This window comes from Chelonoidis abingdonii, chromosome 11, assembly GCF_003597395.2.
Source record: "Chelonoidis abingdonii isolate Lonesome George chromosome 11, CheloAbing_2.0, whole genome shotgun sequence".
NCBI classification, from domain to species: domain Eukaryota; kingdom Metazoa; phylum Chordata; order Testudines; family Testudinidae; genus Chelonoidis; species Chelonoidis abingdonii.
The window spans coordinates 29,959,380-30,091,728 of record NC_133779.1 but is presented as its reverse complement, the minus strand read 5'-3'; the positions used below and the strand labels follow the sequence as shown (position 1 = coordinate 30,091,728).

The 132,349-nt window shown below is 53.8% G+C and overlaps 4 protein-coding genes across 10 annotated transcripts in view; 2 read left to right on the top strand and 2 right to left on the bottom strand.

Annotated features, from left to right (window-relative positions):
- Positions 1 to 4,102: 4,102 nt before the first annotated feature.
- MRPL54 (mitochondrial ribosomal protein L54) lies at positions 4,103 to 6,863 on the top strand. 2 transcript variants are annotated; one of them, XM_032774713.2, is made up of 3 exons: positions 4,103 to 4,201; positions 5,207 to 5,367; positions 6,516 to 6,863. In XM_032774713.2, the coding sequence occupies exons 1-3, from the start codon at positions 4,118 to 4,120 to the stop codon at positions 6,646 to 6,648; spliced, it is 378 nt and encodes a 125-aa protein (XP_032630604.1). In that variant the 5' UTR covers positions 4,103 to 4,117; the 3' UTR covers positions 6,649 to 6,863. The 2 variants fall into 2 exon arrangements, with proteins under 2 accessions (XP_032630604.1, XP_074926921.1); XM_075070820.1 differs by lacking the exon at positions 4,103 to 4,201 and having other exon boundaries at positions 4,937 to 5,367.
- Positions 6,864 to 20,127: 13,264 nt separating this feature from the next.
- LOC116821449 (mucosa-associated lymphoid tissue lymphoma translocation protein 1-like) lies at positions 20,128 to 45,459 on the top strand. Of its 4 annotated transcripts, XM_032774678.2 has the most exons (18): positions 20,128 to 20,262; positions 26,743 to 26,796; positions 27,449 to 27,666; positions 30,549 to 30,715; positions 31,576 to 31,706; positions 32,117 to 32,267; positions 33,112 to 33,290; positions 33,606 to 33,702; positions 34,642 to 34,689; positions 35,048 to 35,086; positions 35,761 to 35,964; positions 37,691 to 37,868; positions 39,124 to 39,198; positions 41,217 to 41,344; positions 41,473 to 41,622; positions 42,184 to 42,341; positions 43,339 to 43,473; positions 44,356 to 45,459. In XM_032774678.2, the coding sequence occupies exons 3-18, from the start codon at positions 27,530 to 27,532 to the stop codon at positions 44,713 to 44,715; spliced, it is 2,337 nt and encodes a 778-aa protein (XP_032630569.1). In that variant the 5' UTR covers positions 20,128 to 20,262; positions 26,743 to 26,796; positions 27,449 to 27,529; the 3' UTR covers positions 44,716 to 45,459. The 4 variants fall into 4 exon arrangements, with proteins under 4 accessions (XP_032630569.1, XP_032630577.1, XP_032630584.1 ...); XM_032774686.2 differs by lacking the exon at positions 26,743 to 26,796; XM_032774693.2 differs by lacking the exon at positions 26,743 to 26,796 and having other exon boundaries at positions 20,128 to 20,282.
- Positions 45,460 to 55,133: 9,674 nt separating this feature from the next.
- Positions 55,134 to 68,310, bottom strand: RAX2 (retina and anterior neural fold homeobox 2). Its single transcript, XM_032774853.1, has 3 exons — positions 67,998 to 68,310; positions 60,414 to 60,664; positions 55,134 to 55,577 (listed from the first exon to the last, which is right to left on the bottom strand). The coding sequence occupies exons 1-3, from the start codon at positions 68,308 to 68,310 to the stop codon at positions 55,134 to 55,136; spliced, it is 1,008 nt and encodes a 335-aa protein (XP_032630744.1).
- A 44,606-nt stretch (positions 68,311 to 112,916) lies between these two features.
- MATK (megakaryocyte-associated tyrosine kinase) overlaps positions 112,917 to 132,349 on the bottom strand; it is a 41,493-nt gene continuing 22,060 nt past the window's right edge. Inside the window, exons 2-13 of one of the 3 annotated variants that reach the window (XM_032774655.2) lie at positions 132,204 to 132,282; positions 131,171 to 131,284; positions 130,491 to 130,603; positions 122,850 to 123,069; positions 121,279 to 121,372; positions 120,516 to 120,581; positions 119,937 to 120,036; positions 116,177 to 116,261; positions 115,623 to 115,696; positions 114,926 to 115,121; positions 114,123 to 114,209; positions 112,917 to 113,758 (exon numbers count right to left, since the gene is read on the bottom strand). In XM_032774655.2, the coding sequence (XP_032630546.1) occupies positions 113,576 to 113,758; positions 114,123 to 114,209; positions 114,926 to 115,121; positions 115,623 to 115,696; positions 116,177 to 116,261; positions 119,937 to 120,036; positions 120,516 to 120,581; positions 121,279 to 121,372; positions 122,850 to 123,069; positions 130,491 to 130,603; positions 131,171 to 131,284; positions 132,204 to 132,212 (1,341 nt within the window). In that variant the 5' untranslated portion in view covers positions 132,213 to 132,282 and the 3' untranslated portion in view covers positions 112,917 to 113,575. Of the gene's footprint in view, positions 113,759 to 114,122; positions 114,210 to 114,925; positions 115,122 to 115,622; positions 115,697 to 116,176; positions 116,262 to 119,936; positions 120,037 to 120,515; positions 120,582 to 121,278; positions 121,373 to 122,849; positions 123,070 to 130,490; positions 130,607 to 131,170; positions 131,285 to 132,203; positions 132,283 to 132,349 lie in introns of all 3 variants that reach the window. The other 2 variants (XM_032774645.2, XM_032774634.2) reach the window with 2 other exon arrangements.

The following is a 132,349-nucleotide window of genomic DNA, read 5'->3' as shown; positions in this document are numbered from 1 at the left end:
GACCAGAGCAGGGGCTGCACTAGAGTAATCAGGAACCTGCTAGAACCAATTAAGGCAGACAGGCTGATTAGAACACCTGCAGCCAATCAAGGCAGGCTAATCAGGGCACCTAGGTTTAAAAAGGAGCTCACTTCAGTTTGTGGTGTGCATGTGAGGAGCTAGGAGGAAGAGATACAAGAGTGTGAGCTGCTGGAGGACTAAGGAGTCCAAGCGTTATCAGACACCAGGAGGAAGGTCCTGAGGTGAGGATAAAGAAGGTGTTTGGAGGAGGTCATGGGAGTTGTAGCTGTCATGTAACTATTACAGGAGGCACTCTGGACAGCTGCGATCCACAGTGCCCTGGGCTGGAACCTGGAGTAGAGGGTGGGCCTGGGTTCCCACCAAACCTCCCAGTTCCTGATCCGACACAGGAGGAGTTGACCCAGACTGTGGGGAAGATCACTGAGGTGAGCAAATCTGCCAATAAGCATAGGACCCAGAAGGTAGAGAAGGAACTTTGTCACAGTATTTACCAATTAAAGTTATGAATTCTTGTGCTAAGGTTCCAAAACTGACACAGGAAAGCAAATGCAAAGTAATGCACATTGGAAAACAAAATCCCAGCTGTACAAATGATGGGATCTAAATTAGCTGTTACCACTTGAGAAAAAAATCTTGGAGTCATCATGGATAATTCTCTGAAAACAACTGCTCAATGTGCAGCTGCAGTCAAAAAAGCTAACAGTGTTAGGAACCATTAGGAAAGGAATAGATAATAAGACAGAACATATTGTCTTGGCTATATATAAATCCATGGTATGCCCACAACTTGAATACTGTGTGCAGATGTGGTTGCCCCATCTCAAAAAAGGTATATTGGAATTGGAAAAGGTTCAGAAAAGGGCAGCAAAAATGATTCAGCAGGGTTCTCAAATTTCATTGCATCATGACCTCCCCCCGACACACAAATTACTATACAGCCCCAGGAGGGGGGGCAAAGTCTGAGTCCCACTGCCCCAGGCAGGAAGGTCAAAGCCCAAGGGCTTCAGCCCAAGGCAGGGGGCCCGTAACCTGAGCTTTGACACCCAGGGCTGAAGCTATTGGGCTCTGGCTAGGGCCCGGGCCCTAGCAAGCCTAACACCAGCCCTGGTAACCCCATTAAAATTGGGTCATGACTCACATTGGGGTCCTGACCCACAGTTTGAGAGCTGCTGGATTAGGGGTATGGACCAGCTTCTGTATGAGGTGAGATTTAAAAGTCTGGGACTCTTCAGCCTGGAAAAGAGAAGACTAAGGGGGGATATGATAGCTATAAAAACTTGACTGATGTGGAGAAAGTGAATAGAGAAGTGTTATTTAACCCTTCTCATAACACAAGGACTAGGGGTCACCCAATTCATAATGCAACGGATTTAAAACAAACCGAAGTATTTCTTCACACAATGCACAGTCAACTTGGGGAACTCATTGCCAGGGGATGTTGTGAAGGCCAAAATTATAACAGGGTTCAAAAAAGAACTGGAGGACAGGTCCATCAATGGCTATTAGCCAGGATGGACAGGGATGCGGCCCCATGCTCTGAGTGTGACACTGTCCCTAGCCTCTGTTAGCCAGAAGCTGGGGGTGGAGGACAAGAGATGGATCACTCGATTGCTTGTTCTGTTCATTCTCTCTGAAGCACCTGGCATTGGCCACTGTCAGGAGACAGAATACTGGGCTAGATGGACCATTGGTCTGACCCAGTATGGCTGATCTTATGTTCTTATGATACCTCAAGGTTTGAAATTAGAATATCTTGGTGTATTATCTCCTTATTGTTCTAAATTTACATATAAACTTAAAATGACTTTAACTGGTGTTTGTAATTTTTTTCTTTATATAGGAATTAGATATAGTGCTTCTGTCAAATAACTTAGAAATTATCTGCAAAAAAGCTAGAGTTTATAGGTGCCTAAGTAAGTCTGGGAATTACAGTTAAAGTTGCCCCCCCCACCATCTGAAATGTTGCCACTGGGGCCCTAAATCTCATGAAGATGCATTGCAGGTTTGGCTCTTCAGTTAGTACCTTGCTTCATGGGGTCAAACAGCAGCACTGGTAAAGTCCTGCAACCTGATCAGTGCAGATGGGTCCTTCTGTCTGTGCAGAGTTGACCTCAGTGGGGTTCCTTATGGGTGCAGAGGTCTGCCTAGGAGGCCAGATCAAGACTGGGTATTTTCCTGAAAGCTCTGCTCTAGGAATTCATCTGGGGACATTCTCTGGCCTGTGTTAGAAGGGGCTCAGTCTAGATGATCACAATGGTCCCTTCTGGCCTTGGACTCTGACAGGATTTATATTACTCCCATAGCACCATTTAGGAATTTTCTCCCAGCTGAGACTGAGAGGGACTGTGAGTTTTTTTTTTCACCTTCCTCTGCAGCATGGGGCATATTCACCTGCTGGGATCATCTGTGCACGTCTCACCTAAACAATTTCCTGTCATCACATGGACCTTGAGCTTTGGTGGCAACATGGTCTCCTGTTTTCTGCCTGCGGCATGCTACAGTTTAGTCTCTAGAGGACTGAAATGCTACTCCAGAGGTCTGCTCAGGAGCGTGAAATTACTTGCATAAGTACTTGGAGCGGGCAAGGGGCCAGGATTATTGCTAACTAGAATCTGATCTGTGCTCTTGTTCTAATCCCGCAAGTGCTTGGATGCGAGTAGGCCCATTGGTCCAACAGGACTATATTCTTACCAGTAAAATCACACACAAGTGCCAATGTTTGCAGGATCAGGCTTTGGGTGCCTGTATTGCTGAGCAATGACAAATGGTGCGGGTGGCTTAAAAATCATGAGATTTTTAAAAATAATAAATTGTAGCTTCTCCGTATTTGCACCTTTAGGGTCCATTTTCAAGCTCTTCCCTCTGACCACTAGGGCCAGAAACATCCTTTTTTTCAGTTAACATAAGCTGAGAGTCTCATGTAATCACATGACTCTGGGAGCTGGGGCTTTCATGATATTTGTGGGTTTTCTTAAACTCCTGATAAAATCGTAGAAGTGTAGGACTAGAAGGGACCTCGATAAGTCACCTAGTCCAGTCCCCTGCACTGAGAGTTTGCAGCACTAGATGCAATACTTTAATAATTTAATTTATCAGGTGGTAGCCATGTTAGTTTGTATCCGCAAAAACAATGAGGAGTCCGGTAGCGCCTTAAAGACTAACAGATTTATTTGGGCATAAGCTTTTGTGGGTAAAAAAACCCACTTCTTCACATGCATGGATCATAAAAACGATTGAGTGCAAGCTATTGTTATGACATTCCACTTAAGTATAATAATATTAATAATAAATAGCGTAAGTAATGACAAATGAAGGTGTTTGTTCCACTCCATAGTTGCATTGTATTCTGCAGTTAAAGCAGAACTAAAATCCTTTAATTGTTTTAATAATCACTGTAACATGTTAGAGTCCTGTGGCACCTTATAGACTAACAGATGTATTGGAGCATGAGCTTTCATGGGTGAATACCCACTTCGTCGGATGCAGGTAGTGGAAATTTCCAGAGGCAGGTATAAATAGTGAGTCAGGCTGGAGACAAGAGGTTAGTCCAATCAGGGAGGATGAGGCCCATTCACAGTCTGTTTAATTCTTAGCTGAGGGTGTCAATACATTGTTACAGATTCCAAGGCCAGAAGGGACCCTTGTGATCATCTTCCTCTGACCTGTATCAGGCCAGACAACTGCCCTGAAATAACTCCTAGAGCAGATCTTTTAGAAAATCGTCCCTGAGCGCAGTCAGGATACCAAGCGTTAGCCATGGCTAATGAGGCTTCATGTAACTGCAGCGATAATGCTCTGACCCTCGCCCAGTGCAAGTGCACTGACACTGGGCACCATCAGCATTCAAGTTGCAATTAATCCACAGCAGCAGATTTACACGAGATAAACTTTGGTGCGTGACAGACACTCCCCCCCGCCCCACCTCCCCGCGAGGCTGCGCAGCGTGGGGGGAGGGGGGTGGTAAATAAACTACACCTCCCAGCATGCTCTCTGGTCTCCCCCGGACTACAAATCCCGGCCTGCACTGGGCCTGCCCGGCCGCCAGCGGGGCAGGAGGCTGCGGCGCGATCTGTGTGTGCAGCTGCGAGCGGCGCCCATGGCCGCCCGGGCGCTCGTGCGGGTTCTGGGCGCCGCCCCCGCCCCCCTCTGCAGGCTGCCGGCTCGTGGCTACGCCAAGAAACAGGTGGCGGGGCTGAGCCCCCCCCGCCCGCGCTGCTGGGTGCGCTGGGCGCGGCGCTGCCCGGGATCCCGGGCTCCACCCCCGGGCTCCAGCCCCCCGGGCGCAGCCTGGGCTGGGTGTCATTTCCTGCCCCGAGATTCCCCCTGCCCTGCGTGCCAGCCGGGGGGCAGGACTCCTGGTTCCGTTCCTGCTGGCGGACCCTGCAGCTCTCTCGGGCCACTTTCTCTTTTCCTTTCTCTGCTCAGTTTCCCCATGTTGCAGATCCAGAATCCTAACCTCCTTGGGCGGGAGGTAGGATTGGCCCAGCGGCTGGGGCACTCTCCCTGGATTCAGGAGGCCTGGGTGCCAGAGGCCTCCTGTGTGACCCTGGGCCAGTTCGGGCAGCCTCAGTTCCTCACCTGGAAAGGGGGGGGGGGGGCATATGCCTGTCCTGCTCACAGGGCATTGAGGCGATAAATACACTGCAGAGCATGAGGGGTCACATACTGTAGTGATGGTGTCATATGGGCACCGTGGATTGATGCCCATTTTGCTCTGCACCGAGGTCTTCCCAAGTGTGTTTGGGCATCAGCATGGTGGGGGGGTTAATATACCCACCCCGACTGCCCCCACAAGAGAGGCTCATTGGTTTGCGACACAGTGGCCTGGAATCTCAGAGAGAGAATGTGACCTGAACTGGACTGAAAGCTGCCTTGATATCTCAGTGACGGGCACGTCAGAAATTCATAGGATTCAGCTCCTTGCGTTGCGATGGGTTGGGCTTCTGGGGAGTCAAAGCGAGTGTCCAGTGGGGCAGTTGTGGAGCATTTGGGGTTTTCCCAGTCAGTGGCCGTGCCTCCAAAGCTGATCACTTGTGTAGCAAGTGTGTTTGGTCTCTGCCCCCCGGGATATGGAAATCTCAGGCCGAGGAATTTGGCAGCGCCATTGCTGCTCCCTGCAATAGTTCGGTGTCTCCCCCCAGCACAGAGGTGGCCGAACTCCGTGCTGACGTCTGTGCTTGTCTCTGCAGTGGTGAAGGCCAAAGGGAAAGGCTTCAGTAAGGAGGAGATGAAAGGCCCAGAGGTGTGCAAGGACCCCGTGCTGCTCACCACACACGCCATGGGAGTGAACTTCTACAGACAGGGCCCGGAGGTGGCTCTGAAGGACGACTCTGAGTATCCTGACTGGTGGGTGATGCCTGATCTGCCCTCTCCCAGCCACATAAGGCACATGGGACTAGTGGTTAGAGCAGGGTCCCAAGAGCCAGGACTGCTGGGTTCCATTTCTGGCTCCATCACTGACTCCCTGCGAGACCTTGGACCTGATTGTCCCAGTCCCTATCATGGGTTTAAATCAGGTTGATGCGATATATTGTACCCTACAGCTGAAAGGTGCCACGGGAGAGCAAGGAGCTGAATAACTCAGGTTGTGAGCTCCTTGGGGCAGGGGCTTTGTTGTATGTTTGTGCAGCCCTAGCACAGTGGGAGCTTGGGCCATGTCTGGGGCTCCTAGGCACTACCATAATACACCTAATAGATAATGTACAGGCCTAGCACTGTGGGTCCTAAGCGCTACCAGAATAGAAATCCTAAACACGCAGAGCTGGCACCCCCATGCTGGCACCCCTGCACTTGAGCCTGTGTCTGACTCTAGCCACCTGCAATGCTAGTGCTATATTCTGGCCCCCTGAAGAACCGGGCAGTGTCCTTTCTGTGTCCTCAGAGGGCCCGACCTTGCCCATGCTTAGTTCCATGTGTTTGAGGGATTAGGTCCTGAGCAGGGTCCTTCCTCCCCCATCCGCTTGGGGGGGTGATCAGCAGGGCTAGGCAAGTAAGGGGAGTTTCTGGTTTCCTGGTAATTCTGAAAAGCAGGAAAAATATTCATTTCAGATGGAACAAAACAATTTGATTTGATCTTGTCTGTTTCTCAACACTTTTTTTATTATTTAATGAAAGGAAAGCTGGAAATGGCACCTCCCTTTGAACCAAAAAAATCAAAACATTTTGTTTTGAAAAGATGGAAATGAAATGGGATCATTTTTCCCAACCAAACAATTTGGTGTGAATTTGTGAAACTTTTTTTCAGTGTAGTTGAATCTGCATTTTTCACTGGAGGGGGGAAAAAGAAAAAAGCTTTGTGCAAAAAATCTGGCCCAGTTCTGGGGACCCTGGCTAGTCTTGGGGCGCTTTAAATGACAAGGCATGCTAGCTGGCAAGTGACTCCATGAGCCAGGAGCCAGCTGGAACCTGAAGGGCTGCTGCATCCCATTGCCTGGGTCAGGTTTCAGGGATTTCGCCTCGCCTGGGAACTCACTCTCCTGTGCATTGGTCCCCAGGCTTTTCCAGATGCACCTCGGCCCCCCCAAGACACTGAACGAGCTGGACCCCGAGACGCCCCAGTACTGGAGGCTCCTGCGGAAACACAACACCTGGCGCCGCAACAAGCTGAGCAAGGGCAAGAAGTTTTAGGATGGGACTTGTATGGCGACACCCCTGCACCTCCTGTGCCGGGGAAGGATGCAGCACTGGGGCTCGAGGTGGGGTTTGGACATGTCCTGTGAGACAGGAAACAGATGGAGCTGGGCAGGTCCCCTGAGCTGGGATCAGCTGGCACCTCCACCCAGACAGGGTCTCTTATTTTTACTTTGAATAGTGACGACAATAAATCACTGATCATGACTGGACAGCGTTGGTGTGTCTGTCCTGTTATCTATGCTGTGCGTTGCCTGGGGTGTGGGACCAGAGCACTTGCAAACCCAAGGCTCAAATCTTCATGCCTCCCTCTCTCCATGGCATCTGGGGCATTGCCGGGCTGGTCGCTCGCTTTGAGGGCTGAATCAGGGTTGGGAAGGGGATGTAAGTAGTGGTACCCTCCCAAGCTCCGCCCGCAAACTGAGCTCTGGCCTTTTGACACCAGTGTGAGTCCACTCATGGTGGATCTTCATAATATAGTGGTTCCTCCTCTTTCTTGCTTTGATAGATTGTTTGTCATTAGTCTTCAATGATTTAGTGAACAGCCCATTAGCTTAACAGAGGTTAAGGGATGAACATCATTCTGGGATGTATTAGCAGGAATGTTGTAAAGGATTATTCTGGGGCATCTCTGTCCTGTGCTGTGCAGGAGACCAGGCTAGATCATCACACCGGTCTCTTCTGGCCTTAGAATCTGTAAATCTATGAAAAAAATGGCCCAGGGTTTTGCAGAGCCGTTAAAGACAGTGGCACATGGCCGGCCAACTCAGGCTTTGGAGTAGCAGATGCTGCATGCCCAGCGAGCCGAGCACAAAAAGTGTAGAGGGTGCGACATGGTTTAGGTGCGTAGAGTGCTGGACCCACTTGAACCCCCAGGTTTGTCCTCTCCGTGGCTATATACAAGCCCAAGCAGTGCCCCCACTGCTTCTTTTAGCAGAGTAGTGTCCCGCTGCCTCCCACTGGCCAGAGTATATCACTGTGGCATGTTGCTCTGCGTGCCGTGCCTGTACTCAGTACACTGCTGCAAATGCAGACATCGCCTCAGGCAGGCATCAGTTACAGGTGGCTCTGAGATTTTTTTTAATTTTATTTCACAGCCATGAGGCTGGAGGCTTCATTTTTTAAATTATTTTTCCCCTCTAATGAAAGCTTGGAATTTGAGGCTCAGCATCCAGAAAGTGCTCTGCTTTGCTGATCCGCTGTGAGCCAGCATCAGTTCACCCCGTCTCTGTTAGACGATCTGCTGCCCTGCGTCAGACCATGGTCCATCTTCCCCAATAGCCTGTCTGACAGTGGCCCATACCAAAGCTTCGGGGGAGCATTTAGAACAGCGCAACTATGGAGTGATACTCCCCTTCCCGCCCCCCTCCCAAGTAGTCAGAGGTTTAGAATACTCCATCTGTGGGGTTGCATCCCTGACTGTCTTGGCGAATAGCCACTGATGGCCTTCATCCTCCGTGAATTTACTCAGCTTTGTTTTGAACCCAGTTATACCTTTGGCCATCACAGCATCCCATGGCAGTGAGTTCCACATGTGAGTTGTGCGTTATGCGGAAAGTACTTGCTCTTCCTTGTATTAAGCCTGCTGGCGATTATTTGAATTGGGGTGTTTATTTTGGGAACGGGGAACTAACGCTTTTTCCACGCCAGTCATGATTTTATAGACTTCATATCATTCTACCCTTGTTCGTCTCTTTTCTAAGATGAACAGCCCTAATCTTAGTCTCTCCCCGTATGGAAGCCGTTCCATCCCTCGATCATCTTCATTGCCCTTCTCGGGACCTTTTCTAGTTCCACTCTATCCTTTGAGATGGAGGCAATCGGAACTGGTCAGTATTCCAGGGGCGAGTGCCCAGTGGATTTATATTGTGGCATTATTATATTTCCTGTCTTATGTTATCCCTTCCCTACCAGTCCCTGACTTACCATTACCCTTTTTGACAACAAGCTGTGCGCCTAGTGACGGTTTGGAACTTTTCTGAAAGAGCCTGCAAGGAGCAGTGGGAGCAGTGGATGAAATTTGTTTGTATCGTCAGCAGGTGCCAGTGTAGGTCAAGGGGAATGGCTCTGTGTCCAGGCCCTAGGGCAGCCCCTGCCCTGACATGGAGGATTGCTGATTTAAATTACAATTCAAATCTGTGACTGAAATCAAACAGGAAACCTTGATTTTAAATAATCAAATTGAGTCTTGTTTTGCATTTGCACTTTTTAGTTATTTTCCTAAAGCAAGGTTGATTCTCATTGGTTGGTAACCATTAAAACAGGTTGGTTTGCCATTAAAATAGCCTTTATGCTAAATTTGGTATTAGCTTTTGCTAATCGGGAGGATACACTAGAACAGTACATATTTATGTAATCAATTACATATCTAAACTTACATTTACTCAGATTCTTAATTTTTCCTATTTTCTACCATTAGAAAACAGTGAGTGATGCATTTCTTATTTACTAGATGATTGATTAGCTGCATTTGGTGAAATTGGGATTCAATCAAAAATGCACAAATCCAGCATTTCAAATTTGTGTTTTTTTTTTCAATACGACGGCCACAGCTATGTTGGATACATACATCAGGCACCTGACTTTCTGTAAAGCTTCAAAAGCAAACATACTGCTTAATATTCTATGGGATTTGATGTAAAGAATTTTAGATTAGGGTAAATTTAGGGCCTTGACCCAGGTTGTCAGTAACTTCCCATTTAAGTAGGTTTGTTTAAAAAAAGAAAAATGCACTTAATTCAGTTTAAAAAAAGTTGGATTTAGTGTGAATTCCCCTGTGCTCTGAGCCCACCGTGCTGGGAGCGTGAGGGATGCTCCTAATCTGCAGCCTGCCCCTGGCTGGTGCTTACTTGTCTCAAGGATACCACAGAGGTTAGAAAGGGGGAGGGAGGGGGATGTGCCCCACAGCTCTCTGCAAGGTAATGTTTGCCCCTCCCTTGGGGTTTTACAAAGCACCCTCTGCCTCCACACGCTCTCACTTCCCCTTTGCCGCCCCCCTCCCCCATGTTCTCAGGCTGTGCAGTCAGAGGACTCACCTGACCCTGGGGAGGGAGGGAGAAGTGTATTCACCCATTCTGCCTTCAAGTTTTCTAAAAGGGAGAAGTGCAGGAGTCAGCAGCCTTTCAGAACTGCTGTGCTGAGTCTTCATTTATTCGCTCTAATTCAAGGTTTTGCGTGCCAGTCATACATTTTTGCGCATTGGCCTCCTAAACCTCAAGGTTGTGAGTTCAATCCTTGAGGTGGCCACTTAGGGATCTGGGGCAAAATCAGTATTTGGTGCTGCTAGTGAAGGCCGGGGGCTGGAGTCGATGACCCTTTGGGGTCCCTTCCACTTCCAGGAGATAAATATATCTCCATTCATTTTATTTGATTTTAATGTTTTTAGAAGGTCTCTTTCTATAAGTTTATAATAAATAACTAAACTATTGTTGTCTGTAAAGTAAATAAGGTTTTTAAAATGTTTAAGAAGCTTCATTTAAAATTAAATTAAAATACAGAGCTCCCCTGGGACTGGTGGCCAGGACCCGGGCAGTGTGAGTGCCCCTGAAAATCAGCCCGTGTGCTGCCTTTGACACCCGTGCCATAGGTTGCCTACCCCTGGGCTAGTGATTGTGGGAGGGAGTGGCAGGCAGGATGCCTAGGTCAGGGGTGGCCAACCTGAGCAGAAGCCAGAATTTACCAAAGAGCCACAGTAATATGTCAGCAGCCCCCCATCCGCTCCCCAGTGCCTCTCACCTGCTGGCAGCCCCACCACTCAGCGCCAGGGCCTCCCAGAGTGGGGAAGTGAGGCAATTTGCCCCGGGCCCCACAGGGGCCCTGATGAGGGTTTTTTGGGGTCCTTCACTCGCTCCGGGGGCCCCGGAAAACTCTTGCGGGTCCCGGGCCCCCGGAGCTTCTTCCGCTCCGGGTCTTTCGTGGTGGGGGTTGCTTCCGCTGCAGTGCGGAAGGACCCCCCACAGTGGAATTACCGCCGAAGGGGGATCCGTCACTGAAGTGTCAGGTCTTCTGCGGTAATTCGGCAGCGGGGAGCCCCTGTTGCAGGTCTTCAGGGCACTTCGGCGGCAGGTCCCGGAGCGGAAGGGCCCCCAGCTGCCGAATTACCACCAAAGTGGGGGCCCCCCACTGCCGAAGACCCCAAGCCCCCTGAATCCTCTGGGTGGCCCTGCTCAGTGCCTTCTTCCCTCTCCCACAGCAATTAGCTGTTTCATGTGTGCAAGAGGCTATGGCTGGGAGGAGCGAGGGCATGGCAGGCTCAGGGGAAGGGATGGATTGGGGGTAGGGCTTGGGGTTGAGCAGTGAGCACCCCATATCACACTGGAAAGTTAGCATCTCTAGCTTCAGCCCTATTAACCTCTGAAGAGCCGCATGCAGCTCTGGAGCCACAGGCTGGCCACGATTCCATGCAAGGATCTGCTGTGTGATACTAGGCAAAACCTGTTCATGCTTCTCCCAGAAAGCCTGGTGCAAGGAGATCAAGATCCAGACCCACATGCCTGAATCATGGAGCAGAGCCTACGTGGCTGTGCCCATCCTGAGCCTCCCTCCCTGCTCTGCCAATGCACCTTGATCCTTCCCAACCCTGCACTTCCAGCCCAGGGTCCCCTCATACCCTTGCCTTCAGCTCTGCACAGAAAAGTCGATTTCCTTGAATCTCAGGGTTGGAAGGGACCTCAAGAGGTATCTAGTCCCACCCCCTGCTCCAAGCAGGACCAATCTCCAGACAGATTTTTGCTCCAGATCCCTAAATGGTCCCCTCAAGGATTGAATACACAACCCTGGGGTTAGCAGGCTAATGCTCAAACCACAGAGCTATCTTCCCCCTCATCAGCTGTTTATGTAGTTACACTAGAAACTGCTCCAGAAGTTTAGGGAGGTTTCCCTGGGGTTTGGGGCAAGCTGCAGTCACAATGGATCATGCAAGATTCCCGGGGCATAAAGGGCAAAGAGCCAGCTGGTACCTGCACAGGTGAGATGTTACCTAGCAGCTCTGTGTTCTTGGAGAACCAAGGCACAGTACCCAGCCTGTCTGACTCATGAAACACCTGTCCCTGCCCAGCTTCTGCTTGAACCAAAACTGATCAGAAGAAAAAGATACAAAAGGCAATGAAAAGGCAGTGGGAGGTCTGTTCTACACTATAAGGTTAGGTCAAATTTAGCCACATTAGCTCCATTTTATAAGTAATGTGGCTACACAACCAACCCTGTTCCACGACCTAAAGGGCTCTTAAAATCGACGGCTGTACTCCTCTCCGATGAGGGGAGTAGTGCTAAAATCAACCTTCCTCGGTCAAATTTGGGGTAGTACAGATGAAGCTCTGCAATTCGATGGTATTGGCCTCCGGGAGCTATCCCAGAGTGCTCCAATGTGACCGCTCTGGACAGCACTTTCAACTCCAATGCACTAGCCAGGTACATAAGAAAAGCCCCAGGAACTTTTGAATTTAATTTCCTGTAGGTCAGCATGGCAAGCTCAGCAGAACAGGTTACCGTGCAGTCCCAGAATCGCAAACGAGCTCCAGCACGGAGCGAACAGGAGACACTGGATCTGATTGCTGTATGGGGAGAAGAATCTGTGCAGGCAGAACTCTGAACCAGCAGAAGAAATGCTGATATATTTGCAAAAATTGCACTGGGCATGGTGGAGAGAGGCTACACCAGGGACACACAGCAGTGCCGCATGAAAATTAAGGAGCTCGAACAAGCCTATCAAAAGACAAAGGAGGCAAATGGTCGCTCCGGGTCAGAACCCCATACATGCCGCTTCTGTGATCATGCATGACATTCTGGGGGGTACCCTACCACTACCACCACTGTCCATGGACACCTGCAAGGGGGGAGTCTCACGCAGCACAGAGGAGGATTTTGTGGATGAGGAAGAGGAGGAGGAGGAGAATGTGCAGCAGGCAAGCAGAGAATCCATTCTCCCTGGCAGCCAGGACCTTTTCATCACCCTGGCGCCAATACCCTCCCAAAGCGGGTTCCCCGACCCTGAATGTGCAGAAGGCCCCTCTGGTGAGTGCACATTTGTCACTACAGTACAGGGTTTAAAAGCAATTGTGTTTAATGTTTGATTTGCTCTGAAGAATTGGGATGCATTCATGGCCAGTACAGTTACTGGAGAAGTCAGTTAACGTGTCTGGGGATGGAGCGGGAATCCTCCAGGGACATCTCCGTGAAGCTCTCCTGGAGGTACTCTGAAAGCCTTTGCAGAAGGTTTCTGGGGAGGGCTGCCTTATTTCATCCGCCACAGTAGGACACTTTACCACGCCAAGCCAGTAGCAAGTAGTCTGGAATCATTGCAGCACAAAGCGTGGCAGCAAATGGTCCTGGGTTTTGGTCTCATTCATGCAACATTCGGTCTTTATCTTTCTGTGTCAGCCTCAAGAGAGTGATATCGTTCCTGGTCACCTGGTTGAAATAGGGGAAATTTTGTAAGGGAACAGCAAAAAAGGCCCCCATTCATGCTGGGCTGTTTGTGCGTGGCTTAAAGGGATCATCCTGGACAATAGCCATAAGGTGAGGGGAAGGGTGAAGGGATCATCCCGAAGAATAGCCACGCACTGGGGGGAGGGGCATGCTGCACATCCACCCCAAACTCGCAGCCCCTCCTTTTAAACGGCAAGCACAGCTGGCAGTGGTTGCTATGGGAAAGGAGGGTGCTGCAGTTTGAAACCATTTCCAGCCCCACGTACCCTTTGGCTTACCATGGCTGCCTGGAAACCAAGGCCGGTGCAAGGATGTTTCACGCCCTAGGCGAAACTTCCACCTTGCGCCCTCCCCCGCACTCCCACCCTGAGGCGCCCTCCCCGCGGCAGCTCCCCACCTCCACGCTGAGGCGCCCCCCCCCCGCGGCAGCTCCCCGCCCTCAGGCACACCTCCCTGCCCCAGCTCACCCCTGCTCCGCGCACAAGCACCCCGAGCACGCCTTGGCCGCTTCACTTCTCCCACCTCCCAGGCTTCCGGCACCTAAGCTGATTGGCACCGCAAGCCTGGGAAGCAGGAGAAGTGAAGCAGCTCACCCCTGCCCCACCTCCTCCCCAAGCACGCCATAGCTGCGTCACTTTTCCTGCCTCCCAGGCTTGCAGTGCCAATCAGCTTAGGCACCACAAGCCTGCGAGGCGAGAGAAGTGAAGCAGCCATGCTGTGCTCGGCGGCGGAGGCAGGGCAGGGGTGAACTGGGGCTGGGAGTTGCCCTGCATGCTGCCCTCTCCCTTACGTGCTGCAGGCGGCCCTCCCTGCGCTCCCCTGCCCCAGCTCCCTCCCCCTAAATGCCACCGGCGGCCGGAGATCCGACTGCTGCGGTCGCTGGCGAAGAAAATGGCGCCCCCCAAATGCCAGCGCCCTAGGCGACCGCCTAGCTTGCCTACATGGTTGCACCGGCCCTGCTGGAAACCGAATTCTGTTGCCCAGCCGTGTGTGATGTCACCATACCGGCAGCGGGCGCTCAATAGAAAAGGCAAAATGCGACCTTGTACCTAAAGCCCATGTGCTGTCTGCTGTGAATTGCTTGATTCACTCTGTAAGAATCTCCCTTTTCTCCTCAGAAATGTATCTTCTTAAACTGTGCTCTCCCTTTCATCCCCCTGCAGGTGCAAATGTTTCTATGCTCCCCCATCATCTCCGTCCCTGAGGTTATCGCAGATTAGATGGTGAAAAAAACCACACTCACAATGACATGTTTTCCGAGCTCATGCAGTCCTCCCGCACTGATAGGACTCAGCTGAATGCATGGAGGCATTCGGTGGCAGAGGCCAGGAAAGCATGTAGTGAGCATGATCAAACCTCTCAGGAGAAGATGCTGAGGCTAATGGGGGAGCAAACGGACATGATCAGGCATCTGGTGGAGCTGCAGGAAAGGAAACTAGAGCACAGACCCCCGCTGCATCCATTGTGTAATCTCCTCATCAAGTTCCAAAGCCTCCTCACCCAGACGCCCAAGAACCCAGGGGGGAGGCTCCGGCACTCAGCCACTCCACTCCAGAGGATGGCCAAGCAACAGAAGGCTAGCATTCAAACAGCTTTGATTTGTACTGTGGCTACAATGAGTAATGTGACCTTGTCCTTCTCTCCTCCCCTGCCCCACCCAGGCTACCTTGTCAGTGAGCTCAATATTTTTTTTAATAAATAAATAATGAATAGATTCAAAGCAATAAGGATTTTATTTCCTTTGCCAGCTGTGGTCGAAGAGGGGAGGGGGATTGGCTTACAGGGAAGTACATTCACCAAAGGGGGCGGTTTTGCATCAAGGAGAAACACACACAGCTGTCACACTGTAGCCTGGGCAGTCATTAAACTGTTTTTAAAGCCGCTCTGATGCACACCACGCCTCTGTGTGCTCTTCTAATCGCCCTGGTGTCTGACTGATCAAAATTGGCCACCAGGTGATTTGCCTCAACCTCCCACCCTGCCATAAACATCTCCCCTTACTCTCACAGATATTATGGAGCACACAGCAAGCAGCAATAACAATGGGAATATTGGTTGCGCTGAGGTCTAACCTACTCAGCAAACAACGCCAACACACTTTTAAACATTCATAGGCACATTCTACCACCATTCTGCACTTGCTCAGCCTATAGCTGAACTGCTCCTTGCTATTGTCCAGGCTGCCTGTGTACACCTTCATGAGCCATGAGAGCAAGGGGTAGGCTGGGTCCCCAAGGATAACTATTGGCATTTCAACATCCCCAATGGTAATTTTCCGGTCTGAGAAGAAAGTCCCTTCTTGCAGATTTTCGAACAGCCCACAGTTCCATAAGATGTGAGCGTCATGCACCTTTCCTGACTATCCCGCGTTGATGTCGGTAAAACGTCCCTTGTGATCCACCAGTGCTTGCAGCACCATTGAGAAGCACAAGAACAAATGGATATAAACTGGACACTAGGAAGTTTAGACTTGAAATTAGACAAAGGTTTCTAACCATTAGAGGAGTGAAGTTCTGGAACAGCCTTCCAAGGGGAGTAGTGGGAGCAAAAGACATATCTGGCTTCAAGACTAAGCTTGATAAGGTTTTGGGAGGGGATGGTAGATGGGATAGCCTAATTTTGGACATTAATGATCTTTAATTATTAGCAGGTAAATAGCCAATTGTCTGTGATGGGATGTTTAGATGGGGTGGGATCTGAGTTACTACAGAGAATTCTTTCCTGGTGCTGGCTGGTGAGTCTTGCCACATGCTCAGGGTTTAACTGATCGCCATGTTTGGGGTCGGGAAGAATTTTATCCAGGGCGATTGGGCAGAGGCCTGGGGTTTATTCACCTTCGTCTGCCGCATGGGCATGGGTCACTTGCCTGGAAGGATTCTCTGCATCTTGAGGTCTTTAAACCATTAATTGGGACTTCAATACTACGACATAGCGTTAGCGTGTTTGTTACAGGAGTGGTGTGGGTTGAGATTGTTGGCCTGCATTGTAGCAGAGGTCAGGACATAGATGATCTAATGGTCCCTTCTGACCTGGAGTCTATGAAAAGTTACCCTTCAGTTTGGCAAGTGCTCCTGTGCCAAGAGGATACGGTATGTGTTCGTTCTTCAACCACCACATTAGGGACCCACTGCAGCAAGCCATTCAGTAGTCTGCAGCATTCCAAGGATCACTACCCTTGTTGCAGAAGGTTATGATTGCCTTGGCTGCTTGGATCACAGCAACCCCATGGTAGATTTGCCTACTCTGATATGATTCCTGACTGACCAGTAGCAGTCAGGTGTTCCCAATCTTCCACGGGCTATTGCCACTTGCTTTTCAGCTGTCAGGGCAGGTCTCATCTTTGTTCCTGCCTTCAGTGGGGGAGAGCAATCACAAAGTTCCGCGGAACGTGCCTTACGATGCAAAGGTTCCAGCGCAACTGGGAATCAACCGTACCTGCAAACGCTATGTGTCCCAGCATGAGCTTGTTTGTGCGATTGGTGTTTCAACTGTATCAGCATTCCAGTGCCACCATGCATTTCCACATTCCACAATCCCGGGCTGCTTTCAGGAACTGTCTGTGTCCTATGGTTCTTCTCACATCTTTCTCATCTAGCGGTCACCAGGCCCTCGCATACGCTGGATAATGTGTGAGTGTTTACAATGCTCACAACAGCCATGCCGCTTAGGCGGCTTCCATGCTTGCCGTTGCTAATTGGCATGTGCACGGGATAACCAGAAAAGAGGTTGAACGATTGGTTTGCTGTTGCTTTCAAGGAGGGAGGGAGGGGGAGACTGAACATCTACCCAAAACCAACCTGCCGACAAGTTTTTGCCCATCAGCATGGGAGCTTAACCAGAATGTTGCATGGGCGTGGGGATGTGGATAGCTACCCAGTGGCACCTTCTGTGAGTCAGGCTAGCCACATATTGAGACACACATCCGCGAGGCTCTGCACTTCTGGGGATACGACCATCGACTGTAAATTGCTTTTCTAAAGATCGACTCTATAATCGACCTGATTTCGTAAGTGTAAATATTGCCCGAGAACCTAAACCCTGGGATAAGGGTGATAGGGATTAAGAACTCCCGTAGCCTCATTTCGCCATCAAATATGGGTGGTCGGAGTCCCGGGCGAATGCTCTTGAACTGGCTCCCCACTAAGCCATTCCAGACTTTGGGGGCCTCCTCTCCTTTGGAGCGACCTTGTTCGGGCAAGAAGCTCCACGTCTCACTCCTGCGGTCTCTCGCTTGGAGCATTCAGCATGCTCGCCCTCTCCGTGGCTTCCCACACGAGCCCACCCAGGCGGGGGTCTGGGGAACACAGGGGTTCTTGCACCCCCGACTTGGCAGTCAGACATTGACTCTTAGCCAGAAACAGAGGTTATTTCGATGACAGGGAAAGGGTCTTAAACGAGCCTTGTAGATAAGCGAACAGACCCCCGCCGGGTCCATTTATGGGGCAGTGAGCCAGACCCTGGTCTGCACTTCATCCTCATCCCCAGCAAGCTCCAGGGAACTATAACACCCCACAGCCCCTCCTCTGCTGCTCAGCTCCTTTCCGGGCCAGGAGGTACCTGATCCCTTTGCTCCAACACTGTCAGTTGGCCTTTGCAGAGGAGGGGCCCAGGCCATCAGTTGCTAGGAGACAGAGTGCCAGGCATTTAGGTGCACTGGCCCTTTGCTCTGCAGCAATCACACACCCTTATCCCACCACCTAGATACTTTACTTAAGAACTGCCTAGGGGACACTGAGGCACCAACACAGTATTCAGAGCAAACATTAAGAACAGTCCCAGTTCATCACAATGGGACAGGGAGGCATCTCCATTAGCGTATAGAATGGAGAACAGAGATTCCAAGGCAAGAACCGCACAGAACTCTGGGTCCAGAAAAGCAAGGAAGCAGAGCATGATGGGGGATCTCTGCTCCAGATGTTAATGAACCCGCCTGCCCACACCCAGCTCAGCAGTTATCAGACCAATGCTAGTAATAAATCCTTTATTGGTATCCAAATCAGTGAAGCTCCCTAACTGCACTGTGAGCTCCCTCCAAGGAACACCGCCCATAGCCAGGAATGAGCAGTTCCTGTTGTCTAGCCTGAACAAAACACCTTTGGTTTACTCCCTTGAGCCATCAGTTTACACATAAACAAATCTACAAAAACAACAAGGCGTCCGATGGCACCTTAAAGACTAACAGATTTATTTTGGCCTAAGCTTTCGTGGGTAAAAAACCCACTTCTTCAGATGCATTCCCCCCGACACGTAAACAAATCTAGTGTTCTCCCTGAACCATTGTTGTTTCCCTACAACCCCCCCGACCCATGCTCAAGTAAGTGATCTGATGCCTGGATCCAAAATCTGCATCAGTTCCACTGGGACTTCATCTTCTCCTGACTGATTGTGTAGGGAGCTCTGCCTGACTCCAGCACTCCGGACCCTCAGCTACCACCACCACCTGGGACCCCCGAAGGATTCAGGCTTCACGGAGTGGTGAGAACCCAGCACTCTCTCTCTCTCTCTCGGTGTAGCCTTCTGACACTGACTTGTGTGATCAGTGAGTTTTCTAAACCTGACTTTTATAATCAAATTTAAGTTTGATTTACTATTGTCACTGTTCTGTTTGTTTGGCTCTCCTATGGTTATTACCCAGCAATAAATAACTTTCATGGTTAAGCTGGTTGCTTCTCTCTCTCTCTGCCTCCAACCCCTCGTGGGTGGTTATTTTTTTGGCTTCTGTATTTGCTCTGCAGCAACACTCCTGGTACCTAAACTAAAGATCCCTGCAGCGCCCAAAGATCCTGTGGGGTTTGCTCATCAAGTGGGTTCTACCAGAACAATTGCAACAAGAAAGTGGGGCAAGGGACGTGCTGAACCTGGGACATATGAGAGTGGCAGATTGAAAATGCTGCTCGACCCAGCCTGCTCAGGCATACTCCGTTCCGGTGCGGTGCCCATGGCATATGAAGGTGACAGCTTGGTGGTGCTGCTCGACCCAGCCTGCTGAGACCAGGGGCATATAAAGGGTCAGCTTGGGAGTGCTGATTAACCCGGTCCGCTCAGATGCGCTCTGTTAATGTGTGTGTGTGTGTGCGTCTGATTCTGGGGCTGGAAGAACCCAGCCCTGGGGAACCCAGGTCCTGCAGGACAGCTCAACTGGGAGGGAACGTCCAGCAGAGAGAAGCAGAGCTTTGTATGAGAACACAAGTGACGCAAGCAGTACGTTGATAGAATTACAGAACATCCCACCCCCTGAAGAGTAACCCTCACAAATGAGCACACCCCAAGTAACGGGCAAATCTGGTAACAGAGGGAACTGTTCACTGCTAAGTCCCAGGTTCCCATTCAGGCTGGGAGTCACCAGAAGTCCTGGGGCTAGATCCCCACGGGTATTTTTGTACCTAACTCCTGTCTGGGCCTTAGCATCTCCTGGCTGTTGACCAGCCTGTGTATCAGTGAGTTGCAGGGCAGCCGCATGGCAAACTCCATCCTCCGTGGCACGAACAGGACTCGGGAGAAGCTAAGGTTTGAATTGGGCCATGGAGACTGAGCAGGTCCCCCGAGAGCAGCGCTCCCGGTGCAGGGCAGAGGGATTTTGTCCTGGTGCTGCTCACGTTGCACCTGTGGCTCAACGGAGAGCTCCGTCTCCAAAGCTGGAATTCACCTAACCAACCAAAGCTGGCACTGCCTGGCCATGGATTCTCAGAGACGCCGGTGTAGGCCAAGAGCAAACCCCCTTCCCTCTGGCATGTGGAGGGTGGTGTGTGCACACACGCATGATGGAGCTGCCTGGGTGTCAGGTTGCTGTTTTAGCTGGTTCAATTTGAAGGCCAGTGTCTTGTTCCCAGGGCTCAGCTGTGTGTGCTGGGCTGAGCAATGGCCATGCAGGCCAGCCCCACCTCGGAGTCAGGGGCAGCGCTGTGGGAGCAGAGGGGGTTCTGCTGGGCCCCAGCACTGCTGCAGTCAGGGCTCAGGAAGCTGCTCACAAAAGCAGAAGTGCCGTGTACTGCTGTGTGTGTGTGGGACTTTTGTTTTTAACCCTCATTTCCTGTGCGTGGGCTTCAGAGCTTGGTGACACAGCTCTGCACAGCTGGGGCACGGGCAGGCTCCTTGGACGGGCATGCAGAGGGCTGCCATCCCCAGGCTCAGAGCAGCGCTGGCAGGAGCAGGTGGGCTTCCCCAGCGCCCAGGCTGTCTCCAAAGGTGAGTCCACTCGGCCAGGGGTGGGTTGACTGTTGCTGACTCCCTGCTGCTCAGACTTCTGCCCTCCCCTCCACTTCCTCCCATGCTCCCTTCCCTGCGTGCCTCCTCCCATTCACCGCTTGGCCCCAGCGATCTCCCCTGTGCCCACCTTGAGCAGGCCAGGCCTGCAAAGCCTGAATTCCACCCTGCCAAGCATCCAGCACCCTCAGCTCTATTGCCATCAGCCTCTTTGAGGATCAGGCCCTAGGCTGGTAAATCCAACAAGAGGGGCGCAGCCTCCCTCACAGTGCCAGCAGGCTGGTTGCAGGAGAGAAAGGACATGCTTGTGGTTAAGGCAATGGGGGAGAGGGGCAGGACTCCTGGGTTCTATTCCCAGCCCTGCCAGAGAGTTCCTGTGTGACCTTGGGCAAGTCACTCTTAAGCCCTGGAGAAGTGTCTGAATTGTGGCCCCTGTCTGCCGCGCTCCTGATGCCAAGGGTCTCAGGCACTGCGGGTCCTGCTGCTGCTAGAGTTGCATGAGATGGAGCCAATACAAGATTGCTCAGCTGCCCGCAACCAGGATCAAGGCAGGGCAGCTCCCCCCTGCAGGCGCTACAATAACATTGGAATGGAGAAAAACAACAGAGAGGAGCTCTGGGCTGGTGGAAACTGGAAGTGGGGGAGGATTCCTGGCAATAACTCTCTGGCCCTTAGGGGTCAGCTAGGCATACAATACCTCTAGGAGGAGTCTGAAAAATCCCAGCCCCTCCCTATTCAGTCATAACAAGAGACTCAGAGGCTGAGGCAGTGCAGCCTAGGGGTCAGAGCACGGGACAGGGAGCCTGTGACATACCAGGGTACAATCTAGACTAATGAGCAGCTCAGTCATCCTGGCCCTGCAACCTTGGGTGCCTTACAATGCCTTGCTGAAGTGGCTTCCACCTGGGCCTCTCACAAACAGCTTCCAGCATGCGCCACTCCCTACGTGTTTGTGTATAACTGAGGCCTGCCAGCCACACTGGGGTTACACGCTCTGCTCTCACCAACCTGGGTTATATTGCAAGATGACACCAAAACACCCCCAGTCTTAGACGGTCCCTCAGTAATGTCTGTCCTCTTCTGGACAATACAAGCTACATTAAGTCTATTTCTTTAATAGAAATAATATGCACACAACTTGCCACCCCAAATGGAGTTTGTCAGACACTTTAATTTAAACACAGTGGGTTAGATAAAAGAGTCAAACAAGTTTATTAATTACAAAGAGAGTCATTTTCAATGAGTACAAGTAATGAGACACAAAAATCAGAAATGGTTACAAGAAAAATAAAATTAAGACATTTCCTAATGCTGAACTTAACAAACTCTATCAGATTCAAGCAAAGCTTCTTCCCATATACTTTCAGCAGTCTTACTGACCAAACCCTGGAGGTTAGGACCCTTCTCCCAGAATCCAATGAAAGCTTCTTTTGTTAGAATCATAGAATCTCAGGGTTGGAAGGGACCTCAGGAGGTATCTAGTCCAACCCCCTGCTCAAAGCAGGACCAATTCCCAACTAAATCATCCCAGCCAGGGCTTTGTCAAGCTAAAATAGTAATAATAGTCAGAAATGCGGATTACTCTATTGTTTTTCTTAACTTGTAATGTGTCTTTTGTGCTGTGGAAATTTTACCGTCTGTTTGTGAATTTGAATCTCAGGCTGGGGTGGGTGAGTCCCTCTAGCTATATGAATCTGAGTACCTGTAAAGCATTTCATCCTATTTATACAGAAATAAATTTTACCTTTTCTTTAATTGAAAAGCTTTTCTTTTTACGAACCTGATTGATTTTTTCCTTGTTTTAGAATCCAAAGGAATTGAGTTCAAACTCACCAGGGAACTGGTGGGGGGGAAGGAGAGGGGGATGGTTAATTTCTTCTTGTTTTAAGACCCAAGGGGTTTGGGCTTCGGGTTCCCAGGAAGGTTTCGGGGGAACGAAGTGTACGCAGACACAGACTTCTGGCTGTGCAGCGTACCAAATTTAGCTAGAAATTAAGCTAAAAGTGATCATGCAGGTCCGCACTCTCTTGAACCTAAGTTAAAGTGGGGAAAAAACCTTGTACATGCCTTAAAAACCTCTAAGGAGAGATTACTAGCTAGAAACCCGTCAAAAAATAAGTTAATTACCAGTTAATCGATAGCCTGCCACACACAGAATTTCCAGTGCGGACACTCTGGTCCCCCAAAACCTTCCCTGGGACCCCAAGAACCCAATCCTTGATTCTTAAAACGAAGGAGAAATAAACCATTCCCCCCCTGCTTTAACCCTCCCAGGTTCCCTCGCCCAGCTACCCTGAGAATACTGATGCACCTCTTACTACATACCAAGAAGATGTCTCTCTCTTCCACAAAGAGACTAACCAACTCCAGAAACAGGATAAGAGTCTATTCTCTTGCCCCCTTTGTCTTCTCCCTCCACAAATTCCCTGCTGCTGCAGAGAGTCCCCTCCGTAATCTACACAAAAAGAATTTCCCTCCCCTTCCTTCTTAGCCTACCCAGAGAGAAAAAAAAACTCAACCAAGTCTTAAAAAGAAAACCTTTATATAAAAAAAGAAAGAAAAAGACATAAAAAAATATTTCTGTATAAGGTTGACAATAATACAGGTCAATGCTTAAAAGAAAAAGAATAAACGCCTTATTCAAAAAGAGATACAATTTAAACATCCAGCAATACCAACACATGAAATACAAAAAAAAACAATAACATCCGCCTAATTGTTTTTCCACCTTTGTCTCACAATGTGGAAACTGAAGATTAGAGCTTGAAGATAGCAAGATTCCCTCTCATAGCTGAGAGCCAGACAAAAACACAGACCAACATTCCCCTCCCTTGAGTTTGAAAAATCAGTTTTCCGGTGATTGGTCCTCTGGTCAGGTGTTTGTTCCTTTGTCTAACCGTCAACAGGTGAAAGAAAATTAACCCTTGAAAAATCAGTTTTCCTGATTGTCCTTGCTGGTCGGTGTTGGTTCCTTGTTAACCTTTAAAGGTGAAAGAAACATTAAACCCTTACTATCTGTTTATGGACATGGCCTTAAAACCTCAAGGAAGGAGATTACACCCACCTCCCTAGGAACCTTCCAGCTGCTTCACCACCCTCCAGTGAAAAAGTTTTCCTAATATCCTACCTAAACCTCCCCCACGCAACTTGAGACATTACTCCTATGTTCTGTCATCAGGTAACCACTGAGAGCATGTCTAGATCCATCCTCTGGAACCCCCTTTCAGATAGTTGAAAGCAAGTTTTCATAATCCCACCATTCTCTCTCTTCTGCAGACTAAACCATCCAGTTCTCTCAGTCCTCTCCTCATAGTGTCATGTGCTCCAGCCCCTATCATCTTTGTGTCCCTCGTGGACTCTCTCAATTTTTCCAAACATCCATTCTTGTAGTGTGGGGCCCAAACCCTGGCACAGTACTCCAGATGAGCTCACATGTTGAATAGAGGAATGATCACATCCCTCGATCTGCTGGCAATGCTTCTACTTATACAGCCCAAATGTCGTTAGCTTCTTGGCAAAAGGGCACACTGCTGACTCTTATCCGCTTCTCGTCCACTGTAACCCTAGGTCCTTTTCTGCAAACTGCTTCCTAAGCCATTCCGTCCTAGTCCTGTAGCAGTGCATGGCGATTCTTCCGTCTAAGGCAGGACTCTGCAACTTGTCCTTGTTGAACCTCTCAGGTTTCTTTTTGGCCCAATTCCTCTAATTTGTCTAGTCCTCTCGGTATCTATTCCTACCCCCAGCGGTCTACCACTCCTCTAAGTTTGCTTGTGTCATCTTACGAAATTGCTGTAGAGTGCAGTCCATGCCATCCTCCAAGAATGTTAATGAAGATCTGAACAAACACCGGCCCCAGGACGCACGCTTGGGCATCCCTCGAAACTGCTGCAACTAGACATGACCATGATCACTACCTGTTGAGCCCAACGATCTAAGCCGCTTGTATCCACCTTATGTCCAATCATCCAGCCATACTACTTGACTTGCTGGCAAATAATTGTGGGAGACCGTATCAAAAGCTTTGCTAAAAGCAAGAATAACATGTCTTCAATCTGCTTTCACTCATCCACAGGCCAGTTATTTCTCATAGGAGGAATTAGTTTAGTTCAGGCTTGACTTGCCCTTGGTGAATCCATGCTGACTGTTCTCCTGACACTTTCCTCTCCTTCTAAGTGCTTCAGAATTTGATTCCTAGAGGACCTGCTCTATTTTTTCCCAGGGTCTGAGGTGAGGCTGACTGGCCTGTAGTTCCCCGGATCCTCCTCCTTCCCGTTTTTAAAGATGGGCACTACAGTAGCCTTTTTCCAGTCATCCGGGACCTCCCCCGATCGCCGTGAGTTTTCAAAGATAACTTGTTGCTTCAGGTGCAGTGAATGTGACGGGCAGGGAGAGAGAAAGAGGGGACCTGTGGGGTTTTTGTCCTTCCTTTGTATAGTTTCAGTCCTCCTCTTGAAAAACATTTCCAGGTGGGCCCTAGAAGGCAAAGAGTCTGCGTGGAAGGATGTTCCCTGCTTTTTTCCCCTCATCTATTTAAGCTTCCTTTGTTTCCCTTCCATCTTGATGACTCTGTTTACTGCTTACATGCAAATAAAGCAGAGGACACATTCCTTTCTTTAGGACAAGCCTGTTTGCCACCCTCAGTTTGGAACATGTTTTAATAACGCCACACAGTGGACTCTTATAACTTCAGATACAAGGTTACCACACAGGTCTTATCAGGACATTACTGATCAGCAAATTATGAGTTTTCAAATGATATCTCACAAGGTGTACTTTGTGCAAAGTTTATTACAATAGCGTGTCAGGTGTGAGTACAGGGGCACGTCATTTTGTCACAGAGCCGAATTCTAATCCTGATGCCAACACTAAGGCCAGTGCCCGTGTGTCTTTCCCAGGTGCTCTCCCACCCAGGGCCTGAGAGGCTATTAGGACATTACTGTATTCCCCCTGCCCTAAATCCCCCTGAAACCCATGTACCAGGACCCAGGGGCAGGATCACTCTGCCCTGGCCTAAAACTAATCAGACTCTAGCTCAAGCCTTCACCCAGGTCTGGGCTCCTACTTCTGGCTCTAGGAAATTAAAATAACTGCTCCTGGGTCCCCTTGGAACATGAAGAGCTTTTTATCTGGAGGAAAACAGTCAAATGAAGCATGACAGCCCAGGTATCAATTTACCTGTAAGAACCTGAGCCACCTAAAACTGTGTGTCAGGAGTTTGGATGGCCTCACGGGCAGGCTGCCTGAGCAGAGATCCAGGACTCCACAGGCTTGTCTTCCAGCAGAGTTAACTCGAGTTACGCTTCCAGCATCACCCCTCACTGGAGTCCCTCAAAGCCCTTCACTCCTGTGATGGTGCTTTTTACACCAGCTGACTGCTCCCCCCTTCCCCCTGCTAGAGCACAGGCTGACAAGTTGCGCAGTGCGGTGGCAGGCTTGCTCCACTGGACTGCTGCTCATCCTCCAATGCCTTTCTGCAATTCTCCCCCGCGCCCCCCATTTCCAGGAAGGACAAAAGAGTTTCCACTTACTGCAGAGCCAAGGCTTTGTGCCACACACGAGGAAGGGCTGCGCCCAGTGTGGACACAGCAGGTGGGATTCCGCAATGTAGCCGCTCTCACGTGAGCAAGGCTAACTTGAGTGCAGATAACTCGACTTAACTGTGCAGTGAAGACAGATCCCAGGCTATCCGCAAGCCCCACCCCCCTACAACCCTCTTGTGCACCTACCTGGTCCAGCTCTGCAATATCCACTCCGGTCCTGCTGGCCCAGGATGCTGGGAAGTCAGCTCTGGCTGGCATGACTAACAGGGTGCCATGGGCTGATGGAGATCTCAGCCATGTTCCACTGCTGCTAACGGCTACAACGCCAGCTCTGCACGATTACCTCTTCCATTGCTCCAGCCCTACAGATTCACTCCACACAGAGCCAAACCGCCAAGTGGGGAACCCAGTGCTCGCTGCCCTCTACTCTGAGGAGGATTTCATTCCAAACCACGGTCCCCTCGGGCCGGGTGACCCCACCCTGGGCATAGTCTGGCCAAATCATCGGCACTTTGGGGGATTCAATACTAACCTACTATCATTGACACAGAACAGAAGCCAGTGCCAACCAGTGTCCAAGAGCAGTAGAGGGAATTATGGGTAAGCAAGATGTGTCCAGGAGGCTAACTAGAGAGGGCTGTTCCCCTTCCCCCAGTAGGGAGCAGAGCACCAGCCCAAGGGAACGTCTACGCTGCCTTTTGTGTGGCGCTCAAATCAGCTGTTTGGCCTTGGGCTGAGCTCCACCTGGATCCTGAATGGGGAGGGGCATGGAGGGGATGAGATTTTGGCGAGGGTGGGAGTCGGACTCAGCACGGCTGAGGGGGACGTGTCTGGGAAAGGCAGTGGCACCCAGCCCCACTACGAGGCCCCGGAGCAGGGGCGTGGGGAACCCCGCTGAGTCCCATCCCTTCCTCGCCCGCAGTCACAGTTACCGGCTCGGCAGTAGGTGTCCAGAGCCTGCTCCAGCCCAGGAGAAGTAAGTGGGGAAGGAGCTGTGAGGGGGGTGGGTGGGGACAAGGTGGTGCCAGCTTGGAGGGGTCTGGGGGGCACAGAGGAAGTGGGAAAGGGACCAGATGCGACACTTGGAGCAGTCACACGCCCCCCCAATCCTACGGGTGGTCTCTGTCTGGCACCATAGGGTGAGCCCCACGTGCCCAAGTCTCCGGACCCAGACTCTGCATGCTCGTTGCTGTGTGGACGTACTCTATCTGCTGGCCTGCGCCTGACGGCCCCACCAGAGGGCTTGAAACTCCTTGGGCTTCGGCTTATCGTGTTGCCTTTTGATCATTCCTTTGGGGGTGGGGGACAAAGGAGTGGGGGTTTGCACCCCAGTAGAAGGGGCTGTGGGTTCAACCTCCTAACCCTGCCAGCACTTGCCCTGGTTGCAGGCTTCCCTGACTTTCCCCCTTTGCTGGTCCCCGGGCTCTGGGATAGGGAGCTGCTGCTCCAAACAGCCTGCCCTCCCAATGGGTGATTTGTGGGAGCAGGGGTGGGTGCCGGGCCAGGGAGGGTGGCTGCCCATGGGAGATGCCTGGCTATTTTGCCCCCGGCTCTCAGTTCAAACAGGAGCTGTGTTGCCCTCCTCAAAATGACACTCCATCAACGCTGGCTGTGTTTTCTGTGCCCAGGTGGACGCTGGTTCGGGAGCGGCGGGGAACAGGCCACCTGACACCTCCTAGGGCTTGAGGCGGAAGGGGCCAGGTGGGCCAATGGCTGACGGGAATGTGCCCATCAATACCCTGGGAGAAACTGCTTTGGCCAGGCTCTGCGAGCTTCTGGACAACTGCAGCCGGGGCTGGAGGAAACTGGCTGAAATCGCTGGTGCCGAGAAACGCTTCAAATGCAGGTGAAGGGAGTGCAGGGGCAGAACGGGCTTCGGGCATCGATATGGGCAGCGTGGCCACGGGCAACACGTCAGCCTGCTTGCCACTGTGTGTCTGCAGAGGTGGCCAGTGTGTGTGTGTGTGTGTACGTGCACACGCAGGGGGGTGATGTAGGTGATGCTCCTGGGTATGAGTGGGTAACACTCTGTGTGTGTGCGTCAGGGGGTGAGGGTGTCATTGCAGTGTAGGCCTTTGGTACCTACCTACCTCAGAGTGTGTGCGTGTGTGAAAGAGAGCGAGCTGCCCAGTGTAGGCCCTGTGTGTTTGCATGTGTGTAGATGTCACAGGACAGGCGGTAGGGGGTGCAGGGTGTTTGCTGACCCAGTGCAGGTTGTGGGGGGGTGTAGGGTGTTTGATGTCCCAGTGCAGGCTGTGGGTGGTGTAGGGGGTGTGCTGACCCAGTGCAGCCTGTGGGGTGTGTGCCTACCCAGTGCAGGCTGTGGGGTGTTTGCTGACCCAGTGCAGGCTGTGGAGGGTGTAAGGGGTGTGCTGTCCCAGTGCAGGCTGTAGGGGGTGTAGGGTGTTTGCTGACCCAGTGCAGGCTGTGCGGGGTGTAAGGTGTTTGCTGACCCAGTGCAGGCTGTGTGGAGTGTAGGGTGTTTGCTGACCCAGTGCAGGCAGTGGGGGGTGTAGGGGGTGTGCTGTCCCAGTGCAGGCTGTGCGGAGTGTAGGGTGTTTGCTGACCCAGAGCAGGTTGTGGGGAGTGTACGGGTGTGCTGACCCAGTGCAGGCTGTAGGGGATGTAGGGTGTTTGCTGTCCCAGTGCAGGCTGTGGGGGTACAGGGTGTTTGCTGACTCAGTGCAGGCTGTAGGGGGGGTGTAGGGTGTTTGCTGACCCAGTGCAGGCTGTGGGGGTGTAAGGTGTCTCCTGACCCAGTGCAGGTTGTGGGGGGTGTAGGTGTTTGCTGTCCCAGTACAGGCTGTAGGGGGTGTAGGGTGTTTGCTGTCCCAGTGCAGGCTGTGGGGGGTGTAGGGTGTTTGCTGACCCAGTGCACGCGGTGGAAGGTGTAGGGGGTGTGCTGACCCAGAGCAGGCTGTGGGGGGTGTAGGGTGTTTGATGACTCAGCGCAGGCTGTAGGGCGGGTATAGGGTGTTTGCTGTCCCAGTGCAGGCTGTGGGGGGTGTAGGGGGTATGCTGATCCAGAGCAGGCTGTGGGGTGTGTAGGTGTTTGCTGACCCAGTGCAGGCTGTGAGGGATGTAGGGTGTTTGCTGTCCCAGTGCAGGCAGTGGGGTGTTTGCTGACCCAGTGCAGGCTGTGGGGGTGTAGGGGGTGTGCTGTCCCAGTGCAGGATGTAGGGGGTGTAGGGTGTTTGCTGACCCAGTGCAGGCTGTGGGGGGGTGTAGGGTGTTTGCTGACCAAGTGCAGGCTGTGGGGGGGTGTAGGGTGTTTCCTGACCCAGAGCAGGCTGTGGTGGGGTGTAAGGTGTTTGCTGTCCCAGTGCAGGCTGTGGGGGAGTGTAAGGTGTTTGCTGACCCAGTGCAGGCTGTGGGGCGGGGGTGTAGGGTGTTTGCTGACCCAGTACAGGCTGTGGGAGGTATAGGTTGTTTGCTGTCCCAGTGCAGGCTGTGTGTGTGTGTATGTGGATTGACTGCACCAACTCACGTGCGCTGGGTCTGGGCTCCTTGGAGCTCTTTGAGGTGAGGTTCTCGGCCCCTTTCCCCTGAGCTATGGGGCACTGTCTCTGAGACACCACTCGATGCTCTGGCTCCTGGTGCTGCAGTGCATGATGGGACCTGTAGTCTCTGTGTGCTGCCTTCCCACATTCTGCATCAAGCTGGTTGCATTCTGCACCCTTGCGCACACTGGGCGAAGTCATTGTGTTGCTCCCAGGCAGGCTGCTGTGCCCAGTGCTGGCAGGCTCTTGGAGGCCAGATCTCAGCCCCATCTCATAGAATATCAGGGTTGGAAGGGACCTCAGGAGGTATCTAGTCCAACCCCCTACTCCAAGCAGGACCAATCCCACAACATTTTTTGCTCCAGATCCCTAAATGGCCCCCTGAAGCATTGAACTCACAACCTTGGGTTTATCAGGCCCATGCTCAAACCACCAAGCTAGCCCTCCCCCCTCATACCCTTCGAAACGATGCTTGAACCCTCCTTTCTGTCTGTGATTGCCATTCTTTGTCCCATAGGTGGGTCTCACCGGATAGCGTCAAGGCTTGGGATTCATTGAGATCCTGCCAAGGAAGTGCCAGGCACGATCAGGCCAGCAAACCCCTCCCTTTGTGTCTGGGCTTAAAAAACAGGCTGGCCAGGAGATCACAGCTCTGGCTGAGTGACAGAGGGGCCGTGACAAGCGTTCACAGCGTCCTGCCCAGCAGCTCTCTCTGGGAAGCTCAGCCCTGGAAGGCACAGTCCTCGGCGCTCCAGAACCCACACCACCAAGCCCCCAACGCCCAGTGATGCTCAGATGCTGGGTTTTCGTTCCAATCTCGTCTCTGCTCCTAATCCATGAAAAGTCCCGTCTGTACGCAGCTCACCAAGTGCTGGCTGCGAAGAGAAGCCTGGGTAGGGGGAAAGGCAGGATCTGATGGGTGATGGTTGTGCCAGTGAATGTAAGTGTGGGGCCCCCAGGGTGCCCTAAGGACGGTGGGTGTCTCAGCCTGGATCCCCTACCCAGGAACGTTACCCCGGCTGTAGCACGGCTCCTGCGTAGATCTCAAGACAAGTTAGGATCATTATCCCTGAGACACAGGCTGTCCCGCAGGGCAGAGCCGGGCTGAGCTGAGCACCTGAGTCTCCTGTGTCCCCGTTTGCGCCCTCTCCACCAGACCACGCGGCCTCCCCCCCAGCCACAGGATTGAAAGGGTTAATGTTGTACTGTGTTTGCTGTGGGTTCCCAGCGAGGAGGAGCTGGAGATGTGTTCCCTGAAGGTCCTGGAGCCCTGCGGGAGCCCCAGCCAGTGCCTCCTGCAGCTGCTGTCGGAGCGAGACTGCACCCTCAAGTACCTGCTCTGCTGCTTGGATAAGATGGGACACACTGAGGCCTTCCAGTTTCTCTCCAGTGTCGGTATGGGCTGGTAGTCGGAGCAGGGATGGGGGGTCTGCTCCCTGTTCTAGGGTGGGAGTGGGGCCTGGCGGCTGGATCTGGGGGTCAGGACTCCTGGGTTCTGTTCCTGCTCTAGGGTGGGAGTGGGGCCTGGCGGCTGGGTCTGGGGGTCAGGACTCCTAGGTTCTGCTCCCTGCTCTAGGGTGGGAGTGGGGCCTGGCGGCTGGGTCTGGGGGTCGGGGCGCCGGGTTTCTGCACCCTGCTCTAGGGTGGGAGTGGGGCCTGGCGGCTGTCACTGGCAGTCAGGACTCCTGGGTTCTCAGCCCCACGGTGGGAAGGTGGGAGAGGGCTCTGTTGGAGCAGGGAGCAGCAAGGCAGAATGTCGGGATTCCAGAGTGTGAGCTGATGGCTGGAGCTGGGAACCAGGATTCCTGAAGGTGGTTGGAGTGGGGGCCCCAGGAATTTACCGGTGAAGGGAAATTCTGCCAGGGGAGTGTAATGGGAACGATCTAAAACTACAGCAACTTACGCACAAGCCGGATACTTGCCCGAGGCTACGTCTACACTGGAAACGCTGCAGCTGAGCCTCTCTAGCGCTTCAGCATAGACTCCCTCGCCGCAGCGGGTGGGGTTCTCCCATGGGTACCTAATCCCCCTCCCCGAGAGGCGGTGGCTGCGTTGCTGGCAGAATCCTTCCCTTGACTTAGCGCTGACTGTGCTGGGTGTTTGTTGGCTTCACTGCGTTGCTCAGGGTGTGGATTTTTCACATCCCTGAGTAACGTAGCTGGGTTAATGTTTGAGTGTAGACTGGGCCTGTGACATGTTCCTGGAGGGGCCTGATTTCCCAGAGAGCCAGAGGTTTGTTCTTTCCTCTCTTGCAGTCCAAGAGTCTATCAGGATTGTGGTGCAGCCCGAATCTCAGGTGGTTACAGAAGGGACCCGAGCGTCTTTCACCTGCTGTGCGACGGGGCCCCCAGGACTCAGCTACCAGTGGTTCTGTGGGAAGCAGGAGGTGAGGCTGGGGGAGGAAGGAGGGAGAAGGGAAAATCTCCAGGCTTAATAAATTAATCAATCAATCAATCCACAGCAGCAAGATCTAGTGGGAGGAAAACAGCTGTGCCACTGACACACTGAGTGGCCTTGGGCGAGTCAAGTTTGGGGGCCCGGCTTGAGACACGAAGGGCTGAGCAAAGCACCCCCAGCTCCAGCTGAAGCCAATGGAGTCATTCGTGCCTGGACAGCGCAGGCAATGCTCAGAGCTCTGTGTCAGTGCTAGGGGTATCATTAGACCACGCAGCCTCCCGGCACAGCCCCGGGGGGGTGGGGGGGAGGGCACCTCGGGCTGGATGGAGGGCGCAGTGCTAAGAGGCTACATGGTTTCTGCCCCCTTAGACCTGGCACGTTTTATTTCATGCCTGTTAGGTGCCTGGTGCTACCACCCCTGAGCTGGTGATTGACCCAGCTACTCTGCAGACCCCGGACTGGTACATCTGCCGTGTTAACCACAGGGCCAGCTTCACGTTCTCCAAGTGGGCCCGGCTCCAGGTCAAGCAGAGCAGCAGCCCTGCCTCAGGTAGGGGGGCAAGTCACAGGGCTGTTTGCAGCAGCGGCAGGGAAAGCAGCCGGCAGGGTCAGCCAGGCAGTTGAGCTGTCTGGTGGCAGCTCCAGTCTTGGTACTGTGTTGACTTGCAGATTCTGCCTCCCGGGCCTGGACGAACCGGGAGGGCCGTGTACTGTCGATGTGGGTTTCATGCTTGTGCCTGGGATGGGCCTGCTGCCCGGTGCTACCAGCTGTGTCCTGTCCTGCCGTCCTTTTGCATGCTGAACTCCCATTGGTCCCAGCCCTTAAACAGCCTGCCTAACAGGCTGGGGTCACCAAGGCCTTCCTGTGAGTGTATCACAGCTGGGGAAGGCAGTGTGGTCTAGTGGGTAGTGCACTAGACTGGGACTTAGGAGTACTGGATGCTATTCCTGGCTCTATCAGTGGCCTGCAGGGTGACTTTGCCCCTGTGCCTCAGTGTCCCTATCTGTAAAATGGGGACAAGGCTCTTGCCCTCCTTTGTAAAGCGCTGTGAGCTCTGTGGATATAAAGTGCTAGATAACGGCTCAGGATTGCTGTTATGATGATTAACTGAAGGGGCCCGGCCAGTCTGGTCAATGCGCCAAGTGGTGCTATGAGCAGAGGGCGATCTGGGCTCTGGGGTGACACGGTGCCCTGCTGCTCAGACTGAGGTGGAGCAGTGCCTGCTGGGATATGTAGTCTCCACTGGCTGTGCCTCCATATTGCCCACCTGCTCTAGGATTGCACCCTTGGCTGCCCTTGCATGAGCCTGCCCTGGGACCTGGTCCCACATGAGGACTCCTGTGCCTGTGGTGTCCTGCCCCAGGCTAGCACTCTGTTCTCCACCCCCCTCCAGCGAGCGGCTATTGCCCGACAATGGTGGGACTGCAGATCACCTGTCAGCCCCAGCCCTGCACCTTGGACGAAGGGGACTCCCTCCAGCTGCAGTGCGTGGCCATCGGGAACCCACCGCCCCAGTACCAGTGGTTCCGAAACGGGAGTCTGATTGAGGGGGCACGGAACTCCGACCTCCAGGTACCCTCCCTTGGGGTCTGGGCAAGGGCTGCTGGCTGGGCAGGGGTCCCATAATGGGCTGCAGACTCTCAGTAAGGCGCTGTGGGCTCAGCAGCCCAAGATTGGGGGTGGTCTGCAGTGCAGGACAGCGAGCCAGCGGTAATCCCCGGTTCAGTGCGCCAAGCTGAGCCCACCTGGGCACGTTCTGCTGCATTCAGTGCCCGCTGCCCCCAGCTCACCAAAGGTGATTTCCTGGGGGCTCTGGTCACAGCGTATGGTGCCCACAGTGCAGGGTCTGCCCGCTGGAGCTCGCCTCTTCCTTTCCCCTCGCTGCAGGTGAAGCTGGTGACGACTGCGGAGAGAGGCTGCTATGCCTGCAAGGTGTTTAACCTCTTCCAGGTGCTGTGGAGCCAGGATACAGTGGTGGAGATTGGTGAGGATTCGGGATCTGGTGTTGAGACTCAGGATCTGTAGCCACCCCCACCACAGGCAATTGGCAGGCTTAGAATGGGGGCCTTCAGAACCAAAACTCCGTCCTCCATCACTCTAGCTAAAGGAGCAACTCTGTGCATGGGTAGCAGTAGTAGGTGTTACCCTCTGTTGACCAGCCACTAGAGAACAGAAGCCACATTTTGCTCGCGTGCTGGACCTTGGCTCACCGAGCCTGCAGGCAGCCCTCACCCCACCTGCACTGCCCTTTGCACTCCAGATTTGCTGCCCGTTTAACAAGACCTCAGCAGTCCCTGCAGGAGGGCTCTGAGGCTGCTGGGCAGGCTGTGAAGTGATGTGGTCAGTCCTATGTGAAAACCGGATAATCATGTGGGACACAGGCTAGTCACACGGCTTGGTGCAGTGGGGGAAGGTGCTTGATATCCTGATGAGGGGCCTAGGGCTGCCTTTTAAACCCAGGGATCTCAGCGGGGTCTCATGAACAGTATTGGGGGTCACAGCCACCCTGGCTTGCTCATAATGTTAAATGGATGGGGCCCCAGCTGTGTCCTGGCTAGACTGCAAGGTGTGGGGAGGAGTTGAGGGCCCGTATTAAAATAATCCTCTCCCATGTTGGCCTGGAGTTCCCACCTGGGCACGGCCAGGGACAGAGGGTACATACCCCTGTAATACCTTCCCAGAGGTGTTGGGCGGGGAGTGGTCCCACCCAGCCTCACTGAGGCCTGGGGGTGGGGGAAGAGACCCCAGCGCCTCCTTATGGTGCCTCCTGTGCCTGTCTGCAAGCCCTGCAGGGAGGATGGGGTTTTGGGCAAGGACTGTGGCACGAATGATCTGCGGCCCCAGTCAGCAGCCGGAGCCGGTGCTCCCAGGCAGCCCTGCTCATCTCGCCAGCCTCACGGCTTCCCCCTTTGTTTTGTTCCAGGCCCACAGCTGTTTGCCTCCGGAGGCTCTTGGGGGGAGGAGGACGGAGGTAGGTGAGGCCCAGGTCCCACCCAGAGCTAGGAGCTCCTATCTGAACACAACTCCCCTGGACTGGAGGCTCTGGCTGTTCCTGTCATGGGGCAGGTCAGGCGTTGTCACGGTAGCCGTGGCCTTTACATGTGCTAGTTAGTGGCCTGGACGTTTTTGTCCTCACCCAGCTTAGCTGGCTGCTGGGGGCCAAGTGCCTTCCCTGTGGCCCAGTGGGTGCTGCTCTCTCCATGGGCAAGGGAGCTCCTGGGATTTGTGCTGTATTGCCGAGGTTCCCTCCCCGCCATGGGGGAAAGGTCCACCAGCCACGGTGCCTGTGTGGCGCTCAGAGAGATGATCAGGTGTCTCTTTCTTTCCAGGGAGTCCCCCAGAGAACAACGGCCCCAGCCAGCTGTACGGTAAGAGGCTGCATCCAAATCCCCAGGCCAGGCCTCCACTTAGAAATGGATCTGGCTCTCGGCCATGCATCTTCCTCCCTGGTGCCAATGCAGGGACCCACTTCGGACTGTTCTCCCAGCCAGCCCGTCTCAGCTGGCCCGTGGAGAAACATATCTCCCACAACCAGGTCAGCTGATCCATCCTCATATGGGCTCCTCCCCGTGGATTGGGCAAACCATGGATTGGGTGGATCCAGCCCTGCCTGCGGATGTGAGAGATGGAAAAGCCTTTGCCACATGCCCTCCTGCCCCAAAGAGGCACCACCCCCGCCACAGACCTGGCACCCACTGGCAGGCAGCGAGGGCAGCATGCTGGCCATTTTAGGCAAAGCGTGGCCTTCAAAGAAGAGCCAAAGTCTTGGGTGGAGGGATGAGCCAGCTGGAGGGAGGACTCTGCCTTGGTTTGGAACAGAGATCTGGGCCCAAGGCTAAAACTGGAGGCTGACTAGTTCCATCCCTGCTCTACAGAGCCCATCCCCAGCAGTGGGGCAAGAGGCTGTCTGGGGTGGTGCTGAGTGTAAAGGGGAGAAAGAAGCAGGGAGAGGATGAACGTTCATCCCAAACGGTCCAGGAGGGTTCCCCTTGCTTCCTCCCCATCCCCCTGACGTGTTCCTCTTGTTCTTCTCCTGGGGCAGCCACAGACAAAGTGGCTCTGCTGATGGGCAACATGAACTACCTGCACCACAAGCACCTGAAAGCACCCATGGTGGACGTACACGAACTGACCAACCTGCTGCGCCAGCTGGATTTCAAGGTGGTCTCCCTGCTGGACCTGAGCAAGGACGAGATGCAGATGGCCGTCAATGAGTTCCTTCTCCTCTTGGACAAAGGAGTGTACGGTACAGAGGGAGTGCCCTGTGTCGCTGGGTAGCGGTGGGAGAGCCCTTCTGCCCTGGAAGAAGGGATGTCTACATGGTGTACATTGGTCTACGCTGGAATGGCCATTTCCTGCTGGGGCCTCGGCCCATCTGGGCAGGCCAGTGCAGGCTCGGGGAATGTGAGGGGGGACGTCTTCACCAGTAAATACATGGGAAGATTTTCATGAACGTTTCAAAGCTTTTCCCCAGTTTTTTTCCTTTAAGTGCCAAGTTTTAAATGGAGTCAAATTTTAAACTTAAAAAATGTTGCCCCCTTGGTGGAGGTGCCCATTTCCTGCCCCTCTTGTGGCTGGGAGGTTGGGCAGCATGTCGGGGACTCAGGCAGTCAGGGCTGCCAAGAGTGGGTTTGGGGCCCAGTGAAAATTTTTTTTCGGGCCCCCCAGCAAGGGCGGACCTGCTAAATAGGGCTGACAAAGCCAGGCCCCAGGCCCCCTTCCAGATCACCAGGCCCCTGTAATTTGTACTGGCTTTCGCTCCCCCTCATCGGCCCAGCAGGCAGTAAAAGCAGGGGATGGAGTATGTGTATTTTAGAAGCTCTATCATTTCTCCTCATCGCCCTCATTTGCTTGCCCAAGTGCCAGAAGGGAGCTGGCACTGAGTGATTGTCACCAACTTGAGATGCTCTGGGAGGTGTGGGATCGGTAGCAGCCCGGTGGGGGTCACAGACGTGCTGTGGGGTGACGAGGGGCCCTTCCTTGCTCTCACTACTGCTCAGCCCCAGCCTGGGACACTGCGCCACTCAGCCCGGGGACCAGAGTCATGATAACTCAGTGTTATTATTAAACATGGCAATGGAGGTAGCGGCTGGGCCAGCCAGGTTGGTCCCTGTTGTGCTGGGTGCTGTACAGAGGTACAGAGGGTGAGGCACTTACCGTCTGAATGACAGGAAGGTAATGGGGCCATAAGGAGAAATAAGTGAGCAGGGGGGAGGGATGAGGCGACAGGCGGACAAACATAACAGGAGCTGTGTATCCCCTAGCTCGGCAGGTATAGTGGCCACAGGCCGGCTAGTAGCCACCTAGGAGATGCCCACAGGAAAGTGCCCCAGCAGACATGGGGGCAGGATGGACTTGGAGGCACCAGGGGGTGGCTGAAGGATTCTGTCTGGGAGCCTCCCACTCGGGACAGGAGAGAGCACACAGATGCTTGTGAGAGAAGCCAAGCATGGGGCCCTGGAGGATGGATTGTTAGCAGCTCAGTGGGAGCTGACCTGAGATCAGGCCCAGTGCCCAAGCTGTGGAAGGCTTTGTCATTAAGGACAGGGTTTGGATTAGCAGGCGTCAGCGGGGTGGCACAGCCAGAGCCTGAAGCCAGACCCACGATCCTACTGAAGGCCTAACGCAGGACATTACTGGGCTTCTCCTCCGACAGCCTGGGCAATAGAGGATCCCACAATCCAGTGCCGCAAGCAGGAAAGGGAACTCCAGGCAGTATGACCCCAGGGACAGGAGGGGGGAACAGGGCGAGCAGAGGAGGGTTGTGTATAGGTCAGACAGACGGAGGAATGAGCGGGAAGCAGGAGGGGAACCTGAACTGGATTTCTGAGCCCCCCGGGAATGGACTTTGCAGCCCTGGACGCAGTGGGCTGCTAGGCCAGAATTAGAAGGGAGGCAGAGACGGAGAAGGTGTGAGAGCAGCACAGACCGGTGCAGTTTGATGCACTCTGCTCCTGCTCTCCCTCCCCCAGGTCTGCTCTACTACGCTGGCCACGGCTACGAGAACTTTGGAAACAGCTTTATGGTTCCTATTGACGCGCCGAGATCCTACACCTCGGAGCACTGCCTGTGCGTGCAGAGTGTGCTGCAGAGCATGCAGCAGCGGCAAACCGGCCTCAACATCTTCCTGCTGGACATGTGCCGGAAGAGGTGAGCACACCAGAGCCAGCCACCCGGGAGCGGCAGGGCCAGAAGCGTCCCTTGGCACAGCTGAGCGGGTGCGTATGCACTCCTGTACCGCGGACAGAGATGGGGGCAGGTCTTGGCTGCCTGCTTTGAGGGCCTTGGCTGGAAGGTGCTATGTAAGTACAAGGGTGTGTGAAAGCAGTCCTTTCGCTTTCCGAAACACATATACAGATGCTGGTGCAAACACACCTGTGAGCATGCTATCAGGTGTGAAATATTATAGCCACACACACTGAGGTCACGCACACCATGTGTGTCCATGTGCACATATAGCTGCTTGTGGGCATGCGTATACCCAGCGATTCCTACCCAGACACATGCAAGAACACGCATGCAGAGGCTGCCACCGTGCAGTCCCACCCACAGGCGCATCGCCCCACTGCCCAATAAAACCAGCCATGATTACTCATGAAAGGGGACACGTGACAGAGAGAGAGAGGTCCCTTGTCAGAATTAACTCCAGTGCTTCTCTGGACAGCAGCCATCCCTGGGGTAACCCCTGTGGAAAGGAGAACACCAATAAATCCATAGCCAGGGGACCGGAGCTCTTCTGCAGAGACTCTCTCATCGAGCTCAGTGTCCCATTGGCGGTTGCCTGGGTTCCCACCCCACACACATGTTCTGCGAGGGCACGCCAGGCACCTGCTGTAGGGCATCGAGCAGCTACATACTCTTGGCCATTGAACCAGCAGCGCAGCCTGACTGTTGCTAAGCTGGCAAGTGCCATGTTCTGCCGTCTCTGGCAAATGACGCCGTTCCACCGTGTAAAGACACCGTAGCCTCCAGGTGCAGACAGATTGCGATCTAGGCGCCCGCTGTTAGTATCCAACTCGTTGGCTGATCTAACAGGTCTTCCCCGGCTAGGAGTACTGCAGTGCTGATGACGCTGGGCTGCCAGCTGGTGTCTCATTGTGTTGGCGCACTGGCCTCATGCTAAACAATCCATCAGGCTTGCGCTGTTTCCAGCCCAGTCCAGGGTTGTTCCTTACAGCATGTTCTGTGGGACTTTGTCCTGTCTGGGCCTGGGAGCCCAAGCAACAGGGCTACCACCCGAGAGACTAGTCTGCCACCTTCCAGAGCTCACCGATAGGCAAGTGAATAGCATGAAACCTTTCCTCTGCTCAGAGCCCATTGGTCTGGCCACAGCCTGGAGGTCCCAGAGCGACCATGGGCTGCGTAGGGTCCATGCACCTCATGAGGTGCTTCCATTTCTTTTCAGGAACCTGAACGATGACATCATCCCGCAGGTGGGGGCACTGCAGGTCACCGCCAACATCGTCTTCGGCTACGCCACGTAGGTGCTCCCTGTCGCCTCCCGCTGGCCACAGTCATTCCTCACCTGTGTCCTCCTGGAGCTTGAGTGGGGGGACGGGCGCGGGGTCCATTTCAGGGGACTGAACCCACCAGTCACTCAGTATCTGGAGAGCTGCTAGCAGGGGTGTGTTCTGCTTGGGCCTCCTGGGGTGACAATCCTTAGGAGAAAGGGCAATAATGCAGCACACCTCCATATTGCCTCTCACCCCAAGCTCTCCGAGAGGCAGCCTGGTCTAGAGGTTAGTGCACAGGGAGTCAGTGTCAAAGGAGCTGGGTTCGGTACCCCATTCTGCAGTACTTTGGGCATGTCAGGTCTCTGCTTTGTGCGTCAGGCTCCTTCCCATGGCCGTAACAATTCTTGGCCACTGATTTGAGCTCCTTGGCTGGAAGGTGCTGTGTAACTGCAAGGGACTGTGGCAGAGCCCTTTTAATTCATTACACATCACAGTCCTCCTGTTAGAGTTATCAGCCCCCATTTAGAGGTGGGGAAACTGAGGCACAGCAAGCCATTCCACCACCCACATGGCTGATCCGTGCTGAGCTGGTCCTGCCTCCCAGTCCTGGGCTTTATTCTCCAGACAGCAGCTCCCCCCCGCTGCATGTGCTGTGTATTTTGTTCAGCTCCATGTCTGTGTCCCAAGCCAGAACTTCTCCCCTATGTAACCTGAGGGGAGGGGACGACTTTCGGGGGGCTGCTGCCTGCGTCTCTCCCAGGCAGTGGCGCTGCTGAGATCCTGGTGCTTTGGTGGGTAGGTACATCTGCCTCTCAGGGTGGTGGGGAGCTGCGTCATGAGCTGGCTGTGCAGGAATGGAGAGCAGGGGGATTCCCCCCTCAGACTGGCCTTGGAGAGCGATGCAAGGGGCACAGCTCTGGAGCCGGGGGCTCCATGAGAAGCAAGGCTCCGGTTCCCGTTGAAACACAAGGGCAGCAAAGTCCCTGCGGCCCTGTGAAAAACCCAGTGTTAGAACACAAGAGGGTCCAGCCTCTCTTCCCCTCTTATCTTAGCTATTGGGCTGCCTTGATAGGCCCTAGGCCAGGGGTGAGCAAACTTTTTGGCGTGAGGGCCACATCGGGGTTCTGAAAGTGTATGGAGGGTCGGGTAGGGAAGGCTGTGCCTCCCCAAACCCTAACCGCCCCCTCCCACTTTCTGCCCCCTGACTGCCCCCCTCAGAGCCCCTGACCCATCCAACCCCCCCTGCTTCTTGTCCCTTGACCACCCCCTCCCGGGACCCCTGGCCCCAGGCCCCACCCCATCCAACCCCCCTTGCTCCCTGACTGCCTGACCCCTATCCACACCCCCACCCCCGACAGGCCCCCCGGAACCCCCTCTCATCCCAAACCCCTCCCCCCAAGCCCCTTTCAGAATGCGGAGGGCTCAGGAGGAGCAGGGGCAGCCGCGCAGCTGGAGAGAAGTGGCAGTTTCCCCTTCAAAGTGCCACTTCTCTCCAGCTGGCTGCTCAGCTGCCCTGTGCTCCTCTTGAGTCGTTTGCCGCGCTCCTGCCACCCGCACTGCCCGCCTGCTCCCCTGAGGCTGCAGGTGAGCTTCCCTCCCTGCTCTCCCCTGCCCCCCAGTGCAGCCCCTTCCCGCGCTGGCGGCACGGCGAGCTGAGGCTGTGGGGGAGGTGGGGACAGCAGGGGAGGGGCTGGGGCGAGCCTCCCCCACCAGGAGTTCAAGGGCCGGGCAGGACGATCCCATGGGCCGTAGTTTGCCCACCCCTGCCCTAGGCCCAGACCCAAACCTGAATTTCCCCAGGTTGTAAGGGTGTCTGGAGCCAGAGTCTTGGTTCCGGCCCATCTCTGGTGAGCCGTCCTGCCTGAACCCGAAGCTTCCTCAGGAGTCTGAATCAAGCCAGCTGATGCTGAGGCCAGGTTCCCGAGAGCAAAGTCCCAGGACATCCTGTGCTAAGCGGGAGAAAGGGAGCAGTTGGGCGTAGAAGAGTCTTCGCCCCTCCTATGAAGGAGCTCCAGGCCTTAGCTCTCTTCCGTGCCCCTCTCAGATGTGCAGACGCAGAGGCCTATGAGCTGAGCCAAGGGGAGCTGTTCAACGGTATCTTCGTCAGCTTCCTGAAGCGATGGCTGCTGGAGGAGGAGAAGATCACCGTGCTGCTGGACAAGGTGGCGGAAGGTGGGTTATCCTGGGATGGGGCTAGAATGGCTCTTCCAGGCCAGCCCGTTACAGCTCAGGACTGTCTGCGAGCCGTTGACTCAGCGCTGTGCTGAAGTCATTTGCCCAGCCCTGGTTGTGTCTTCCAGACATGGGAACCCTGGAGATCACCAAGGGCAGGCAGGCACTAGAGCTGCGGAGTAACCTGTCAGAGCGACGAGCCCTCACCGATCCAATTAAACCATCCGAGGGCCCAGAGGAGTTCTCTGTCAGGAACCTGCAATGGGCCAAGGCCCATGGTGAGCACCGGGGCCCCGTTATCCCTGCTGAGAGAGCAGTGATGAGAGGCAGACAGTGAGAGAGGCCTGTCCTGGAGTCAGGGGGAAGGGGGTTACTCAGGGAGCCCCCAGGGATTGCAGTGACTCGGGGAGGTCTCAGCCCACAGAGCAGGCATTGCAGTGCAGTTACCCAGAAAGCACGGGAGTGGGCAGAGTGCTGTCAGTGCAGCCAACCATGGAGAGCCAGAGCGTGAGGGGCGCACAGCTGGGCCGAGCCGGAAGCCTAGAGCTCGTCAAACTTCTGCAAATGGCTTTGCTGCTATTTGCCCAGCTTTGATCAGGACAAGCACTGCTGGGATGGTGAGTTAGTGTCACAAAGCAGCTGCCATCGGGGAGCTCCACACTGACCCTGGGGACAGGACCCAGAGTCGCCTCCGTTCCCAAAACGCAGGCCCCTGCCATGTGAGCTGAAGGCGAATCTCCATTAATAGGGTCTAGGACACCTGGCTGAGCAGTTCTCATTCTGACCAGTAGGTGGCAGTGAGACACACACGTCTCACGGCCCCATTTCTTTGTTTGCAGTGCTTCCTGAGAGCCGATACCTCCATTTCGACTGCGGGGCTCGGGTACAACTGGGCTTCGCTGCCGAGTTCTCCAACATCTTGATCATTTACACCCGCGTCGTCGAAATGCCGCAGGAGATCACACGATGTGAAGCAAAACTCACAGATGTCCCGGAGGTGAGAGGCCCAGTGCCAGAGCCTGGCTCGGGTTAACCGCAGGGTTGGGAGCTCAGCGCTGTGAACCAAGAGGTTGGGGGCTCAGCGCTGTGAACAACAGGGATGGCCAGGCCACAAGTGAGAGCAAGCGTTAGGCCAGGCCCATTCCCATTAGGGCGTGAGAGCAGAGAGCGGCTCAAGCAGCAAAATCCCAGGTTGAGGACAGCCCAGTTCGAGAGGTCCTGGCTCCTACACCCTCTCTACAGGACACTGGTGAGATCCCAGATGATCATGCAGGGATGTCAAACAAGGGGACAGTACAAAGAAACTTCCCCTATGGCAGGAACCAGGCAGTTTGCAGTCCCTGGCACGGCTCCCACTTAGCGGCTAATTGGCCTTTGGAATTCTGCCTTCGCTCCTGACACCTTACTAGGAGAGAGGGCAGAGGACGGCGCACCAAAGAGGCTGACAGCAGGGCCCTACCTCTCAGCTCATTACCCCTTCCCTGGTCTCCCCAGAGGGAACGAGAAGCTTGCCTTATATAGTCTCACCTTTCCCAGCAGTCCTTGCTGAGCCTCGCTTCTGGACTGAACTCAGAAAGAGGCTGTGCTGTGCTCGCTGCCTCCTTTCAAGGCAGCTGCCTGTTACAGGCATAACATCGGTGCCAGTGTTGCCAACTCTGATGATTTCATTGTAAGTCGGTGGCATTGGGTGTGTTCCTTGAGCCCCAGCTCCTGGAGTCACGTGAAGATGCAGGAAGCTCACCTTTCATTTGGCAAGCGAAGACGTGTCTGTCCCTCCTGGCTGCAGTGAAAACGTGACACCTAAAGGCTTTGAGCCTGGAAAGCAAAGAACTAAACCCCCACCATTATTATTTTTAAAATCTCATGATTTTCAATCCAATCTCATGATTTTGGAGGGTGCTGATTCGTGATTTCAGACCTCATGGGGTGGGTGGTACTGCAGCCTGGTGCCCTCATGGCTGGGCTGCCTTTGATGACAGTGCTGTCTCTGACAGGAGCTGGATGTGGATTTGAAATTCACCAACAAGGAGAGCCCAGAGGAAATGGGGAGCAGCCTCTCCCTGGCTTGGAGCCTCAGTTTCCCCGGCTGCTGCCTCTACAGCCGCCTCTGTGGCCTGCAGAAGCTGAGGGTAAGTGCTGCCCTGCCCCGTCGGTGCTGTTCCTGGTGAGACTGCTGGCTGTGTAACCACATCCAAGGTGGAACGGACTCCAGCTCCTGCGAGGCCAAGGGCAGGGAAAAAACAATGACCTTGATCATGCAGAAGGAGGCCAAGTGAAGCCCTAGTTTACATGCACTGGCTCACTCCGCTGCCTTCAGGGGACTCCCAGGTCCCGACACTGGGATTCGGATCCTTCTCACCAGGGCACTCCAGTGCTGGGCCCCCAGGGGGAGGATTGCTGGGCTTTGCTGGAGTGAGTGACTAACCTTTGGGGCAGAGACTGTTTGCAAAGCACCTAGCGCAGCTGGGTCCCAGTCTGGGAGTGGGGCTCTAGGTGCCCAGGCAATGCACACAATGAATAGCAGCCTCAGCGGGCAGGAGCTCCCCGTGTTATTATGCCTGTTATAGTGAATGGATCCAGGGCATCCCTCGGGTAACGTCCAAGTTATTATCTAGTGGCACCTAGAGTCGCCAGCTGGCAGCAGGGCCCCATTTCCTGGGCACTGCAGGGACAGTCCCTGCTCACAGACACACACTAACAGGAGCCAGACAAAGGCAGTAGCAACAGCTGGGGAACCAAGAGGGAGAGAGGTGAAGTGATTTACCAAGGGCTGCACACGGAGTCTGTGGCAGAGCTAATTTGACCCCGGTCTCTGGGGTCCCAGGCTAGTGCCTTCCCCACAAGGCCATCCTGAATGGTGCTGAGTGCCAGCCGCGAGGAGTTGGCACCATCAGGAGTCAAAGGACCGGCACTGACCTGGCTGGTGGTTAAGGAGAGGGCAGTGGGGAGTGTGATGTCGATGTCTTGTCACATGCCCACCTATGGTAACCCGGCTCGTGGTGTCATTGCAGAAGGAACTGACCTTCACCATCTGCCTTCAATACCAATACCAAGGACTCGACGACTTCATTGAAGAGAGCCAGTCAGTAAATATCGGGAAACCACTGATTGCAAAGCTCAACCTGTGTGTCAGCGACAGGCCAGGGGCAAACACCCCACTGGCCCATGCAGACTTGTGTGCAGACGCCTTGACCGGCTCATTTCAAAGCACCGGGAGCATGGAGACCTCCAAGTCCCCCCCTGCTTCAGAGGCCTACCAGAGTCTGCCTTGTGACTCGCACCTTGGCAGCTGGGGTGCTGAGGATGGCCAGTGGGCAAACACCCCCGAGGAGAACCTGAGCCCTGAGTTCCCAGGATCTCGTTCCATGTAGCGCTCAGGGTCCGGCATAAACGTCTCCATCCACTTCTCTTCCCAGCGCGGACTGAGGGAAACCGTTAGGGTCCGATTTTGCCCAGGCCTCACACACGCACACACACAGTTAGCAGAGACTGGGAACCAGTCTGCAAATGGATCACTGAGCACCAAATAACACAGAGCTAGTGACAGGAACGAGAGTCCCAGATCCCAAGGCAGAAGGGACCTCCGGGCTCACCTAGTCCAGGCTTCTGCAGTGCACACCTCACCCAGCAGGGGCTGCACCGGCCCAGGACTTGGAACGCTGTGTCCATCGTCCTCCCAGCCAGCCCCAAGCTGACCCCTCTGCATAGGATCGCAGGGAACCCTGGGCAGCTGCTGGGGAGTTGTACTGAGAAGACAGATGTAGACCTTAATATAAAAGAAGAGACGGGCCTTCTGCACTGATGGGGGGCATGGCTGGGGGAGGCGGGGAAGGAGAGGAAGTACTTGCCCTTGAAGCTTCAGCTCGGATGCCCCCAGCCAGGGTAGTGACCACAATGGTGGCCCGGCTGGCTGCTCAGCCAGTACAACCCCCGCTTCGTGATGGGCAGTTCCCATCTCCCATTGGCAGACTCAGTAGAGCAGGGGTTCTCAAACTGTGGGTCGGGGCACCTCAGGGGGTCGTGAGGTTATTACATGGGGGAGTCACGAGCTGTCAGCCTCCACCCCTGACCCCGCTTTGCCTCCAGCATTTATAATGGTGTTAAATATATAAAAAGTGATTTTAATTTAGAAGGGGGTGTGTCGCACTCAGAAGCTTGTGATGTGAAAGGGAGGGGTCACAGGACAGAAGTTTGAGACGCACTGGAGTGGGGAGACCAGGGACTGTCCGGTCTGTGCGGCCTGGGCTCTCCATTCACCAGGCGGTAGGAGCCCTTCCTGCGAGGGCTGGGAGGGGGTGGGTGGCCCATTCAGTGCCCTCTCTGTATATAGAAAGTTGCTGCCCTCTGGGCCCCTGCCCTCAAAGGGAACAAGACACCACGGTGTCTGTAAGAGCCACCCCCAGCCTGCCCATCTGCACAATGGCCCGTCATGGCCATGGTGGGCCAGGGCCCTGCTTTCCCCACACGACGTGGCCTGCTGGAGCCGGCGTGAGGGAGAACCTCCATGCAGAGCGACTGGTTTAATAGGGGCCTGGGGCCTGCCATATCCTGGGATGCCCTGACAGCCACAGTCTGGGGCTGGTGTCAGAGCCGTCACTGCAGCTAAGGACATAAATCTACTGCCAGACACACAGGGGCTTAGGAAGGAGCATTGAGGCTGCAGTGTCCTCAGCAGCTGGGCAGGGGCAGCTGGGTAGAATCTGAGTAAGTTACAGTCACGAAAATCAGGGCCTGCAACAAATCCTCAGAGGGAGCCCAGGGACAAAGCATCACCGGGCGGGTGGTGTGGGCCCCTTAAGGCTCCACCTACCCTGGGAGGTGAATTCCATTGGGCTCCTGGCTGCCAGCCTGTCTCCCCTCCAGCCAGCATGACACACTGCAAGCCAGCCCCACCTCCGCTTGGCATGGCCCGCTGTGTCCAGCCCTCTCCCTTCCTATCAGCATAGCACGCTGCCAGCCAGCCCCACCTCCGCTTGGCACTGCTCGCTGTGTCCAGCCTGTCTCCCTTCGTGCCAGCACAGCACACTGCCAGCCAGCTCCACCTCCGCTTGGCACTGCCCGCTGTGTCCAGCCTTCTCCCCTCCGGCCTGCTCTGCCCACTGCCAGCCAGCCCCATCTCCGCACAGCACTGCCCACTGTGTCCAGCCCTCTCCCCTCCTGCCAGCACAGTACGCTGCCAGCCAGCCCCACCTCCACTTGCCACTGCCCATTGTGTCCAGCCCACTCCCCTCCTGCCAGCACTGCCCACTGCCAGCCAGCCCCACCTCCGCTTGGCACTGCCTGCTGTGTCCAGCCCTCTCCCCTCCTCCCAGCATGGCACAGTACCAGCCAGCCCCATCTCTGCTTGGCACTGTCCGCTGTGTCCAGCCCTCTCCCCTCCTGCCAGCACGGTACGCTGCCAGCCAGCCTGACCTCCGCTCGGCACTGCTCGCTGTGTCCAGCCTGTCTCCCTTCGTGCCAGCACAGCACACTGCCAGCCAGCTCCACCTCCGCTTGGCACTGCCCGCTGTGTCCAGCCTTCTCCCCTCCGGCCTGCTCTGCCCACTGCCAGCCAGCCCCATCTCCGCACAGCACTGCCCACTGTGTCCAGCCCTCTCCCCTCCTGCCAGCACAGTACGCTGCCAGCCAGCCCCACCTCCACTTGCCACTGCCCATTGTGTCCAGCCCACTCCCCTCCTGCCAGCACTGCCCACTGCCAGCCAGCCCCACCTCCGCTTGGCACTGCCTGCTGTGTCCAGCCCTCTCCCCTCCTCCCAGCATGGCACAGTACCAGCCAGCCCCATCTCTGCTTGGCACTGTCCGCTGTGTCCAGCCCTCTCCCCTCCTGCCAGCACGGTACGCTGCCAGCCAGCCTGACCTCCGCTCGGCACTGCTCGCTGTGTCCAGCCTGTCTCCCTTCGTGCCAGCACAGCACACTGCCAGCCAGCCCCACCTCTGCTTGGCACTGCCCGCTGTGTCCAGCCCTCTCTCCTCCGGCCTGCTCTGCCCACTGCCAGCCAGCCCCATCTCCGCACAGCACTGCCTGCTGTGTCCAGCCCTCTCCCCTCCTGCCAGCACAGTACGCTGCCAGCTCCCCCAGTCCCAGCCGCGCTCAGCAGGGGGTGCTGTAGGGTACGGAGCAGGAGCACTGTCTGTGGGGGGGGCATCCAGCTCCCCCAGTCCCAGCTGCGCTCAGCAGGGGGTGCTGTGGACAATGGAGCAGTCGTGCTGGTGACACAGTTCCCAGTTACTCTGTCTCTGTGGAGCTGAGGGCTAAGCCAGGCTTAAAACAAATAAAAGGAAGTATTTCTTCACATAGTGCACAGTCAACCTGTGGAACTCTTTGCTGGAGGACGTTGTGAAGACCAAGACTGTAATAGGGTTCAAAAAAGAACTAGATAAATTCATGGAGGATAGGTCCATCAATTGCTATTAGCCAGGATGGGCAGGGATGGTGTCCCTAGTCTTTGTTTCCCAAAAACTGGGAATGGGCAACAGGGGATGGATCACTTGATGATTCCTTGTTCTGTTCATTCCCTCTGGGGCACCTGGCATTGGCCACTGTTGGAAGACAGGACACTGGGCTTGATGGACCTTTGGTTTGACGCAGTCCGGCTGGTCTTATGTTAGTGAAAAAAATGAAAATATTTTATGAAAAATGTTGACCAAAAGAAAAATGTTTAGGGTTTTTGGACTGGGAGCCAGGCTGCTGACTGGTGGTTGCATTTCTGTGAAGTTTACAACCCTCAATATGTACCCAGGCCTCAGACACCTCCCTTGGGGCACACAGTTAAAATTCACTCAATGCAACAGAGCAGATATATGAGGTCACTTCAGGCAGCACTGGGAACAGAACCCAGGTCTCGGCCGCTTTGTCATACAGACTTTCAAAATGTGTACGGTGAATCCGTATGCTTGGCTAGACTATCTGTAACCAGGGGGCCAACATCCTGCCAGGAGCCAGCAGCAGAGCCCAGGAACCCCATTACCCAATGCCCCATAGCTGGCTCACAAATAGCTGTGACCCCCCACTAGCAAAGGGGTCAGAATTAAGGGTGGCCAGGTAGATTATCCTACATCTGGCATTTGCTGGTTGCCGGGACTCAGACATTGGGCAGGGGGGTTAGTGCTGGAGACTGGGAAGTGTCACTATGGCCTCTGGGAAAATCTGTTTAGATTTGGTCAAGTTATAAGATGAGGAAAATCACCATTTGCAGTTTGCAAATACGGACCAGCCCCTTGCTTTGCTGAGCACTCTCCATCCTGTGTCCTGACTGAGCCCCCGACCCCTCTGTGGCAGCCCCTCCATAGCACTCTGGGCAAGGACGTGTTGCTGGTGCCATTCAAACCCCCTCTGACACTGGCCCCTCCTGCAGCATGCTGGAGCCCGAAGCACGTGCCTATCTCTGGAGCACAAAGCTGCAGCGCCTCCAGAACCTGGGCCGTTAGGTTGGTTTGCAGCTGGTCAGAAGCCTTGCGACAGACTCCATAGGAAAATGCTGTCTCATCAACATGGAAACATTTGGTGGCAGTGAGTTGGTGTCCACAACATGTCATCTAGGAACCCCCCCTCCCCCAAAAGGGAGCATTTTGGTGACGTCTGTCCCATTCCGGTGTTATTGGCACGAAATGGTGCCTTTTTCAATTTAGAAATGTTTTTTAAATTATTCATGTTTTTTTTAACGTCAAAATCAGAACAAAGCATTTTGAGCCAAAAGAAGCTAGTCAAGCCAGACTTTTCCAAAAAAGTGTCATTTCACCAGCACTTTGAGATGTTTTTGGTCCAATCTGGAACAAAAACAAATGTCCAAATGTTGGCATTTCTCGTGGACTGGAAATTCTCAGTTTCAGCCAGCTCTGGGTTTGGCTGCACGTTGCCCCTCTGCTGCTTAGTTTTGGCCCCACCATCCCTGGCCTGACCAAGTCCAGAGACCTTGTCATGAACCTGCTCCAGGCATGGGCCAAGTTAGCCCTTTATAAATCCAAGAGGTGGCAATTCAGCCCTGGGCATGGGGACACTGAGGCCGAGGGGCCGTTCTCCACATCCCAGGTGCCATACGCAGGCAGAGTTCCACTGGACAACTCCCACCTAGATCCTTGGAGCAGTGGGAGCTGTCACAGGGGAAGGAGGCATCTCTCCTCTGTGTCCCCCTTTGATTGCAACTTTGAGCCCCACTTTTTTGATGAGCGAGCCCCGCACTCGTTAGGATCCTCCCCTTTTTGGGGGTGGCAAATGTGGTCCTTGTGGGCAGAGCCTTTCGGGGGTCTGTCTGTCAACAAACGTCAAACAGAGCAGCCCCTTTCAACAGCACTAAATCCACACCCCAATTTGCTTTTATACTGCTTGAATGCAAATTAGCTAATTTAAATAATTGGTATTCAAATACAGGGCACAGATGGAGCTGCACCTAAGGACACCAACGTGCAGCCCCCTGACATTGGCTGGCGCTTCCACCGCTGGCCGTAGACTGGCTGGTAATTGCAGTCCCAAAGCTACTGAGTGGGTGTGTCCCGGCCCTGGCTTACCACTCAGCCTCTCCCCCACCAATGGGATTAAGCAAGGAGGGGAAAATTTGCATATCCTCTTCCCACAGTCCTTTGCGGGAGCAAGTGATGAATTGGCTTGTCTGAGCTAGTGATTTTGGTCAAGGGAACCCTGACCCAATTAAATTACAATTAACCTGGGAAGCGGGGAGGAGCCGGCTGGATGAGGAGAAAGGGGGAGAGGTGAGGGTGGGGTGAGATTACCCCCCCCCCCCGCTTGCACCGCTCCACAGCCAGCCATCCTTTGTTGGGACTTGAAAGGCTGAGGCAGACCAAGCCAGCAGAGGGGGTCCCTGGGTCCACTGGCCACCCTAAGAGGGCGGCAGAGCTGGCGCCAGCCAGGATCAGCCGCTCCAATTATGTCATGTGAAAAAATCAGCCCCCATTCAGCGCGTCCCTTCCCCGAGATCAAACCCCATTAGTTCCGCGGCCATTGCTTCATTATCTCTGCTTGGAAGTGCGCCACTCGATGGGGCCTGTTAATATAAGCCCAGTCCCATTAGCCGGGCCAAGACACCAGGGGAGAGTCCATTATTCATTTAATTGGTCGTTGAAGGTTTAATTGTTATTAACGAAGTGGTCCAGCATCAGGAGCTCCCAACCGGTCAGGAACAAGAGGAAGGGAAGATGGTTTCATTAGGGCAAATCCCATTCCAGCCCTGTTGTCCCCTGGGCCATTAGGGCCTGACCCCGACCCCACAGGCCAGACCTGCTTGAGCAGAGCTTGTTTCCCCAGCCCCGGGAAGGGGGGCTGGGTTGACTGGGGAGACCTTTCCAAGCCTTGGGGTCGCTGATTGGGCTTGGGAAGCCCCTGAGGCTTAGATCCCTGCGCTGGCAGCCCGGGCCTGGTCGTGTCGGGGTAAGTGGATGGCAGTCGCTCTTCCGCCAGGGCTCATGGCATCTTCTGAGCTCCTCCTCCCAGGATCGATGCTGCCAGGTGCCACTCCAGAGCCTTGCCAAGACACAGGCCACCCGAGGTCACTCTACCAGGTGCTCTCTGCAGCCCTGAAGGCAAACAGCCCTTGGTGTGGGGGGTTAGTTTTTAACAGGATCTTTTTCATTTTTGTTTTTCCTTCTCCTCCCCCCACCCTTCTCATCCCATCTCCTCTCCCCTTCCTGGATCCAGGAGCACGATGGGAAAAAAGAGCAAAAGAGAAAAAAACCAAAACATTGGAAAATGCCATGAAGCATTGTGACTCCCGGCCAACCCCCCCCCCCCCAGTTGGCAATGACTGACGGAGTTTTCCCCACTTCACACCGGCTCCGGCTTGTGCATCTTGATTTAGTTGGGGTTGGTTCTGCTTTGAGCAGGGGGTTGAACTAGATTATCTCCTGAGGTGCCTTCCAACCCTGATATTCTGTGATTCTATCTACTCCCCGCACAGCCCGGGGCCAGTCAGACGTGCACACCTGTCACTTCTGCCCTGAGGGACGGAGCTGGCTCCGGACTGTCGGTGGCTGTGCAGCAGCTAGCACGCCCCGCCCAGCGGAGAAGCAGCACGAGCTCAGGGAAATGACTATAACACGAGTGGGCAAGGGTGAGGTAAGGGGCATTACCTGCTTCCAGCCGGGTGTGAAAACACCCCTTGTGGATTCCCCTGCGGTTGGTCTAGGGAACGGTTCTGAAACTGCTCCACCTTCCTACCGCCGGGACAGTGGGGTGCTGCAGTACCCAGTGGGAGCTCCACGAGGCACTATGATCCGTCCGCCTGCAGCAGTAGGGCCAAGGCAATTCCCTTTGACAAGCTGTTGCTGGCCTTACTCCCAGCAATGGGGCCAGACTTACTGTCCAGGGAGACTGGAGGATGGGCTCTGTGTGTCCGGGAATAGCAGGGGTCTGTGTCAGGGGAGATGGGGGATAGCTGGGTGGAGACTCCCTTGTCCTGGTTGCATTAAATGCTATTCCCCTCCGCCACTCCCACCCCCCCACAAACCCCCCCACACACCCCTGCTCTGCTGTTGCCATCTTGCTTACCAGTCTGCTCCCTGCTCACCTGCCATGTGGCAGGGCCTAGAGGTCCTGGAAATCCCAAATGTGCTGTAAACTCTGGGCTGGCCAAACCCATCACCCAGCCTCCTGCAATAGCCTCCTCCCTGCTCTCATGTCCTGACCTTGGGGAAGGCTGGCTGGTTTTCTCTGCAGCTCCATCTGGGTCCCTTTGAAATACACACATTGTGGAGAGCGTAATTACTGCAGCTTTGTGTACCCAACATGTGGCCTTGTAGTCACTGCTTGAGAGCAATTAGGAGAGGCAGGGCCCCAGGCTGAGCCCCCCTGCACTGCCCCAGACTGACTGGAGAGCAGATTCCCCTTGACAAGCACAAGGGACTGACAGCGACTGTTAAAAACTCAACAATACCAGCTCCCGGCCCAGAGCCTGGGAGAGACTTGCACTGGGAACTTGTGTCAGGTCACCCATGCGTGAAATATGGAATTAGGCCTGATGTACAATAGACGAGGAGAAGGCAAAAGGATGCATGAGAAAGAAAGAAAGAAAGAAAGAAAGAAAGAAAGAAAGAGAAAGAAAGGTGGAGCCCAAGGGAGGAGATGAAAAAGCATGAGGAAAAGAGTGAGGGGAAATTGTGAAGACGTGAATGAGGAAGAGATCAGACAGAGAGAGGGAAGTGAGGAGTATGAGGAAGAGAGACAGAAGGAGGGAAAATACATGCGGAGCAGAGACTCGGAGAGACAGCACATGGGAATGTAACTCCTCCTCGGTCCCGTCCCATCCCAACCCTGCTCCACATCACTGCCAGGGCTCCTGGTTGTTTGCGCCCCCCACCCTCTCAGGCAGGGAACATCCTTCTCCCTAGCTCCCAAGAGCGTAAATGGCCTTGAGTTTTGCAGCGTGGGGCAGGCCGGCGTAGGTTGCTCAGCCCCCCGCCCTCCCGCTCCCTTCCCCATGGCTGAGCACAGCAGGATGGCAGCCAGAGCACTGGAGTGGCAAGTCCCAGTCCCTAGCAGGCAGCTGGCATGTAGAATGCTGCGTAGTGGCCCTGGAGCTCCTCCCCTGGCATGTGCTCTCAGGAGCCACCTGCAAACGGAGCAAGCTGCAGCCCCTCCACTCTTCCCTGGGGTGCCATGTCAGGGTCCCACAGCCACTAGGCTGGGCTTGCCAATTGCATGCAGGCTGGGGGACACAGAGAGCACAGTTAGATTGCAGCAGGGAGTGAGATTCCAAGCCCGGGTAGACAGACATGTACTAGCCGGGCCCAAGGTAGCGTGCTCAAGAGAGCAGCGTGGGGGCGGCAGCTCACCCAATGCCCTGAATCTGAGCTCAGGTGGCTAGCTGGAGTCTCTGTACAGCGTGCTAGCTGCTGGCACCAGGCTGTCTACTCAGGCGGGTGGGGAGACTTGCTCCCAGCTGCAGAGCAGACATGAGGTCCAGATTCTATTTGGATAAGGGCAAGGACTATTTCTTTGTTCTGTGTCAGTCCAGCGCCTAGCACAATGGAGCCAGGATCTCAGCTGCGGCCTCCACAGACTGCCATAAGATACATACTGAGTACCCAAGAGCACCTCCTGAAAGCAGCTTGGCAGCATTCTTTTGGCCCCGCTGTTTGGAAGGAGCATGAAGCAGAGGGCCTGGGAGCACTTTTGCAAGATGCAATGGGACTGCAGCTAAGGAAAGCGAAAGCAACCAGAAAAACGGGACGTCCTCCCTCAGAATCAGTCTGAATGTCAGGGAAAGTGGCTTGCTGGAGACTGCAGGATTGTCTCCCAAGGGTGTGGACTGGAGCTCCAACACGTGGGACTTCTACGAATGGGCAAGACAACTGCAAAATGTCCTGCAGGAAAAAACAGACAAGACCCAAATGGACTTTTCTGTCTCATTGTTTCTATGATTCAAAGCCCAGACATGGAACTAACTGTCAGAAAACTGAGTTCCCACGTGAAACCCTCTGGCATTTCTTAGACAAATAATGGTGTTGGTCAAACTCCAGCTCAGACTGTCACATTCTGCCTTCCTAACTCCCCCCCTCCACCCTTGCTGGAATGCTGCTGTCAGACCATGGTCCACACCAGAAGGAGCTGCACTTCATTTGTGGATTAAGCGAGTCCTACATACAACACAGTTTGTAAGGAACACTAGAGATCTTTTGGGATGAAATACACTAGTTACATTGGTGGTGTATTATTCTGATATTACTGACATCAAGGGTCAACTAACAGGTCCCGTATTTAGAATGGGTTTGAGTTTTAGTAAGTGTTTACTCTGAATACAACCATAAATGGATATAGTTGCATTTACCAGCAGAACCAGCAACACTCTCTGACATAGCTAAAAAAAATACCCAACAAAAATGTTCTCTAGGAAACTAGATCATTTCATTTGTTTTTTTTAAAATCTGCAGCATAAAAAATGAATAACAATAAAGAGAAAGGGCTGAAGGAAGAGAACCCGGAGATGATTCCTCAAGTCCAGGGAAGGTCGCTACAGGCTGCTGGAGGACAGTGGGCTTGAACTGACAAGAGGTTTATGCAAGAGTCCAGCTGTAAGTGCAGGGGACCTGGCCAATTTGTTGTGTCAGCCACAGGTTCGGGGTGTGTGGGGGGGTGTTCGCCCCACTCCCAGGAGTGAGAGACAGGGCTCTGGAGGCACGGAGTCTCATAGATGCTAAGGTGGGACCATGGCGATCACCTAGTCTGACGTGTCTGACAGGCCCGAGAGCTGCCCCTGCCTGCTCTCACCTCTGCCATGTGCCATCCCTGCAGGGATATTCTGGAAGGGTGTCTTACCTAGGGAAAGATGAACCAGGGCCAGTCCCTCACCTGGTGCAAATTGCCGTAGCACCAGTGATTGCCACCAGCTGCGGATCTGGCTCTCTGTGGTTGAAAACAAAACAAACAAAACACAAACCACACATTGAACTGTCCCTTTGGTTCTGCGGAGCTGGGCTGGCTTTGATGGTCTCAGTAGTTGCTCTTGGAAACTCGTCTTCTTTACGCAAGTCTCAGCCACGTCACCCATTCACTAGTGTCCACTTCTGCTTCCTTGCTCACGATGCCAATCAGTTCAACTCTGAGACCCTTCTAACACGTAGGTGTGGGGGGAGGATTCCTGCCCTGCCTCTCTGCACTGAGCTCTGGCTTGGGAAGTTTGGTAGCAACCAGACAGGGTTCTGCATAGAGAGGCCTGGCAGTCCCCCTAGGGAAACACCAACATCCAACATCTGTTCTGAGCAACCCAGGATGCAGAGTAGCCAGCCTGATGGGAGCAGGAGATTGGAAAATTGCAGAAGGGTAGGGAGGGGGCATCATTAATCAAATAGGCTGCCAGGTTTTATCAATGGTCTGAATATGCTCCTTGGCTTTCATCCGTAGGGACGCAATGCTGGAGCTCCTCTGGTCGACGTCTTCCAAAGGGTACTTGTCCACAAAGGGGGTGGCGCACTGGTACGGCGTGGGTGCCATGGGCTGCATGGGCTGAGCCATGGGAGGCGCAGTGTTGAGGAAGGAGTGGCCAGTGTAGGCGGGCTGCAGGGCTTGGGTGGGCCCCATGAAACCTGGCATACTGTGGACCGTGGTAGCATTAGAGATGGGGGAGGTCAGCCAAGGGTCCAGAGGTAAGGAGTTGCTCATGGGCCCAACATTGGCGGTCATTGGGGGCCTGTTGAAGGACAACATGGGGGTGTCATGGAGTTTCATCGAACTGGCTTCCATTTTCTCTTGCCGCCTCCACTTGGCGCGTCTGTTCTGAAACCACACCTGCAAGAGGAGAGGCTGGAGTGTGACTAACTGCACCCAGTCCTAGCCCGCCAGATGCCATCAACATTCCACACTGCAGCCTAGGACTGTCAGACGCCTGCCTACAACAGCCACCTGGACTCTCTGGCTGCAATAAGACAAGAACTCAGAGTCTTCTGCCCCCAAATCAGCCTTTCTACCACCTGAGCTAAAGGAGAATCTTGCAGTATAGGGCCTATGCCACCCGGCTGAGCAGTCCTGATTCCACCAGTAGAAGGCAGAGCTAACACATACACACCAGCCAGTTCTTTCCCATACTTAATACCCAAGCAGCACCAGAACCTGGCAATTCTGAGTGATGTTTCTGTGACTACCCACACATTATTACTATGTTACATTTGCTGGGTATAAAATCCTGATGTCTTTAGGCAGGCCAAACGCTTTTTGATTTTTTAACTCCTGAGTGAGGATCTGGCCCCTCGTTTGGGAAGTCGCTCTCGGATGATTTAATACAATGCCACACAATCCAGTATAGCATCTTCCCTGCAAACTTGCCCCCAAAGCACTTTGTGGAGTTAAATAATAAGTAGCAGAGAGAAGGAAAAAACACGATGTGGAATGATGTGAACTAGAGAGGAAAAATAGAGGTAGTCAGTGAAAGGGCCATTTGGACAGTCAGGAAAAGAGTCTTTTTCCCAAAGCTACTGCTCAGAGCCAGTTATTCTTCCTTGGGGGGAGGGGAGGTGTCTCAGGGTAACTCCTCTGGTTTAAATCACAGAGTCATTGATCTGAAGGCCAGAAGGAATCATTGTGAACATCTAGTCTGACCTCCTGCATGTCACAGGTCAGAAAAACTCACCCAGTGATTCCTGCGTCAAGCCAGTATCTTGTGGTTGAGCTAGAGCAGATCTTTAAGAAAGAGGTGCCCAGTCTTGATTTAAAGACTCCAAGTGATGGAAATTCCACCACATCCCTAGGCTGGTGGTTACCTGTTAAAAATTAGCACCTTCTTTCTAGCCTGAGTTTGTCTCACTTCAGCTTCCAGGCACTGGATCGTGGTTTGCCTTTGTCTGACAGATTAACAAGCCCCGTATTGTCAGAGATCTTCTCCCCATGTAGGTACTTATAGACCAGGATCAAGTCACCCCTTAGGAACCCCCTCCCCACTATTGCCTTTCGTTGACCCTCCCCACCATTCCATCTGTCTTTCCCCCATGAAAGGCTGGGCACTGCTGATCGAAGAAGTGGGGCAGGGGCGAGGGTGGGGGGAAGAGGAGGGGCAGGGGAGGTGCCTGAACTCCTGATGGAGACAGTGTCCAGTTTTTAAATATTGTCAAGTTGGCAACAACCCTAGTTAAAACTCCTGCGCCTAACTCATTCCTAGTGCTTTCAATTCAGTTCAGCCGAGATCAGTGTGTTTTAAATGTCCTTCCCGGTGCTGCTAGTAACACTTCGGGTTTATCAAACCAAGGGCTGCCAGAAATGTTTCCAGTTTGCATTTCAATCAGCTTGGAGCGGCCTACTCCACTGCCTGTTTCTAGTCAGTGACCATTTCAGGGGCAGATCTTCAACTAGTTTAAATGGTAACTGATGATTCCCTGTTCTGTTCACTCCCTCTGGAGCACCTGGCATTGACCACAGCCGGAAGACAGATCCTGGGCTAGCTGATCTGACCAAGTATGGCTGTTCTTATGTTCATATGACCCTCACCAGCTGAGAATCAGTCCCCACAATCTCTAGCTACCCAGCCTACAGCTGCTTGGCAACTGGGCCCCCAGGACTCAGCCAGCAGTGAAATCGCTGGATGAAAAGATGCTGTGTACATGCTATTCTACTGTCTTACATGATGCTGTAGTGTTCGTGCTCCCATACTAGGAAGTCTCGTCATATCTAATGAAATATGAACATCAGTTATCAAAATCAATGAACCGCATACACTTTTTTACAAAACAGGCCCTGGTAATTTACCCCACTCGCAGGTCAGCAGTGGGCTGCCTGGTCTTCTGAGCAAATCAACAGAGTTTGTGCGTTTTAATTAGAAATCCCGCCAATCGTATCAGTATCGAATACCAAAATATCTTATACCCCAGCATGGAGGCCACTGGTGCTGGGTTTAAACTTAATTGGATGAACATGCTTATTAAAATGTCTGTTAATCCTTTAGAAGGTGCCATGAAATATACAGCTAACCATGCCTAGCATGCAGTTAATTGCCTTCTAATTGATGTTCTTGTTTAATTACTCAGGGTGGTTTCCAGATTAACAAGGAGCTAGCCGATCCCCTCATTCCCACCCTACCCGTTGCTAGAGTTTGTGGGGAATGAACAAACACTGACTGAAACTCCTGTTCTGCCCTGTGTTTTACAAGACAATCACTTGTTTCCACATAGATTATGACAAAGATCTACTGATGAAAACAAAATGTTGCCCTTTGGCATTTATATTTCATTTATATGGACTTGGTCTGGGGGCGGGCCCCAGGGATACTGTAAAGACCTGGCTGGTGTGTGTATATTACATGCATGCACACCACTACCCCTTATTAGAAAGAACAGGAACTGCTCAGCTGTGGGTCATAGGGTCTGTACTGCTAAGAGCTCATGGAGATCCTCCTTTAGGTGTTAGAGGCCTGGCCTTATGGAGCAGCGGGATCTGCTGTGAAGTTCCAGATGGCTATGGATTCCCTGGACATCCCCCTCTCTCTGATTGGTCACCCTCTCCCTACACACTGACTCCTCCTCCCACTTACTGGTGGCTTTGTAGTGCTGTAGCCAACAGGGGCCATGCATGTAGCCACCCTCAGGCCTGGCGCAAGGCCCAGTGCCACTCTGAGAGTCAAGCCCCAGGGGGTGATGAAGGCCTGAGCACCAGGTCTCTCCTCTTCTCCCTCTCCCACACATGCTGCTCTGCTAGAGACAGCAAGCAAGGCAATGAACCCTGGCTCAATTTAATGTGGGACTGTGGCCCAGCTCAGAGCCCATTCAAACAGATGAGCCAGGTCCTGGAAACTATAGTCCTGACTCCTGACCATACGTGGTCCTGCAAGACCTCTTGGGGTTTCTCCTGTGCCTGGCCTAAATTCCAGCCTGCTTCCTAAAATGCAGTTTCTATGGGATTTAATACACTTCTTCACTTTCTATCCTAAGCTCCCCTGCAACGTTGCTGTGTGATGCAAAATAGCTGCTTCTGTGTTTCACCCCAGAGCTGGCTACATTTCAGTGGTGGCCAGAGTCATTCTAGTATCTGAGGTTTGTTAAGTCTGCAAAAAGGCTTTGTGAGACATTTAACATGAAGGCATCATTTTCAGAACTGGTTGAAATTTTTTTGCACACAAGTTTTGTTGTTGTTGAAAATGGACTTTTAAAAATAAAATTAAACTTTTAACAAGAAAATTGCCGGTCTGACTGAAATTTTCTCATTTTCATGAAATTTTCCATGAAAAGTTTTAATGGCAGTTTGTATCCAAATCATTTCCAAAGTCGTTATCGACCTGGTTCATTACCAAGAATCTAATTTTCAGTAAGGAAACATGGCTTTCAATAACCTAAAAATATTGATAACATTCCTGTGAAAAAAATTGACGAAAAGTATTGTGACAAATTTCACATGAAACTGGAGCCCCATGCAATGGACACAGGATGGAAATTTGAATTTTTTTCATGCAATCCTTTCCCCCGTTTTTAATAAGAAGATTGATAACACCTGGTTTTTTTACAGCACTTGTCACCACAGATCTCTAAGTGCTTTAGCAAGGAAGGATGTATCATTACTCCCATTTTTACAAATGGGGAAACTGAAGCACAAATTGGGGATGTGATTTGCCCCTAGTCACTCAGTATGCTAGTGACAAAGCTAGGAGGAGAAGCAAAACCAGGAGTCCCAGTCCAGGGCTCTATCCCTTAGATTGTATTTTGTATTCAAGAATTTCTCAGCCCTGGAGGGCGATCCCAGGCCAGATCTCATCCTAAGGCAGCCTGGGGATTTCCTGGATTTCACTTCACTCCATGGCAGAGCTGCTGGAAGAAGCACTCAGTCTCCCGGTCTCATCGCTGGGCAGAGATTGCCCTCACCTCCAGGACCTGCAGGTCCGCAAGAAGTCCCTATCCAACTACCTCACTGCAAGACAGAGGTCCCGAGCTCGCCCCACATGTCTGATAGGTGGAGAATGGCGGGAACGTGGGGATCTCTGCCATGGTTCAGCCACCCCTGCCTCGACCATCCCAGACAGGGGTTTGTCCAACTTGTTCTTAAAACCCTCCGATGGTGGGGATTCCACAGCCTCCCTGGGAAGCCTGTTCCAGATCTTCCTGAGCCTCAGGGTTAGAGAGTTTCTCCTCATATCTAACCTAAATCTCCCTTGCTTAAGATTAGGCTCATTATTTCTTGTCCTACCTTCAGTGAACACGGGAAACAAATGATCCCCTCCCTCTCTCTAACAGCCCTTAACATTTGAAGACTATCAGGTCCCCCCTCAATCTTCTGTTCTCAAGTCTAAACGGGCCCAGGTTTTTTAACTTTCCTCACAGGCCAGGTTTTCTAAACCGTTCCTCATTTTTGTAGCTCTCCTCTGGACTCTTTTCAATTTGTCCACGCCTTTCCTAACATGAGGCACCCAGAACTGGACACCATACTTCCGCTGAGGCCTCACCAGTGCTGAGTCAAGTGAGACAGGTATTTCCTGTGTCTCACACATCACACTCCTGTTAATACACCCCAGACTGGTATTAGCCTTTCTTGCAGCTGCATCACATTGTTGACTCATGTTCCACATTTAACTGAGCTGGACTTAACCAGTGGCCTAGCGGTGAAAGGCTCCTGCACACACCAGGAGTAACAGGCTCATCTGGCCTCCCTCACCTGTACTCTGACTTCCGGCAGATTGACTTTCATGGCCAGCTCCTCCCGGCTGTAGACGTCTGGGTAGTGGGACTTCTCAAAGGCCCTCTCCAGCTCGTGCAGCTGGTAGGTGGTGAAGGTTGTGCGGTTCCTGCGATGTTTCTTCTTGGGCTGCTCCTCCTCTGTGTTCTCCGGCGTGGTGTCCTCGCTGTCCACGCTCTTCCGCAGCTCACTCAGCTCTCCCTCACATTTATTTAGGAACATGTTGGCTTCTGCAGAGGGGACAGTAGTTGGGGGTTAGATTGAAGCTGGGCAGGGAACACCAGCCTCGCCGCTCACCAGAGAGACCCAGATAGGTCCCTCTGTCACACTACCGCTGCAGCAGAGCAACTTAAGAATGACTATTAAGTAGCAACTGTTAAGCTGAAAACTAAACCTAGGGATCAATTTACCTGCCAGTGAAAGGCAGCCACCTCTGGGGTGGAAGGTGACAGCTGTTTAAAGTGCATAGTGGCACTGCACAACAGTTTCAGGCCAGTAAGTGAGGAAGGATCAGCCTGCACAGAGTGTTTGTACTGATTTAAATACACTAGAGCCTCAGAGTTACAAACATCAGAGTTACGAACAGACCAGTCAACCACACACCTCATTTAGAAGCGCAATTATGCAATCAGGCAGCAGCAGAGACACACACACAAAAAAAGCAAATACAGTATGTTAAATGTAAACTACTCACAAAATAAAGGGAAAGCAGCATTTTTCTTCTGCATAGTAAAGTTTCAAAGCTGTATTAAGTCAATGTTCAGTTGTAAACTTTTAAAAACAACCATAACGTTTTGGTCAGAGTTCTGAACTTTTCAGAGTTATGAACATCCTCCATTTCCAAGGTGTTCGGAACTCTGAGGTTCTTCTGTATACGGGTTAGGAACTGCAGCTCTGAGAATAAGCTTTGTGCTGGTATTACTGCATCGGTACAAGACCTGCATGCAGACAGGCCCTAAATGAAACTGCCTAGGGGAAGTGAAGCAATTATCCACCTGGACAGAAGAGCTTACCCTCTTGCCTTTGCAAACAGTGCCACAGTGAACTAAAATGCAGGATTCCTCCTCAGTACTGGACACAGCCCTTCCTACAGACTGTTCAGCACACTTCAGGCCACTTTTGCCTGTTCCTTGGATACCTTCCCAGATCCCTCCTGCTTCATTAGTGAGCCCAGTAGAAATTTGTGGCACAACATGGTCCAGCTCTCTGAGCACTTCACCCTTATTCATCCTTTCCTGGCTATTCCCTTCCACTCCCCTGAGACGCTGCCAAGATCTCACGGGAAATGTTCAGGTTCGAAGCAGCTCTGACTTTCCAAAACGCCTCCAACCCTCACTCACAAGGGACTCTTGGCATTGAAACAGCACTAGGAGAGGGGAATCAGCAATGAAGGCCAGATAACCCAGTACCTCCCTGCTGCTTTGTGCCCCTCCAGCACCATAGAGCATCCATAAACCTGGCCAGTGAACCTGGCATTTCAGCCTCTTTGTGTCACCAGAGTGGTCAAAGCAACCAGAGCGCACTGTGAAGCTGGTCCCCAGACAAACAGATAGATGGATACTCCTCCAAGGAAACAGATTGTTCATTCCCTTAAGAGTTGACCTGCTCCTGCTGCTTATTCCCTATACAAAGTCACAACGCTCCACTTCTGACATCAGAGTGGGTTCCAAAGCCACTCATTGTGATGTTACTTAAACCACAGGAGTAGGCTGCAGGACTTGCAGCATTGTCTAGAGGGGAGAGCAAGGGGCTTGGCTTGGCTTGGAGCACCTTGGGTTTTGGTCCTGGCTCTGCTACTGATTGGCCATGTGCCCTTGGACACATCTCATCCCCTCTCAGTGCCTCAGTTTCCTTCATCTGTAAAATAAACTCCCCCATAGTGAAACACTTTGAGATTGTCCAACAAAAGCAGCTAAGTGACATGATTCACATGCAGGAAGAGGACAAGAGAGAGCATGTGACCTCTGCTCCAGGAGCTTCCCAGGAGATGCCAGATACTTATTACCCGCACAATCCGAATTCCCTTGTAGTCAAGGGGAGTTTCGCCATTAGCTTCGACAGGATTTGGATTTGGGTTTGCATGTGCACAAGGGGCAAGGCACCCTCCCGGCAGCACTGCAGCATCACAGCAACTGGGCATCAAAGCCCCTTGCAAGAGAAACTGGACATGTTCAAACTAGAGCCATGAAGACATCCCCATGGCATGTGGGCCTTTCAAACAGCGGTGCTCCCCAGCCTGAGAGAGGATGGCTGGACAAGGCTGCCTGAGCTAGTTCCATTAAACTGGAAGAGAAATACTGACTTTAATGAGATCTGATTCAGACCCCGGGTGATCTAGAGGAAAGAGCCTGTCTCACTGTCTCCCAGAAATGCAGGGCTGGAAGGGTCGTCCAGTCCCACCCCCTGCGCTGAGACAGGACCAGTTAAACCTAGACCCTCCCTGACAGGTGTCTGTCCAGCCTGTTCTTAAAACCCTCCAGTGACAGGGATTCCGCAGCCCCCCTGGGAAAACTGTTCCAGAGCGTCACTAGCTTCAGAGTTAGAAAGTTTTTCCTAACATCTGACCCTAGTCTCCCTTGCTGCAATCTAGGCCCATTACTTCTTGTCCTCCCTTCAGTGGACATGGAGAACACGTGGTCCCCGCCCTCTCGATAACAAACTCCCTCCTGCCCAGTCTTTTTTTCTCGAGACTAAACGTGTCCAGTTTTTTAACTTTATCTCATCGCTCAGGTTTTTTAAACCTTTTATCATGCTTGTTGATCTCCACTGGACTCTGCAATTTGTTCCATCTTTCTTAAAGTGCTGCCCAGTAGTCTGAGTGCAGAGTAAAGCAGGACAGTTACCTCCGGTGTCTTCCCTGTTAACACACCCCAGAATGATATTAGACTTTCTCGCAGTTGCATCACTTTGCTGACATATATTCAATTTGGGATCCATTCTAATCCCCAGATACCTTTCAGCAGTACGATGCCTCGCCAGTTCTTCCCCAGTTTGTAGCTGTGCATTTGATTTTTTTCCCTCTTGGGTGTGGTACTTTGCACTAATCTTTACTGAATTTCAGCTTGTTGATTTCAGAACAATTTGACAAGTCATTCTGAATTCTAATCCTGTCCTCCAAAGTGCTTGCAACCCTCCCTACTTGTTGTCCCATGCAAATTTTAGGAGCATACGCTCCATTCCATATTGAATGATGGTCTGCTCCCTCTGACTTCAAAGCCCAACCCGCATCAGCATTAAACAGAGCCAGTGAGCCAGATCATCAGCTGGTGTAAATCAGCATGACTCCAGTGAAGCTGATTGAGGATCTGCTGTGGTGCCTCTGTGCATATAAAGAGTCAGAACCTAATGGATACAGTGCAGTGACCCCAATGAGAATACACCCATAGGTAGATTTGCACACTTACTCTTTGTTTAAACCTCAGGAGACAAAAAGCCAGGCTGATGACTATATCTGATCTCTGCCTGACTGCAGTGGGAGCTTTGGCTGTGCAAAGATTGCAGGATCTAGCTCAATCTAGTATGGAGCAAGGGAGCTTCAGTGTGTGTCTGTGAGTAATCACCAATACCAAAGGCATTTTGTTTCACTGTCTATGACCCTGCCTACATGAAGGAAATTTGCCCCAGTATAACTATTTTGATCTGTCATCGGAATAAACTATGGTGGTGTAATTCCACTGGGCTGGAGTTACAGCAGTGGAATTACATCGATGGAGTGCAGATTTTCATAACACAGGCAGGGTTTGGAAAAGCACTGTCCAGTTCATGAGTAAAGTATACCCTCATCTGGGGTAAATCAGATGGACTTCAATGGAACTTCACGGATTTTTCCCCAGGTTCTGAAGATTATATATATAATGCAGATAGATAGATAGATAGAATCTATCTATTTTACATGGGTGATTATCAAATTCTTTGTGAAAGCTATTGATTATATGTGTATTAAAAATAAGCTTCCACAATTTAGTGTCCTGTCAAGAATGGAGAAAAATTATATGAAAAATAAAATTTAAAAATAAGTTTCATATGAAAGCTCAAATTAATAAACCATCTGCCACGTGAATTAATTCAAACCTTAATTTAGTATGGCTGTAAATCACAATCAGCCTGGGATTTTTAATTCTTTCCGTTTAAATAGTTTTCTTTTTTCTTTCTTTTATTACCTGACTTAGCAGAGCAAAGTAAAAATTCTCTTGTAAAGTCTTGTGACAATATATTTGTCCATTCAATACAGATCACCTAAGAAAATAATGAGGAGTCCGGTGGCACCATTTTTTTACCTGCCGAAACTTATGCCCAAATAAATCTGTTAGTCTTGAAGGTGCCACCGGACTCCTTGCTGTTTCTGTGGCTACACAGTAAGACGGCTCCCCTTCTAATACTGAAGAAAATAATGAAATTCCCATAGCTAATCTCTGAAGCTATCTTAAAAAAAGACACTCAGTTATCTGACCAGTAAAATCCACATTTCAGAGATGCAATAAAAATAAGCTAAAGATTTTTTAAAAAGAAAAATCCACTATACAGTGAAAAAAATCACAAATATAAACTGAGATTTAACCTGCTCAATTTTTTTTTTTTATTTTCAGTGTTTCTCTTTTAAAATATTAATGTAGATCCGGACAATCTTTACTTGCTGGAGATAATATGGCACTTGAAATTCTGTGACATAAAAGTGCAAATAACTGCAGAAACCAGTGGTAGAAAAACTCGAGACTCCTCTAGCTCCCCGCACCCCAGTGCTGTGATTTGGCAGGTCTGAAGGAAGGGGATACCCTTTAACTACAAAACAAACAGAGAGAAAACAGCAGAGGGAAAACAGGCCCATCAGCATGGCTGTAAAAATAAGTTTCCCCCAAAAGTACATGGTTTCTTTAACTCTCTGCCCCCACCCCCTGTTTCTGGCTAATGACCTTTTTCCCCCTGAGTGTTTATAAGCATTTTCAAACCTAGGAACATTTCGTCTTTAAGCTTTTTATCCAGTGTATCTGAAATCTTTCTGCAGCATTTGATAAGGATTACCAGCCCCTTTCCATCGGTAGGGATCTAATACAAACATTTAAATAAAACGAAAATACATAATCCCAGGATATTTCTTCAAAGGGAAATGTGATCAGATCTCGCTGGGATAATGATGTGCTGGAGTGTGTGGTGTGCCTCACATACAAACGCACACTCACAAATACACCCATGTGTGAGTCTAAAGAATCAAAAAGGAAATTACATTAAGTAACTAAATCTAAATAAATAACTAAATGAAAGATCCCACTGTATAGATGTGTGTGTACATTACATATGCACACACCTATAGACACCTCTATAATATAGTCACGTGTGTGTGTTTGAAGAAATTAAAAAGGAAATTAAATTAAGTAATTAATTAAAGAAAAAGCGACAAAGAGTCCTGTGGCACCTTATAGACTAACAGACGTATTGGGGCATGAGCTTTCATGGCTGAAAACTCACCTGTTCACCCACTATTCACCCACGAAAGCTTATGCTCCAATACGTCTGTTAGTCTATAACAGGGGTCAGCAACCTTTCAGAAATGCTGTGCCGAGTCTTCATTTATTCACTCTGGTTTAACGTTTCGCATGCCAGTAACACATTTTAATGTTTTTAGAAGGTCTCTTTCTATAAGTCTATAACATATAAGTAAACTATTGTTGTATGTAAAGTAAATAAGGTTTTTAAAATGCTTAAGAAGCTTCCTTTAAAATTAAATTAAAATGCAGAGCCCCCCAGGACCGGTGGCCAAGACCCGGGCAGTGTGAGTGCCACTAAAAATCAGCTCATGTGCCGCCTTCAGCAGGTGTGCCATAGGTTGCCTACCCCTGGTCTCTAAGGTGCCACAGGACTCTTTGTCGTTTTAACTGATCCAGACCAACAGGCTACCCCTCTGATAATTAAATAAGATTCCATAAATAACAGATCTCTCTTCCTATGTTTGTGTGTAGCTAGCTAGGGGTGTCAGGGGATCGATGGGGAGATGATCCGTCTATACATGGTACAGTATACACATATTTACATAGATACACATATGTAGTTAGACATATACAGACACCCGTGTGTACACACACTCACATGTATACAGAGGTATCTTTTAGTTAGTTAAATGTTCTTATGAATTTCTTCCGATAGGGTGAACACTGTTTTTAACGCCCCTTTCCGCCTCTGATCTCTTCCCACTGGGATCCACATGCGGTGGTCCAGGCAGATTAGACTTTGTGCCCCTTTCTCTGGGGGGCTCTGCCCGGAGAGCAGCCCCGGCCCCCAGCTCTGGCGGGGGGGGGGGGGGGGCTCTTTGTTATTCACTCATTGTCCAGCCGCTGCTCAGATGACCAGCGGGTCTGGAGGATGCTCCGGGCCGGCCTGTCCTGCCACATGCCCGGGAGCTGACCGCCTACCCCCCGCCCCGTCTCTGCGGCGAGCCCGGGCCCAGACCTCGGCAGGGGCTGGCGAGGAGAAAGGAAGAAAAGTTGCAAAGCGTCCAGCGCCCGACTCGCCAGGCTGCCGGGGCCCCGAGCTGGCCCCGCGAGGCCCGGGCGCCCCAGGGTCCCCCCCCGCCCCCCAACGACCGGCCCGACGGCTCTCAGGGAGCCGAGCGCTCAGCCCCGAGCCCCCAGCGCCGCTGAAAGGGGCCCCCCGCTCCCCGCCAAGCCGGCCTGTGCAGCCCGCATGGTCCCTGGGGGTCCCCCCGGGGCCCGGTCAGCGCCCCTGCAGCGCCCCATTCCTCGGCCAGCGGCTCGTCCCCCGGGCACCCCGCGTGTCAAAACCCGCTCAGCTCCCGGGGGCAACTCGGGGCCGGGCCCCGCTTCTCTCTCCAAATCCGCGGAGGGACCCCAGGCTGGCCCGGGGCGACCCAGACCCGACCCAAGCCGGCAAACAGCCCCCCCCGGCCGGATTGGACCCGCAGCGCCTGGGGGCGGACTAGGAGGGCAGCCAGCGGCTCTGCCCGGATCGGGCTGCGGAAGGCGCCGGGGAGCGCTGGGATTTCAAGGGGATCAAAGCTTCAGAGGCAGCTATTAACTGTCAATTGTCATTGCTGCGGGCCAACCCCGGGCCGGGCCGGGCTGCCGCAGAACCGGGCCGTTCGTGTTTGGCAACGAGAGAGAGAGAAAAAGTCTCCAAAAAGTTGGTTCTAGCTCCGGGGAGGGAGGCGCACGGGGCGCCGCGCTCAAACTCCGCCGAGACCCCTAGCGACCCGCGGGCACGGCCCTTTTCCGGGGGGCTCCCCGCGGGATTGTCCGGCCCCGACGGCACAAGCCAGGGGCTGGCGCCACAGCACTGCGCCGGGGAAGCGAGACACTTGTTCGCTGCCCTGAACCTGCCGCCGCGCCCGGCGCTGCAGGAAGCTCCCAGCTGGGGGCGGCTCGGGGGCTGCCCTGACCAGGAGTCCCAGAAGGGGCTGCCGAGGTGCTAGAGGCAGGAGCGCCTGGAGCAGGTGCCTGGGAGCCCCCGCCCCGCCCCGTCGGGAGGCTCTGGCCGGGGCTCCTGGAACCGGTGGTGCCCCCAGACCCCGGGAAGGGACGATCGCGGCTGGATTTGACTTGCAAACCTATTTACCGTACAGAGCCGCCTCCTCCGGGTGCGAGCCCAGGGGCTGGGCGCTGTAGGGAGCCCGCTGCTCCGCTCTGCTGCCGTCCCCCAGGCTGGCCGCGCCGCTTTTGCTGGCCGCGAGGCCGGGCACCTGCAGGGGGCCCAGGAGCGAGTCCTGATCCCTGCTAAATCCCAGGATCACGTCGATGCTGTGCACGCGCCCTGCACCCCCCGCGCCGCTTCCGCAGCCCTTCAGCAACACCTGCTGCTGCTGTTGCTGCTGCTGCAGGGCCCCTGCCTCCAGCACGTTCATGGGGCCCTCCTGCAAGGCCAGGTGCATTCGGGCTGGCAGGAGCCTGGGGCTGGAAGCGTCCTGGGGAGGAGAGGAGAGGCTGGAGCTGGGGTGTCTGGGGATGGGTGAGTGGATGGAGGGGCCAGGTGGGTCTGTAAGGTGTAGGGTCAGGGGCTGGGGTGAGCAGATGGATGGGTGAGGTGAGGCAGGTCTGTGAGGTGTGGGGTCAGAGGCTGGGGTGAGTGAATGGATGAGCCAGGTGGGTCTGTAAGGTGTGGGGTCAGCGGCTGGGGTGAGTGGATGGATGGGCCAGGCGGGTCTGTAAGGTGTGGGGTCAGAGGCTGGGGTGAGTGGATGGACGGGCCAGATGGGTCTGTAAGGTGTGGGGTCAGCGGCTGGGGTGAGTGAATGGATGAGCCAGGTGGGTCTGTAAGGTGTGGGGTCAGCGGCTGGGGTGAGTGGATGGTTGGGCGAGGTGACGCAGGTCTGTGAGGTGTGGGGTCAGCGGCTGGGGTGAGTGGATGGAGGGCCCAGGCGGGTCTGTGAGGTGTGGGGTCAGTGGCTGGGGTGAGTGGATGGACGGGCCAGATGGGTCTGTAAAGTGTGGGGTCAGCAGCTGGGGTGAGTGGATGGATGGGCAAGGCGGGTCTGTAAGGTGTGGGGTCAGCGGCTGGGGTGAGCGGATGGAGGGCCCAGGCGGGTCTGTAAGGTATGGGGTCAGCGGCTGGGGTGAGTGGATGGATGGGCCAGGCAGGTCTGTGAGGTGTGGAGACAGCAGCTGGGGTGAGTGGATGGTTGGGCAAGGTGACGCGGGTCTGTGAGGTGTGGGGTCAGCGGCTGGGGTGAGTGGATGGACGGGCCAGATGGGTCTGTAAGGTGTGGGGTCAGCGGCTGGGGTGAGTGGATGGGTGGACAAGGCGAGTGGGTGAGTGGCACAAGTGCAGGCAGCCAGCCCCCCTCCTGGCACCGTCCTCTCTCTCTGTCTCTCTTTCACCCTCTTCTCAGTTGCGCAGCTCTTATCATCTGCAAGGAAAGAAGAGAGAGAAGGAGGGTGAGGAACGTTCTGGTCCCTTGGATTCTGCATCAGAACCACAGTCCACTGCCATCACCCACCCCTCTGGCCCTAGGATGCAGCAGCACCAGGCTCCCAGGACAGGAACATTCTCCAGACCAGGTGACCAGGATCCTTCCCTCCAGGGCACCAGGCAACTGCATGGGCTGGAGGAGCCAGACCTACCATCCTCCTGCGGTGTCTCTGAGCACCTCCCTGTTCACACCCTGTCCCTACATCCACCTCTGCTTTGGAGAGGGGCTGCTCCCAGCTCTCCACTGGGCCTGGTCTTCCCCTGGGCAGCCTAGAGACACTCTGTCCTCCTGCTTGGGGTCTGGACAAGTGAATTCGGCCCTAGGTGCTGGAACTAGGGTTGCTGGGGGGGGCTGCTACACCCTCTGGCTCGAAGCGGTTTCCATCAGATACAGGGTTTACAGTTTGGTTGAGTGGCTCTCAGCACCCACCCGTATGAATTGTTCCAGCACCCCCGAACTCGACTCCCTGTCAGAATAGGCTCCGGGTTAGCCCCTTGTTTCAGGGGGTGTGAATGGCCCAGGGGGAGCAGACAGCCCCGTGGACAGATGCTCTCCACCTCTGTGCCTTGTGAGGCCCACTGGTGCCCATGAACCCACGTAGCGATGGGGCAAGGGTGTTGGCCTTGGAGTCTGGATTTGGCTTCAGTCTCCCTTCCACTAGATCCGTCCATAGCAGAGACTTCTTTGTATGTTTGTGCATGTGTGTCTGGGGGCGAGGTGGGTGGGTGTCCGTGTCGGGAGGGGGAAGGGAGCTGTGCTTGTCTGGGGGGCGGCATGTCTCTGGGGGGGGTGTCTGTGGGAGAGGGCTGTGAGGGGCCTGGGTGTGTCTGGGTGTATGTGTGTAGGGCTCATTGGCTGTGTGGCCATGTACTAGTTTGTGGTGAGTGTATGTGTTCAAGTGGTGCGGTATTTGTGTGGCGTTTGTTTGTGTGGTTTGTGTGTATAGGGGAGGGCTTGTTTGTGTGCTGTATTGTGTATGCGTTTGTGCAGTGTGTGTGTGTGGGGGAAGAGCTGGTTGCCTGGGTGACAGTTTCCCTGTTCCCTTTACACCAAGCCCAAGGCGGCCTGTTCGGTTGGGAACGCCCCAGCACCTGGCCTCCAGCCTCGAACCTCTAGGGTCTGAGCTGCAGCTATTGGCTCCGGGGACCAGGCTGCTCTAGGGTCGCCTGCTCCCTGGCTGGGGTTAGTGCGTGCCTGTCTTCTAGGACCAGCAAAAATATGGATGTAAAAAAATCAACTAATAAAGAGGCAAAGTGCCTGTGATGCAGGAGCCTACAAGACCGTGAGCTGGGGCAATGGGCAGGCACCGGGGAGTGGGATCCCACGGTACAGCTGGGACGGGGTAGGGCGCAGGCAGTGCATTGCTCTCTAATTTCCCCTACAATCCCAGCACCTCTGCTTTAGCTGCACACACAACAAGCAAAGAGGAAAGCCAGTGAGACATAACCCATGGAAAGAATGAGTATAAATAATCCCATTGAGTGGGAGCAGGAATAAAATAAGCATTAAAAGAATAACAGAATCAGATACATAAATAATGAAGCAAAACAAGAGGACAGAAGGATACATAGGGGAGTAAATCAGAGTGGGGATGAATAATAAGAAACAAACTAAACAATAACATTTAATAATATCTAAAAAGGAAGAACAAAAATCTAATTTATTTATTTGTCTATCTGTCCTTATACCCATCTCTCTGTGGAGCCACCTGGATCTGACCCTCTGTTTGAAATAACCCCTTTCTCATTGTGTTTTTAAATCCTGTTTCTGTTAGAATTGGGCCGGTATTTTCATTTCCACCTCTGTTTTCGTTTTGACGTGCAGAGAGTCCCCTGTGCCACCCCATCCTCTCCTTATTGGCCCCCATGCCCTCCTGAGGCCCTATCTCACATTTTCCCCCTTTCATTTTCATTGGCGCCACCCCTGTTAGAAAGATCACTCTACCTAGCAGAAACAAAAAGGCTCCACGACCTCAGAAACTCGATTGGTTATGTAAATGGCAGAGGGCACAGATCCTGCAGTATTTCCCATGCCCCCCCCCTCCCCCCGCTGAAATGGCAAGCCTCGGGAAGGTGCAGAATTTGCCCCCTGACGCACAGCCCCATTAGCCTGACTGGAGCTGCCCCCCGCAAATAGAGAAGTCAAACTGCGCCTGTGGTATTGGCTCAGGCAGAACACCCATTGGAGTCATAAGGCAACCATCTCCCCTGCTAAACATTCTATCTCCTGGTCCCATTCCCATTAGCAAATCAGTTCCAATAAAGAAAAAGAAATCTCCAAATAAATTCAGGGTGTGCGTGTTTCCAGAATCCCTTCTAGAATTTTTAAGGAATCTTAATTGGATTCATTCAACTAAAAGAGCTGATTTCGATTTCCCATCTCGGTCTTTGGTGGATCCTGATATTTCATTACGAATGCCATGATCACAGCAGCAATTTTTGGTTTTAAGTGCTTAAGCTTTAAGACTGTAATGAAGGAAACTGCAAAGACACAAAATCTCTTGGAGATTTGCCTCTGTTTTGATTTATTCTTGAGCACGCTTTGGTTCCTCTACAATTTTGCATGGGAGTGGGGTTAGCAGCTACCCATCATTTAAAAAAAAATAAATAAACTGTGAAACAGTTAAGAGCATTTTTTTCATGCTGAGATAAAGGTCAGAGAGAACCAGTGAATAAAACAGTTGTATTGTCTCTTTGCAGCTTGTTTGGGATTTCTGGGGACTTCCCCCAAAAAACTTCTGAAGTTTAACTGAAATGCAAAGAAAGAAAAGCAAAAGGAAGAAAAAAAGAGGAAATGTAAATGAAAAAGAAGAAAAATGTAACAAAAGAAAAGAAAAGACAGACAACTGACAGGCTGTTTCCAGCTTTGTTGATAAACTCAGCAGAATACCTGTTTGTACCCATTTGCTTTTGAAATCTATTTCTTAAGGGGAGAGCCAAGGAAGCCAATTTGGATGACCTGTGTTTAGTAGCAGGTGAATGAAGTGGGGGAGAGAGTGGGTCAGATTCTGCCCTCTGATCCTTAGATATAAAGCAGGAGGGAGCCAGTGGAAGTCAATGATGGAGTTACTCTGGTGGGAGGGAGAGGAGAACTGGGCCACACTCGCAAACATCAAGTTTTCAGTGCTACTTTTCTGCTGATTTTCAGAACCCATTTTATACCCCATTTGCCCCTCAGCCCGCTCCTTCCCCAGCAACCCATGCATGACGTTAGCACTTCTGTCCCCTCCAGTGACCACCGCAGCACCTGTGCTTTGTTCCAGAGAGCAAGTTCTTTTTCAGCATCTCTCCCCCACCTCTCCCTGCTGAATAGAAGAAAACAAAATTACCTGCTGGGCCCCGCTTGGATTTTCCAGGAGTATTTAACTTGGGAGGTCCCTCCTGGAAAGCAAACAAGCGGCTCAAGCTCACCAATCTTGCAGCTTGGCAGCCAAAGTTCCCTCTAGTCTCCTTATTTGTCACAGAACCATCTCACTAAGGCTCGAGAGAATCTTTATTTAGTCTTGCAGATGTCACCAGGCCCTGCAGATTGGAAATGAGTCCAAAGGATTAAGGCGAGGTCATTAATTGGAGGCCTTCCCCTTTAAGAATGATTGACAGTTACTTTCTGGACAAGTAATTGCTCTAAATGTCCCTCCAGTTCAGCGGCGGGGGAGAACTCTGATGATGGACAAAGACGAGAACTGCCTTCCCCACTCAGATTGTCTCCCGTACAAAGGCGTCCTGCTGGAGTTTTCCTTGTAATCCCCTCATTACTGAAGAGGAAAAGAATTAGAAATACAGAGTGAGGAGAAGAAAGGCAGAAGGGGCTGCACGGGGAGAAAGAGAAACAATTTGCTTTGGCCTTTTTAGCAGCCCAGAGTTTTGGCGGAGGGAGGTTCACTGACTCAGGCCTCAAGTATGGCCCTGTGGGGAAGGCGCAACCCCTCGCCCACCTGCTCCTTGGTGGGCACAAGGCCATGCACCGGTCTCCCACGGCCGCCAGGACACTTTACCAGCCCAGGTGCAAGGGAGAAAGGCTGGCTGGCTCTGTAGCTAGAGGCTTTGAAGTCAGGAGTGGTAGGTTCATATCCTGCCTTTTTTGTGGACTCTTTGGGTAAAATGACTAATTTCGCCAGGGCCTCAGTTCCTCTCCTGTAGCATGGGAGTAATAGCCCTTCCCAGGTCTATGGAGAGGGTAAACTCGGCGGGGCAGGAGCTGCCTGTTGTTACAGGACAGCACTCATGAGAGCTGCCTTCTAAGATGGTGGGAACACACAGGCTATTTCATTCATATCCCTTCCCCACAAAACATGACTGGCTCTAGGAGGAGGTGGAGATCCCCCACTGACAGCACAAGAATGCCAGCAACTCCCTGCACCCAAACTCCTGGAGCCCTCTCTCCCCAGGGCAGGTCCCCTGCATCCTGGGGTCCTGGTCAAGAGAAACGGGGTCCTGGGAGCCCAGAGCCACTCTCTGGGTGGCTGAAATGTCACCCACTCTCCCCCCTCCCAGCGTTTTAGCCTCTGCACAGTTGGCTTTGCTCCAAGCGCTATTCATGTGGGTGATTGGTCCCCGGGGCTGAGGGGTCTCACACAGCCAGAGCGATATTGCTCCAGCACATCACAGAGGGAGGAAAGTTACAACTTTCATGTGTCCCTGGCGGCCTTATAGAACCCTCTTACTAATGCTCACACGTTGTCATACATGCCACTCCCAGTGCACACCTAACAGTGCTATGCCCATCCCCTGATGCACACATCTCGTCCCCCAAACCACGCTGCAATGCACTGTACCATCCCCACCCCCATACCCCAATGCATACGTACTGTCCCCAAAACCACCCTCCAATACACACATTCCAGCCCTACGCCCATCCACCAGTTCACATGTACCATCCCCACACTCATTGCCCAAAGCACATGAGCATCACCAGGCCCATCCCCCCATGCACACATACCCCCCCCACCTCCACCCCCCCCATGCAAACACACACACACATATCCCATTCCCCTGTGCACATATACTGTCCCCGTGCTCACACCTACCCATGCCCAACCCTCTGGGTGCACACCCAATCACACACACATTCCCCAGTGCACAGATATCTCCCCCGTTCCTACCCCTTATGCACACAAAAACCCCTCACTCCATCTGCCCCAAGTCACAGACACCACTCCTGCATCCCTCCAGAAATACCGTTCCACAACATGTCGGGGATGCTTTTCGAAATCACAATCATCTCCTTGGGAAAACTGGCCCTATGAACCATGCTCATCCAATGAAAGAACAGAGACAGGGCAGGGAGGAAGGATTCTGATGCAGTTAGGGGCATGACCAGGGTTCAAATCCCCACTCTGCTACCCTGTGTGAGCTCTGTGCCTCAAGCTCCCCATCTGTGAAATGGGGATAACAGTACGGCCCTGCGTCACAGGGGTGTAAGGAGATTACAGATTGGTCAGACTGATTTGCTTACTAGGGGCAAACACTCTGGTATGATCTATGCAGCCAACCAAACTGACTTGAAATTTGAATCCTCTCACCGTGTTGCTCACAAGTGAGCTGGGGTCCAGAGTTAATCAAAGGAGAGATGCTTGTTGGTGATTCTCTAAAAAAGCAGGTGGTAGAACTAATGCGTGGCCATTCGGTGCCCACTGACAGCTGAGGAATTGCTATGCAGTGGGACTGTCCTTCACTGGGCAGATGCTACCTCCACCCATCTCTAGCTTCTTTTTCCTGGCAGGAGAAGGGGATGTCTCCATGTCACCCACCTGCCCTGAGGAGGAGCTTGCTGTGTTCTCATACTCTGCTGCCCCAGCACTTTCCCTAGCCATGGCTGTCACGCACTAGCATCTCTCCAGAGTCCTTCTGGGGAATAGCCTGTTGCCTTGTCCACAGGGGGAGGGCTTTCCAGTATGTGTTTTTCCAGTAGAACTAAAGCAGAGTAACTGGTGAAGGAGTGTGTCCACACCACTTTGGTTATGCTGGGCCACATCCCTTGTGAATCAGTGCATCCAGACAGCTCTGTGCTTTTCCGGACTAACTGCACAGCATTGTGGGCAGATATTCCATGGTGCAATGTTCCACCACTAGGCCCGATGCAGTTGGAGATTTTTCTTGCTGGGTACTGTGGGTTGCCTACCAGAGCCTACTGGCATTTCTGGCACTTGGGGTCAAAATAAACAAACTGCCATGAATCTTCTCCTGGCATCTCATGATTCAGCTGAGCCATTTTCAAGCTGCAGTCAGGAAACCCTACTGAGGGCCGTGATCCTGCTGGGCATTAACACAAGCAGGCTGTTGCATATGTATTGGCAACTAGGCAGCCGGATGGCTTTGGTGGGTGGGGAGACAGTCCTGGTGATGCCATGACAATATGTCTAGGGAAGGAGGAGGACGAGGTTGACACTGAGCAGTTAATTTTGCAGGATATTTTCCTGGAGCAGCTTCCATCAGTGGACCACTGCTTCTGAGCCTGGCCGGCTAACGCTGGCTGGTGGGGCAGGATAGTGCCGCAGTCCTGGGTCGGCCAGCAATGGCTGCAGAACTTCAGGATAACAAAGGCCACTTTCCTAAAGATCTGTGCAGAGCTCATGCCAGAGCTGCAGCAGCCTCACACCTATGTGGGAGCTCTCCTCAGCTTGGAGAAGCACTCAGCCATCTCCATGTGGAAGCTCACCAACCAGCAGCTAACCAGTCTGGTGCGGGGAGATGGATTGTCGGGACTGCTGACATGAAGAGAGCACTTATCACGGGGGCTGGCCCCTGAGGGGGTCAGGTGCCCAGCTTAGCAGGCTGTGAAAGGTCCTGCTAAGGAGAACGAGCCAGCCCAGCTTCACTGGTGGATAATTAATTGCCTGAGAAACTGGGCAGCAGTTAATTAGGTAACGGACACTTGTGTCTAATAACAGGTTATGAAAAGTGAGGCCTGGTCTGCACTTAAAAATTAGATTGACCCAGCTCTGTTGCTGAGGGCAGTGAAAACATCACACCCAGAGCACTGTAGTTAGATTGATCTGACCTGCGTTGTAGACGCGGCTAGGCTGACGGAGGACTTCTTCCATAGACGTCGCCACTGCTGCCTCTTGGAGAGGTGGACGATGGAAAACCCCTTTTTGTCAATGTAGGAAGCGTTCACACCACAGTGCAACCCAGCCCAGCTGCAGCGCCGTAGCTGTCCGGCTGCAGTGTGAACCTGGCCTGAGTCAGGCGCTCCAGAACAGAGGAAGCTTCTGAGGAGAGAGACTCTTCAGGGGAGCTAATTAGGAAGCTGCTCCCAGCTGCCTCAGAGCGAGAGAGACTCGATAGCCAGGTGGTCATAGCTCCCACCCGGGGCTGTGGGAGCTCCGGGTCCAGTCCCCCTGCTCCAATCACTCTTTAAGTATCTCTCAACAGTGGGACAGCTTCAACGGGGAACCACACTGGGACGCCCCCCAAGTTATGAGGCACCTCACCACCACCTGCCCTTAGTGTGAAGTAGTCTTGTCTGGGCCTGCTGGGACTCAGCTCCCTGAACCCACCTGCCCTCCAGGCCCCCGCAGGCCTGGCTTTCTCTGTAAGGTAGTGACAGGCACACACCGAGCCCTGAGTGCTCCCAGCATTTCCTGCAGTGTCCAGCCCCTTATCCACTGGCCACTGACAGGATCAGCAGGCCAACTGTTCCCAAGGGAACAGAACACACCAGCTGTAAGATCCAGCTCAGGGCCAGCACCTTGCTTAACACCACAGCTCTGAGCTACACTTACAGGGAAAACACGACGACGTTTATTATCAACGAGCAGAGATTCGAGTAATAGTGAGTAAGAGCATTGCAGACAAAGGTTACATATAAAGCAAATTCATAGAACGCTTTCTAGAGACTAAGCTTAACTAAGTGGTTCATCTCCTGTCTGAAGTTTGCTCTCACTCAAAGGTCTCTCTGGGAGGGCTGTTGTGATTAGACTTGTAAAAGCCTCTTTTCTGAGTTTACTGAAGAACCAAGAGAGGAAACTGAGGCAAGGGGCTGCCTGCGGGGCTGACCTGAAGCCATGAAGAAGTGCCTGCAAGGAGACCACGCTCTGACACTCCTGCTGGCCCCATGGAATCGACATGGCTGCCAAGAATGAGCTAGAACACATCTCCGCTCCTGATTCTGGCTTTCAGTGAGTTTTACATCATTGTGACACCACTAAGTGGAGTCAAGGAATTAGGCCCTTAGTTGCTGGTGATGTCCAGGTAGTGAACCCAGCTTGGCTTATGAATTCCAGGCTCTGTGTGTGGGATTGAAAATGTGCTTTTTTACTGGTAGGCTGAGCAGATGTGATCAGGAGTCTCTAAGACCCAACAATCGTGCAGCCCCACGGTGCCAGCTCTGCAACCGCAGACTGTACTGGCATTATTATTAATTATTATTATTATAAACAGACCAATGCTTATAGCTCAGGGAGTCCAACACTTTTCATTATATTTTCACTTGCTTATAACTTTGTCAAACTTTAACTGATTGGGCTGAAATCTTCTGTGCTGAGTTTTTGTCACTACCTGCATTATTTATTTATTTAGTAAGTTTCACCTAAAATAGGTCAGCTTCTTCTGAGAAGGAGATCATAGGGAAAATGCTTTGTTTCACCATTGTTAGATTCTCATATCTGTTTCATGAAGAAGATCTAGCACCTCCACGTTTTGGAGCAGGGACTTAAATTTGGCAGAGAGGTGACCCTAGGGACAGGGTTGTACCTTTTGCTGCCCCTGTGAAAATCCATACATATTTGGCCAATTTATAAGCCCCAGAAAATTGCACTTCGCACATGCTCAGAAGCAATTTATTGGTTTGGCAGCTAAATGCTCTGTGGGTTCCATCTGCACTGAGCATGCTCCACCTCAGGGCTTCAGGGGCTGAGCCAGACTTTCCCTGCAATTACTCCTCCTGGCTGCTGTGCTGTTAGGCACAGGAACTGAGAGCTGGGAGACAGGGTCTCCTGTCCGCTCAGTGACTTCCTGCTGGTCCCCAGGCAGGAGTAGGAGAGAACAACCTGATTTAAATGCAGAAGTGGGGGGAGAGACAGGAGCAGACTCCTCCTAAGGGAAAAGGGCAGAAGGGGTCAGGCTGGGGAGGAACAAGGGCAGAAGGGTCTCTGACTACTAGAGAACACTCTGCAATGTGTTGGGACTCACCCAGACCAGTAATAGTCTCGTGCCTGAGGAATTTTATCCAGGAACCGAGGGCCTGCACCTGGGCAGGCTGCTGCTCCTGAACACTGGATCCCCTCTGCAGTAGAGGGCACACTGGGACAGGGATGCTGGACTAATTTGTAGAGTGGGGGTGCTGAGAGCCATTGAACCAAACTGTAAACCCTGTATTTGATGGAACCACTTTAAGCCAGAGGGTGCTGCCACACCCCCAGCATCTCTATTTAAGCACCAATGTACTGGGAAAGTTAGCAAAGGCAAAGTAACTTGTATTGGAACAAGGATTTTTATCTAGTGTGTAAGTGTAAAGCCTGAGGCTGCACCTGTTTATTTTTTGTGTCATATGTCTGTGTCCGCTTCCCCTTACTAGTTCATCTTGGAATCTGTGGTTTTTCTACTAGATAAACCTTTTGTTCATTTTCACCCCAGCCCAAATCCCTGTTGTGCAAACTGTGTGGAGTGTGTGGGCCAAAGTGAGCTGATAACTGGGGAGCAGGTTTCATGTCTTCGGGGGCAACGAACCAGAGATGAGCCCCAGCAGCATGGCATGAAGTCACCCAAATTTACAAGGCAGGAGGTGAGAGACTTCTTTACTGGGCTGGGTGATCCCCAACACAGCACACACTCCCCTCCAGACCTGGAATAGAACCCAGGATTCCATGTGTGATGCTGGGCAAGTCACTTACATGACAATATTCACCCATGGTCACCAGTTGTGAGCACCTCATTTTGTGGGTGTCTGACGTGAGACCCTGGGGTCTGATTTGCAGAAGTGTTGAGCACTCACGGCTGCACCTGAAGTCAATGGGAGCTCTGCTTTGAACATATAACGAGCTGTATAATGTTAAGTACTTAGAAAAACCAGGTCCTGGATGTCTCAATGTGAGCACCCAAAATTAGTAGACACTTTCAACTTTTCTAATGTCTCTTTGCCTGAGTTGCCCAAATATAAAACTGAGATAATACCCACTCATCGGCAAGGGGGATAGTGGAGATAAATTCATTCACGTCTGTAAAGTAGTCAGAAATGACAGTGATCGGCACCATAGTAACACCCAGGAGGAAATTAATCACTTTGTCTGCAGAACAAGGTTTCATTGTGTGCAATAAATACAGTGTGGGGCCAACATTAAATAATGAGCAAAAAAAGAAATATTGAACAGATATCCATTCTTCAGTGAGCACTGTCCATCCCCTGCACTGAATAAAGTGGGGTTCTGTGGAAAACACAGGATGGGATTATGGCATTAAAGACATGACTAGATAGCTAGCTAGCTAGATTAGATTGCGTGTGGACCACACAAGCAAGGCAAGGTTTAAGCCCTACCCCCAAAACCAGCTGAACGGTCTTGAGCCAATCAATGGCCTCTGAATTAGCAGTGTTCAGTTTGAGAAGTCCTCAGTGAGCCCAGCATGAAAACAACAGCCTCCATCCAGAATGTGTGCAGCATTCTCCACAGCAGCATGGCTGCACAATGAGCTGTCCAGGGGGCCCCAGGAACAGCTGGTCTTGGTGCAGCAAAGCACTTCGCACCTGAACCTGTGAAGATGGCTCCAGAGGCAGCGCGGGAACCCAAGTCCCGATAGTGGCAGAGGCTCTCTCCTATTCTGTTCACCACAGCAAGCTGATGATGTTATCAGCTGGGTGGTGAGGGTGCAGCACTGTCCAGGTAGGATTTCTGCTCTGCAGTCCATGGTGAGGTACAGCCCACATATCCCTGAACAGTGGCATTGTGACATTTGCTGTACCGTGCTGATCAATTTGTTGACAGGATTCCAACACTAGATGTTAAGTGGAAGAATATTGACTAGGTCTGGGAACCAGGCAAGTTTTGGTGGCTTCACTGTGCTCATGACAACTCTTACAGTATGAGGAAGCCATGTGTCTAGTCATCCAGTGTGGGCAGAGTTTAACCAGACAGGTGCACAGTATTCACCAGACAAGTAGTAGAGGCGAGTCTCAAACTACACAGTGGGCTCCCCAGATGGACCCTACCAGATTGTGCAGGAGCCAGCTGTGGCTCTTGATCTTTTGAGCTACAATAGTTCGATGATATTTGGATGTGAGGGTGCAATCTAGGAGGGCCTACACTGCCTTTGAATCATGGACCAGCTGCTGACCATTCCAAGAAGGTGTTAAACAGAGAGTGGAAGCATGTTGATACTGTCTTTGAGATACGTGATTTCCATTTCTTACAATAGTCACCTGTGGCAGCCATAGGATGGTTCAGGGTCTCTTCAATCGTTTGGAAGTCACATTCCCGTAAGGCCAAGCAAATATCGTCAGTGCACCTAAACCACATGGAGCTGATGTTCAGTGGGTCACTGGTGAAAACATTAAATAAAGTTGGTGATGGCAACGCACCTTGTGGGAATCTGTTCTTCTGGAATATCCAAGTGCTGGCTTTGTGGCCCAGAGCCACCTGAAAATGTCTACCTCAAAGCATCAGCTCAGTTGCCATGACAACCCATCTAGGAAGAACTCTTGACTTCCTATATTGCAGACCAAAGAGCCAGGTGGTGTCAGGCTACTGTAAGATCAAAAAATACAACTCCCATTTTCTTCTTCTCTTGAAATCCATTCCGAGTCTATCACTTGGTCTAACACTTGGTCACATGTGCTTCAGTTTGGTGGGAAACCTGCCTGATTATCACTCAAAAGTTGTTCTGTCCTGGGTGTCATAGTATCATCTGCTCCAGGAGTTTGTAGCTTCAACTCAGGCATTTCCTGACTTATGAGTGCTTGACTTTGTCATCATCGGATCGATGGCTACCAAGATAAAGCTATCATCTTAGCTTTCCACCATGTCTTGGGTAGCATGTTTTCCACTGTGATGCGAGTCATGAAGATGGACAACCAGTGTTGGCTTTTCTTCCTATGATGTTGTAGTACTTCTGGTGATACATTGTCAAAGCCACAGGCTTTCCCTGTTTTCTCTGAGTTCAGTGTATTTTCTAATTCTTCTCTAGGCTAACGATTGGAAGTTTTCATTTTGGGTGAGCTGTGGAGATTGCTTGTATTTTTGATGCCACTCTTTTTTGATTGATAATTTTATCTTTGCTTTAGCAGTGTTGGTCAGGTGTGTGGAGACGCTGTTTGGAGAGACCTTCTGTTGCTGTGTATGTGGCGGGTTTTGTATGTCCATTTCTAAGACTGCTTTTTCCTATCATACTTTTCAGGCTGTCTAGGAGATGGTTGGTTATTTCTGGATCAATGGATTTTTGTACTGTTTAAGGCCTGCACATTCTTCATCCAGTTATGGCATATAGATTTTTTGGTAGCCACATAGGATGGACTTGCATACAGCCTTAGAAATTGCTTTGGTAAGCCTGGAATATGCTTGACCTATTAAGAAGTTACGCTGGATATAGACTGTATATTGGTCTATGAGTTTACCCTAATTGTCCCAGTCTGTGTTTCTGTAGTTTCAATGTAGCCTTGAACTAGTGGTCACTATGGATACTGTAACCCCTATTTGGATGAGAAGAGGGTGACTCTAGGTATGAGGAAAATTTCCAAGGCCTCTGCAGGTGGCTTGTAGGGAGAAATCTCCAGCAGAAGTGACCCAGCTGAGGTCAGGGGAGTAGCCTTGGTTTCAGTGGGCAGAGTGAAAAGCTGCAGGTTGATTAGGGTCAGGAAGAAGGTATAGATAACCCAGGGAGGCCCAGTTGCAAAGTTTACCCCACTTTGATCAGATTCCGTGCAGGCCCAGGTAGGATGTGGCTACTGCAGTCTCTGACATAGATGGCAAAATGCTGATGTGATGGTAGAGCAGGAACAGGCCATAACAGATGAGGCGGCTTGTAGACGTTAGCCACTTTAAGCTGATTGATCAGAGTTGTCAGATGTGGATGGTAGACTCTCTGCAGCAGCTAAAGTGCCTCTTACATAAGTGGCTCAGCCATATTTTTCATGCAAACCATAACTGATGATGTCAAAACCCGAGATTATGAACCATGGGCAACATGTGACTTAACTTGGGTTTCCTGAAGGCAGAGGACATGGATGTTGTGACAGGAGGCATAATTATAAGGGTGTCAAATTAACATCACTTGAGTAGCCTGAATTCAGGCATTTCCTAACTTATGAGTGCTTGACTTTGCATCTTGAATGATGTTCTTTTCATGTACTGTTTGTGTGCGTAATTTATTAGTTGTATTTGAGTAGGGGCCCACCACCCACACAAGCACATAGGTAATATCTTCAGCTCTGCAATGGACTTTCCATGGTTGCTTGAATAATATTCTATGCAGCTGGGTTGAGTGTATATTAGTGATAATAATGTAATCAATATTAGCATAATATGTTGTTATTACTGTAACTTTTTCCTGACTTTTCTGCATTAAAATTCATAATGATCCCATAAGACTTTTTTTGGATTTCATCAGTGGGGTGCTTGTTTCCATAAGGCGAAAGGCAATGGAGGAGACTGCGGGAGAGGGGTTTGATCGCAACCATGGGAACTTTCAGCCCTAATGGAGATTTTTCTGCAGAATGCTGAGGCATGTGAAGCAGATGAGGATAATGGAAATCTGAGCATGGCTTTAACTGTAGCTTTCCTGAGCACATCTCTCCAGTGAGCATTTCATTATGTACTTCAATGTCAATAATATAAAAGACGTCTTTCCAAAGCTCAGGGTGCCTGAACACTTAATTATGTCTGATTTGATTACAGCAAAACCCCCTGGCACCACTGAAATAATGATTCCAGGAGGAACTCTGCCGATCAGTTGTATTTGACGGCCATGTGGGATCATGTTGCTAGGGATGGATGTCAGGACTCCGGCATTCTTTCACTGGCTCTTATTGTGTGACCTTGGGCAAGTCACTTCACCTTTGCATGTCTCCATGTACCTTTCTCAGAGATTGGTCATTGCTACTGACCTGTGTAGCTGAGGGACACTAAAGATGTACAAAACATCATTATTTTTACAACACAAGCTATATTTCTTGGCCAGTTGACGGTCAGGCTTTTTCAGTACACTTCAGTTATATTTAATAGGCAATCCTGATCTCAGTTACATCAGTGTAAATCTGGACTAATGCCATGGATATCAGTAGAATTACTCCGGACTGACATCAGTGTAAATGAGAACAGAGTCTGGCCCAATAGATTTTCAGCATCATGACAATGGTTACTATGAACTAGATGGTGCTATTTAGTGATTTAGAGAGAGAGAGAGAGAGAGATGAACACAAATACTATCCCAATCCAAGCCATCCCGAACCCTGGGGTGATTTGGAGCTGAATTATAAGAGGAATGGGAAACTGTCTTTGACACCCCTTCTTAAGCCCAGCTGGAGACAGTTTGGAACCTGATTCCGCAGTCATTGCTTTGGCCTGCCCTACCCCCGTGGTATAACTGTCCCGGGTAGAGGTGTGATTGTTTACTGATATAGTTGTCCTGGTACAGCCCCTGCTGTGGAGGCAGTTGTATTGGTATAAAGGTGCCGTATCCTTGTATATTTTATTCCCCTTCCCAGATGTGAGTAGCTGTACACCATGGTGTAAGCATATTTATACCAGTATCACTGTTCTCCATTGGGGGTTCGTAACACTTAAGCTACACCAGCCTAGTGAAAGCTGTACAACTTTGTGTGTAGCCAAAACCATTACAAATCCAGACTGGAAATCAGGCGTATGTATTTTAACAATCAGGGTAATTAACCATTGGCACAACTTACCAAGGACTGCAGTAGATTCTCCGTCATTGGCCATTTCTAAATCAAGGTTGGCTGTTCTCCTAAAAGTTGTAGTCTAGTTTAAACAGAAATTCTTTCTGGGATGTTATCTGGCCGGGGGTGATCCAGGAGGTCAGGCTAGATAATCATGATGGTCTCTGCTGGCTTAGAATCTGTGAATCACAGGCAAAGCTCCCCTTGACTTGCCAAGGAGAACTTTAGGAACATAGGAACGTCTCGGACGGTAGCCCGCACCATCTGCTTCAAAGGAAGATGCAAGTGCCCTGCAGCGATGAGGTAGCCTGTCCCCAGGGTAGGGTGACCAGCTGTCCCAATTTTATAGGGACAATCCCAATTTGGGGGTCTGTGACGTTATTGATATAAACTGGGACCATATAGAACATGGGTTGCAACCAAGGTTCTGTAGTGGCACCAAATCCTATGTAAAGGGGGTCATATAAGGTGTCTAAGACCAGGTTACAGGTTACTGGTTATGATTATGCTGTCTGTATGTCTGTACCAATTTTGTAGTTGAAGTTATGAATATTGGCTGTATGCTATCTTAACTGTCTGTATTTCAAATTGGTGCTGCAGTTCTGGGAGACACCCCAGATTAAGCCTGGTGTCAGCTCAGCGCTTAGTCCTGCTTGATGGCCCATTAAGGATCCATCACCTACACAATTGACCCATTGACGAAGACGGCATGAATACGCCTTGTGACTACTAGCAAGGGTAATGCAAAGAAACTGGCCCATAGTGACTGACAGACCCTTATCCAATTTGCTGTAACTATTCCACAGTAAGAAACAAAGACGTGTTCTTACCTGAGGTCAAAGCCTATGGAATAAAGCCTACTATAAGGCCGATGCGTCATACTCCATTTGTCTTACAATCTCCTGCTCTACCTGCTCTGGAGGGACTTTGCTAACAGATAGCTGAAGGCTCTACACAAGGACTGATGACCCATCCCCGAACCAGGGGGATGTTCTCCAGAGACTATGATATTAAACCTGCAGTTACTTCATCACTGCTACAAGCCTAAACTAAGGACTTTGACCCATCACTGTATGTAATTGATTCAGTTGTAAACCAATTCTAGCTCTCTCTCATCTATATTTCCTTTTAACGAAAATAAAACCTTTAGATTTAGATCTAAAGGATTGCAACACGTGATTTGGGTAAGATCCTTGATAACATTGCGTGCATTAGGGCTACGAAGGTTGACAACCGACGCCCCTGAATCGTCGGGGCGCTAAGGCCGCCTGGGAACCCCTGTAACGACGGTACTTAGGGCCTGAGGGGCCGTCGCTATGCACGACTCATAGACGTTTTGATGGCCTCGGACACTATCCGTGTGGTCCAGGGACAATCTGCACCGAAACACCATCACCGGCCACCGCCATACTAGGAGTGAGCCGGATGTCTGGCTCCACGCACTCCCACGGGGGGGAGGGGAATAAACCCTTACAACCCCCTCTACTAAACTAACAATCCCCTGAGTCGTGAACCCACCGATCTGGATTCCACCTCGTGAGGGTCAACCCTGTCCCCCAATTAACCCACGGCCTGCCTTGTCTAATCATGACTAAATGTGTAAACCCATTAGATGAGTGAATGTACCCTCATGCTGACTTGCTCCCTATGTAACTTTACCGCCCCCCACCGTACACCCCGCAGTGGGGACCATTACAGACTGTATGTAACTATATGCTAACCCATAACCAATACGCAGCGCCCCCCATAGCTCTGTATGTTGCCCAACCTGAAATGACTAATGACTGACCATGCATAACTCTGGTGTTAATCATCCGTATATTTAACATATTCTCTAATAAACATATTGAATTGACCTGGGTCTGGGGCTGGTCCTTTGGGATCGAGAGAACCTTTTCTCTTACCTGGGTGTGTGTGTTTACACAACCATTCAACCCCAGGAAGGTGGAACTGGTGGTATTAACTGGGAGACTGGAGTGTCTAAGAAAATTGCTTGGTGTGACTTGCGGTTAGCCAGAGGGGTGACACTGAAGTCTTTTGTCTGGCTGGTTTGGTTTGCCTTAGAGGTGGAAGAACCCCAGCCTTGGGCTGTGACTGCCCTGTTTGAGCAATTAATCCTGACTTGGCACTCTCAGTTGGGTCCCGCCAGAACCACATCGTCACAGGGTCTTTTTCTCACATAGGCACCTCCCACCTCCTGTCTTGATTTTTGACACTTGCTATCTGGTCAACCTACCCCAGAGACAGTTCCCTCCTGACCGCCCTAGTTAGAGGTTAGTTTATGCCCTGAAGCAGGTGGGTTTCTAGGCTTTACAAAGCTCTTATTTACTTTTTGGCTATAAGCTGTTATGACCCTGGTTGTGCTCATTCACTGGAGAAATGTCTAATCCCTTTTCTGAACCCTGCCAAGCTCCGGGCTTCAGTGAGCTTTTGTGGCAGTGAGTTCCACAGGCCTACTGTGCATTGTGTGAAAAAAGAATTTCCCCTTTTCAGGCTGGACTTTCCCACCTTTTGATGTCCTTGAAAGTCCTTTGTTCTTGCATTATGAGGCAGACTGAATGGGTCTGTATGCATGAGGAATGTAAGGTCAGGTCTCTGCAGGACATTTAAGTCTGTTACTTAAAGCTTTGCCTTCCATGACAGACATGAAATCATTCTGATGGGTGATTATCCATTTGTCCTGGTGAGGGTGCCTTGACAATTTTCCAATTAAGCCATTTTCAATTAAAAATGGGGTTTTCAACCAAAGACAATTTTTTGCAGAAAACTAAACAAAACTTGTCCTGGCAAGTGTCTGCGGAAAAAGCCACTTTTGTATTGAAACCCCCAAACTTTCATCCAAATCCCAAAAGCTTTTCGATCAAAACCTGAAAAGTCAAAATTTTCTGTGGAAACAGCCCTGCCCACTCCCACCCCGAGATTCGGACCTGCTGTCATAGGGGAGCTGGCGGGAATGCCAGGAACATGGTCTAGTGCTCCAAGCAGGGGCCTATGAGTCAGGAAACCTGGTCTCAAACCCCAGCCCTGCCATTCATTTACTTGGGCCAGTCACTTGGGCCCAGCCGCTCAAAGATGTTTAAGTGCCTCACTAGAGGGAAGTGTGAGTGCTGGCACAGGTGTGGGCGTGCCAGGGTGTGAATTCCGTGAGCAGGAGCAGGTGCATGAGTGTGCACATCAGAGGGCATGCTGCATACGTATGAGTGTGTGTGTTGGCATGTATGCGAGCGTTGTGCACCAACGTGCACAGGTATGAGAATGCAGCTTGCGCAGCTGAGTGCGTGACTGTGATAAACCCAGCTCTGAAGCGGCCTCTGAAGCCCATCGTCGCATCTGCAGCACGTTTAGGGAGACCAAGCCTGCCTCAGACCCGGCAGGGGGCCACCCGAGTTAACCATGCTCGCCAAGCACGCCAATCTAATTTTAGGTGCCATGGCACGATGGCAGCTGCGAATCTGGGAGGCCAGTCCAGCTGCCCTCTGCCGCTCTGTGTTGGGGATTTGCCTTTTTCTGACAATGGCTGCGCGCTCAGAGCCTTACCATCTAACCTCCTTAAGGTGTTGGTGAGCGTGGCCGGGAGGGAGGGGATGTATCTGACAAATGATTATAATTGCCTTTTAGGCGCAGATAGCAAATTGATTTGCTTCCTAGTCTGAGGCCCATAATCACTTCATCACTTTAAAATATTAATGCTATACTTCTTTGCTAGTTTCCCAATTACCCTAATTGAAGGCAAATTGGTTAAGAAGGTGCAATGCAGGGTATCAAGAGGTTTAGTTCACTCAAATGACAGTTTTAAACCTCGCTAATCCTATTAGAAGCTAAAGCTGCTAACGCTTAGAGACGCTGCGTCAGCTTACCGGGGAGGGGACGGGGGGCTGCCGGGGTAGGGGAAGGCCGAGAGATGTGGGGGCACTCACGTGGTCAGCTCTGAGAGGGATTTATCACTTTTTTAGTTCATTAAGAGGACTGGGGCAGGCGGGGAAGCCAGGCAGGAGTGACCGAAAAGACTCCTGGAGAGGCGGGCCAGGTGGCGACATGGTAGGGGGGAGCGGGGCGATTAGCCAGGGAGACCTGGAGGACGGTTCTGACCCGAATCACACACCTGCTTGCAACTGTGCCTAGAGTGGGAGCCTGCAAACTTGTCCCTGGCTATGCGGGCCCGTCCCAGGCTTGCTGGGGTGGGAGGGCAGGATGGGGGTTGGGGGAAAGGGGAGGAGGAAGCTATTTGTGATGAGAACACCAGGTGCTGAGGGCGTCCCCTAGCCCACACCCCCTCACCACAGAGGGACGGTGCTGGGCACTGCTGAACTGGATACTTCCTCTCCCTGTGTTCTATGCTTCTGGGGGGCTAAGCTGATTTGGGCATGAACTCCTCCACCCGGGCCCCAGCGCCTCTCCCCACGTTCCAGGGCGAGGAGAGGCCAGCAAGCCAGAGGGCCTGCTCCCCCTTTCGGTGCAGGGCCTCGGGGTGGGAGTGAGCCCAGGGCCCCATGTTATGGATGCCCAGCAGCCATGGCAGCGTTTCCCCAGCCAGGGGGGCAGAGGCGGGTGCGGGGAGCATATCTCCTTGCCCTCCCCTCCCCTCCCTGAACTCCCTTCTGTGCTCAGCAGCCTGAGATTGGAGCCACAAGACCCATTTGAGGAGCTGACCCGACTCTCGCAGTCTCAGGGATGGAGGGGAGCCGCTGACACCCGGGCAGCCTCTGAGCTGAGCGCTCCACGCGTCCTCTCCTTAGCGTGCATGGCCACACCTCATGCATCAGCCTATTTCAGAGCAAACCCCAGGGCCTGTGCACCATGTGATGCTGGAGATCACTAGGAAGCCCCCTCAGGTCTGACCATGAACAAGGAGCTGGCCGGGATAGAGTGGGGATGGGAGATGGGGGTTAGGGCAGCCGTTCCCAAATTTTCCAAAGCCCCTGTTCTAATCTGGGTTAATATCACAATCCCCATCCCTGGCTGCCTGGCTCACCACCATTGGCTGATCACAAGCTGGTGTCACCGTGCCCAGAGAGTCCCCCTGAGCTCCTGGGCAAGGCAATGGGCAGACAGCCCGGACTGCGATTAGGGATCGTGGCACAGTATCGGTGCCATGGTTATACAGAGGGAGAGTGCCCTCCCGGCCATGCCAGCCCCTTCCCCTCCTCAGTGATGAACACCCACATCAGCACTGAATGGCTTCTCCAGAAGCAGTTGCACATTACTGCCTTCACTCAGCGTGCCAGGTACCAATATGCCTGAAGGAGAGGCAGGGCGGCCGGTGCTGCTGGCCGTTAATGGAGTATTGCCCCCTCCCCTGCCCTGCCGCCAGCTGGTCCCTGGGCACAAACCCACTGGAGCACCACTAGGGTGACCAGATGTTAAGGGGAAAATATCGGGACTGCCGCGGGGGGTGGTGTTTTTATTTTACACTAACCCGTCCGGGAGTTTGGGGGTCATTTGGCGGAGAGCCCTTCAGTCGCGGATGGTCTTTGGCAGCGGGTAATAAACCTCGCTGCCAAAAACAGAAGCACCCGCTGCCAAAATACCTCCGAAGACTGTCCGTGACTGAAGGACTCTCTGCCGAATTGTTGCCAAAGACAAGGAACCAAATATAGGGACAAATGGCTCCCGACCGTACTCTGGTCAGGATGTGGGACAAACTCCTCAAAATCAGGACAGTCTTGATTTTATCGGGACCTCTGGTCACCCTAAGGGCCACACACATGGGAATTGCAAATGTGCTTTCCTTCAGGTGGGCGGGCTGCCAAGTATTGGTGATGAGCTTTGAGATCTTCAGACGAAACAGGCCTGGGAAAAGTTAATCATTAATAATTACATTCATTAATAATCATGGCAATATATGAATTACATTAGTCATTATTATTGAGTCAGTAACCATAATAATAATCCCCCAATTTTATCCCTAGGAGGCTGCCCATCAATTATGTAACATTTTGAGGGTGATTTTCAAGACACTGAAACAAACCTGCAGCATTAAGCCCTGCCCCCCACGCATGATGTCAGTCCTAGGCAGCCCCCAGCTGTCCGAGGTCCGTATCATTAGCTCTACTTTACAGATGGGAAAACCGATTTATCTCTAAACGAGTTACTCCGGTGCTGGTGCTGATCTCCCTCTGGAAATGCCGGGGGGGTGGGCGACCTGCCAGTCCCTATGCCAGTGTCGATGAGCAGCTGGCGTGCTGCAAGCAAAACCCACGCACACCTCAATGGAGATCTCTGACTGTGCAAGGACTGCAAGACCACCCCCAGCATGTGCAAAGCTAATGTGTACAATGAAGGGTGTTACAATGCTCTAGCGCCAGTTTCATCACGTTTGGAGCCCTGGCCTCAAAGGCCAGTGGTTTGCAGCAGCCGTTTCAGTGCAAATACTGACCTTCGCCCAAACAAAATTTCAGAGACTCAAATTTCCAACATGTTACTATTTTCTGCCTCAGAAACAGGGCCCTTTCCTTGGAAGGGGTGGGAGGAATTGGCCCAGTTTAACTCAAGCAGGTCCATTTTTTTCCTCCACTGGAAAATGCTGCAGCTCCTCCACAAAAATAGGACTATGGTGCGACAGCAAAAAAGCCGCCTCAGATTTCTGGTTTTCAAATCTGGTGGTGCATATTCCCCGTGCCTGAGCCTGACACAAACTGAAACCCACGGCCCGGCTGGCGGGGAGCATAGGGCAGCACTGGGTGAGAGATGGGCTGCACTCGATGTGCAGGGCCTGTAGCATTCACACAAGTGGGGGTAGTCGGGCGAACTGGCTCCTCAGCCCCCTGGGTCACACACACGGGAATTTGTTACATTTTAATACAAGGCGAGATCTTCGATCAGTCGCTGTTTCAATAGTTCTTCCCTTCCTGTCCCACCAAATCAGCCAGGAGTGTGTTATTCTGGCCCTTTGGAATAGTTCACTGACAAAGCAGGGGCTGGGGGATGTTCTCCATGTTTTCCCCCTCCCCCATGCCTGGGCTATTTTGCCCTGGGAGCAGCCCAGGTAACCCCCAAGGCCATGTCACAGGAGCTGTCTGGAGCTGGCTGGGCTCGCAAGGCACCTTCACCTCAGTCCTTAGTCCCAGGCAGCTCCATTGCCTCAGGAACAGGAAGGAGGTTGTGGCCTTTCAGGGAACCCTTGGCTGACCGTTCTTTACCACCAGCTCCAGCAAGCTCTGGGCCAGCTGCCCCAGGTGGACACTCCCACAATGCTGTGCTCACCCCTGCTAGGCCCATCCCCAGTCCCGGCTGTCATCCTGCTATATGAATCTGGGCTCGGCATCTTTCCTTCATCCCCAAAAGGACCGGAGTGATGCACCCCTGGGGCGCCCTGGGCTCCTCTGCTCAGGCAGGCACACAGCAGCAGATGCTGGGCTCCCAGTGCCTCCCCTACGACTACCCAGTGCTGCCTGCCAGCAGTTGCAGAGCTGCTGCCCGAATCACTCTAGAGAGGAAAGAACCCTGGGAAGACACAAAGAGCAGCCCAGCCCAGCCCAGCCGACTCAGCCAGCCAAGCATGGCAGCCAGCAGCGTGGGACAGGCCTGGCACGGCAAGTGTGCTGCGTGCTTGGGGCTGAGTGGGTGTTATTCCTGTTGGGGCAGCAGCTATCCTGAGAGGGGTCTCTGTAACTTACCTGAAGTGCTGTGTGCTGCTAAACAGCTGGTGCGTTCCACCCCAGAGGTGGCTGCATTTTAGTTGTGGATGGTCTGTGTGAGATCCTGCAAGGTGCTCAGCACCCACTGAAGCTAATGGGAATTGAGTGCAGCAGATATCCCAAGAGGGACCTCTGCGCCCTACCTCAACCAAGTGTCTCCTCATCCTATTACTGTGATCTGTTGTACCTGGACTATATATTCTCATTATAGTCTGTCCTTCTAGGTGCTGACAAGGCCCCTTCACTGTTGTATCCAAGAACGTTTGTGCTTTCCAGCAGAGAAGGATCATGAGCCTCATTTTACAGCAGGGGAAAATGAGGCACAGAGCAGGGATGTGACTTGACTAAGGCCAATCAGCAACTCTGACATGGTTAGGAAGAGAACAAAACTCTCCAACTTCCATTTCTGTCTTTAGCTGCTAGATCACATCCCTAAGTACTTGGGCTGCCAAATTTCTCTGATGGCTCCCAAAAGTACTGAGGAACACCAGGAGCCAAGCTGGCGGCTACTGGAACAGGGCAAGAAAATGTCCCTGCAGAAAAAAAGGCTCTTGATTAGTTACTGAGATTAAACATGCCAAGAGTGCAGTACCCAAAGGGAGGGAGAGCAGCCTAGGGTTAGTGATGGGAAATGGGGTTCAGGACTCGGGTACGAGTCTCACCTCAGCTCTGCCACTGTCTGCCTGTGGGCCTTGGTTAAGTCACTTCACCCTGTGAAGCACAGACGCTGCACGTTTGCCAAGAAAAGCTCATCACTGTGGTTCCAGGAGCACCTGTGATGCTGTAGGTAATTTGCAAACTCAAACGGAGGCAGAGTCCTTGGCCCGAACAGCTTCCTTTGAAACTCCAGCTCTTACGGAGTACATGGCTTAACATTCAGGCAGGACAATGCACGGCCACGCAGCCCAGTGCAGGGGCTGCAATCAAAGGGCTTGATTTCCTTTATAAACCTATAACCCAATATTCTCCAGCCATGGCCCCAAGCCCCACAGCAACGTCTGGGGCCATTACTAGAGAATACTGCCATGTATTTTGCAAGAGTTCGGCTAGCTTAGTGCTCTGGGGACAGGAGATTCAGGCAGATTAAACCTCACTAAAATAGGCAGGTATTAGTGATCTTAGCAGCCTTCAACCTTCCATGGCTATTTGTCTGCTCTGCATTATTTAAGCCTATGGTACCTGTGGAATATATGTAATAAGGGAATGTCCTCAAGGAAGTAACCTTAGAGTTGAAAAATAGAGCGAATAGAAGCTTGATTATTTTTTTTTACCTTCCAAAGACAGGAGCATTTTAACCATGTAGCTGGTAAGAGGAGTTTGAATGGGGCGAGGAGGGAATGAATAGGGTTTCCCTTTCAGCAGCGTCAAGTTTATTTTTAATAAAAGAGAACAATAAAAATAACATATTGGGGCCTTTGAGTCTGAAGTCGTTTACAAAGAGCGGTCCCAATCCTGTACGGCAGCCATGCTCATTCCCATCCATTTCAGGACACGCTCCCCACCTTGCAGGCATCTAGATAGATCAGCCACAGTCACCTCTGGGGTAGAAGGCACCAGCGTGCACAGCGGTGCTGCACAAATAGTTGAGGTCAGGAGGGGAAGTAGAATCCTGGATCCGTGCGAAGCTTCAGTGGGGACTGAAGGCTGAATGTAATGTACTTGGGTTGGATTTTAGCCCTGACACGTCAGCTCTGGGGAGAAGGTACCCTGAGCTGTGTGCTGGCTACCCACAGTTAGGATCTGGATTTTATTGAATGAAAACATGCCCATTTACACCCGACACAGACTAGGGTCAGATCCTCAGCTGGTGGAAATCGGTGCATGCTCTTCTACACCAGCTGAGGTTCTGAATCTGTGTCCATAAACCCATACTCATTCCTATACCTCCTCCCCAGCCCCGCCCCAGCCCTAGTGACGGGCCTCTCCATACCCATTTACCTGAGCTCTGGCAGGGCAGGTAAAGTGGAAGCGGAAGCTGAACCGGTCTGGGCGGTAGTGTCAATTTTGGAGAACCAAACCCAGCCTCCCAATAAGCCCTGTACTGCCTGAAAAGGTTCAGTGTATTGTGCAGTGATGAGACAGGACCGTGGCAGTCAGCTTCGGTTCTTATTAGTTAGATTATGGGAGCTGCTAGGCCTCTGTGACCCTAGTTGGCAGTTGGCAAAGGACTCGCTGTCATGTAACAGCAACACCTCTCAGGCCTGACAAACTCACTACAACTGACAAATGGCTGCCATGGTATGGTGTGTAAGCAGGAGCTGTGCCAGGGTTTTTGGCGCCCTAGGCGCAGGGCCGGCTCTAGCCATTTCGCCGCCCCAAGCATGGCGGCATGCCGCGGGAGGCGCTCTGCTGCTCGCCGGTCCCGCGGCTTCGGTGGACCTCCCGGCAACCGGCAGAGTGCTCCCTGCGCTGGGGCCTGAAGCTGGTCCTGCCTAGGCGGGGGTCCTTCCAGCGCTCCCGAGCGGCGGCAATTCTGCGGCAGGGGGGTCCTTCCGCACTCCTGGTCTTCGGGGCACTTCAGCGGGGGGTCCTGGAGCGAGTGAAGGACCAGCCGCAGAATTGCCGCCAAAGACCCGGAGCGCGGAAGGCCCCCCCGCTGCCGAATTGCCGCCGAGGGTGGCAAAATGCTGCCCCCCCAAATCCTGGTGCCCTAGGCGACCGCCTAGCTCGCTTAAATGGAAGTGCTGGCCTGTGTGTAAGGTCTCAAATAAAAGCTTAGATTCTACTGGTCGTCATAAGCATTGTGAGGTGCATGAACAGGTGTCGTGCAAGACGTCGTACGTGTGTATTACAAATCCGTTTTCCCCAGACAAAGGAGCGTTGGTTGACTGGGCAGCCTAGAGCTCTGACGCAAGGTAAGCAGGCTAAGGCAAATGCACTGGGAGTTTATTTGCATCTGAAGACAACAGGAAAAGTAAAGTAACAAGAGGCTGAGAAGAACAACAAGCAACCAGCGCTCCGAGAGCAAACAGCAGGCTACAGTCTGAACGTTACTGGACTGTAAGAAGGAGGCAAACAGGCATTTTTGGTATCCAGCACTGAGGAAGCAAAAGGGCCAGTGTGAAAGCTGGATCCTGGCCCTGGGGGACGGTGACACAGAGGTTGCTTTAGGTGAGAAGCTTATCTTAGACAAAGAGTTTAGCCTGCTAAAGTTATGTTTAGTCTCTCTGCTGTTTCCTCCCGCCTTACTCAGTATCACTTAAATCTCATCTTTGTTACCAAACTTCTCCTTGTGTTATTGTATGTCATTCTCAGTACAGTCTGTAATGTGAGTCACTGTCTCAATCAAACAGGTGTGTGCACTGTGTCTCTGGAGATCACAGACTTGGGCATTTCTGGGCACATCCAGGGGAACATGTTCAGCTTGGGGCTTGGGAGCTGACTACCTGCAAGGCAAAGTAAAGGCTGGCAGACCTTTGGAGGAGATCGGTTGGGTGGCACCTGACTGAGTGTCAGAGAAGAGGTACATACTTCAACTCCCTGGCAAGCCTCTTTGCTAAGGCAGAGGGGTAAAGAGGTGACCCATAATTCTGAGTGCCCTGAGACAGTGTCACAGCCTCCACCAAGATGTGGGTCCCTCAGTCCTGAGGGCTGTACAAACACAGAATCAGACACCTCCCTGCTCCCAAGACCTGACAAGCTAAACAGACAGCAGGTGGGAGGAGAAACAGAAGAGACTTACTCAAGGTCACCTACAGAATCAGGTGCAGAGCCCAAGAGTCCTGATCTCACACCAGGGCCCTACCCACTGCACCACACTGTCTCTGGCTAGGAGTGAAAGTGACACTTTATGCATATTTTCACATGAGAAAAATAAAAAGAGGCACATGGGTTTGGCAAAAATAAAATACCCTGATTTCCCCTAGTTCCAGGGCCTGTGAGCCTTTGATTATGGATTGGATACAAATGCCCCGTGGGTCCTGCATTCTGTGTGCTTCCAAAACCTCGCTGTACCAAGGCCGGTGGGGTCTGACCAGATAGCCTGGGGCCTGACTAGCAATGGAGCGATAGCTAGCGGGGTAGGTATCTAGATAGCCAGGTGCTCTCTGGAGACAGAGAGAGGAGAATTCAAAAGCTACCTCAGTGCTTAGACCCCTCAGACGCTGTCCAGGCTCGGTGAAAGATGCATCCTCTCCCCCAGCCAGCACCTTCACAGGCTGTTTGGTGCCAAACAAGGATTTCACATATTGCTGTTCAGAATCCTGCAACCTCCCTCTCTCCAGCAGGGGGTGCACACAGACCCCTTCACTCTCAGTGTCAATTTGGGACAAGAGAAAGGGGCATAAGTGTCATGGCAGGAATTCCCGGCCCAGCTCTCGAAGGGCCCCCTCGGTCTGCAGCCACAGGGTATCCAGAACAGGCTGAAATCCTGTGTATGGGACGGAGCCAACCCCAATCTATCCAGGATGGCAGAAAGCTCGGGCAGAGCCACGCCGACCCCAGCGCTCTAGTGACACGCCAGCCGTGCGAGGACGTGCAGCCTCACCCCCCCGGGCAGTGGGAGAGTCCCAGCAGTGCCAGGACGTGCAGCCTCACCCCCCTGGGCAGTGGGAGAGCCCCAGCAGTGCCAGGACGTGCAGCCTCACCCCCTGGGCAGTGGGAGAGTCCCAGCAGTGCCAGGACATGCAGCCTCACCTCCCCGGGCAGTGGGAGAGTCCCAGCAGTGCCAGGACATGCAGCCTCACCCCTTGGGCAGTGGGAGAGCCCCAGCAGTGCCAGGAAGTGCAGCCTCACCCCCCGGGCAGTGGGAGAACCCCAGCAGTGCCAGGAGGTGCAACCTCACCCCCCGGGCAGTGGGAGAGCCCCAGAAGTGCCAGGAGGTGAAACCTCACCCCCCGGGCAGTGGGAGAGCCCCAACAGTGCCAGGACGTGCAGCCTCACCCCCTTCGGCAGTGGGAGAGCCCCAGCAGTGCCAGGACGTGCAGCCTCATCCCCTGGGCAGTGGGAGAGTCCCAGCAGTGCCAGGACGTGCAGCCTCACCCCCCTGGGCAGTGGGAGAGCCCCAGCAGTGCCAGGAGGTGCAGCCTCACCCCCCCAGCAATGGGAAAGCCCCAGCAGTGCCAGGAGGTGCAGCCTCACCCCCTTCGGCAGTGGGAGAGCCCCAGCAGTGCCAGGACGTGCAGCCTCATCCCCTGGGCAGTGGGAGAGCCCCAGCAGTGCCAGGAGGTGCAGCCTCACCCCCCCAGCAGTGGGAAAGCCCCAGCAGTGCCAGGAGGTGCAGCCTCACCCCCCCAGCAGTGGGAGAGCCCAGCAGTGCCAGGACGTGCAGCCTCACCTCCCCGGGCAGTGGGAGAGCCCCAGCAGTGCCAGGACGTGCAGCCTCACCCCCCGGGCAGTGGCAGAGCCCCAGCAGTGCCAGGAGGTGCAGCCTCACCTCCCCGGGCAGTGGGAGAGCCCCAGCCTTTCCTGGGATAATCTGCCACCAAAGCCCAGATTTCAGCCAGTTCCTAGACACCAGATCATTTGAACGCAGCCTCACGCACAGCGAGGGAGGAGCAGGCGGGGCTGTGGCAGCTGAACAGTGTCGTGGCCGTGGCCGAGGGAGGAGGGGACACAGCCTGGGGTTAGTCTAGTCCCTGTCTTAGCTGGTGCCCAGCGTGGTGGGATCCGAATGTCTAAAATATCAAGGTTCTGAATGTTCCCATCCCAGAAGCCATCTGAACCCACCTTGGCTGGCATATGCTGCCCCCACCTCACCCATTGGGCCATGCAGGCCAAGCAAGTGGGCTCTCTGTTTGGATTCATTCAGCAGGAGGCAAGCTGGGCCATACACCAGCAAACGCTTCTCCTTCACCACACGGGCAGTGCCCTGCACTCTGCTCCTCAGGCTTCAAAATCCACCTCCTGCAGCTTCCTCAGCTCCCATCTCCCACCTCCTCCTCGCCTTCACCGCTGCCGCCAGCCCCTTGGGGAGATCTCCAGCCATTTGAAGCAGTGCACCATCCCGGTCCCTCTGCAAGTAGGCAAGGTGTGTGTGTGCAACAGGCGACAATCCCTCTGCCCTGCCCGTAGGCTCAGGGCCACTGCCAAGCACCACAGCCAAGAAAGTGACAAATAGAACACAGGAAAACAGAGGGCAGCTGCAGAGGTGGCAGCTTCTGCCTGGCTATGGTAACAGTGTCAGCTTTGAGAACCCTGCATGTGGACACAGAGCCATTCCACTGACTCACCCTGGCTGCCAGAGCAGGTGGGTCTCACTAATGCCCCATAAAAGATGGCGAGGCTCTGAGCCAGGTGGAGGCCAGGGAAAGAGGAGAAAGGGCTGGCTGGGAGAAACCCTGGAAACAGCCAACACAGGGGGGAAACCTCTCGGTATTGCAGGAAGGGAAGATGGGTGAATTTTGGACAACAACCGTTCTAGATCCAGAGCTGCACTGACCCTACTTGGGATGATGCCACATTATAGGCAGGCACCTAACTCCTTTGATTCCAGCTACACCAGAGGTTGCTGCTTGGGGTTCTCATGTCTCCAGCTAGTGTGTGTGTGTGTGCGTATGTGTGCGCCTGATGCCCCCTGCTGGAGGGGATGAGCCCTGCTCTGCGTGTGTGTAGGGGGGAGGGGACTGCTGCCTGCCACAGGAGTGAATCTCAGTCTGGTGTCACCCCTCCGCCCCAGAGACCAGAGGATGCCTAAGGCTATTACAGCAAGCAGTGAGGACCAGTAGGGCCTGTGCCTCTGGATCTGAGAGGCCTGAGCATTTTCCCTGAAATGCATGTGGTGACTGCTGCAGCCACCGCACAGCTCAGTCCCTGGACCCTTGGGCCACCCCCTTTGCTGGATGGAAATAAGAGGAAATGATGTAGAAAACAAGATCCCACCCCTTAATTTAAAGGACATTTTAGGGAAGCACCAGTTCCCTGAGCATGTTGTGTGTTTTTCTCTCCACTGTACACTTCTACTCCCCTCTGCAACAGTTCTCCCAAGCGGCAATGTAACATTGACATGGTACCTGTCAGCCATAGGAATACACTTCAATATGGCTTAACATCAGGGACACCTTAAGGGACAAATAAATGGAATATGGGACAGTGCCTTAAAATCAGGGAGCCAAGGGCAGAGTAACACTGACCTGTGGCAGCTGGTACCTGCCCCTCAGGTGCCCCCACACAGCTGCCCTTTCTGCCATCCTGCAGGAGGAGTGAGACGCATGGAACTAGAGACTCTCTGCCAGGCCCAGCTGGGGCTGTGGGAGCTCAGCACTGGCAGTCCCAGGGTGTCTCAGGCTGGGTCCCCAGCGACCAAGGCACCAGCTGCAAGGGTCCCTTGGGAAAATATTGACCGGACCCTGCTGGAGAAATAGCTTCGTCCTCTAGTAGCCGCAATCTGCACTCACACGAGCTCATTCACATCACACACCAACCAACCACACCCTCAGACAGCCGCCGCCACACATTCGCAATCCTTCATCTTGCACACACACTCCCACACCCCGACACACTCACTCCCAGGCAGACGTACATATCGAGCACTGGATTCTGAGTGGGGCAGAGCCTCAGTGTCCCAGTCCCTGCTGGGATCAGCCATTGAGACAGGTCTGGTGCAACCCATGAGGCGACCTAGGGTGCTAGCATTTGGAGGGTGGCATTTTGGGTCCTTCAGCGGCAACTGCGGCAGCCGGATGTTCAGCTGCCCTGGTCGTCGTCAGCATTTAGGCGGAGGGAGCTGGGGCAGGGGAGCGTGGGGAGGGCCTCCTGCAGCAAGTAAGGGGGTGGGGGCGGCATGCAGGGGAACTCCCCACCCCAGCTCACCTCTGCTCTGCCTCCTCCCCTGAGCATGCCGCCCTGCTCTGCTTCTCTCCCTCCCAGGGTTGCGGCGTCAAACAGCTGATTGGTGCCGCAAGCCTGGGAGGCGGGAGAAGTGGAGCAGCAATGACGTGCTCGGGGAGGAGGCAGAGCAGGAGTGAGCTGGGGTGGGGAGCTGGCACACGGCTCCCCGGGCCGGGGGGAGCTGCCTCGGGAGGGGTGCGCCTGAGGGTGGAGTAGGGAGCCGCTGTGGGGTGGGCACCTCAGGGCAGGGGGGTGGGGCGCTACCACAGGTTGGAGGCGGAGAGCTGCCACAGGGCTCAGGGAGGAGTAGGGGCGCAAGGTGGAAGTTTTGCCTAGGGCACAAAACATCCTTGCACCAATCCTGCACTGAGACATGGCCTTCTGCAGATGGAAAACGCAAAATGCCGTCCAAACAGCAGCACCTGTAGAAGCAGAAGGTACTTTGTTTGTAAAGCACTGTGCAAACTCCTGCATGCTATCAACAAGACATAATGCTACAAGGCCCTATGTTCCACAGGACCACCCAGAGTATTCGGCGGCCTGGAGTCTTCGGCAGAGGGGCCCTCCCCGCTGTCAAATTGCCACCAAAGACCCAGCACCTTGGAGGCAGGTCCAGGGGCAGAAGGATCCCCCGCCGCAGGACTTTGGGGCATTTTGGCAACAGGTCTCGGAGCAGAAGGACCCCCCTGTCGCCGAGTTGCACCCGAAGACCCGGAGCAGAAGAAGCTCCGGGGGCCCGGGCCCTGCGAGAGTTTTCCGGGGCCCCCAGAGTGAGTAAAGGACCGAGCTCCAGGGGCACCAAAAAGCTCTTATGGGGGCCTCTGCAGGGCCAGAGGCCTGGGGCAAATTGCCCCACTTGCCCCCCTCTGGGGCTCAGGTTGGGGGCCCCAGACCAGTGGCTGCTTTTGAAAATTTAGCACCCACTGACCAAGCCTCGTGGCACCATGTATTGCAGCACACAGATGGAGAGAATTGCAGCTGCAGTGCCATAATCAAGGGCAAGGTGAGCTTAGCACTTAGTGTATAATATCGGACTTGCTTAAGCCACCACTGGAATGCAGCCCCCTCTGGAGGGAAAGATAGCAGCTGCTTAACAATCTATAGCAAAGCAAAGAACTAGATGCCACCAAATGCCAACTCTTAGACCCTCTGTACTAACTGAAAACATCCCATTCATTGACTACCGACAAATCCTAGCCCAGCTACTAAAGGCTCCATATTTGTACCCAGTCAGCAGGGCCACAAGCATTGGGTGTCCTACCTGGGACCTCCCTGGGAGCCAGGGGAGCTCTGGGAACAAGCACCAGAAGTGAACTTGGCCCAGTGCTTCCTTCTTCAGCTGCTGTCTCTGCAGAGCCCTCTCCCTGCTCGTGTGCCCACTATCTTTCCTCCTCTCTCTTTCCATCTATCACTGTCTCTGTCCTCCTCCTCATCCTCTATCACTCTCTCCTTCTCCCTCACTCCTCCCCTCGCCCGTTCTCTCCCTTTCACTCGCGGTAGCCCCTGGCGTGGGGCTTCGGCCAGAGAAGCCCGGTGTTACTGACACAGTCAGGACACCAGCCCCGGAAGGAGGAGAGTGAGCCCAGCACGGGCCTCCCCTGGGGGATTCTGACAGCCCAGTTGACACCCAGATTGGGGCATCGGTCACACCCAGATGCTGATGGATGTGGCCTCCCTGGGGACTCACTCTGTGCCCACTGCTGGCATCCCTCAAACTCCGTGTGGGCCATCCCACTGGGCAGAGCTGCTGGCCCCCCAGATCCTCGCCTCCCAGTGGCCTACAGAAGGGAGGCCCTGGTGGAACCTGGTGGAGTGGAGCCCAGCCAGCCCTTGGGTCTCAAAACCCTGGTGCCACAAGCTACTGGGCCCCTCTTCCTGGAGAGGGCCAGGGTGTCAAGGTCGAGGAATATCATTGTAGGGGCTGGCAGGGATAACAGCAGGATTAAGGCATTAGAGGGGATCTGCAGCCGCCAGGGTGGAAAGCGAGTGGCTGTGTGGGGCAGAGGCCTGCGCGGTTCCCTGCTAGCCCAGCTGCCTCGGAAACAGACCCACCATGGAGAGAACCAGTCCCCCAGCCTCAGAGGCCTCCCCGCAACATAGCACCTGAGCCATCCCACATGACTTGGGGCACCTCAACCTCACAGAGACACAGATGGGCAGCCGGGGCTCAGAGATGGGCAGCAGCATGAGGGGGTATGTGCCTGGAGGGTGGGTTTGATAGACCCAGGTGTTTAGAGGAGCTGAGCTGGGAAGGAGAGTGACGGGGCTCCGGGGGGGGCTCAGGATGGAGACTGAGGCCCTGCTGGCACTGGCTGTGCCATGGCACGTCACAGGTCCCCTCCTGCGCCCCGTGCAGCCCTCTGGAGGTCGGTGGGATCATGCTGCGGCACCTGCAAGGAGCCATGCACCTGCACAGGCCTGGCCAGCTGGGACCGGGGGGGCGGGAGAGTTATGCAAACCAGGCTTTAGGCCGGGTCAGCGGAGGGGCTGGGCCCCAGGGCTGACAGGGACATGTTGGCTGCAATCCGGGGAGAGGCGCTTCCATTGCTGCTCTCTGGCCGCACCTGATGTCCACAAACCATAGTGATGGCTGCATTAGAAATGCAGACGGACAGACAGCTACCTCCCGGACAGACAGACTAGGGGGCTGCAAGGCTGTCAGCCCCACACTAGGGCCCTGTGAGAACTGTCTCAGGAGAAGAGGAGTGGCCTTCCCTTGGGCTGCCCTTCACTCCCTCTGCTCCCCACACGGCTGTATCTCCTGGTCCTGCATCAGGTCCTGCAAAGGTGTTGGCCTGCCTGGCCTGGCCGCAGCCCTACTGTGCTGTCCTTCAACCTCCAGCCTGCCGCACATCTAGAAGCAACTGGGATTAGGGTGACCAGAGAGCAAGTGTAAAAAATTGGGATGGGGTGGGGGGGTAATAGGTGCCTATGTAAGAAAAAGCCCCCCAAATCAGGACAGTCCCTATAAAATCAGGACATCTGGTCACCCTAGCTGGGATCCCCCACCCCAGTTGGACCGGCTGATGGCTGGAGCTGTCCCAGCTGCCGTGTCTGCAGCCAAGCCGAGCAGAGCCCTCAGGGTTAGTGAGGTGCTGGAATACAGAGCGGCGCGAGACACAAGAGGATTAGGCAGCAAGGTTCGAAAGGCTGGAATGGCGACAAGAAGGGGATTGAAGTGGAGCCACCTGTCCCTGGCACATACACACACATCCCTACACACGCGCACACACACATACACACGCATGCAAACACACGCACACATACGTGCATGCACATACACACACACACACATGCATGCACACACACATGCACGTGTACACATGCACACATGTATGTGTGTGCGCACCCACACTGTTAATCTGGGCACCACCAAGGCAATGAGATTGTGAGCCAGCATGAGGCGGGGGGGCTGCGTACATCCCCCCCCCCCCCCCCCCGCGCCTTCTGCAGCTGGGCAGTCTGGGTGATCGTGGAGGTGCCCCAAGGAGGTGCCTTGCGCTTTATCTCCATGTGAGCGATTTCCCACACAGACACTGATTAAAAGTCTAATCCCTGTGCAGGGCAGGGCCATGCTCTGAGCCAGAGCAGGGAAATAGAGACACTCCATGCAGCGTATTGGTAGAGAGGGGGTATTTTAGGGTTAAATCTCTATGCCCCCCAACACACAGACTCTCCCCTCTGATTTTGCTATGCAGCCAAGCCCGTTACCCTGAACCTTGGGCTGGGCTGACTCTCCCCCGAGTCAGAGATCTGTCCAATTTGAACCCAGAGGCTTAGAGATGCTTTTGAACTAATTTCTTTGATGGAATCAGAAAAGTTCCATCCTAGGCCACTGAGCGGCTGTGTGAGTTTTGCTCGGTCTCTCTCTGAGGCCAGGGATGGAGGGAGACAGGCACACACAGGCCCTGGGCCTGGGGATTGTCTGCTCTGGAGGGAAGAGGGCTGGGGAGGTGGAGGCTGAGTTTTAATCTTCATGGAGCCGAGATGCCCCCTTGGCTCCCTGCCACCCTGCGTGAGGGGGCTTTGTTTGAAAACAGCTGCTGTTCCTAGGAGAGTTGGGGAAAGGGACCAGCCCAGGCCCCCTTCATGCACCCACCTTCCCCCCAAGCTAAAGCTGAGGTCACTCAGCTCCCAGCACCCAGTGCCATGTGTGGGCTCCAGACATCATCGAGGGTGGGTCCAGGTGTATTGAGGAGCAGCCCTAGTGCAGCTAAAGTGCCTGGGGGGATTTTGGGCTGTTACTCAGGAAGGGGCCTACGCCAAAGCCCCAAGCAGCACCGGCCTTCAGGTCTGGGTCTAAGCTCCACAGTTGGGCCTCTGCCAGGCAGAAACCCTGCCTGCTCCAGCCCTGCTGGGGTGGAGAGGACGGAGAGTCATTGGCGTTGCCAAAGAAGCAAATCACCCTATAAACAGAGTGAGGCTAGGCCCGGGGTCACACCCCAGCCCAAAGACCTGGGTTCAAGTCTTGCTCCATCCTAGACTTGCTGTGTGTCACTGGGGCTCTGGCCAGGAAGGGGACTTGGCTCACGGTTGCAGTGCCTGATGGTTAGGTGCCTCCTCAGCCCTGAGTTAGGTGCCCAGGCACCCTGCACAAGGCCGGGAACCGTCAGGCGTCTAAAGAAGGTAAGCGCAGAATTCACTAAGCCAGTGAGGAGGAAATGCTGAGGAGATGGGGGAGCTGTTTGGGCTGGCGGGAGGTGCCTGTCTCTGCCAGCAGCTCTCAGCTGTGACCCCTCGCCTGGTGTTAGGCACCAAAAACAGCTCAGGCCTTGCTGGCAAAAGGAGGAGGTGCTGCTGCCATGCCCATCCCTGTGATCAGAGCACACCCCTGGGTGGGGACACCAGCGTTCAAATCCCCCAGGGCCTGATAGCGGAAGGGACCACACCCTGGTCTCCCACCTCGTGAGTGCCCTAATTGCTGGACTGTGTCTAACCAGCTGAAACTCTTCTGGTTTTGTATGAAATATATGTCACCCTTCTGTCCCTCTGAGTTGGCAGCAACAAGGGCTGAGTTCAGTATCCAGGGGTTCCGGTTCAATAATGCAATGTAAAACTGGCTTGAGCCCCCGCCCCGTGACCTGGGACAATTACATACCACCCCCTTGGGTGCCTCTAGGAGGCAATACTTCCCCACTTGCAAGCAGAGAGTCTGAGTGTAGCAAAATCCTCTTAAGAAAGGAGGGAAACAATGTGGCATCATATTGGGGAAACACCACAAACAGGATTCATAACATCAGCCATGAGCAAAAGACCCACCAAGTAAGTTTGGCAGTGTCCTTTTCCCCTTTGGGTCTTAAGTCCAATCACCCCAAAGTCCAACAACCCAAAAGTATCTGTCCCTGGTCAGTGCTGCCCCAGAGTTCAAAAGTTTATCTGCAGAGTTTTACCCCCCTAGCCTGGGTGGAAATGGGGGGGTGGGCACACAGGGTGTTAAGAGGCACTTTATGTGGGTTCGGGCCGACTGCCCTGCCTCTCCGTGGAGTTCTGCTGCAGCCTTCACCACAACCGGCTCCACTCCACCAGCTGCGCCACTCCTCCATCTGACCCGTGAGCCACTCCAGCCGCCCCCGCAAACTGCTGCACTCTGCTCCGCTCGCTCGCTGTTTCGTGGGCCCCTCCAACTGTCTCACAAACTGCTCAGCTCTGCTGTGCTGTGCTCTGCTCACTGTTCCGTGAGCTGCTCCAACCGTGCTGCAAACTGCTCTGCTCTGCCAGCCGCTTAGCAATAGATCTTGAGGTTCCCTTACTAGTTAACACAGCACTCAGCTCAGTAAGTTTAGCACTTTTAGGGATTTCAGCTTGTAGTAGGGGAGCCCCAATACCCTAAAGTGAATTTAGCACAGTAGCCTCTAGATGGGCTCCTAATGGAATCAAAATTTGCTCTGCTATTTAACAGTAGAGAAAGGAGAAAGTACAATTGGCGTTCCAGGCCCTCAGAAGGAGACTATGCCATCTGAATCTGAATCTGAATCTGAATCTGAATCTCCTACTCCTACTCCTACTCCTACTCCTACTCCTACTCCTACTCCTACTCCTACTCCTACCAACAACAACCACCCTCACCCCCACTGGGTTTTGGAACCCATGTCCCTCGTCTAGCAAGTGCTATATAGTTGATGGTGAGACCCTCTGTCATAAAACAGTTTCATAGTCGTTCATTCACATAATCAGCGTAACAACACTTTATTCCTCCTGCCCCAAAAACAGAGAAATTGAGGATCCCACAGCTGTCAAAGTGACCATTTCTGGCTGCCATGGACTTGTGCTAGGCGGGATGGGTGTGCCTATGCAAACAAGATCAGCCCCTGAAATTCTTTTCCACACTCGCCATAATTCACCACCAGATATCAGGGTAGAGCTCATCCTGCCTCTGCTTACATACATAAACACTCAGCGGGCATGCTGGGGCACCCTGGGGGTGGGAGAGCCAGCTGCTCCAGGACTATTTAATTATCTTACAGAGTGAGGCAGCTTCAGCAGCAGAGACAGAGTGCTCCCCTCCCATCCAGCGTACCCTGCAACACCTGGATGATGACAGACCTGTGTTTAAGTCCCATCTGCTCTCAGGCAGAGCAGGGTAATGGTACCTCCCCCACCCAGGCGAGTACCTAACCACAGGCTAACGGCAGCCCCCGCCCCGGGCGAGTACCTAACCACAGGCTAATGGCAGCCCCCCCCCACGGGTGAGCACCTAACCACGGGCTAACAGCAGCTCCCACCCCCGGGCAAGTGTGATGCTCTGTACTTCCGGGGAATATCCTACACCCCCATGTTCATCTGTATAAAATGATTGTGTGGTATGCAAAGTTTGTCATGTTGGGTGTCTTTGGAAGGCTCATAATAAACTGAGCATTGTTGTTACAGTAACGTTATAGGTTGTAATTTCATGTATATAGTTATGAGGCTGAAAATGTGTCCTCATGGCTTAAAGCAAGCCCAGGCAAAAACTCTGCAAGAGCAGAGAGGCAGTTCACACCTCCTCAGGGCGTGGATGGGTGTCACGGAGTCTGGGGGAGTCCGGCCCTGCACCCCTCTTCCTGGACCCCACAGTGACTTTTAGCCGGCCAGTAAAACAGAAGGTTTATTGGACAACAGGAACGCAGGTTACAGCAGAGCTTGCAGGCACAGTCAGGACCCCTCCATCGAGTCCTTCTGGGCTTTCAGGGTGCTTGGATCCTAGCTAGGATACCCTGAATTCCGCCCACACAGCCCCAAACCCAAACTGACCTGCCCCTTCTCCCGCCGGCTGGGTCCTTTGTCCTGTTTCCTCAGCAAAGGTGCGCACCCCCTCCCCCCTGCCTGGCTCAGGTTACAGGCTTAAAGATCCTGTCCCTCACCTAAAGACATCCCCTGCTCTCCCATCCCCCACACCGACAGCCCCTACTCCATCACAATGGGACAAACCCAGGCTAGCTTTACAAGGAACAATGGACACTGGCTTCGGCAGCAACAAAAGAATCGGTTAGACCAAGGGTGGCTCCGGAGCCCCATGTGACTCTTCAGAGGTTAATATGCAGCTCTTTGTCTAGGCACCGAGTCCAGGGCTGGAGCTACAGGTGCTGGGGGGTGCTCACTGCTCAACCCCCCAGCTTGCCCCAAGCTCCACCCCTTCCCCCAAGACCCCTGCCCCTTTCCCTGAGCCTGCCATGCCCTCGCTCCCCCCATATAGCCTCCTGAGCACATGAAACAGCTGATTGCTGTGGGAGGGGGAAGTAGGCGCTGAGTGGTGGGGATGCCAGCAGCTGGGAGGTGCTGGGTGGGAGCTGGGGGGCTGCTGATGTGTTACTGTGGCTCTTTGGCAATGTACATTGGTAAAATCTGGCTCCTTCTCCATTTCAGGTTGCCCACCCCTGTGCTAGACCCTCAAGGGAGTCACGCTCCTTCCTTTGGGCAGTTTGGGACTGCGAGGAGGTAAGGCTCACCTGAGTCTCAAGGGGCAGGGGCCCAAAGCCAGGAGGCAAGAAAGTACATGTTAAAAAGGAGAGATGTTTGCCATGCTCGCTCTCTCTCCCTCTCTTCCACCTACATCTATGGACACCACCACACCAAGCGACTGAAGCACTGATCAAAGGGGAGAGCCTGGCTGAAGAGCAGCCAGCCAGCCTGTGGGGAGAAGAATCTAAGTTCGTAAGGACATCGAAAGTGATAAGATCAGGTTAGAATGCGTTTTGCTTTTGTTTTATTTGACCAAATCTGATGTATGCTTTGATTTATAATCTCTTAAATCTACCTTTATAGTTAATAAATCTGTTTGTTTATTCTACCTGAAGCAGTGCGTTTAGTTTGCAGCGTGACAGAGGCTCCCCTTGGGATAACAAGCCTGGTACATATCAATTTCTTTGTTAAACTGATGAACTCATAAGCTTGCAGCGTCCAGCGGGCATAACTGGACACTGCAAGACGGAGGTTCCTGGGTTGTGTCTGGGACTGGAGTTATTGGCTAGTGTCATTCGGTTGCACAGTCCAAGGAGCAGCTTCCATGCCAGAGGCTGTGCGTGACCAGCCCAGGAGTGGGGTGCTCAGAGCAGTGCAGGGTAAGGCTGGCTCCCAGAGTCAAGGAGTGGAGTGACCTAGCAGATCACTGGTCCAGATAACACCTGGGGGAACGTCACAGCGAGTACTTAACCACAGGCTAAAGGCAGCTCCCCCCCCACCCCGGGGCGAGTATATAACTACCAGGCTAAAGGCAGCCCCCCCTGCAGGCAAGTGTGAAAGGCAGCTCCCACCCCCCAGTTGAGTACTGAACTACTGGGCTGAAGGCAGTTCCTCCTCCTCCATTGCTTGGTTTGTGTGCAGCATGATGGCCCCTATGTATGAACAATGGTTCAGGCCCTGCAGGTAAAACAGGCGCATCACCACCTGTCTTCCCCCATGCGTGGATCTCTCTGGTACCTGGGTGGGAGGGGAGAGAGGGATCCAGCCGCCTGCAGGGCTCAGCAGCCGCGGAGGCAGGTTTCCTGAACCAGTGGTGCCTACATCTGGGACTTACGCACCTGCATCTCTTCAATGTCTAAACCTTGCTCCCCGTGTCTCTGTGCCTCAGTTCCCCTTTGGTACGAGGATCACAGCACATCAAGGGGGGTGGGAGGTGAACCCCTCAAAGGCTGGAGGGGTTCAGATACTGTGGTGACTGAGGCCAGGAAGTGCCCCACATGGATGGATTTCCACCGCGTTCCATGGTGGGGAGATTTTGCTGCATCCAGGCAGATGGATTGGGCTGTTTGCTGGCTGTACCCACTGGAGCTGTTTTCTCCTGCACAGAGAGTGCGCACAAGACGTGTGCCACACGGGAGTGGCTGTGAACACTGCACATGCCGGCGAGCACTGGTCACTTGAGTGGGTGTGACGGCCACCGTCTGGGCCAGCACCCAGGGCTGAACTGGACCCAGCAGAGCTAAAAGCATAAGCTGCAACAGACTCCTCTCCGCTGTGGCTCAGGAGCAGCTGGGACAGTGCACCATGAACTCACCAGCGCAGTGCCCTGAAGTCAGTGCCGCTGGGACATGGGTCTCAAAATTCTGATTTAACAAAGGTGGGGGAGGGGATACACAATTTTCCTCATCAAAATATTTCCCAACTTTCAACTCAGCTCTAAATGCCAGGGGTGGGGGATGGGCAGAGGTAGCTGCATTTTCAGTGCTAAGCACCCTGCACTCCAGCTGGCACCCAGGGGGGCTCAGCACCGGGCCCTGCAGGGCTCAGGAATGAGCTAAACATCATCAGGTGTGGGGGGGAGGGTTTGTGCTAGGAGGGGCAGGAAGCCCTGAGCACACACTCTACCCCCACCTGCCCTGGGGGGACTTTGTGGCGCTATCCCCCCTGCACTTCAGGTAGACGTGGAAACATTTTGGAGAGGGTTTGGGGCACCATGAGGGAAAATCCCATCCTGGGAGGGTCATATCATGTTTAAGAAGGATGAATTCAAACTGGAACGGGTTCAGAGACGGGCTACTAGGATGATCCGAGGAATGGAAAATCTGCCTTATGAAAGGAGACTCAAAGAGCTTGGCTTGTTTAGCCTGGCCAAAAGAAGGCTCCCTCCGGGGGGATATGCTTGCTCTATATAAATATATCAGGGGGGTTAACGTTAGGGAGGGAGAGGAATTATTTAAGTTTAGTACTAATGTAGGCACGAGGGACGAATGGGTACAAACTGGATATTAGGAAGTTTAGACTTGAATGTAGACGAAGGTTTCTAACCATTAGGGGAGTGAAGTTCTGGAACAGCCTTCCGAGGGAAGTAGTGGGGGCAAAAAACTTATCGGGCTTTAGACTAAGCTTGGATGAAGCTATATGGAGGGGATGTTATGATGGGATAGTTTTAATTTGGGCAATTGATTTTGGATTATCGGCAGATAAGTCTGCTCAATGGTCGTGAGGGGATGTTGGATGGGGATGGGAACTGAGTTACTGCAGAGAATTCTTTCTTGGGTGCTGGCTGGTGAGTCTTGCCCACATGCTCAGGGTTTAGCTGATCACCATATTTGGGGTGGGGGAGGAATTTTCCTCCAGGGCGGATTGGCAGAGCTTGTTTGGATTTTGGCTGGAGTTTTTCGCCTCCTCTGCAGCGTGGGGCATGGGTCGCTTGCTGGGTGGATTCCCTGCAGTTGAGGTCTTCAAATCTCAATTTTGACGATTTCAATAACTCAGTCATGGGTTCGGGGTTGTTATGAATGTGTATGGGTAGGGTTTTGTGGCCTGCCTTGTGCAGGAGGTCAGACTAGATGATCATATTGGTCCCTTCTGACCTATGAGTCTATGAGTCTATATCATAAGTGAAATTTCCAGCCATGGGAAGTTTAACTAGCTATAGACTGAGCCTGTGCTAGTGGATGCTAGTGTCAGAGGGAGTGAGAGCGGGGGGGGTGTGCGCGCACGCGCGCACATATCAGCAGGTGTGTGTGCACACAAGTGTGTGTGCATATGCTAGTATCAGCAGGGGTGTATGAGTGGACACCAGTGTCAACAGGTGTGTGCGTTAGCATGCACACTAGTGTCAGTAGGTGTGTCCATGCTAGTGTCAGCAAGTGTGTGTGAGTGCATGCTAGTGTCAGTATGTGTGTGCATTAGCATGTGCACTTGTGTCAGCAGGGATATGTGAGTGCACACTAGTGTCAGCAGGTGTGTGTTCATGTGCATACTAGTGTCAGCAGGTGTGTCCATGCTAGTGTCAGCAGGGGTGTGTGAGTGCACTATCAGCAGGTGTGTGTGTGTGAGAGCAAGTGAGTGAGCGTGCACACTAGTGTCAGCAGGTACATGTGCGTGCACTAATATCAGCAGATGTCTGTGTGTGAGCACACTAGTGTCAGCAGGTGTGTGTGTGTGTGTAATTATTAGTATTTGTATTAGGGCAGCACCCACTGGCCAGCCAAGGCTGGGCCCATTGTGCCAAGCGGCAGGCAGAGTAATCGCTGAGCCTTGCCATGGAGCGTGTCTAGCAGCCCTAGCCCAGCTGCCACCCGGGAAGATGAGCAGCATGAGGGGTGCAAACCTCACTTGGGGCCAGGGTGTGTTAGTTTAATCCTTTGGGTGGGGCTTAGTGCTGGGGACGGTGGAATTGGCTAACTGGGGAGACCGGAGGTGGGGAGCAGGGCCACAGAAGGCCATTGGGATGTGGGGGTGATCAGGGCAGGGGAGAGGAGGAAGGGAAGGTAGGCAAGGGAGCATGCGGTGGGGGGAGTGAGAGTGGGCAGGAGGGGTCAGAGCCAGCCAGCACAGGGGCAAAGCCACCTGATGCCCGGTCACACCCCGTGTGTGGGAGGCTCCCTGCTGCAGAACCAGCTTCTAGGGCTGCTCCGGTATGAGTGGGGGCTCCTCCCTGGGACTTCTGTCTTCCCTAGCTCACATGGCTCAGGGGACAGGGTGCACTGTGAACACGGCCCTGGTTTCAGTGTGTGCACACACATGTGAGAGTGTTTGCCTGGGCACACATGTGTAGGAACATGCATGTGTGAGTATGTATATGTACATACCATGCATGTTTACAAACACAAGAATGGCCATACTGGGTCAGACCAAAGGTCCATCTTGCAAGTGTCCATACAGATATGTGGTGCGTGCATATATGGGTGTGTGTGCCTGTTCCTGTATGTTTGCATACATACTGGGCTGCATTAGTAGGAGCACTGCCAGCAGATCAAGGGAGTGATGAGGCCACACTTGGAGTATTGCGTCCAGTTCTGGTCCCCCCACTACAGAAGAGATGTGGACAAATTGGAGAGAGTCCAGCGGAAGGCAACAAAAACGATCAGGGGGCTGGAGCACATGACTTACGAGGAGAGGCTGAGGGAACTGGGACTGTTTAGTCTGCAGAAGAGAAGAGTGAGGGGGGATTTGATAGCAGCCTTCAGCTACCTGAAGGGGGATTCCAAAGAGGATGGAGCTCGGCTGTTCTCAGTGGTGGCAGATGACAGACCAAGGAGCAATGGTCTCAAGTTGCAGTGGGGGAGGTCTCGGCTGGATATTAGGAAACACTGTTTCACTAGGAGGGTGGTAAAGCACTGGAATGGGTTCCCTAGGGAGGTGGTGGAATCTCCACCCTTAGAGGTTTTTAAGGCCCAACTTGACAAAGCCCTGGCTGGGGTGATTTAGTCGGGGTTGGTCCTGCTTTCAGCAGGGGGTTGGACTAGATACCTCCTGAGGTCCCTTCCAACCCTGAGATTCTATGATTCTATGTATGAGGGTGTATCGGTGTGGCTGGGTGTGTGCTGCTGTGTATGTACCTTATGTGTGGATACGTGCCCACTGCCTGGCTCACAACCCAGCTTTTGCTTAGCAATGCCTGGAAGTACTTTGGTTCAGGCTTCAGGCCTCAGACTGGGCCTCTGACACAAGAGTTTGTTTCAGGGCCTCATCTTACTACACTGTGTGTAGAGGGGGTTGCGTCAGCAGCGTCTCGAGGAAAGAAGCCATGTTCCTTGCTGGCTAATCCAAATGACTGTCGCAGCCTTCGCCCCACCTGCAACTACTTGGCCGCCACCCAGGTGCCAGGTCTGGGATCAGGTGACACCTACAGGCCAACTGGCAGCTGGGTGAGGGCAAGCTATGCCAAGCTGGAGCTGCTGGCAGCAAGGGGCAGAAGCCTAAAGAGGAACAGGCTGGAGGGAACACCAGGCTGCAGGGGTTGAGACACTGGCAAGCAGGGGAAGGCTTACTTGACTTACAAGAGTCTGGCTGGAGACCTCCACAGAGGGAAACTGAGGCAAAGGCCGGGCCTGACACCCAATCGGACATCCTCTGTTACAACGATGCCTTTAGCCACGAAGCTGCTGAGCTACTTTGGCTGAATTTTGCCGAATCTCAGCTGGTCCTGATGAATAACTCACAGGCCAGGCAGAGGACAGTGGGACTCTGTTCATTTTGTGCTGTTGCCACATTTTCAATCACTAAAACATGAGGCAAACACTTGGAAATAAACATCAGTAGGAGCCTCTGGAGAACTGAGTCCAGGTTCCAAGAGCTAAGGAGCAGCACTTCCTCTCCACCCACCATTCTCCCGCCCCAGCCCCAGCCCCAGCCCAATCCCTGGGCCCTGGAGACGCTCTGGCTTCGCTGAACGTTTCAGCCGTTTGCGCTGATTGCAGGAGTGTCAAGGGCTCTCATGCTTGAGCACCAGCCACAGGAGGGCGCTGCTGGCTCAGCGCAATGGGACACACTCCTCCCAGCCGTCCCTGAGCTGTGGTTTGTGGCTAGTGGATGGGGGGGCATATGGCCACCAGATTGCAATCCACGGGGCCATGTGACCAGACTCATCCTGAACGAATCAGAAACCTGCCAGGTATGGTTCAGAACTGAGCACACCTCCGGCGTACATATACCCACGAGGCACACGATGCCAGTCTATTCCCAGCCTGTACGCGCTCTCGGAGAGCTGTGCTTGTGCAGGGACATGCTAGGGCTGCCAGGATAAATATGGGCCCCTTGGAACCAGTCTCTCAGCCTCGTGCAGGCGCAGGGAGTCGGGGTTGTTGCGGCCCTGGGAGCAGGAGCCACCAGGGCTAACTGTCCCTTATGTGCTTCAGCTCCTTCTGCAGCTTCTCGGTGAGCTTCCTGAAGGAAGGCCGCTTCCCCGGCTCTGTCTCCCAGCAGCTCTTCATCAGGGTGTAGAGGGAGGGTGGGCATTCCTCAGGGGCCTCCATCCGGTACCCCTTCTCTACCATCTCCGTCACTTCCTTCAGAGTCTTGGGCAGAGAGAGACCTGCTGTGAGATCCCTGGCTCCCTTTCTGCAGAGTAATGCCATGATCCACCCCATCACTACCCGGGGCAGTACTAAATCCAGCCCACCTCTGTCTGCATGCTCTCACCCACCCGCGAGCCCCCATCTCCCCCTGTGACACAGCCACTCCTGCTGCACCTCTGCTCCACACGGCACCTCCACACCCCATGGAACAGCTGCTCTCCATGGCACTGGTGTTCTCATGCTTCCCCCACGCCCAGGCGCTTGGCATTAGCAAGAATCTGGTTTAACTGTATCCTTGTGCCATCCAGGCCTTAGCCCAGGGATGTCAGGAGCCAGCCAGCACCACCCCATAGGGAGCACTCACCATCTTGGAGTAGGGTGCCCGGCCGTAGGAAAACAGTTCCCACAGGAGGATCCCATAGCTCCAGACGTCCGACTTGGTTGAGAATTTCTGCAGGGGACGTGAGGAAGGTGACGCCGCAGCAAGCAGCCACAAAGCCATGCAGGGCTGGTGACACAGGCCAGGGATGGGGGCAGGAGCCTGTATCCCACCCGGTGAACGGCCTCGCCCCATTTCTGGGTGCTCCGGGAGAGTGGCAGGGCCACGCACTGGGGGATGGGCCCTTTGTAGAGAATCTCCTTGGCCCTGTCTCTGGTGTAACTGGATCTGGGTCTGTAACCAGATGTGACACAGCTGGCTCCACACAGGACTGTGCCCGCACACATGGCAGCCCAGCGGGTGTCGCTTTGCCAGAGGCCCAGGCTGGCTCCTGGGTTTGGCGGTGCTGCCTTCCTCCCTGTTCTCTGTGCACTAGCAATCCCAGGATGCATTGCCATGCTGGTGCCACTGTGCACACGTGTGCCTGGGCACTTCACCCCCTGCTGAGGCACGACGGGACAGCTGCCCGGATTCTCCCAGAATGCACTGAGACGAAGCTGGCGAGGCAGCATGGGGGATGCTCAGGCACAGGGGGACGCACGGCTGGGCTGGGAGACGTGTGGCTGCGCAGGCATCACCCAAGCGTGTTGCTGTACCAACGTCAGACGTGGGCATCACGGTCTGTGACAAATCTCACTTGGGCTCGCCAAGATGATGTGAAGGGCGGGAGGCCTGCAGAAGGCAGGGCTGGGCCAGGTGCCCCTGCCAGTCCCCTCCCCCTCACTTACATTGTTTTTCAGGGCCTCCGGAGCCGTCCACTTGACCGGCAGCTTGGTGGCATCTACGCCTTTTGGGTCCACCTTGGCCAAGCCGAAGTCACTCACTTTGGCCACATTCTCCTCTGAGATCAGGATGTTGCGGGCAGCAAGGTCCCTGTGCACCAGCTTCTTGGACTCCAGGTAGTCCATCCCCTGGGAGATGTCCCTGCACACCACGGGCAACCAAAACCAAGGGCAGCGGGTGCATGGGGGTAGAAGGGATCAGCTGTATTCAGTGCCCATCTTCACACCCAACCTCCACCCTTGAGCCACAGACATGACTTAGCCCCTCACTAAAGAGGACAGCTCTTGGCTGCAGCCTGCCTGGGGCGTGCCATCCCTTTGCAGCCTGAATAAGAGCATAACCGAACCGCAGCCTCTGACCTGTGCAGGGCAGGGGACTGGGACTCAGGATTCCCCGCTCCACCACTGACTCACTGAGTGGCCCTGGGCAAATCATTTTCCCTTTGGGAAATGAGGACAATGGCTGGGGCCTGCCTCCCAAGAGAAATGTGAAGCGCTTTAGATTCTCAAGGGGACAGAGGGCATGGAAATGAGCCACCTATGATGAGGGTAACTTTAGACAAGGCTTGTCCTGACTGCAAGGACAGAATTAACCCCTGCTTGGAGCAACCAGGCCACAGTGGGGGAAAGGTGCAGGACTCACAGGGCAAACTGGATGAGCTGCTTGGGCTGGAGGACCGATCTGCCCCGTGTCCGCAGGAAGTTGACCAGGTTCCCCTGGCGGAGGAGAGAGAAACACTTATGAGAACCTGTCACCTCTTGCATTAGCGAAAGGTTCTGCATGGCCAGCCCTGGTGACAGGAGCCCTCTAGCCCGCCAGCCGGGCTAGCACTACCCCCCACCCATGCCTCCTGCCTGATCTTACTGCCCCCCATGCAAGGTGAGCTGGAAGAACGGTCTCCACAGCCCAGTCGATCCCTGGCCTCTCTGCAGGGTTTGGGTTTGCAACAGGGCCTATTCCCTGCAAACTGCCCTGGGACCCACCATCTTCCCAGAGAGGAAGGGTTTCCAGTCACTGCTGACCCAGGCCGGATCTGACGCTGCGGCCTAGCCGTGAACTGCTCTCCAGGCCAGGCTCCAGCCCCTGCGTGCCCAGGGAAGAGGGGTGCTGGAGAGGCATCTCTGGTGCAAAGGGCCGGTTGGGGACCCTGGTTTGCTCTGATGCAGCAGGGCAGGCTGGGCCTAGGATGCTCTCACCTTGCTCATGTACTCCATGACGATATACAGGCCGTTGTGCAGGATCACACCCAGCAGCTGCACCAGGTTTTTGTGACGGACCTTCCTGGAGGAGGGAATGGCCACATCAAGGAAACATCCATCCGGTGCTGGGCCGGGGGGCAGGGTCGGCGCTTCCATTAGGTGACCCTAGGCGGTTGCCTAGGGCGCCAGGATTTGGGGGGCGGCATTTTGTATGCTCCCCACGGGGGGCATGGGAGCTTCCGGTTCCGCTCCCATCGCGCCACCGAAGAAGGACCTTCAGCCGACGTGCCACGGAAAACAGCGGCAGGCAACTGAGCAGCGGCAGAGGGTCCTTCTTTGGCGGCGCGATGGGAGTGGAACCGGAAGCTCCCGTGCGCCCCGTGGGGAGCATACAAAATGCAGCCCCCCGAATTCTGCCTAGGGTGACAGAAACCCTGGTGCCGCTCCTGCCGGGGGAAAGGCTCTCACTACATGTGGCATGCACACAGAGAGAGCCCTGGCTTTGAGGGAGGAGAACACAAGGAACCCCCCCCACACACACACACACAGCCCCTGGCCTGCAAGGGAGGGGGGCATGGGGAATACACAAACACACACCCAGCCCCTGTCCTGTGAGGGAGGGGACACAGGGAACTGGGCTGCAAGGGAGGGGCCACGGGGAATACACACACACATGCAATCACAATCACAGACATACACCCAGCCCCTGTCCTGCAAGGGAGTGGGACACAGGGAACCCCCTCCCCCCCCCACACACACAGCCCCTGTCCTGTGAGGGAGGGGACACAGGGAACACATGTAACTCACACTTCCTGGGTGTGGGGTTCTGTCCCATCTAGTGGCACCGAAACCACAGAGAGAGAGCGAGAAAATGAGTCGCCTCTACAGTCTTAGCTAGCAGCCAGTTGGCTCTTAGCTCCTGGGGTACAGACTCATGCACTAAGCTCCCGAGGACCTGGGTTCAATCCTGACAACTGGGGACTGTCAGTGTTACACATGCAAAACAAAAGCTGAGCTGCTGGAGCCTAATTCTGCACTGCAGGGGGAACTCTGCAGCATGCTCCCTGGCAGGCAGGCTGCAATCCTGGGGCTCACAGGGCCCTGACTACACCCTTGTTCTTTGTGGGCTGAGTATCCTTCAGACTAATCGCTGGACACAGTCACCCAGCTCTGGGTTCTTACAGGGCCCAGACATTCTGCTAAGCTGTGCCCCTTGCGGGGGTGGCCACCCATGTAAAGCTTGGGGGCTGCTAATGCTTGTGGGGGGCCCCCACCTGGGCTAAGCTGCCTGGCACTGGGGGTAGCTGAACCCCTTGTCCTAGCCATCAGAGCCCTCCACAATTTACCCCACCCACAAGCTCATCTGTCTGCTCTGCCAGCAATGGGAGGGGGATGCCTGGCTCCCCAGCAAGCACCCTGGTCCTTCCCCCTCACAGGGGGGAAACCTGCAAAGCCACCACTTCCCCCTCTGCTCCGCAGGGGCCAACATGCAACTGCTGCTCCCACCAGCTAATCTGTAGGGAAAGTCCCTCTTCGTTCTATTACCTCCCACAGCCCCACATGGAGACCTGTTGGCAGTGCCCACCGCAGCTCCCCCTGCTAGGGCTTGGCTCTTACACTCGGAGCTCTTCCCACAGTAGGGTTCCCAACTTTCTAATCCCACAGAACTGTACCCCCTGTCCCGCCCCTTCTCTGAGGCCCTGCCCATGCCATGCCCCTACTCCGGGGGCCTGCCCCCACTTGCTCCATCGCTCGCTCTTCCCCACCCTCACTCACTTTCACGAGGCTGAGGCAGGGGGTTGGGTTGCAGGAAGGGATTAGGGCTCCGGAGTGGGGCCGGGGATGAGAGGTTTGGGTGCAGGAGGGGGCTCTGGGCTGGGCCAGGGGGTTGGAGTGTGTGAGAGTGAGGGCTCCAGCTGGGAGTGGGAATGAGGGGTTTGGGGTGCAGGAAGTGGATCCATGCTGGGCCAGGGAGTTGGGGTGCGGGGTTGCTGGTGCGGGGTCCCAGAGACACTTACCACGGCTTCAAGGAAGCAGTCGCCATGTCCCTGCGGCCTTTAGGCATATGGGCGGTCAGGTGGCGCTGCGCAGTGTGCTCTGCCTTTCCAGCCAATAAGAGCTGTGGAGCCAATACTCAAGGTGGGGCAATGGAGCCTCCCTGGCTACCCCAGCACCTAGGGGCTGCAGGGCCCTGCAGGCTGCTTCCAAGAGCAGTGTGGAGCCAGGGCAGGTAGGAAGCCTGCCTTAGCCCTTGGTCCCTGCTGCGCTGCTGACCAGACTTTTAACAGCCCAGTCGGTGGTGCTGACCGGAGCCGTCAGGGTCCCTTTTCAGCCAGGCGTTCCAGTCGCAAACTGGACACCTGGGAACCCCATCCTACAGTCACAGACCTTACGGCCAGAAGGGGCCGCTCTGATTAGAGCGCAGGCCTGAGAGCCTCGCCCAGTCAGTCCTGCATCCAGCCCATAACTTGTGGCTGAGCTAGAAAGACACATCCAGTCTAGATTTAAAGACTGCAGGAGATGGAGAGTCTGCCGCATCCTTGGCAAGTTATTCTAGTGCTTCGCTAACCCCGCTGTTCAAAGGGCATGCCTTGCTGTCAGCCTGAATTTCTCTAGCAAGTTTTCTCTTCAGGGCACGGGCTGTCCCTCACTACTTGTTTTTCCAGTGCCCCCACTGGGGGGCTCTGGCTGGATGGAGGCCACCACAATATAATGCTAAGAAGGAGTCAGAATAATAAATGATTAATATTGAAATCACAGTCGCTGTAAATTATCAGTAGTTATTACTGAGGTTCATTATGAAAACACACAGTCTCTCTCACAAATACACACAGCTCCCGGTCTCACAGAGGGACACCAGCTCTTCAGCAGGCTACTCCCTTGCTAGCCCAGGGGTTCTCAACCAGGGGTACATGTACCCCTGGGGGTTCGCAGAGGTCTTCCAGGGGTGTGTGTTCATTCATCTAGATCAGTGTCAGAGGGGTAGCCGTGTTAGTCTGGATCTGCAAAACAGCAGAGTTCTGTGGCTCCTTATAGACTAACAGACGTATTGGAGCATGAGCTTTGGATGCATCCGACGAAGTGGGTATTCACCGCGAAAGTTCAAGCTCCAATACGTCTATTAGTCTATAAGGGGCCACAGAACTCTTTGCCGCTCATCTAGAACAGTGTTTCTCAACCTGGGCATCAGGACCCCCAGGGGGTAGGGGGACCGGTTTAGGGGGGTTGAAAATGCAGGGCCAGTGTTAGAGTGTGGCCAACAGGGTAGTTGCCTGGGGCCTCACATCCCAGGGGGCCCCACAAAACTAAATTACATGTTTCAGTCCTGGGAGACGGGGCTCAGGCCTCGGGCTCCAGAAAGGGGTACAGTAGCCTGGAAAGATTGAGAGCCATGGTGCTAGACCAGCAAAGTGTGGCTAGTGCAGATGCCAGTCAAGCTGGCCAAACCACGCTTTCGTCAGCGTTGCTTATTCCAGCCCCCCATCCCCCCGGCCACCCCCCATTAGATAAGCTTTCCTGGTACAGCGGCTTAGCCCTGGGGCTCAGAGATCACACCCCGAGCAATGCAGCTTTACCAGCACAAGTCTGTCCTGTCGGCCTGCTTTCCATCTCCCGCACACAGCCCCCAGCAGGATCCCTGCATGCTCAGTCATCCCCTGAAGGCTGCCCATGCCCCTGCTCCCTGCCCACGGGGGAATCCTGCAGAGCACTGGGGGGCAGGGAAGGGAGCGCCCGCCCAGCCTCTTGGCTCACTTACGTCATGGCAGCGGTCTCAGCGAGAAAGGCCTGGGCGGTGACGTCGCACTTGATGTTCTTCACGGCCACTTTCTGCCCCATGTACTCTCCCTGCAGGACAGCTGCAGGGGTGGGGAGAGAGGGTGGTCAGGTGCCAAGTTGGCGGCCTCAGCCTGGCGATGCAGAAATGGAAGCAGGGTCTGGGGCAGGGAGGGCACAGCTGAGTAGCCCATCCACATCTGGAGGAGGTAAAGGGAAAGCGGGGGAGAGGCGACTCCAAGGGCAAGTCCAGCCTGGGAGTGAGCCTGGGGGGTCCATCATGGGGTGGCTCCTAGGGGCCTGGTATGCACGTCCCCGTGATAACTATCCCCCCAGTCCATCCCAGCCATGAAGCCCTCCCAGCTTAGCCCCCCATGGCTCCCATAGGGCTTGCTGATTGGAGCAAGGGGGTGTGCCCAGCGCTACCTGGCTGTACAGAGGGACTCAGCCTCCAGGGCTGCCCACCCAGCCTGCTCCCCAGAGCTCAATCCATGCACTGGGTGTGCGGGGCCTCATGCCATCTCAGGATCCACCCCCTCCCTGGACCGCCCCGAGCGCTCACCTCCGAATTCTCCTTCCCCAATCTTGTCTCCCAGTGTGAGGTGCTGCAGTTTCAGTAACCAGCCAGCTGCAGGTGAGAGGAGACTGGTTAGTTACAAGGGGTAGGGCTGGGTCTTCCCTCTATGTCAGGCCTGACACCGATTGAGGCCCCTCCGTGAGCTGAGTGCGAGTTTCACACTGTCACGGAGTGTGGGGGAGTCCGGCCCTGCACCCCTCTTCCTGGACCCCACAGTGACTCTCAGCCAGCCAGTAAAACAGAAGGTTTATTGGACAACAGGAACACAGGTTACAGCAGAGCTTGCAGGCACAGTCAGGACCCCTCCATCAAGTCCTTCTGGGCTTTCAGGGTGCTTGGATCCTAGCTAGGATACCCTGAATTCCGCCCACACAGCCCCAAAACCCAAACTGACCTGCCCCTCCTCCCGCCAGCCGATTCCTTTGTTCCGTTTCCTCAGCAAAGGTCTCACCCTCTCCCCCCTGCCTGGCTCAGGTTACAGGCTTAAAGATCCTGTCCCTCACCTAAAGACATCCCCTGCTTTCCCATCCCCCACACAGACAGCCCCTACTCCATCACACACACCCCATAAGCTCCACTCAGCTCAGCCCTGGCAATGGGCTTCCTTAGCCAGAGCTCCCAGCTCTGTTGCTCGAGAACGTTGGACCCTGGGGATTTTACCTTCCCCCCAAAGTCCCAGCCACTTGCCCTAGTGTCCCCATCCCCCTTCACCTCCCACCCCTGCAGTTTGCAGACAGATCCCTCATACCCTTGGCCAGCTCGTCCTCAGCAGACTTCAGCCCAGGCTTTGGTTTGGGTTTTACCAACTTGGTGCAGATGGCTCCCTGGTCCTTCATATAGTGCTGCAGACAGACAGACAGACAGAGTTACTCAGGCTCACAGCTGCTGCCCAGTAAGCCTGCTGCACCTACAGCCCAGTGTTATGCCAGCCTTACCTGGGAGCAGGTGCTGAGACCCGCCAGAGAGAGCAGGACTGGCAGCCCAGAGGGTCCCACACCACCCTAGGATTGTGCCACCCTCTCCACTCTGCAATGGAGCTGGAGCGGCTTATTGTGCCAGAGTAGGGGGCGAAGGTGTCTGGGCTGCTCCCTCCCATTCCCTGCAGGGAGCGTTGCTGAGACTCTGTGTGCGCGTGCACATGCACCGCAGACCCCAGTGACGGTCAAAGGGAGCTGGGACAAACTCATCACAAAGTGACCAGTAGGGGGCACTGTAACAGCCAGGACAGCTCCTCTCCTAGCCCTGCCCCCACTGGGAATGCGCTGCCACCCTCCCAGGCCAAGGCCCTACCAAGCCCTCTAACCCAGAGCAGGAAGACTGGCCTAGCCTGGCCAACAGGGCCTTGGCCAAGGCTGCAGGAGACCTGGGTTTGATTCCTGGCTCGGCCACTAGAGCGCTTGGGCAAGTCAGTGAATATGTCCACCTGTCAATGGAGATCTGCCCCCTGCCACCCGGTGGGACTCAGCATAGGCAAAATGGATCCCCCCCCCCCCCGAGATCCATCTCCCAGGCTCCTGGGAGGGCTCAGGATTGGCACATGGGACTCCTGAAGGCTAGTTCCAGCTCTGTGGCTGAGTCACTATGCAACCAGGACTAGGCCACCTCCCTGTCTCAAGTGTCAGAGGGGTAGCCGTGTTAGTCTGGATCTGTAAAAGCAGCAAAGAGTCCTGTGGCACCTTATAGACTAACAGATGTACTGGAGCATGAGCTTTCGAGGGTGAATACCCACTTTGTCGGATGCAGGTGCCACAGAACTCTTTGCTGCTTTTCCCCATCTCAGTTTCTCTGCCTGTTAGGTAGGGATAAAAATACATCCCTGCTTCATCCGGCAGGGTCCTTTCCCCAGATTCGGGTGTCAGCAGCCCTGGGCTGGGAGGTGATGCAAAGGCCTGAGGATGACTGCTAAGAAATAGCAAACTCCACTTCCTTCCGCCGGGTTTCAGCAGCGGCTCTATATTTAGATCATACGGTTTTGGCTGACAGCAGCTGCGCAGGTTGGGAACAGAGCACTGAGGAGATTGCGGGGGAGGGGGCAGCTAAGCAGTGACCTTCTCCTGGGGCTGTTGGTCTCGGGATGGGGGGGAAGGTGGGCGAGTGGGTGGATGCAGAGAACGAGTAGCTTGCCCCCCGCCTCCTCCCTGCACTCCCTGGGATGGAGCACCTGCTTGTCTAGATGCTTATGCAGCGCCGGAGCTGACTCCAGGTGCTCTTGGGCCTGATGTTTTTTCTCTGGCTAGTTTCTTTGCCCAGTGGCTCCAGGGAGATGTGTCTGCGCCAGTTGCCACGGGGGGCTGGGACCTGGGTAGGCATCCCACTGACCTCGATCATGTCAATGAGGTTGTAGAAGCAAACGGAGGCATCGATGCTCAGCCGGTTCTCCTGGTAGATGATGCGGTAGTGGATGACCTCCTTGCCAAAGCTGACGCACAGCACGTAGTCCCCAGGGTGCCGGATGGACTCCCGCACCAGGAAGAGCCCGTCCTCAGGGGGCTGGAGCGCCTGCACGGCCTCCACACCAGAGATCTTCCCATGGAACCAGCTGGGGGACAAGGAGAGGAATCATAGAATCATAGAATATCAGAGTTGGAAGGGACCTCAGGAGGTCATCTAGTCCAACACCCTGCTCAAAGTAGGACCAATTCCCAACTAAATCATCCCAACCAGGGCTTTGTCAAGCCTGACCTTAAAAACCTCTAAGGAAGGAGATTCCACCCATTCCAGTGCTTCACCACCCTCCTAGTGAAAAAGTTTTTCCTAATATCCAACCTAAACCTCTCCCACTGCAACTTGAGACCATTACTCTTGTTCTGTCATCCCCTACCACTGAGAAGTGTCTGCTTCGATAGAGGAATCAAGGCCACCGCCTCGGTGGGTAGCGAGTGGCAAAATCCACCACCACCAGGATGTATTTCTTCCCTGACCGGTCGTTGCTGAGAGGTCCCACTATGTCCATGGCCACCTTCTGGAAAGTTCTTCTATGATGGGTAAAGGCCTCAAGGCCGCTTTCCCCTTGTCCCGGGCCTTCCCCACCCTCTGGCAGGGGTCACAGGATTGGCAGTACTGTCGGACATGGGTAAAGACCCCAGGCCAGTAAAAGTTCTGTAGCAGCCTCTGCCTGGTGCGCCGGATTCCTGGTGTCCTGCGAGAGGATGTCATGGGCCAGGTACAGCAGCTTTGTGGCGAAACTTCTGGGGACCACCAGCTGCCTCCTGATCCCCATGACTCTACTTCCCTGGGGAGCCCATTCTCGGTACAGGAACCCCTTCTCCCACAGGAACCTCTCCTTGCAACCTCTCCTCATGGTCTGTTACCGCACTAAGGTCAGCCCCGTTCCCTGGGCTTCGCAAGGAGGGATCTTTTCTGCAACTCGGCCTGGAACTCAGCAGCTGGGACAGGGATGGGGACCAGCTCTCTCTTGCTGGCTGGGTCTGAGCCGCAGCCTCTCTGAGCCCGTGCCCTGGGCGTTCCCCGCCCCCCAGGTTAGGGTCCTGCACCTCGGGCCGAGTACCTTCCCCGTTGTCGGGGTGCAGTGCCCTTTGCCGACTCTGACTACGAGTCACGACCAGGGCACTCTGAGGTGCTACTAGGCCAGTCCTCAAGGTCCCTCTCCCATTAAACGTCTGTGGGCAATGTGGGGAGTGTACCCCCACGTCCTTGGGGGCCTCCTTGGCCTCCCACTTCAGATGTTACTCTCGCCACGGGCACCTTGAATGGGGTCCCGCCCACGCCCATCAGGGTCAGGTAGGTGTCGGGCACCATCCGATCTGAGCCCACCACCTCGGGCCGGGCAAGCGTCACCTCTGCGCCGTGTCCAGTACCCAGTGACCTCCTCCCATCTACCTCCAGGGAACAAGGCACTCTTTCCGGAGGGCAGCCCCGCGCCACCCCCTGGTAAACCAAAAACCGGAGGCTGGAGCATCCAGCCCCCAGAGGAGCTGACCTGGGGACCTCCTCCCTCCTTCACAGGTGGTATGTTCCAGCCCCCTTTTCCCGGAATGTAGCCCTCCTCCGATTGGGTTTTTACCCAGTCCCCCCTCTTGAGGTTGGGTCTGCTTGGTCTGTCCCTGAGCTTGGGGCACTGGGCCCGTATGTGGCCTCGTTGGCCACAGTGATAGCAGCCCATGTCTCGTGGGTCCCCTTGAGTGGGTCGAGAGGACCTGACACTGGATGTTCCCTTTTGGGGGGGATTCTCCATAGGCCCCCGCTGGGAACGAGTCCATGATGACTCTTCTCTCTTGCGTTGAGGCAGGCCTGCTCCTTCGAGACTCCTCCCTGCATCCCCTGCCCGACTGTCCACAAATTGGTCGGCAAGTTGGCCTGCGTGCTGCGGTTCTCCGGCTTCTGGTCCCTCAACCACAGCCTCAGGTCGGACGGGCACTGCTCATACAGGTGCTCCAGTATGAATAGAGGTCAAGCAGGTCCTCTTTGGTTTGGGCCCCCAGCTGTCCACTTGCGGGCATACCCCTGCGCCCGGTTGACCAGTTGTAGGTATATGTATCTCACGGGTTTTACGCTGACTCCGGAACCTTTCCGGTACATCTCAGGAGTCAAGCCCAAACTCGCGGAGCAGGGCCTGTTTGAAAGTTTCGTAGTCCCCCGCCTCCGCCCCTTTCAGTCGGCTGTACACCTCCACGGCTGTGGAGTCCAGTAAGGGGGTGAGAACTGAGATCCTGTCTGCAGGGCCAACCCCATGCAGCTCGCAGGCATTCTCAAAGGCGTCAGGAAGGTATCTATGTCCTCCCCCTCCTTACGCCGGGCAGCAAGTGCTTATCAAAGCTCTTTGTAGGCTGGGTCCCCCTCACTCACTGCAGCCGGGGCCTCACGGCTCCTCAGCCGGGCCGAGCTCCAGCTCATGTTATACGCTGTTTCTCCTTCTCCTCCAGCTCATTGGCGCTGGTTCCTCCTCCTTGTTTACGCTGGTTCTCCTTTCTCCTCCGCTGCTCCTCATGTTTACGGTTCTGTTTCGCTGTTCCCACTTCTCCTCCAGCTCTTGCCTCTTTAACTCGAGCTCTCCCATCTCAGCTCTCTTTCTATTCAGCCGCCGCGCGGAGATGTCGAGCCTCGCCGGGAGGATCCCTGCTGGGGGGTGAGCTTCGCTGGCAGGATCCCCTGCTGGCCAGGGGGGGTCACGGTGCCCTCGTATTCGCTGGCTCCTCCCCCCTTCCCCTAGGCCTAGAAAGGGGGGATCTGCGGGAAGCCCTCAGCCGTCGGGCTGACCACTCCCAGCGGGGACAGACACTGGTGCCTGCACTGCATCTGCCAGGCTGCTTCCCTCAGAGACAGGGCTCCGTTCATTCATGTGGGTTCTCCCTCTCAGTCTGGGCAATCAGCTGGTCCTTTGGTCAGTCTCCCCTGTGCGCAGCCCCTCTGCTTGCACAGCCTCCAGCAGGTCACACTTGCGCCGCTTGGCATACATCTTCCTGCTGGCCACTCACAGGTCGGGTGACTCGCCGCTCCCCACGGTTTCCAGGGGACCCCTAGTGCACCAGCCCTTCTTGAGGTCACCACCTCTCTGCCAGGGTCGAGCTGCAGACTCTCCGCCCCTGGACCGCTCGCTGCAATCCCCCGGGGGACCCTGTTACTGCAAAGTCCTTCTCACTGGGCACACACTCCCAGGGTGTTAACCACCCCTTCGTTTTTACTGCTCTCCCAGTCACTTACTGCAGGAGCGCCGTCCATGGGGCAGTATCTCCTCGCCGTAAACTGCCCACCAGTTGTCACGGAGTGGGGGAGAGTCCAGCCCTGCACACCTCTTACTTGGACCCACAGTGACTTTTAGCCAGCCAGTGTAAAACACAAGGTTAATTGGACAACTTGGATGCACAGCTTACAGCAGAGCTTCAGGCACAGTCAGGAGCCCCTACCGTCCGCACAGCCGATTCCTTTGTATCCGTTTCTCAGCAAAGGTCTCACCTCTCCCCCATGCCTGGACACTCAGGTTTTTACAGGCTTAAGATCAATGTCCTCACCTTAAGACATTCCCCTAGCTTTCCCATGTTCCCACACAGACGCCCCTACTCCACTCCCACACAACCCCATAGCTCCACTCAGCTCACGCCCTGGCCAATGGGCTTCTTAGCCAGAGCTCCCAGCTCTGTTGCTCACGAGACGTTGGACCCTGGGATTTTACCTTCCCACAAAAGTCCCGCCACTTGCCCTAAGTGTCCCACTCCCTTCACCTCCCACCCCTGCAGTTGCGAACAGAATTCCCTCATACCCTTGGGCAGCGTCGTCCTCAGCAGCTTCATCAGAGCTTTGGTTTTGGTCTTTACAACTTGTGAGATGGAGCTCCCTGGTCCTTCATATAGGCTGCAGACAGACAGACGACAGATTTACTCAGGCTCACTAGCGTGCTGGCCCAGTAAGCCGGCATGCACCTACAGCCAGTTTTATGCAGCCTTACCTGGGAGCAGGTGCTAGACCCGCCAGAAGAGAGCAGAGACTGCAGCCCAGAGGGTCCCACACACCCTAGGATTGTGCCCAACCCTCTCCACTCTGCAATGGAGCTGGGCGGCTTATTGTGCCAGAGTAGGGGCGAAGGTGTCGGGCTGCGGCCCTCCATTCCTCGCAGGAGGAGCGTTGCGTAGACTTCTGTGGCGCATAGGCACATGCACCGCAGACCAAGTGACGGGCAAAGGGAGCTGGGACAAACTCAGTCACACTAGTGAACCAAAGAATAAGGAGAGGGCACTGCTAACAGCCGAGGACAGGCTCCTCTACCTAGCCCTGCCCCCACTTGGAATCGCTGGCCCCCTCCCGCCAAAGCCCTAACAGCCCTCTAACCACGAGCAGGAAGAGGCCGTGAGCCTGGGCACAGGTGCCTTGGCCAGGCTTGCAGAGCGACCTGGTTTGTTCCTGGCTCGGGCCACGAGACGTTGGGCAACGTACAGTGGAATAGATGTCCCTGTCAATGGAGATCTGACCCCCTGCCACCCGTGGGACTCAGCTAGGCAAAAAATAAATACCCCCCCCCCCCCGGATCATTCCAGCCTCCGGGAGGGCTCAGATTGGCACATGGCGACTCTGACGCTAGTTCAGACTCTGTGGCTGAGCTACTATGCAACCAGGACTAAGCCCCTCCCTGTCTCAAGTGTCGAGGGGTAGCCGTGTTAGTCTGGATCTGTAAAAGCAGCAAGAGTCCTGTGGCCCCTTATTAGACTACAGATGTATGGAGCATGGCGCTTTCGAGGGTGAATACACCACTTGTCGATTTGCATGGTGCCACAGAACTCTTTGCTGCTTTTTCCCCATCTCAGTTTCTCTGACCTGTGAGTTAGGATAAAAATACATCCCTGACTTCTCCGGCAGAGGTCCTTTCCCACAGATTCGGTGGTGTCAAGCAGCCTGGGCATGGGAGGTGATGCAGGCCTGGCATGACTGCTAAGAATAGCCAACGCCACTTCCTTCCTGCCGGGTTTCAGCAGCGGCTCTATATTTAGATCATACAGGTTTTGGTGCAGCACGCTGCGCGGTTGATCAGAGCACTGGGAGATTGCGGGGAGGGGGCAGGCTAGCCAGTGACCTATTCTCCTGGGCTTTGGTTCTCGATGGGGGGGAAGGTGGCAGTGGGTGGATGCAGAGAACGCAGTAGCTTGCCCCCCGCCTCTCCCCTGCACTCCCTGGATGGCGCACGCTGCATTGTCTATGATGCTTATGCATGCGCAGCGGAGCTGACTCCGATGCTCTTGGGCTTGATGTTTTTTTCTCTGGTAGTTTCTTTGCCCGTTGCTCCAGGGAGATTGTGGTCTGCGCCAGTTGCACGGGGGGCTGGACCTGTGAGTAGCTCCATGACCTCGATTGTCACTGAGCCTGGTTGTAGAAGCAAACGGAGGCATCGATGCTCATGCCGGTTCTTCCTGGTAGATATGCTAGGTTAGTGGATGACCTCCGCTTGACCAAAGCTGACGCACAGCACGTAGTCCCTCAGGGTGCCGGATGGACTCCCCGCACACCAGGAACGAGCCCGTCCTCAGGGCGCCTGGAGCGCGCTTGCACGGCCTCCACACCAGAAAGATCTTCCCATGGAACCAAGCTGGGGGACAAGAGAAGGAAATCATAGAATCATAGAATAATCAGAGTTGGAGAACGGAAAGGACCTCAGGAGGTCATATTATCCAACACCTGCTCAAAAAGTAGGACCAATCCCAACGTAAATCATTCCCAACCAGGGCTTTGTCAAAGCCTGACTTTAAAAACCTCTAAAGACAGGAAAGATTCGCACCTCCATTCGCAGTGCTCCACCACCCTCCTAAAGTGAAAAAGTTTTTCCTAAATATCCACCTAACCTCTCCCACTGCAGACTTGAGCCAAATTACTCTTGTTCTGTACCTGCAACCACCTGAGTAAACAATCAAGATCCATTCTCATTCTTGCTGCTTCTGCAGATCTAAACAATCCGCACTTCCCCTGCAGCCCTCTCTTCTTAAGTCCTGTGCTCCAGCCCCTAATCATTTTTGTTGCCCTTCCACTAGAGCGACTTTCCAATTTTTTCCATCATTCGGTGCTTGTCAGCTGTGGGGCCAAAACTGGACACATGTACCTCCAGGTGAGGGCCTTCACCAATGTCGAATAGAGTGGGAACGATCACGTCCCTTGATCTGCTGCTCCTTGTTCTGTCATCAGGTACCACTGAGAACAGCTGAGCTCCATCCTCTTTGGATCCCCCTTTCAGGTAGTTGAAAACAGCTATCAAATCCCCCCTCGTTCTTCTCTTCTGCAGACTAAACAATCCCAGTTCCCTCAGCTGCTCCTCGTAGGTCATGTGCTCCAGCCCCCTAATCATTTTTGTCGCCCTCTGCTGGACTCTTTCCAATTTTTCCACATTCTTCTTGTAGTGTGTCGCCCCAAACTGGACACAGTACTCCAGATGAGGCCTCACCAATGTCGAAAAGAGGGGAATGGTCACATCCCTCGATCTGCTGGCAATGCCCCTACTTATACAGCCCAAAATGCCTTTAGCCTTTTTGGCAACAAAGGCCCACTATTGACTCATATCCAGCTTCTCGTCCACTGTAACCCCTAGGTCCTTTTCTGCAGAACTGCTTCCTACCCACTCAGTCCCTAGTCTGTAAGAGTGAATGGGATTCTTCCATCCTAAATGCAGGACTCTGCACTTGTCCTTGTTGAACCTCATCAGATTTCTTTTGGCCCAATCCTCTAATCTGTCTAGTCCCTCTGTATCCTATCCGTATCCTCCAGCGTATCTACCACTCCTCCTGAGGGCACCTGAGAGGAAACACACTACACGCACAAGGGAACCAGCCCCAGCTCCACACATAAGCAGTATGACAGAGACCGCCCCCCACCTCTCCAGAGCTCCCTCCCATCCCGGGGAGTGCGGGGAAGGGGCGGAGGGTGAGCTGCTCCTGCACTACATCCAGCCAACCGCCCACCTACCCACCCCCTCTGAGTGCCACGCTGGAGACCAATAGCCCAAGGAGAAGGTCACTACCCAGCTGGCCCCTCTCCCAGCCAGAGCAGGGCTGGCCCCTGCTCACTCCAGTCTGGTGGGGGGGGGCACTCCAGGGGAGGCCCACATAGCCAGACATCCAGCCTGTGGCTAGGGCCAATCCTTGATGCTTTGGGAGAAGGGCAAAAAGCAACCACAATGCACCTGGCCAACCCCACACAGCTGACTATAGAGCGGGGAATATCCCCTTCCTGACCCCTACAGTGACCAACACGTGGCCTGAAGCCTGAGATTTGAGTTACTCCTACATCAGCCAGTAGAGCTGTAAAATGACCCGGTCTTCCCCCCTTACTAGACGTGTCCTGAGCCATAGCAAGGCCCGCGGCCGGGGCATGGTGTTAACCCCCAGGTGCTCTGGGTGGCTGTGGGTGCCAGCACCAGTAGAAACCGCTGACCCTGGCCAAAAGTGGGAAGGAAATCGGTCTCCTTCATAACGCGAGCGCACTCCATGCCTCAGTGCTGGCGCCGCCAGGGGGCACGGCTGTACTCACGGCATCAGGCTGAGCTTGGGGTCGACGCGGATGGCTTCGCGCTCCCGCACCGAGCTGGCCGAGAGCAGCCCCTCCTCGCCGGTGTCGTTGTGTTTTGCTTTGTACCAGCCTTTCTGCTGCAGGGGAATGTGGTGGGATCTTGATGCCACTGGCACTTTAGGGGGAAGGGTCTTACTCCCCAGGGGAAGGGGCATCTGGAGACAATTTCACTAGCCCAACCCCAGCAATCCTCACCCCCCGACTCCTTCCACTGGCAGGTTCTCATTGCTGCTGTGACGGGTGGGGGGCGAGGGTGGGAGTTGGGAAGGGAGAGGTGTGGGGGAGGGGTGAGCTCGGGATGGGGGGCGGGGACGGACGGTGGGGTGGTGCCAAGTGGGATCCTGTCATCCTAGGCTAAATCAGAGTCTGACTCTGCCGGCTCTATACCCATTTTCCATGGAGCAGTGTTACAGCAGCTCCTTGGGGCCCGTGCGGCTGGGCCAGGCACTGCACACACACGGCTAAGGAAAGGGGGGCCCTGCCCCACAGAGCCCACTAGAGGGAGGCGGGGGGCTTTTGCCCCATTGCCAGGAGAACGTGGGCAAGCAGCTGCTGCCCCTTCTGCGGGTCCCCTTTACGGTGGTTTGCCCTCGGGAGCAACCCTTCCCCCAGTGCTCCATGCCCTGCACCGCCCGGCTCACCTCGCAGATCTCGACGATGGTGACAATGTCGCCCTTGCGGAAGGCGAGCTCACGGGCTTTGGGCTTGGTGTGGTCGTGCTTGGTGATGCACTGCGTCCCCGGCAACCAGCATTTCTGTGCAACAGGGGGTGGCATGAGGGCAGCTGGCAACAAGCCAGGGCTCCCCCCTGCTCCCCAGCAGCTAGACATGAGACTGCCGCCCCACCAGGTGGGTGTAAGGGGCACGCTCTAGGGACTGGCTGAACCCCCTGCAGGACTGCAAGGGCGAGATGGGCACCTCCACGCTGTGACTTTGGGACACTCCCCACCCGAGGTGCAAGGAGTATGGGGTGCCCCACAGCTGATCAAAGGGCCAAGCGGATATGACACAATGCCAGATATTGCCAGGCAAACAGGTGCCAACTAGGCAATGGTAGAGGGGCGTGCAGGCACTGTAGGTTAGCTAGGCAGACAAGCAGTGTCATGCCAGATGGGATCATCTCCCCCAGTGCCAGCTGCTGCAGGAGAAGGGGCGTGTAGTGCCTTTAAGGGACAACGGGACAATTGTCTGCCCATGATGGAAGCTCTTCCTTGCTGGCCCCAGGCAGATAGCGGCTGGTTTATGCCTCGGAGCTCGAGGGAATGGGTCAGACCCGGGCACCGGGGGTTCCATAAAAGAGGAGTGGAGGGGCTAGGCCCCCCATGCATTTGGAGATGGTCCCAGGGCACAGCCCAGCCCAAGGGCAGTGAGTGGGTGAAGGAGGGGAGGGGAGACCTGCAAGTGCGTGGGGGGAGGGAGTTAGCGGGATTTCACCTTGGGGTGTCACATTCAGTGATCCCTTCTTGACCAGTGGTGCCTGCACAATCTGCCCCCCATGTGGCTGCATTCCCCAAGCTGTGGTGCCTGCATGCTGCCCACGTGCATGGGCTCGTGCACACTACAGGCACCAGGGTTTGAAAATCCAGCCCTTCAGGAAAGTGAAAGTCAGCCACGCTCCTGGGTTTTTGTGCCGCCAGGGGCCCTGCGAGGGCTGGAGCAGCCTGCACCACTTACTGTTGACATGCTGCCTGGCTCATCAGCGCATCCACAGCTGCTCTGGGGAATCCTGTCTCTGAGGAAATGCAGCAATCACCTGGGAGGAGACAGAGACGGCCATTGGTCTCTGGGCTGCAGAGAAGGAAATACTGCAGGGGCCAACC

Coding starts and splice junctions, on each gene's coding strand:
- LOC116821449 (XM_032774686.2), top strand. CDS start 27,530: ATGGCTGACGGGAATGTGCCCATCAATACCCTGGGAGAAACTGCTTTG. Junction 30,716..31,575: donor CCAGTTTCTCTCCAGTGTCG/GTATGGGCTGGT, acceptor CCTCTCTTGCAG/TCCAAGAGTCTATCAGGATT. Junction 35,087..35,760: donor CGGCCCCAGCCAGCTGTACG/GTAAGAGGCTGC, acceptor CTCCTGGGGCAG/CCACAGACAAAGTGGCTCTG.
- MRPL54 (XM_075070820.1), top strand. CDS start 4,952: ATGGGTTGGGCTTCTGGGGAGTCAAAGCGAGTGTCCAGTGGGGCAGTT. Junction 5,368..6,515: donor GACTCTGAGTATCCTGACTG/GTGGGTGATGCC, acceptor ATTGGTCCCCAG/GCTTTTCCAGATGCACCTCG.
- RAX2 (XM_032774853.1), bottom strand. CDS start 68,310: ATGCACCTGGCCTTGCAGGAGGGCCCCATGAACGTGCTGGAGGCAGGG. Junction 60,665..67,997: donor GGAGGAGGCGGCTCTGTACG/GTAAATAGGTTT, acceptor TCCCCTCTGCAG/AAGCCAACATGTTCCTAAAT. Junction 55,578..60,413: donor TGCCGGAAGTCAGAGTACAG/GTGAGGGAGGCC, acceptor CTCCTCTTGCAG/GTGTGGTTTCAGAACAGACG.